Below are 130,000 nucleotides of genomic sequence, written 5' to 3'. Positions count from 1 at the left end.
GGAATGTCATTAAAATCTTCTTAAGAATCACTGGGCCAGGAAAGTTTACATTTACATTAAAGCTTCCTGACATAATGCAGATTCAGGTTTGTTCCAATCATGGCCCCTGGGGTTTGGATGGGGGCTACAATTGGGGTCAAAATTTTATATACTAATACATAGAGAAAATCTTTAGATATGGGCCAAGGTGACTCAGGTGAGCGATGTGGCCCATGGACCTCTTGTTAGATGAATATGTCAACCTGTCAGATCTTGATGTTGACTTGTCAGATAATTATGTCAACTTAATTGTCAGATCATTATGTCGACTTGTCAGATCATGCTGTTAACCTGTCAGATTGTGATGCTGACTTGTCAGATATTAAGGTAGCTACATCTTCATGTGACTTATCAAGACCAATGGTTCAAGGTAGAAAAACTGTATTAATTCCCACTTAATGTAGTTTAATTTAATCAATAACCAAAGAAAATGTATATGTTACCACTTTTTCAAATATGGCAGACACTCGTACATGTACATAAACAGAGGTACATTTGTCAAAATCAGACATTTTTATTAAACAGGATAATAAAAGTTAAAATAAGGGAGGTGGCTTAAAATTTGGTCTTTAAAATGTTAAAGGATTTTTTTTTATTTCAACAGTTTCCAAACACGATATAAATCATATCAAACCATGGGGGATCCTATATTCATCACATGTTAACCCCCTCCTCCCTTCTCCCGTTTTTTAAAATTTATTTATCAACTAACATTCTGTAACCACGTCACTATTACGCATACAGACTAAGGAAAATTGTCCTTAACTTGTGACGTCATAAACGGTGTAGGAAAACATATAGTGTAATACTTTTAATGTATGTCATATTGGGTATTATTATATAGCTAATAAATAGTTTATTATAAAATCTGCATAACATCTAGAGAATGTTAGCGTTCAATATCCTGAGAATTTATTGAACGCTAACTTTGCATTGCGTAAATTGTATGCGCCCGAAACATTCTGAGTATGAGCGTTCAATATTGACGTTACCATAACGACGTAAACAACCCAAAATGGCAGATGACGGTCCTCCGAATCTGACAGAGCCGGTATTTGATATTTACTTAAGCAAAATGTTTTACTGTACATAAATTATGATGTCCCCATTTACAAAATCAGTTTGCTTCATGCATTAATGACGGATTAAATATTGAACAGTTAAGAAATGCATGCTGTTATTGCACACCTTCACCTTAGATGCCAATATTGATGAATTCTCGTCTATTTTGGAGTAGTTTGAGTGTAAAGGGATATAATTTAACAACTAAATACTTTAGCTATATAATAAAAGGGTTATTGAACTTATATAGGTGAATATTGGCACTCGTTGACTGTCAAAATGCACTCGCAAGCTCGTGCATTTTGACAGCCAACTCGTGGCAATATTCACCAATATAAGTTCAATAACCCTAGTAATATTCACTGGATAAAGGAGTAAATATGCGATGATAAGAAAATATCAGCGAGGATTTTTGTCCTATAAGTCGACATAATCATCTTACAAGTGGATATAATTATCTGACAATATGCCTCCACTCTATGAAAGGTGAAGATAACGAACAGTGATCAATCTCATAACTCTTATAAGCAACACAAAATGGATAGTTGCGTAAATACGGACCCCTGGGCACACCAGAGGTGGGATCATGTGTCTTGGAGGAGTAAGCATCCCCTGTCAACCGGTCACAACCGCCGTGAGCCCTATATTTTTGAATTTACATTCCCAACTGTTTTCTTTGTGAAAACTATGGTGGCATGGTTTTGCCACCACTTTTCAAATAATTATGTCGTCTTATCAGATCTTTATGCCGATTTGTCAGATGTTTCTGTCGACTTGTCACTTATTCATGTGTTTAAAACTTCAGCATGAAAACGTGTCCATACCCAGTTTATATCATCCAGTTGACAACATCTTTTTCTGACAAGTCGACATAAAGATCTGAAAAGTCAACATGATCACCTGACAAGTCGACGTCACTTTCCGGCAAATCGTCATATTATCTGACAAATCGACATAATCATCTGACATGTCGATTTGTCACAAAATTATGTTGACTTGTCAGATAATTATATTGACTTGTAAACCATAATCGATCAATCAGCAATTATGATGACAAGTAAATGACAGTGGCATGAACAGCTAAATAATTAAATAACAAGATATATGTAGTTATGTGCTAGTCATGGTTATTATTTTCTGACACGTCGACATAAAGATCAGACAGGTCGACATAAAGATCTTACAAGTCGACATTAAGATCTTACAAGTGGTGGCAGAAATATGCCACCATAGATAACCAATTCACTTGAATGCAAATTAATGAGGTCAGTTGGCCGGGACTGTGGAAGATGTATTTCAATTTCTATTTGGCAGTATTTTTCTTATTACCATTTTTCAAATATAAATATAAGGAATAGCAGTCTAGTTTGTTGGGTGTGTGAAGAACCGTTATTTATAGATTATCACGTTTTATATCGTAATTAATCATCTCGTATGCCTTACAAATTAGACAGGGATTCCTTAAACAAACATATAAAACAAAAATCTGGCTATTTTGATAGTAACATTTATACATATGTAGATGAGTCAGCGACATCCAGGATGCTTTATCAGTGCGTATCAAAACATAAAAATCCTGTTAGATACATCAAAAGACGACAAAGTCACGAAAAATGAGGGATACAAGCAACTCCAGGAGCTGGAGAACAGGGCACTGGAGTATCAGAGAGAATCCAGGGTAAACAGACGCTCACCTTCTTTTTTTGGATCCGCTCCTGTAGCAAAAATGCGAGCGGATATAATATCTAATTTTAGTTAGATTACCTTCCACTTAAGGTGTACATGCGTTTTTGAAATATGATTTTGCATTTTTTTCTTTTTGATTTTATACAATAGGTTTAAATATATAAATAAGCGTACTTGAGTGGATGATTTTGATGAGTACTTGGTCTTAGTAATTTGAAGCGGTTTTTTTTTTTTTTTTTTTTTTAACACATATCGTCATGTTTAAGCTTGATTCTTACATGTATTTTAGTAAATGTTTCGTGTTTAGAATATGGACAGTTTGAACGTGTCGGAAGTTTACCTGTCCGAGGCTCGGGAGAGATTCCAGATTCTCAGTCAGCTGATTGTCCACGGTCACAACGTGTTTGACCATGCCTTGGACGAATTTCAATTCCTCATTCTTCTGTATGCGGCTCAAAGTAAACGCCACGGAGAGGTATTTGTCAGCATGAATTTAATAGTTGTAGAATTATTTGTTTAAACTTTGCTAGTGCGTGTGGAGTACTCCACCTTAATTCAACTTTCCTTGCACAAAATGCGTGAAAAATCGACAGTCATAGCATAAAAAAGCACCCCCCTAAATAAATAATAAAAAGGAAATGAAAAAAAAGAAGAAGAAATTAATGAATAGATAGATAAATAAAAAACAAAACACTAAAACAAAAATTGATAAACAAACAAAACCACAGTGTCCGTTGCCCTTGTCAATAATTCACATATTTATAATACATTTGAAATCAGATAATTTCTTTTAGTTTCAGGTAAAGAAATTGAGACTGGGGTTTTTCTGGTGATTCATTAATTGAATTATTTTGCTTTGATCAACAAATACTTGTATGTGTATATATAATATACATTATTGTATAACTATGTGTATATACCTTACTGTACAAAAGCAATAATACAACAATGCAGCTTTTCCCAGCTCACAAAAGATGACCAACATCGGCTTCATTCTTCTTTTTTTTTTTTTTTTTTTTTTTTTAAAGCATGATCAAATTATTTCAAAATGTAAAGTGCTGGATCCATCATTTTATATAGCACTAGCAAGTGTTCAGCCATCCCATGCTGGCTGTTTATCATCGACTGACCGCATAGCGTCGTTCTCATTTAACTCGCTTCCTGTATCAATACACTGCTGAGTTGTGCGAATGTTTTAAAATGACACTTACAAATGTATCTCGGGGAAACGGCTTTACAGCAACCACTGTAATAGGAATGCCCAGGAAATCATATTTCATTTTTATTGTTTTCATAAATATCACCCAGTTAGTAGACTAACCAATAGTTTTAACAAGATTTCAGCTTCATGTACGATGATGGAAATTTCATATATATCATTAGATTTAATAAAATATAATTTCCCATATTCCATAATCCATTATACATTATGAGAACATTTAAGATGTGTTTTTCCTAACATTTATACCAACTATTAAGTATAATGTATTTGGATTTCCCAGAAAACCATCTTGAAACAAAAGAAAATAAGAGCATGCCAAGAAATTCCTAGCAAAATCTCCGGTGTAGAAAAACCGTTATAAATCAGTGACCTCAATTAAGAGATAAGCGACGGCTACTATTAATCAGCATGTATTATGGTCCTATTGAAGCCAAAGAATTCAGACCGGACGGGATTTCTTGGCATACGGACAAAAAATCAAAACAAAATCAAGAACGAAACCAATGAGGGGAAGAAAAAAAAAACTCCCCCAAAGAAAACAATAAACAAAAAATTATTTCTCAACTTGATCCTGGTTTTCTGACTTAACCACAGCTTCTAAAATCCAAAGTGAATAAGAGGGAGGGTATTGAGGTCGTGTTGAACACCGTGAAGGAGAGGAACGACACCACCTTACGTAGATACAGGTACGCTGAGAGCGACTACAAAGACCTGCTGAGCATCGAAAAGAGGTGGCTTAAATTCAAGGCTCGAGATGAGCGTGCCAGGGAAATGGATCTCATGGTAATCCGGTCACGTGTTAGACAATTCTATTTATAGAACTATATTTATTTTATATCAGTTAATGACCTATTTCTTTTATGTTTGTAAACTTTCGTTGAAATATGTGTTTTGTCTAAATGTCTTTCAGAATCCAAGAGATGTAACTATGGATGAAAGGCGTTACAAACATCTGAGAAACTTCATAAAGGAAGAAGTACCCGAGAATTCAGAAAATGCAGATGCCCAAAAGGAGCTTGAAGACCTGCTACTTACAGACAGGAAATATTTTGCTCTCCACCCGGATGAAGAGGTATAGAAGTCACAAGATACATGTGTTGATTGATTGATTATTGTTTAACGTCCCTCTCGAGAAATTTTCACTCATATGGAGACGTCACCATTGCCGGTGAAGGGCTGCAAAATATAGTCCTATGCTCGGCGCTTACGGCCTTAGAGCAGGGAGGGATCTTTATCGCGTCACACCTGCTGTAACATCGGTTTTTGTGGTCTCATCCGAAGGACCGCCCCATTTAGTCGCCAGTTACAAGCAGGGGGTTAGAATATGCATCCTATAAAATATCTGGTTAAGAAATACTACGTTATAGTTAACTGATGCCAAGAAATTGAAACGTTATTATTTTATTTCAAGACAGTCGTGATGACAACTCCCGAACTTGTACGGAAACCGTCCAAACGGACAAAAACCCTGGATGAAGCTTCACGTCAGCCCCATAGAGGTACACTTCATCGAAGCACTTCGCAGGCTAGTCTATCCAGCGAGGAAGGCGACAAGAGATTAGATGAGAATGAGAAGAAAATTGCCGTGTCCATGGAAAGACTAAAAGAGTCGGCACAGCGCGAGCAGCAACTTCAAGCCAAGATAGAAGAGCTCACAACAAGGTGAAATCCATCACGAGTTACCGTTCTTGTCATGGAATATTCCTCTTAGGGTCCAAGACCACTTGCTACAAACGAACGTTTTTCAAAAATAATGAAAATGGATGCTAAATTTATTTTTATAGAAGTAGAATAAATTTCACAGCATGGAATTTAATTTTACGATTTCTCAATCATGTCTAATACAATTGGAAAACTTTATTGTATAGAGTTATATAGGGAGGGATGATATATCACAATTTTTCAACCTCATAGAAGATGTACTATAGGATTAAACATTCTTTTTGAAGAATTTATCGATGTGTAAACTCCGGAATTTTACTCACAATCTGAATAAAAGTGTGAAGCATTTTTATGTTAAGTTTGTGAGTAAAATGTCCGGAGTTTACACATCGATAAATTCTTCAAAAAGAATGTTTGATTCGTATGATTTCAATCCATTCATTGTATTAACAATTTCAAAAATGTTAATAGTTCCCCGCACTATGTTATTTGTTTTCAGTCGCGTATGAAGACATCGCTTTTTAGGTCACTTGAATTCATTCAGGTGACCTATTGCTATCTGTTTTTGTCCGTCGTCGTGCGTTAACATTTGAACATTTTCAGCTTCTTCTCTAAAACCCCTGAACCAATTTCAACCAATTTTGGCATATAGCATCTGTGGGTGGAGGGGAACAAAAATTTTGAAATTCGTGGTCCCTGCCCCCCTGGGGCCTGAGGGGTGGGGCAAAAACCATCAAAATGAGTGTAATTTTAAAAAATCTTCTTCTTTACTCCTGGACATCAAGAAGCCAAACTGTGGGCATAATTATAATGAGCGTTGAGCCCTCTACCAAAATTGTGAAATTTATGGCCCCTGGGGCAGGGGTTCTTGTGTTAGGGTGGGGCTCTATTGGTCATATAGTGAAAATGTAGAAAATCTTCTTCTCTGTCTCTGGGTATTAAGTAGACAAACTAATAGCATGGTAATGATGAGCAAGGATGCCTCTTTATACCCCCCGCAACAAGTTGTGGGGGGGGGGGGGGGTTATACTGGAATCGGTCTGTCCGTCCGTCCGTCTTTAGACGCAATGGTTTCCAGGCTCTAAAGCATTATCCTTTCCACCTACCGTCACCATATCATATATATGGACTACCCATGGGATGAAGATGATCCCTATCGATTTTGGGGTCAAAAGGTCACGCACACTGGACATTGAAGTAGCAATATGGTTTCCGGGCTCTAAAGCGTTATCCTTTCCACCTACAGTCACCATATCATACATATGGACTACCCATGGGATGAAGATGTTCCCTATCGATTTTGGGGTCAAAAGGTCAAAGGTCATGCGCACTGGACATCGAAGTAGCAACACTCAGAAAAGAGGTAGTTTATACCTATTACCAACACCCTTTGGGAGATTGGGGTAAGCGGGGGGTATTCTTAGTGAGCATTGCTCACAGTACCTCTTGTTAAAAATTGTGAAATTCATGGCCCCTGGATCAGGGGTTCTGGTGCTAGGGTGGGGCTCTATAAGTCATATAGTGAAAATGCATTATTTCATTGAAAATCTTCTTCTCTGTCCTTGGGTATTAAGTAGACAAACCAATAGCATGGTTATGATGAGCAAGGATGCCTCTTTCAAAATTGTGAAATTCATGGCCCCTGGGTCAGGGGTTCTGGTATTAGGGTGGGGGCCCTATTGATCATATAGTGAAAATGCATTTTATTTCTTTGAAAATCTTCTCCTCTGCTACTGGGTATTAAGTAGACAAACTAATAGTATGATAATGATGATCAAGGATGCTTCTTTCAAAACTGAAATTTATGGCCCCTGGGTCAGGGGTTCTGGTGCAAAGGCGGGGCTGACCACATAGCTATTCAATGTTTCTTCCATCCAAAAGTAAAATTCTTATATTTAAACACAAACCTAATTCAAACATTGGATGGTTGTTACATGATACTCAGATGACCTATAAGGCCCCTGGGCCTCTTGTTTGGATTTATTGATGTGTAAACTCTCATTCAGCTTTATGTTTGTCCAATCAAAACAATTGTGATAAATAACATTGGAATTATAAGTTCTTAATAATGTAGGCAATTTATGATTATACTAATTACAACCAGATAAACCAAAAATGTATATCAACTAAAGCATTCAAGTTTTTGTTTGTTGCAAGTGTGTTTACGACCAGAATAGTATGATATGGGTATTTTACCTATACAGAGCTTTGTGACCGTAAGTGTTGACCACTCTCTGGTTATTGCAGATTAAGCAGTTTCGCGAGTCGACAACTCATAGAAGGAAATCCTAATATTGCCGACCTGAGTGACCCCAACAGACCCACAAAACTGAGCGAAAAATTCAACAACGTTTATGACAATGAGTGGTCCGACGCTTTCGAGGAGTTGCAAGACAACGATAAAAGCGAGGACGAAATCGTTAAACTCTTAATGCATATTATTATAGTAAGTTGAATGAAGAAGAGTTGAAATTGGTAGCTTTGACAGGACAGAAACGTCTCACCTGTATGTCTGTTCTATTGTAGAACGCGGAAAAATTCTCCAAAGACATTAAAGAACAGCAGCTTCAACACTTGATGGATTCCATGCGATTTTCTATGGTTCATGTGAAATGGACAAACAATGACCAGGTTTCTGAAATTAATGGCATGGGAAATAACCTTTTTAAACGTGTACATTTTTATTGGAATAACTAGAGTGTATCTGAGAATAAGCGCGCTATATTTGTTTTCAGGATATCAGAGTTGATGAAAAATCCACTACACATAAGTCGAGCGTCTTTTCCTCCGCTACAAGACATGCCAAGGAGTTCCAAAAGTCCTCCGCTAGAGCGTCCGTCCCATCCCTGTGTGTGGTAGGCATTAGATGAGATTAATACGAATTAACTAACCTTATTTTATTTTCTTTATTTACTTCAAATAATAGACTTCTAAAATAATATCAGTAATTTAGACCCAGTCGATGGAGGTATTTGAAGGCGAAGGGGTGGCATTTTTAAGTTTTTGTGGTAAAAAAAAAAATTGCGAAAGATGCTGGATTCTTACCCCATAAAGAACATGAAAATGATTTTCAATTTAGTCCTACCTAAGTCTTATGCACTCTGTATTTTACCTTATATAATTTGACTTCTTCATCTGAAACATGCCACACGTGGCGTCGAAAAGTAAGATTTAGAGGCAGTTTTGACTTAAATTTGTTTTTAGGTCTTCGCTTTACAAAATCAACTTGCGAAATATATGTTTATATCTAGAAATTTTGTTGAACTAATAAATTAAGAAAAATAGAGAAAAGACCAAGAAAAACCAATAAACAGGCAAAAAATTACGAAACTTGCACTTTTCTCAATAGTAAAAGTCGGGTGAAGCTATCAATATTTCTATACATGTGTTCTAGATAACTGCACAGAGTCGAACATTCTGGACTTTATTGCAATGTACGATTCGATATTCAAGGGTGTTTATGTTATCAAATTATATTCATACTTCTTCTCAAGACGTTACAATGCATAAAACTGATTATGTGACTTTGTAGAAAGTAAATTAATACTTCTTTGAGTACTGGTGTAGGTGTCACTACATGAAATGTGAAATGTAATAACATGAAGAATTGACTAGTCAAGTACTGAGGCACGCTTTATAACAATTAAATTCTGTCATACCGCTTTGAAGATGTTCAAAGAGATGTGCATAAAAGAGGGATGCAACCTGAATTACAAGAAGTTCGTGCACGTGGAGCAGTACATAGACAAAGTGGTGGAATATTTGTGGCTGATGACGGTTCAGGATCCGCCTATGTGTATCTGCTGGCAGAAACAGGGCGAACAGATGGACAAGAAATCGTACAAGTACTACGAGAAGAAGGGGGACATCGTGCACCTGACCGTGTGGCCGGCCGTGACCCTGTACGATAAAGGACCTCTAGTAAGCAAGGGCTTCATCTGGCCCCAATAAAAGACTTCCGTCACCAGTTAATGAATTGATATAAGCCTGGTACTCCTAACAGTTATCTCCATCCATTACGAGATATAATCATTAGTAACTGACAAGTGTAGTTGTTTTATTTCAATATCTTATACATTTATTTATTATCAATTGCATATTTCTGAGAACAATTGAATTATCAAGAACTAGTTTTAGTATTTTGACTATATGTTGATGATTTAATGTTTTGATGATTTTTCAACATAATCCCTATGTAGACAGGTATATATATAAGTTATAACGAATTTTTATATACTTTGGATGTTTGTCTTGGTTACCAATGGTTACTGTTGCTGTGACTAAACCAATCATGCGAACACCAATGATGAAATTAACAGTATTCATATTATTGATGATACAGAGAACTTTCATTAAATGGTATATCTGAGAAGAAATTGTTCTGTTCTTTATCTGATCAGGCAACCGATGTGCTTGACTGTCGTTTGTCTACATGGCTGTATCTTATGTTTGAATTTTCATAATCATGTAACGTATTAAAATTTAACTGACCTGGCACAAAGCATCCTTGGGTAAAGGGAATCCATATTTGTTCAAGGACGGCGTGAACATGACTCGCATTTTCATCCAATCAGAAATCACTATAAGCGATGCTCTTCTTCATGTCCACAGTGACAGCTTCGAGTAACAAAGACAAGAGAGAAAACACTTGATTGGTGCAGAAATTTAAATCAGCCAATCATGTCTTGTCGTATCAAACATGAATTACCTTTCACCATTTAGGTCTTAGTGCGCACTCATGGTAAAAGAAGCCTTGGATTTGCTTCAGAGCGTGGTCCATGATATTGTTCACAGACGGTTTTCCTTTGGTAGTCTGGAGCAGTTCCACGCAGTGTTGAGTATGCGTATGCAAGGTTGTTTTTGCTGCTGTCAATATTCACCTGGGAGTCAACGTAACTCTGTAAGAACTGGCTTGATGGTTGGAGTCAATGTAACTCTGTAAGAACTGGCTTGATGTTTGGAGTCAATGTAACTCTGTAAGAACTGGTTTGATGTTTGGAGTCAATGTAACTCTGTAAGAACTGGCTTGATGTCTTTTTTCCTAACGTGTTATTCTGTAGTCTACTCATTAGTCTTTTAGTTATATCACTTGCATTCAAGTCTTTTCTTGTATTCAAGTCTTTCTTGTATTCAGGGACCTCTGTGGTCGAGTGGTTAGAGCATTGCGCTCAAAATAACACGGCCTCTCCCCTCAGGTCGGCGGGAGTTCGAATCCCGCTCGCGCCGGTAAGTGAGGAAGTTTCCCAGTTTACTTTCGGAAGGTCGGTGGTCTCTTCCCAGGTACATTGTATCTGGGTTCTCTCTTGCACCAATAAAAAAAACTGGGCGCCACCAGAAAACTGAAAAATTGTTGAGTGTGGCGGAAAACATCAATCTATCAATCTTGTATTCAAGTCTTTTCTTGTATTCAAGTCTTTTCGAACCTATAACTAAAGAATTTACAGGTGGTTTGCATAAATCTAATTTAGTGGTAAATTTAATTCAACGTAGGACTTTTATTAGGCTCACGGCGTGTGAAAACGGTCGACGGGGGATGCTTACGCTTCCTAGGCACCTGATCCCACCTCTGGTATATCTAGGGGTCCGTGTTTGCCCAACGCTCTGTTTTGTATTGCTTATAGGTGTTACGAGATTGATCACTGTTCGTTGTCTTCGCCTTTTATATGCGTCCTTGGGATTCGTCCGATGTTTTATAAATGTACAAAGATGATATAGTCATGTAATTGCATGATTCATTGATTGGGGCAACTGGATGTGAACACTCCAAGGTTACAAACCGAAGTAACACTCCTTATTGTGCTATCTCCAACTTTATGTTGCCAGATAGGGACACTCTTGGATTGGAGTTCAGTCAGTTCCGACTTACATTAATGGCATCCCTGTACCGATATCTTGTATACACATTTCGAGTATATTGAAGTAGTTGCTCCAGTTGTCACGTGGTCCTATGGGCATGCGTACTTGTGTGTCGTCGGTAGCGCAAAGATAAAACCATGACGACGACAGATTTCACAATCTGACCCTGAAAAAAAAAATACAATTTTGGTCCAAGAATGGATCCCTGTTGTACTCCTTCACCATCTTGTTTCTAACAGCCAGATATTCATTGACCTAGACTCTCCGTTGTGAAGCCACTCTTCGCTAGGTTGGGTACAAGGCAGGTGACGAGATTGTCAGAAAATCAGATAGGATATAAAAAGAACTTGGGATAATGGCCGCTGTCGAGTGACCCTGGGATTACTACTGTCCAGTGGTGTAAGTAGTGATGGGCAATCGGGAAAAAATAATCGATGATCGGATGCACCTTTCCGATTGATTAATCGCAAAAATAATCGAATTTTATTCATTTCAAATTTATGGCATAAATGTATTAAATTTACTTTATTTTTAACCCTAAATATTAAGTTAATTAGAATAAAATCATAAGATTGATTGACTGTATCTTGTTTAACGTCTCTTTCGGGAATTTTTCACTCATGGAGACATCTAATCTCAGCGAGATTCGTCGAGGCTGGATATTTGGACTGACGCCTCTTCCGAATCTCAGACCAGTGTCACATAAAGTGATTCGGGAAATCTTGCCTGAACTTCGGCCGCTTGTTGCGATATATAGAAAACTGACACGGTCAGCAAGAGCCCCGCCGAGGATTATTAGAGGAAAGTGACATCTGTATTTGATATAGCAATGTTTGGGGCTGGTATATATGTTAGAATTAATAATATATAAAGATACATTAGAATGCCAATTTGTGAAAAAGGAATCATAAAGCATATTTATGAAAGACTTATGCAATTTAAATTACTTCTGTCTGACACGCACTCATTACATCCACTCAAACACAACAGAGTGCAACAAAATCCCATTGTAATAGGGGATTCAAAATGGATAACTGGTACAAAATATGGTACATACTATTCGAAAAGGATTATGAATTTGACATATTGATGTCTTGGAAAAGGAAATTCTGACATCGGGGCTCTAAGCGTTTTCAAACACATTATCATTTGACAAAAGTGTTCTACATTCTTAAAAATAGAGATTAATTAATATGTCTTTACATACATAGGTGAGAGAGTTTCCATTATTCCTAGCCGAGACTTACCATGTATGCGCAAAAAATTCATAAGCAAATATCAAAATGCTCACGTAGAAAATGTGGACCTTACCGTCAACAAGCGCAGCGCAACACGCCATTTCGAGATTTTCGCCGACGAAAGCTCGGTAACAGTAATGAATAAGGTACACTCATTTGTATCTATATTGTGACTTTCTTTATTAAAATGAACAGTTCTCTAATGTGTAACGTGCAATTACTACATAATTCAATAACTTGAAGCATGAAGCAGTTTCACCTTGCAACCGGATATAAGAAATTTTATTTCGTATTCCGATCCCGATCGAAAGTTGTTGACTGGGAATGACGTGTTTTAATTCAATATACATGTAAAATCAAGCATTTTTTATATCACATTAAAAAAAACCAACAAATATATACACATACACAATGTTGTAGAGTTATTTCTTGTAAATTTTCTATATATCGGTACAATGCATATCATAATTCAAATTGAATTATCTCCCTTAGACAGTGGTAAATAAATACGGTCATAATAAGAAAGATGATGATATTCAAAGAGACAGACAAAGTGACATGACTTCAAAATCTATAGGTATCTTCCTCTTATTGTAAAGTATTTCTGTACAACATTTGAAAACTGTACAATGACAACTGTTTGAGTTATCGTGTCACAAAGAAAGTGTTCATAATAACAAAGATAATGACACACATACAGACAGACAGGCAAAGTGACATGACCCCAAAATATATAGGTGTCTTCCTCTTATTGTAAAGTATTTCTGTACAAAATTTGAAAACTGTACAATGAAAACTGTTTGAGTTATTGTGTCACAAAGAAAGTGTTCATAATAACAAAGATCATTTGATAAACACTTATAAACTTTACTACCTTCTATAAACAGTGATTTGTGGCCTTTTTTGTCTGTTATTACTTGTAAAGAAATATACTGGGTTTTTTATTATCGGAAATCTGTTATTAAGGTCTTCCGTAACAACGGAAGACCCTCTACTGATTGTGCTGGTTAAGATTATTCTTATTATTCGTTCTTCTTTTTTTCTAGACGCGAACTTTGAAGCTTCATATCTCGCTCATTTCTGCATCGATTTTGCTCAAATTTTCAGGGTTTATAAACTTTACAGAACAATTTTAAAATCATGTACTACATTTCAGAAATCCCCTTCTGTTCACGAGTTATTCCCCTTTGAATGAAATTTTAGGGGCTTTGGTTTCCAGACAAAGGCTCCGAGATTGTATAAGCTTGAGCAGAAAATGCATTGAAAATGAAAAGTAGGAGCATTGTGGTTGTGCACATCGTTTTTTGTTTTTTGATTACAGCGTTCGAAATGGTGGTTGACATGGTTAAAAAATTAGGACGCCTAAAGGAGCAAACAATTACACATATTTCCCTTTGTATTTTTTAAACTAAAAATATTTTGTTAAGACGTGTAGAACAAAGGTTGTACAAAATGTTAAGAGCTTTCTTTTGATATCCCTACAAAGGGGGCTGGCTCCTTAAATTAGGGATCTGAGGATCTTCAAAATTTTCGCTTTATAACTCAAAAACGGTAAATATTTCGATATGGCTTTAGCTGGAAAAGTTGTTCTTTAACATCTTATTAATCTCATAAACATAATATTTTGCTCGAGTATTGTGTTATATACGAGTAAAAAGCTTGACCCGCCAACAGGTAACCGTATCATTAGGTAGGTGAAAGGAGAAAAATATGCGTATAACTTAAATAAACTTGCTTTAATTGATAAATCTGACTTCATGAAATGCTAATATTCTTTTAAAATAAGGTTTTAACGTGATCTATGGTTCCTTTAAAAATCATCTATCAACAACTCTTTTTTTTTTTATTATTTAGTAGCTTTGATATAAACAATCGTTCCAAAGAAAAAAGAGGAAAAGGTTATCTATGGCATGTCAAACGTTGCAATATTTGATCTTTTCCATTTGTATTCTATATTTTCCATTTGCATTGTATAATTTTTCATTTGCATTGTATAATTTCCATTTGTATTGTATAATTTTCCATTTGTATTCTACATTTTCCATTTGTATTGTATAATTTTCCATTTGTATTCGATATTTTCCATTTGCATTGTATAATTTTTCATTTGGATTGTATCCAGGGAATGTTTATTTTGATTTGTTACGAAGGATTTCATTAGTTAACGTCACTGATGTACCACATCTGTAGACGTGCTTAGCACACAGGGCCGTAGCAATGACGGTTCTTTATCGTGCCAACGCCTGTGCAGCGATACGGAATATCTGTTTTTAGGGTCATTACGGAAAGACCCGTGATTCTCACTTTTAAATGCCGAGTGTTTGGCAAAGGAGCAATCACTGTCTTTGTTTATGTCTTAGGTTTGATGCGGCAATGACAGTAACGGTTCTCGAACTCACGACCTCTCGCCCACAAACCAAGCGATATATTACTGAGCTACCGCGATCAGGTCCATGTAGGACTAGTTATTTTTGAAAATACGTAGCTAGCTCTAGTAATGGCAAATCCCCCACCCCCTGATCTTTTTTTTTTTTAAAATAGAACTCTCCAGAAAAGCATGCACATTTTTATTTAGTCAGAATTCAGTAGATTCGGGGGACTTAATTCGGCCCTTGGGTCCCCACCAATCAGCCAATTGTTAACATCGAGTTTGGCTTGTTACAACTATTCAATGGATTCAATGGAGTTATCGTTTATCGAATTTGGTAATGCGCGAGATGTTGAAGAGGTAAAGTTCAGGAGTCACGTTTCGCAGGAATGTACCGTATTTGCTAAGTGTAATGGCGTACACTCCCCAATTAATTGAACGCTTTTATGCGTCTAATGTGATCAGCATTCAAACTAGTCTCCTATTTAACCACTGGCTAATCTAGATAATTCTGAACGAAAGGATGCAGTAAACTGCTGGATGTCTGGGGACTGCCCCCCCCCCCCCCCCCCCCAATTTTTTAATTTAAGGTAAATCTTGGTATCTTGTTTAGAAAAATGTATTAAAAGATAAAAGAAGCAATAATTTCTTCCATTCCCGGAGAAATAAATGACAAAATCTTTTGATTTCTTGAATTACTTTATTGAGAGAACTTAATTTTTCCAGAAACCCTTAAAATTTGCGTCTTTTTACTAATTTTACTTTATTAAAAATGACATATTTCAAGCCCTATAAAATCCAGCTATCGGGGGCTTCGCCCCCTGGACCTACTGGGTCATAAAGTGGCGCCCCCGTAACTGCAATTCCTGGATCCGCCCCTGTAAGCCCCCCCTGGAACCAATCTAATTAAAATTAGATGTTTGATCCGCTCGCGTACTCGCATGTATGCGAGTACCAGGGCCGTAACTGCCGATGAGGCAGACGAGGCAACTGCCTCGTCTGATTTTTTGGCAAAAAAGAAAATAAAATTATATAAATGTTATATTATAGGATATATGTTTAAAATGAAGACAAGCACCTTTGTCTTTGACACCATATTACGATTCTTTACATAGTACAAATGAAACACAAACATGATAAATTGGGATTTAAAAAGTGTCATTTTCAGTCGTAAAGTCAATCGGCGGCCCCCAATCCCCTGCCTCCCCTGATTTAGAACCCTACTTACGGCCCTGAGTACGCGAGCGGATCAAACATCTAATTTTAATTAGATTGCCCCTGGAACAAGTGCGTTTTGACAAAATAAAACGCACATGCATGCTTTTTTGACATCTATATATAAAATATCATATTTGTGAAGGAAGGGGGGGGGGGGGGTCTCCCGGCGCAAGATTCCACATTGCTAGCTACATGTATGTTCAACAAGTCCTTATATGGAACCGATCGCGGTAGTTCAGTGATATATCCTTCGGTTCGTAACCGTGAGGTCGCATGTTCGAGTTCTACTCGTGTCATGGCTGCATCAAACCAGTTAATACTTTCCCATACGCATTGCTATCTAAAAGTGAGAATCACAGATCTTTCGGATAATGTGACCTTAAAAGCAGACATCCCGTGTTGCGACAGGCGTTGACACGTTAAAAAAAACCCACTGCTACGCCACTGTGCGCGTACATGTAGCATAAGTCTATTTGTGGTACGTCACGGCTAAATATAAGTGGGACCTAAACTAATGAAATCCTTCGTAACAAATCCAAATAAACAATCCCTCGGATGCAATACAAATGAAAGATTTTGCAATGCAAATGGAAATTATACAATGCAAAACGAAAAAAATATATAATACAAATGGAAAATATGGAATACAAATGAAAAATTATACAATACAAATGGAAAATATAGAATACAAATGGAAAATTATACAATACAAATGGAAATTATACAATGCAAATGAAAAATTATACAATGCAAATGGAAAATATAGAATACAAATGGAAAATTATACAATACAAATGGAAAAGATCAAATATTGCAACGTTTGACATGCCATAGTTATCTCTTCTACGTTTGTTATTAAAACAACGATATATTTAATTGAAGAAACAAACCTTCAAGCATAGAATAACTCAGTCATTAACTACAAGCATCTTACATACACCGCGGGGTTTGTTTTTGTTTACAATTACGTAACCGCCTCGTGGAACCATCGCGTGTGAACCAGGGCATGTACACAAGTAAACATTGTCGTCCTAAATATAACACAGAATGTTATGTTTTTGATCATATTGGATTTTTTGAATAATTCAGTCTTTCCGGGGATGTATATACTTGTTTATACGTCCCTGGTCTTACGTTTGATTTGTTTTAAATTCAAAACTCTAGAGCATTGAGTCAGGCATCAATTTTAAAATCTGCAATTTAATATACAGTTCGTTTCTCAATCATGTCTAATTGAATGTGTGTTTAATATCGGAGATTCATCGCTGCTGGACTAGCGATCTGTGATTTCACACTACTTTAACTGAACACACAAGCTTTACTCAAATTCTTCGTTGTGAAAAAGAAAATGGATACATTTTACAAACATAACGAATTATTTCTGAACATGGTTTGAAATCAATAGTTTATAATCATGATTAAACCAAATCTAAACATGCGTATAGAATATTCTGAAACCCATGGCCGACCAGTCTCATTTCAAATGATTTGTTGTTTTATTGTTTAAAAACAATGAAATTGATTAAAGACCCAACTTTAAGTTAACGCCCCCAAATTTTACCTGGGTCGCGATCAATGATAAGCCGCTGGTCAATCAAACTTTTAACAATAGAGCTTAGGTTGATTGACGTTTGCAGAGACCGTGGTCTACAGCTACCTGAGAAAGATGTTTTGATAACAATCATGGCTAATGATGACCGGCAGTCTTCAGATCTCGAGGAAAGCCCCAGTATACCTGAGTTTTGATAGCATTAACTCGCACCTAGAATATTTTGATTTCTAACGTCCCCTAAACAATGCAATTTATCATCGTATTTTCTCTCTCCATCTTTATACATGTATTATAGATTAAACAATCAGAAATCAAACAATAATAATAAAAAAAAAAAAAAAAAAACCAAACAAACATAAGTTATTGGAATATTTTCTATTAATGATTTATTGTGGCTTTATATTTATAAAAACATGAACAATTCTTTATTGGCGCAGCACATCAACATGTATAATGGTATAATGGCAATAGCCCATGCGTAAAACTGTTACAGTAGTTTAAAAAATGCTTCTGTTTGAGATACCACATGGATTATAAATTACACAATCAGAAATCAAACAACGGTAAAAAAGCATAAATAAGTTATTGAGATATTTCTATTTATAATTTATCACGGCTTTATATCTAGAGAGAGAGAGAGAGAAAGAGAGAGAGGGAGAGAGAGAGAGTTACTGAGATATTTCTATTTATAATTTATCAGGCTTTATAGAGAGAGAGAGAGAGAGAGAGAGAGAGAGAGAGAGTTATTGAGCTATTTATAATTTATCACGGTTTTATGTTTATAAAGAGAGAGAGAGAGAGAGAGAGAGAGAGAGAGAGAGAGATGTGTAAAACTGTAGCAATAATATAGATGAAATAATATGGCATGGCAATAGTGTTGCATACGTATGACAATAATTACTCATTTAGTCAATGATTGAGAGTAAGGGAGAGAGAGAGAGAGGAGGGGGTGTAGACTTCGTGTCAGCTTCTGTTTGGGATGCCATCGTTACACAAACACTACGTCCATAGAAACCCTAAAGAGAGAGAGAGAGAGAGAGAGAGAGAGAGAGGGATGCTTCGTGTCAGCTTCTGTTTGGGATACCACCATTACGCAAACACTACAGCTACAGAAACCCTACAGACGGCCCATATTGAGGGGTATCTTGACCATTCTTCATTTGGTTGTACATGTACACAGATCTACTTGGATTTATTCATTCTCTCGAAACATGGATATTTTACCTACTACACCCATGACACCGCGAACTCCCAGGACACCAGGAAGTGCCTGGAAACGCCGGGTAATATTATATTTCGGAAATTATTTATATACGATATATAACAATTTAATTAGAAGTTTTAAAAAGCAAAGGTTTAGAAATGGGCTAAACCTGTCATTTGCAATACATAAATATGACCAAGTTTGAAGGTTTATGGGAAATAGAAATGCGATATGCATGTAGGTAGAAATTTTAATTTTTTATTTTTTGTTGTTGCACAAATCAAGACACTAAGCATAATTTGTAATAACCTGAGAAATTCCCTGTGTATATCATATAAATATACACAACAACCGATCTCTTGGCCAGGTAAATTCCAGGTAAATAACATTGACCATGGATAAGCTCCGCCCACATTCAGTCATTCGTGGAGCAACCGTACGGTGTTTTTTTTTTTTTTGGGGGGGGGGGGGGGTTCTTTAAACATTGATTCAGAACTCCTGGTCCAAATTATGTAACTTCGGCACGTGCCCCTGGCGTGAAATTCATTCGCGACTTCTGTGCACACTGTACATAATATACCTACATGTATTTACGCAGATAGATATTAAAGTTTAATAAAATATTCAAGATTTGAGAGCAATTTATTTGATTTGTATGTATAAATAATTCAAACTCGATGAATTATTTTCTTCAGTCTGAATATTATACTATCATAATTTTGTTGTATGATGAAATATTGGTAACAGCTATAAACCTTTATTGTATGTCCTGAGCCATAAATTTCATAAATTTAAATAGTAATATTTTCTTCATTATTGGGACTGAAAATTTAAATGCTGAAAGAATTTAATCCCACATACACGAGCGCCTCAAAAGACTGATTCGTGGAATGAGATCATACACGCATGTACTTGAGTAGTATAAATTTATTAAACACCTAACGATAAAAATTTATAGTACACCTTTATAGCTTCATTTCAATGATATATATTAAATTCTCAAACTATTTCATAATTACATACGAGAAGTCAGAATCGCCAGCGTAGCCAAACTACTTATATCGTTACAGTACTTATCTTCCTGTCACAGTTGATTATTTTCTTTCTAAAAACTTAACTTGTATTCGTCTTTTGTAAAATCACTGGATAAGTATTTCAAATAATTTTTCCCGGGGTGATGTTACGTATAACATATCAAGAGGGAAAGAAGGCGAAAGTTAGATCCCACACACACATGCTCATGTACGGTTCCTGTATCAAATGTCATTTAATTTTAAAAATACACCGTAAGCTCATTCTTCACATAAAGATTATTAATGACCATAACATGAATATTCTTGATGTAAGGTCATTTGCACCATTTCTAAAGGTCTAAAAATTAAAAATTGATTAGAGTCTTAATATATCTTACTAATGGCAATTTTTTTTTTAATTAATACTGATAAAAAGTTTCCATATGATCAAAGAATATGTCCTGGCCTTGATCCATGGTCACATTGTCAAGTTCACTTTTTAGAAAATACAAACCCTGTCCTGGCCATATCAAGTAATGAAGAAACATTTAGATTTCATTCTTACAACAGATTTTCATGTTAACTGAGGCTGCATTAGGACCTGACCCAAGGACATATGGTCAAGTTCAAGGTTTTTATGTCACACAGCTCCGACGGAAGACCTCTCGTTGCTTTGCAACGAGCTTTGCTCTAGTTGTAACTGTGATTGGTTAAAGAGAAATGATTGCGTCATTTTGAAACAGGCAGCCACGGTTTGAGGTAGGGTAGGTACTACCGGACTAAGTTAGCTGTGGCTAGCGACGATGGGTGTATAGCACAGGCACTCGACGTTTTAAACATCTATAATAAAAAAAATTGTCTTCCTGTAGACATAATATTCACAAGGTATATCACGCCACCATCTTGTTGTTCTGTTTTACCAGCTGCATCGCTTGAAAATTTCGGCGAAAAGTTCGATATAATATGATGATTAAACCCCTACCGTTTAGAAGCAACTCTGTCAAGGTCTTACCTCTCTCATCGTCATGGTGAACTGGAAATAAAGTCCATTTGTTGGCTATAATCAACCATCAAATATCTGCAAACAATTACGCTCCTCTGTAACTCGCCTACTCAACCCTAACGAAGTTTAGTGAAACTTTTGGCCCCTGAACCACGCTCCAGGGAGATAACATTGTCAAAACTGCATTCATATCTCCTCTATTCTTGAACATCTAGCCCACAAACCGGGTACATATTCATGATGGGTATGGAGACTGTCGCTAGACTGATAGAATTATAATCTCTATGATTTGGTTCCGGTGCCAGAGTGGTACTCTATGAGTCATATCTACAGAAACTCTTCTAATTTATGTTCTGTAAGGTGTGATACTCAGATTACCCTAATGGTCCATGACCCTCTTGACTTTATAAGTTCAGAGTGAACCTAACATCGGAAATTTAGCATCAGTTCTGCATTGTAATTTAGACTATTAGTTTGGCAGTGAGGATTCTAAAAATATTACTTGATATTGAAAACAATAATGCAACTACTCTTTTATTTTATCTGTTGAGTGAGTCACCCCTTGATAAAGTGCTGTGTAATTTGGTGCTTTTGATTAGGGTTTCCTAGTTCAAGTCAATTAATCAATTCTCGTGTAATTGACTTGAGTTAGCGACATTTTAAAAAGATGTGAAATTAGGTTAAAGAAAATCGATTATTCTAATAATTTTAAAATTATTTTTACAAAAAGGGATAATAGAAATTATTGAATGAAGGTAGTTTAAATAATTTAAATCGACATTTTTCGTTGTCTGTCTGAATCCAGGAATATTCACAATGTCCCGTAAACACCTGCCAGTGTCTTTATTTACCTGACAGTATAAATATTCCCTTCCTTCGGAAAATAATTAAAATATCCTTCACCTCTTCTCCAATACATCGGGAACCCGGGTTAGAATAGGTCCTCAGTACCCCTTGCTTGTCGTAAGAGGTCGTAAGAGGTGACTAAATGGGGCGGTCTTTCGGATGAGACCGCAAAAACCGAGGTCCCTTGTCACAGCAGGTGTAGCACGATAAAGATCCCTCCCTGCTAAAAGGCCGTAAGCGTCGAGCATAGGCCTAAATTTTGCAGCCCTTCACACTGGCAATGATGACGTTTCCATTCAGTGAAAAATTCTCGAGCGGGACGTTAAACAATTTCCAGCAATCAATATAATCTTCAATATATCAAAAGTAAATCCTTTGATCCGCTCATGTAGTTTGCTATACATGGATCTTACAAGAAACAACACCAATATCGGACGATGATCGGAGGATATAGATAATCATTGATACTGTTTTAGTCAATTACTAGTATAGGCAAAATCATACATACGCTTTTACAAATAGTAAATAGTGCGGCTGTCGAGATGGATGTCAGCTTATCGCTTATTCCATTCTAACAGTAGATAATTGGTAATGATTTTCCTATGTTGTACGTGACAATCTTGCAGACATATTTAACAAATGAATTTCAAATTTGAAAATACATGAGGGCATTAACTGCGGCATTTTACACCAGCATACTAGCGCGGAACATGAAAAGTATGCTGGCGTGAAAAGTTGTTGTCCATGCCCTCCACAAGGGGCTAAGTCCGTTTTGCGTCCGAACCCTGTTATACCATAAATATAGGGTTCGGACCCAAAACGGGCTTAGCTCCTGTGATGCCCTCTTGTATTTTTAAAACCGATTTTTTTTTTATATTAACATTTTACTTTCATTTCTTTCGGAATAAATAGTCGTACTATATTTATCAAGATTCATACGCACATCATTTACATTCACGAGAAAATGGCTATCATTTCAATTGGTAAATATATTGAAGGCAAGAACATTGGAAATATAATTATAAGAAAAATACTTCACAGTTTAGTCCAATTGTTTTAATGTCCTGCTTGTTCTATATATATTTTTTTTATTTTGCTGTTTGAGCAATGCTGTAAAATCAAATGACATATCTTTGGAATAATCTTGTCGGGAATACCTCATGAAGCGTCTTATTCACAACTACAGGACATTCATGGGGGAAATGATTATCATTACAATTCGTAAAGATATCAAAGGCAAAAATATTGAAAATGTAAATATTATTCTAATGCAAGTGTTTTGAATGGTCACCTTGTATTGGTGGGTAGAGCGTGGTTAGAACTATGAATTTCAGAATGTTGGTTCTGTGACGGGGGTTGGGAAGGCGTTCACGAGTAGAATTTGGAAATGGTTACTGCGGAGTGTGAGTTACGATAGGCGTGTTCTAACTTAATGCTGACATGCAAGTGACGCTCCGTTGAAAAGATCTTAATGAAAACTGGTTTAATTTCATTTCATGTATATTCCTTTGTAAATTTCTAAATGTGAAAGTGTGATTTGCTGTTGCGAATCGTTGAAGTGAATCTACAGTACACGAGGAGGCTTGCTTTTTTATGTGACATAATTTAATCTTGTAGTTCCTGAGATACATTTTTTTTTAAAGTTTCCTATGTATTTCCTTGTAAATAAAACTCCTTTGTAGCTTCATTAAGACCAAAGGGTCATGGTGCGGAACATCTAAATCTAACTATAAGGGGAATGTTAAGCTGCATATTCACTAATGATAACAGTCTTGATTAAAGTCAGCATTTCGCACATTATATGGTCGTTATAACAATCTAGTTTGCCAATACAACCTATCATTGGGTGTTGAGTGCTGTCTGACGTGTTTGACTACGGATAACTCCGTTTACTTGATCAAGATATAGGGCCACGGCGTATGTGACCGGTCGACAGGGGATGCTTACTCCTCTTTGGCACCTGATCCCACCTCTGGTATATCCAGAGGTTCGTGTCTGCCCCACCTTCTATTTTGTATTCTTCATAGGAGTTATGAGATTGATCACTGTTCGTTATCTTCACCTTTCATCGTACATTTGAAAATTTCGAGAGATCAATTAAGATGTGAAATCGATACTCTATTTTGGTCATCATTGTGTCAGAAAAATTTGGTCTCTATGCATACTACTTGAGAAATTTAAGAAATGATGATCGCGTTTTTGAATATGTTGCAGGATAACTTCCGAGATTGAGAAATATTGTTTTGAAATATAAAAGCCGGGCCTTTTATATTTCAATCAACATTTCGAGATCAAGGAGGTTATCCTGCAACATACAGAGAAACAAGAACTTTATTTCTATTCTACTACGGCTTAGAAATATCACAGGCACCTGAAGTATGGATATTACTACCCCCCCCCCCCTTTTTCATAATTTTTTTTTTTGGTGGCAATAATTTCTCTGAAATGTATGAATTCCCAGTCTATCTCATCCCTCTTTCGATTCATGTAATCGTTTCACGCTTTTTGTAAGCTTTAAAGATTGGCCTTCTACCGGTATAATAAAATACACAAGGTAAGAAACAAAAATTTGTAAACAAACAGGGGGTCCCCGTTTCCGGGCACATTTTCCAAGTAATTACAGCGTTACCTAAGGAATTTTGACGAGCGGCAGGTCGGGGAGATGTCATACTACAAGTCTCTTCAACTCAAAACCCATCTCATCTCTTTTATTTGACACAATCTTGCGTGCATTGATCGGACAGGGCTTCATCTCTTCCACTGGCAGCCAAAAAGGAGGTCACAGAGTACGAATTTATAACGTGTCGTGTGATTGGTCCGCGAATAATCCCGAGACCCTTCGGATGATCCCGAGACTAAGCAATGTCTTTGCGAAACAATCACACGGCGCGTACAACAAATTCGTACTCTGTGACCTCCTTTTTGGCTGCCAGTGGAAGAGATGAAGCCCTGTCCGATCAATGCACGCAAGATTGTGTCAAATAAAAGAGATGAGATGGGTTTTGAGTTGAAGAGACTTGTAGTATGACATCTCCCCGACCTGCCGCTCGTCAAAATTCCTTAGGTAACGCTGTAATTACTTGGAAAATGTGCCCGGAAACGACAGAAATATTCCAGCATTACAACTTCCGTTCGTTATAGTCAGAAATGAGAAGTGGCGAGGTTAAAACGATGAAATTGAGCGGTGTGAAGTAGTTATTGCGCACCAAATAGCGATGCATTTAATCCACGGATCATCAGTAGATTTAGAATGACCGTTCTTTTCAGTTGGTATATGCATTATTGGTGTTTTTTCGATAGGATTTCTCAGCGAGGTGTAGATTTTTTCAACATGTCGCTGGCCGAGTTGCACACCTTGTTCATATATTATGATCGGTGATATGACATTTTTAAAAACGGTTTCTATGCGAGATTTGTGTATTCCATTGAAATAGATAAACTCTGAAGTTACATATTTTATCAAAAATACGTCCGAAATACCCAAGGAATTGAACATTTAAAAATAAAAGAAGGGGGGTACCGGAAGTCCTGTCCACAAGCACCTGTGGACGAAAAAGGTGAGATGTATATATAGGGATATTCTAAATTTAATATGAAGAAGTATTTAGTTTGATGTTAACGGATTATATCAATTGCTTTGAAAACAGTTCAAGAAAAACTAGTCTGTGTATCGCTATGGCCTATCGCTCTCAGAATGCAGACGAATGGTTTATACTGAATGACAAATGTTCTTTGGTCATTTATGAATTTTGTTTTACAATATATATTAATTGATTTTTATGATTATTAAATTGAATTATCAGTCATCGACTTTATCGTTGCATTAGGAGAACTCGAAGTGCAAGCGACATGTGTATCAACTTTCTTATAATCAGTTAATACATGTACGTATGAAGGTATATCATAGAATAATGACAGTGGCATTCCTTTGATCTTTGCAATAACCGTGGTAGAATATATCATTGTGGATCTTGAGAATATTTCTGGATGAATTTTCGTAATATATATTCTAAAATTGAAGTACTAACCCTTTTGTGGCCCCGCTCTGACCTCAGGGGTCACGGTGTTAAAAACGGGAAAATATTATGGTCACAAAAATGTCCTTATATATTGATTTGACATATTTCATCGTTACAGTTGTTTCGAATTTTAAAACAATTTTCCTATAATAATATTTGTATGTAAAAATTTAAACCTTTATTGTAGCGTCAAAAGCTGTATTTATACTACATCAGAATGTATGCTTATTTATCAGACAAATTCTACCCTGTTGGTTCTAGAGAAGACATTGTAAGATTCCTTAAATTTTCAAATTCCAATTAAAGTTACATTCTAGTTCTGGGGGCTTTTTATTTTTTCATAAACAATTAATTTTTATAATGTGATAATTTACTTTCATTCATACACGGTTTTACTATTATATTCAAACAATTTATTTTCCATAACCATTGCACAAAATCAAAATCTAAAAGATCTTACATATCCGTCTGATTTTTTCCTTCCTTTTTATTTTTAATTATTTCTCTATAGAATGTCGAAAGATTTGAAATAACGCCTTGTTCACACGAAGAATTTAATTCGCATTAAACGTAAGTTAATGCGAATTAAATCTGAACCGCGTTCACACGGAGATTTTAATGCGCATTAGTTTACTTCGAATTAAAATTGACGTCGCGATTTGATGCGAAGTAAAATTTAATGCGCATCCGTGCGAACGAGGCATAAGACTTTACTGCCTTCATTTCCAGAGTATTGATCTTTTAATCCAATTAGATTCGTTTCGATTCAGTCATTGTTTGAACAAATCAAAATGTGAAGATAGCAGAGAGGGATCAATCTCATAGCTACTGTCAGTACTCTGTAATCAAAATGTGAAGATAGCGGAGAGGGATCAATGTCATAGCTACAGTGTAATCATCAAAATGTGAAGATAGCGGAGAGGGATCAATGTCATAGCTACAGTGTAATCAAAATGTGAAGATAACGGAGAGGGATCAATGTCATAGCTACAGTGTAATCAAAATGTGAAGATAACGGAGAGGGATCAATCTCATAGCTACTGTCAGTACTCTGTAATCAAAATGTGAAGATAACGGAGAGGGATCAATCTCATAGCTACTGTCAGTACTCTGTAATCAAAATGTGAAGATAGCGGAGAGGGATCAATGTCATAGCTACAGTGTAATCATCAAAATGTGAAGATAGCGGAGAGGGATCAATGTCATAGCTACAGTGTAATCAAAATGTGAAGATAACGGAGAGGGATCAATGTCATAGCTACAGTGTAATCATCAAAATGTGAAGATAGCGGAGAGAGATCAATCTCATAGCTACAGTGTAATCATCAAAATGTGAAGTTAGCGGAGAGAGATCAATCTCATAGCTACAGTGTAATCATCAAAATGTGAAGATAGCGGAGAGGGATCAATGTCATAGCTACAGTGTAATCATCAAAATGTGAAGATAACGGAGAGGGATCAATGTCATAGCTACAGTGTAATCATCAAAATGTGAAGATAGCGGAGAGAGATCAATGTCATAGCTACAGTGTAATCGAAATGTGAAGATAGCGGAGAGGGATCAATGTCATAGCTACAGTGTAATCAAAATGTGAAGATAACGGAGAGGGATCAATCTCATAGCTATAGTGTAATCAAAATGTGAAGATAGCGGAGAGGGATCAATGTCATAGCTACAGTGTAATCAAAATGTGAAGATAGCGGAGAGGGATCAATGTCATAGCTACAGTGTAATCAAAATGTGAAGATAGCGGAGAGGGATCAATGTCATAGCTAATCATATAGTATAAGGAATGCAAATTTCAGAGTTGGACAAACACGGACCTCTGGATATACCAAATGTAAATATTCATTATATACACTAAACCACAGGGGCTAAACCCGTCTTGGGCCTGAACTCTGTGATACCATAAATAAACCCTTTCTATATCACAGAGTTTGGGCCCAAAACGGGCTTACCGGTAGTCCCTGTGCACTAAACGTTCATATAAGCTTGGCTTTTCTGCTTCAGTGGTTATAAGGATGAAATTTTCTAATCAACCCTCCGCTTATATGTATATTTTGACTTCTTCTTAATTAATTTAATCTAATTATTTCGCCTATAAAGTGAACTTGGTCCTTCGGTGAAATAGGAACTTCAGAATACATTTTGTTAGATATGGTTAAAATTGGGCCGGAGGTTCTTGAGAAGATATGAGATGTTGACAGACAGATAAACTTCGATCAGAACAACTCGACTGAACTTTCAAAAAGGTTTGATTAAGATAAAAATAGTAGCCAGACTCTAATTAGTTTGTGCGACTGGTTTCATGGATATTTAAATTTATTAATTTTCGAAATGGCAAGATTTATCTAATTTGTAATGTTTACATTAGGCTATTTAAATCCGTTATTGATTACGCATCCACCTAGCAGATAAGCAATATTATCATTGGCTTTGGTTTTTCGCCAGCTGAATGGACACGGAGAGAGGGAAGAAAATGAAGCTGAGAGCTCTCCTCGTTGTAATAACAACTGCTCATTCAGGTTAGTCATCTTGTTGTTGTTTTACAATCATATACTACTTTACTGTATTACTATGTATCATGAAAAGAGAATGTCAGTTTGTTGGCCAACTAAAAGTGGGAACTTACCAATCGCGATACTGTGCAACTTAATGTAATTGTGGAGCTGACTAATGTAAGAACTTAATGTAATCGTGGAGCTGACTACTGTAAGGACTTAATTAATGTAATCGTGGAGCTGACTACTGTAAGGACTTGATTAATGTAATCGTGGAGCTGACTACTGTAAGGACTTGATTAATGTAATCGTGGAGCTGACTACTGTAAGGACTTAATTAATGTAATTGTGGAGCTGACTACTGTAAGGACTTGATTAATGTAATCGTGGAGCTGACTAATGTAAGAACTTGATTAATGTAATCATGGAGCTGACTACTGTAAGAACTTAATGTAATCGTGGAGCTGACTACTGTAAGGACTTAATGTAATTGTGGAGCTGACTAATGTAAGAACTTAAAGTAATCGTGGAGCTGACTAATGTAAGAGTTTAATGTAATTGTGGAGCTGACTAATGTAAGAACTTAATTAATGTAATCATGGAGCTGACTACTGTAAGAACTTAATGTAATCGTGGAGCTGACTACTGTAAGGACTTAATTAATGTAATCGTGGAGCTGACTACTGTCAGAACTTAATTAATGTAATCGTGGAGCTGACTACTGTAAGAACTTAATGTAATTGTGGAGCTGACTGATGTAAGGACTTAATTAATGTAATCGTGGAGCTGACTACTGTAAGGACTTAATTAATGTAATCGTGGAGCTGACTACTGTAAGGACTTGATTAATGTAATCGTTGAGCTGACTAATGTAAGAACTTAATTAATGTAATTGTGGAGCTGACTGATGTAAGGACTTAATTAATGTGATTGTGGAGCTGACTAATGTAAGGACTTGATTAATGTAATCGTGGAGCTGACTAATGTAATTGATTAACATGAACATAGTGACATCGTTCAAGTGAAGAATATACTGTCAAACAGATGTATTGTTTTAAAAAGCTAACGACTCCAGCATCTTCAAAAAAGTCGTACAAAACATCGAGACGACTAGTTCCTTTCTTTAGGATAAAAAGTGCATCTTTCAAAGAAAACAAAACCGACTGGACAAAGTTTTAATTTCAAAACAGAAATATTCTTATAACGCGTACTCTGAAGGTAAAATTCTTTATTGTTAAATGCTAGATACATCATTACATTCTAGTATGTCTCGATTTATGTGTTAAAATTTTCTGCCCTACTCCTAGCTGCAGATCTGTTGCTCTCTGAAAAAAATAGTGTAGCTTTCTGAAAAAAAATATTGTGACGTTCCGTCAGTTCTACAGCTACTGTACTCCATGAAGTATCGTAAGTAATTTCGCGTAGTCTGAAATTCAAATCCCTCAGTAGTTATTCTATAATTCGGCCTGCTTTAAAATAACGATTAATGATAGAAGTCGTTTCCAATCACTAATTCTGACCGCCAGGGCAATCCTTGGACTTTTTTTTTTTTATAAAAAGAGAAAGTTCACCCTGAAAAACCAACTCCCGTCTGCATTATCCCACCGTCTTGCCCTATTTTGCTGAAACGTCATTGAGATACAGGTGCAGGGTACGTCAGAGGTTCACGAATGTTTTTTAACGGACAGATATTTATGTTAATAGCTCTGATGGCCACACCATTTTACACATAGTTTACAGTACTAGTCGACCTGGAGAACGCTAAGTACTGTGACGTTTGACTGTTATTCAGTACTGTCAGATGAGAAATGCAAGCGGGGGGGGGGGGGGGGGGGGGGGACTCCTAAATTCTTAACAAAAGAACATCTGTTGTCGTTTTGGAGAATCTTACGGGGACCGGTTAACGAAACTAAATTGTGCGTTACCAAGCCTCCACAATCGTTCACCATTTCAACAAAACAAGGATACACACTGCATGTGTTGTTGGCGACTCCATGCAACAACAAAATGTCACTAGCTTGCATTGGTCTATTGTTTCTCCCGACCTTTCACCAGTCGAACACGTCTGGAATGAGACGTAGCGACGAGTACGAAGGAGTCTGAATACACAGACAATGCTAGAAGAGCTACGTCAAGCTCTTTTAATGCAGAATATTCCACATTTGTTCGTAATTTGATGAACTTCATACGCTGTCGGTGTACAGTGTGTATATACCATAATGATGGTCGCAAAAATTATGGAGCACGTAAATCACCCGTCACCCCCCCCCCCTCCCTCTTCTCTCGCCCATGCGCGTGAGACTACAACGTTTCCGGCAACTTAAGTTCTACTACATTCATTACTCACTGGTATTAAACTGATGATAGTAACGATCGTTACTATCATTCCGAGATGGCGGAAGGAAATTCTGGAAAGACCACGTTTACTTAATATTATATCTATTTGTATTGTTTATTTGCGATTGATATGTAGGTAACAAATATCATACACTAGTAACAACTACGATCAGGTGTTATTTACGGAAGCCGATAGGTGCCAGGGTACAAAATTAATATTTATTTAACTGGCGGTCGCCACTTAATTTATGTGGCGGCCGCCACTTAATTTAACTGGCGGCTGCCACTTATTATCTGGCGGCCGCCAGTTATTAACTGGCGGCCGCCATATAAATTAACTGGCGGCCGCCACTTATTATCTGGCGGCCGCCATATAAATTAACTGGCGGCCGCCAGTTATTTTATCTGGCGGCCGCCACTTAATTTATATATGGCGGCTGCCAATTGCAAAAACAATGCAATTCGTATCGCTGAGTGATTATTTTGAAAAGATTTAGAATAGTACGCAAACACGCAGCATCGTTTTTCAAAGTGTATAGGGACAGTCGGAGGAGAAATTGTCTTCTACAATTGTTGACAAGCAGAAAAGGAACCTAAAATGTCTCTTGTCCAAACTTCGTACTCCTAAATTTGAGGGAGGGAGCTCCGTTCATCCTTCAATTGATCAGTTCATTCATTATTACATTTTTACCATTCATTACTACCACCAAAAGAGTGGGGTGGGGGCCAATTAATCTTATTTCACATGTGAAAATAATTTAGTTTAAATGTGAAAATAATAGAAATTGAACGTTCAAATAAATGGAGGGTCAGCCCTGTGGTTCTACGTATTTAACAGTACAATCGAAAAACAATAATTTAATGCTCTTAATTGTGTGTGTATATATATATATATATATATATATATATATATCACATACATATTACTAAGCATTGGGGATGGATTGCACCCCTTTCATTTTGAGAGAGATATAGAGAAAGAGAGAGGAATTGAATAACTGGTGACAGCCATATAAATGATTTAAAATAAGTGGCGGCTGCCACATAAATTAAGTGGCGGCCGCCATATAAATTAACTGGCGGCCGCCAATTAATTTATCTGGCGGCCGCCAGATAATAAGTGGCGGCCGCCAGATAATAAGTGGCGGCCGCCAGTTAAATTAAGTGGTGGCTGCCACATGAATTAAGTGGCGGCCGCCAAATAAATTAAGTGGCGGCCGCCAGTTAATTTATATGGCGGCCGCCAGATAATAAGTGGCGGTCGCCAGTTAATAAGTGGCGGCCGCCAGATAATAAGTGGTGGCCGCCAGTTAAATTAAGTGGCGGCCGCCACATAAATTAAGTGACGGCCGCCAGTTAAATAAATATTAATTCTATGCCCTGGTACCTATCGGCTTCCGTAGTTATTTTATCTTTTGAACAGAAAATTCGTCGTTGAAAAAAACAGCGAGGATGATAGTAACGGAAATGAATGATGATAGTAACGTAAGAACTTTCGTTACTATCATCCTCGCTGTTTTTTCAACGACGAATTTTCTGTTCATATGAGCCGTATAAAAGATAAAATAATATTTTTTACCTACATATCATTCGCAAATAAACAATACAAATAGATATAATAAGTAAACGTGGTCTTTCCAGAATTCCCTTCCGCCATCTTGGGATGATAGTAACGATCGTTACCATCATCAGTTTAATACCAGTGATTACTGTTGTCTTTGATGTAAATTAACATCATTTTCAATTCAGATGATGACGATATCATAAAAGGAGATCAGGTCAGAATTGTTCACTCATAATGAGACGTCACCAGCTGATGAAATACCGCAAATTTAGACCTATGTTCAGCGCTCAGGGCCGTAGCAGTGAGGGTTCTTAAACGTGCCAACGCCTGCCGTGACACGGGACCTCCGTTTTTGAAGGCATATCCGAAAGACCCGTGATTTGTACTTTTAACTGCCGAGCGTTTGGCGAAGGAGCAATCACTACCTATATCTGACGCGGCGATGGCACGAACGGGGCTCGAATTCATACTGAAACGACATCAGGTGTAGGTGAAGTACCACAAACTTAGACCTCACTACTACAAACCTATGCTTAGGGCTCAGGGTCGTATCAGTGAGGGTTCTCAGCCCTACATTGTAAGCACTAAGCAGAAGTCTAAAGCGATACTTCACCTGCAGCTGGTAACGTCTCAATATGAGTGAAAAATTCTCAACGGGAGCATTTCTTAAACATGACGATTGGGGGCTAGTTATATTTGACGCGTTCTCCAGTCAGTCGTGTTCACAGGCAATTGCATCGCTTGGGGGTCGAATTTACTATATAAAGAGTACTCTTTATATAGTAAATTCGACCCCAAGCGATGCAATTGCCTGTGGTCGTGTTCAATGTGTACCAGTAGAATGCTATTACATCGCGGGAATAATACCGGGTAAAGTTGATTATCGTAATAATGATACGTGTAATCAAAAGTTTATCAAACCGACCACATCCTCTCTCTCTCTCTCTCTCTCTCTCTCTCTCTCTCTCTCTCTCTCTCTCTGGGGTTTCTTCAACTTCCCCAGGTTAAAAAGCTCTACAAAGCTTGTGTTTGACATGTTGAATGTATATAGTGCCGACTTTAAATAAAATTTACTTTACTTTACTTTACCACTACTGTTCGCATGAATCCATTATAAAGGAGTTCGGTGTTGATCCCTTCATATCCTCGTTTTATTTGAATTAATGTGTTCCAGAGAACGTTTCCCAAACTATATATAATTGCTATTTTCAAAAGCTAAAATTATTGAATTTAAATTATGACTTGACTCAATCCACTTCGTCCCAGGAGGGGGGGGGGGGGGATGAAGGGGGAAGACATAGGGCGATCACGACAGCTCTCCCCTTCTTTCTGTCTTTGGCCAACTTCTTTTTTTTTTTCTCCCACGTCTTTTCTATTTTCTGTATTTTAGAGACCAAATCTCCTCAAATTAGGAGTACCGTTTACCAAAATGATAGAAAAAGATATATTTACATGAGTTTTTTCTTTCTTTTATTTTCATAAACGAACATCGCATGGTAAAAAAGAATAATATAACAAAACATCAAGCGGAATTACATTATAATACATGTATAGAAAAATAGATTTCTTTGAAAGTCTGTAGTATAATTCCCAGAAGTGTAATTTCACCTGTTCTCGCCACGTGAGGCGGGACTAATGGCGCCGTACCATTTCCCCATGCACTTGCATTTTATCTTCACAGTGCGTCAAATAAACTTATAAAACTATTAAAGACAAGAGGAGACAACAGGGCTTTTTGAAATTCACTAATCGGACGTATTCTTTACAATTTGGAGTACTTTTGAACAGGAAATACGGGTTGGATATTCCGGGGAGTCCCTAAGTTCCAAAACACACGAACCAGTTTAGTTCTAATAAAAAAAAAGAAAGAAAGAAATTGGAATAGGAAATTCGCTAACCTTAGATCTGTAACCAAGGCCCACATTCTGGAAAATTTCAGCATAATACACAATTAACAGCCAAATTAAACATTGTATTTTACACATTTGTTGTTATATAACAATTCTTTGGAAGAGAATAAGAGGTGTTTTCATTTTTCAGTAAGGGTTATCACTGAATGCAACATGTATTGTTCGATGGAATTTTGCGGCCTTTGGTCTCTGCGCCGCCAGTATTTTCTTTTCCCGGGCTTCGTTTCTCCTGACTTGTGCCCTTTCTTGTTTTTCAATGATGAGCATCTCCTGTTCCTCTGAAAATAGAAATAGATAAGTCCTCAATGTTTTTCAAAACGCCAGAGAGAGAGAGAGAGAGAGAGAGAGAGAGAGAGAGAGAGAGAGCATACCTTTCCATTTCTCAGGCTCGTGATTCCGAACTACCCTGGAATTCGTTTTCATAAATATAGGCGGCAGCTTTGGCACGGATGAGTGAAATTCGACATTGAAAGACACTCCTCCCTTCGCCTTCACGACGTCGGCCGCCGCAGTCGTCTCATTGGTAGTATCGTCGATACGTGTATGTTCCTCATCCATCTTCATGCTCCCAAACACCACTTTATGGAGTGGCTCTTTCTGGGTATCCTCCTGTGTTTCATGTTCTGTCTCTCTCTTTATCTTTTTGTATGCCTCCACCTCCTCCTCCATGATACCCACTTTGTTTTTCTTGCCCAGACAGCTCTGGACAAGGCCCATTTTAAAAAATACAGTATCGAAGAACACTGGCAACGGATGGTGTATGTAAGCTTATTGTGACGTCATGTGAATTGTGATATCTGACGTCATAACCATTGTGACGATTATAAACATAAATATCACTTTTCTACGTAATATACTCCAGTGGAAAATAAGTTTCCGTTTTTTCTTTAAAAGTTTATTTATCCTACCTATTTAACATTCTAAATACAGCTGGGTAATATACAAGGCATATTATATTTTTATATTCAGGGCATATTATGTTTTTATATACATGGGAGATTGAAAACTGCATATAAAATTCTGTAAATTTATAACTGGAGCAGGAAAGAAAAGCTCAAATATTGCAATTTTATTAGAACTGGACAGACTACCGATCTTCTATTCTGTTCCTATAGCTAGTTTCTCTTACTGGCATATACTTGAAAATATGCCTGAACATACTTTATTATATAGTGCGTATAAAGAAAGTATTACTTTGGGCAAATCAAATGTAAAAAGTTGGTTTACAAATGTAATTTATCTAACAAATTAGGTATATCACGGCCCAATTGTAAATCAATGAAAATATCAACTTTCAAAAGATATTTGGAAGAAAAAATACGAGAGAATTTTTTTGGAATATTGGTTTAAGACAAGAGCGGAAGGCTGCATCACTGGCAAATTGACCACATATTTCGATCTCAAACAAAACCTAAATATTGAAAAATATTTATTTTTGAAAAATTATGAACAAAGAAAGATAATATGCAAATTTAGAATAAGTGCTCACAATCTCAGAATTGAGAGTGGGAAGTATGAAAAAATAACTAACACTGACGTTAAAAAGTTATACTTGAGAGAAACAAAAGAATTTGCAATAAGACACGAATTGTGTGGAAGATGAGACTCACTCACTTACTGATTGTCCTTTATATACAAGTGAAAGAAGACCTTTTTTCATATTTCTAAATACATGTATAATACAAACTTTTTAAGTTTGTCAAGTAAAGAACAATTTCTGTGGCTAATATCAAACGAAGATAACATGTTGTTAACCAAGCTGGGTCAGTTTTTAATCAGCATTTTTTGAAATGAGAAACAATAATATACAATGTAAGAGGTAGAAAATGTACAAGTTTCTATAAAATAATGTATACCATAGATTCTACAATCAGACAAGATGTACCAGGTATAACTCGGATTCTTATTCTACAAATGTTCATTACATATCACAGATTCTAAAAATTAATTTTATATATAGAATACAATATTGTTATACATAAACTGTATTTCTGGACAGCTTAATTTGCTGTACACTCTTTTTTTCCCAGTACTTGATCTTTTGATTGTCACTTTTCCCTTTCTTTTCTTAAGCCTGTATGCCTAATAGGGCCCAGGATTGGATTTGTACATTACAGTGATATTCGACATGATGTTGATGATTTGAAATTAAATTTGATTGAATGGACATTATGATGCTGATTAACCTATACAGGGCATAGTATGTTTTATATACAGGGCATAGTATGTTTTTATATACAGGGCATAGTATGTTTTTATATACAGGGCATATTATATGTTTTTATATACAGGGCATAGTATGTTTTTATATACAGGGCATAGTATGTTTTATATACAGGGTATATTATATGTTTTATATACAGGGCATAGTATGTTTTTATATACAGGGCATAGTATATGTTTTTATATACAGGGCATAGTATGTTTTATATACAGGGCATAGTATGTTTTATATACAGGGCATATTATATGTTTTTATATACAGGGCATAGTATGTTTTTATATACAGGGCATATTATATGTTTTTATATACAGGGCATAGTATGTTTTTATATATAGGGCATAGTATGTTTTTATATACAGGGCATAGTATGTTTTTATATACAGGGCATATTATATGTTTTTATATACAGGGCATATTATATGTTTTTATATACAGGGCATAGTATGTTTTTATATACAGGGCATAGTATGTTTTATATACAGGGTATATTATATGTTTTATATACAGGGCATAGTATGTTTTTATATACAGGGCATAGTATATGTTTTTATATACAGGGCATAGTATGTTTTATATACAGGGCATAGTATGTTTTATATACAGGGCATATTATATGTTTTTATATACAGGGCATAGTATGTTTTTATATACAGGGCATATTATATGTTTTTATATACAGGGCATAGTATGTTTTTATATATAGGGCATAGTATGTTTTTATATACAGGGCATAGTATGTTTTTATATACAGGGCATAGTATGTTTTTATATACAGGGCATATTATATGTTTTTATATACAGGGCATAGTATGTTTTTATATACAGGGCATAGTATGTTTTATATACAGGGTATATTATATGTTTTATATACAGGGCATAGTATGTTTTATATACAGGGTATATTATATGTTTTATATACAGGGCATAGTATGTTTTTATATACAGGGCATATTATATGTTTTTATATACAGGGCATAGTATTTTTTTAGTGCTTTATAACGAAAACTCTCAAGGTTGATGAGAAACATGAAATAAAGAGTGCTCGAAAACCAGCAAGACAAGCGGGGGTAATGGGGATTACATGTCCTACGCTATTGGAAATTTTAACAACAACAGCGACGACAACAAAAGAAAATATATTTTCAAAAAAAGAAAAGGGTATAATTCATCATACCATATTTAGGGCTTCGACTCTTTTATAGCAAAAGGAAAAACAGGTCGCCCCTCATTGGAAGTGAAAGTGACATTGGCACGATTAAGAATTCTCACTGTTATTCGTCACTGTTATACGTCACTGAGCGCCATATTTAGGTCAGTCTTTGTGGCACTTCACTTCTTTCTACGAGTAAAACTTCATATAAGTGAACAATTACTGAATGGAACATCACACAAACAAACAACAGAGTGTTTTGCACATTGTTTAATTTCTCCCAGCACCAAAGCAAAGAATGTGAAAGGGTTACACCTAACACGAAACCCTCAAGTTAAAATTGTGTTTCATATCAAACCAGGGGTTAAACAGGGTGATAATATATCAGTTCCATATGCATGTATTTAATACTCGCCAATGACTTGCCGAAGTATTCAGAGGACACGGTATGTCAGTATTATTCCGCATGAGAAAGTAGTTCACTGTCTCATGTATATTCCATTGATGCCATATAATTTTCTCACATTATCACCAGTGTGAGGTCGACTTTACCCATGTGGGATTAATATAATCCTTCATTAGTACAAGACTAGTGTGGGATAGAGAAATTCCACCGAGGGGACACAATTCCAGTTGAGGTCTAGGCTTTGGTAAAAAAAAGAAAGAAGAAGACCTTTTCTAAACCAAAACATTCAACCAATGAGGAGAGGTACCCCCTTTAGATCCGTCACTGGCATAGGATTAAGTTTGTTTTGTTGCTAGATTGATACCACTGGATTATGTACAGTATTGTGTCTTCTGTTGAAATTGAACTTTTAAGTCCAGGTCAAAGCTATAAATATTTCATATTCATTAGGTCTATCCATCATTACAACTCTAGTAAAAGACTTGTTATGAAAAATTTACATGTTTCAAGATTTTGGGGGAAAAAAATGTTTTAAAACACAGTAAAATAGAATTTGCTCCCAATAAACACTCAAATGAGTTGGATTCTTCTAACTGGCTAATGATACTAAATGTATCAACCTTTATAAAAACAGTTTTATTCCTCTCATCTTAAAATTGTAGTTCGCTGTTTTGACTACATCCAAACGACGTTCAAACGACAGATACCGGAAGTGTCCACCGGAACTCTTCCTCTCCAACCGATGTACGCCACACAGTCCACCACACGGGTGGCGTGCTTTGAGACCTGTCACTTCACCACCGGATGTCAGTCCGTGATGTTTGACGGCGATTTGTGCCAGCTGTATAACCATACTGTCCCGGGGTACAATGGAGATACCCTTTTTGCAGTTGTTCAAAGAACAGCCTACTCGAATGAACACGGTAGGTGCTTAAACCTAGGTCACCAATTATACTACTTTTGCCAAGCCCCGAGTTTAACAGTTAGGTACACAAATATAATTAACGCTCTTTCAATATTTTTATCAATTGAATCTATTATATTTAAAAAGTTTAAGTGCAAATGATATATTTCCCTCGCCTTCTCCCCACCCCCTTCCAAAGGGTCATACCCCAAGTTTGAAACCCTCATTCCATAAGCACAACTACCATATTAATACTGCATTTTTATGCGCGTGTATTATTTAAAAATGTTACCAATGATTAAGCTTTCTTAATTGAAATATGAAATTCTCCAAGAATGTCAATCGATTTACCTTATCGACAAGGAGGGTTAAGTGGTTTTATTCTTAAATATCAGTTTCCGTCTATCACTAGCACGATGTGCTAAGTCAAAAACTGTCACAGGTACAGGTATTATGTGAGCGGTCTTAAATGTGATTAGGTCACCCGAGTATTGCAGTTGGTCTGCGTCCGTCGTACGTTAACAATTGGAAATTTTTGAACTTCTTGATAACTACCATTTCAATTCTTTTCAGATTTGGTATGAAGCATCTTTGGGACATATGTTACATTAATTGTAAACTTCAGGACTCCTTCACTCCTGAGGCTTTATAGGGGCGGGGCAAAAACTGTCATTTGACCAATTTTAAAAAATCTTCTCTACAACCGCGTATCTTTAAGAGAAACGAAATGAATAATGATGTAGAGCGGGGAAGCCTCTACCAAAATCGTAAATTTCAGGATCCCCGGGGTAGAGGTTCTGACTCCAGGGCGGGGCCAAACTTGGTATAAAGTATTTATGTGTAATTCAAAAAATCTTTTATTAACATACTTTAATTAATAATTAGATAATTAGAAGGAGTAAGTAGAGTATACTATCGATAGACACATCAAACATATAGCGCGATTTGTTTCAATATTGAAATTACACTGTTCCAAAGAACCATTGATTGTGACGCCTTCCGTTATTGGTCAACAACATGTCTTTGTCTTTTAGTGGACTAATCATCACAGTTGAAGTTTATTCCTAGGTAATTGCATTGATTCAGTTTGAATGCTCTCACCGCGAAATGACCATGTTTTATTAGCTTTAATTGTACAATATTTTTAAATACTACTAATTGTGTTTTGTGAAGATAACGAACAGTGATCAATCTCATAACTCCTATAAAGAATATAAAATCGAGGACAGAGTTTCTCTCATTCCACATTTGGTTCGATCATCAAGCATGTGAGAACTTAAGGCGAGGCTTCACACGGATTTTAATGAAACAAGTTTTACTTTTGTTCTTATTGACCAATTACATTGAAATAAAAAGGCGTCGCGTGATCTGAATTTTATTGAAACCAAACAGCCAAGCAGAGAGTGAAATGACAACTCACGACTGGGATTTTCACAAGAACTAATTAAAGTGGATCAGATTATCCATTTTCAAGATTTTAGATCAGAGGGCCGGTAAATCGACAACTGACAATAAACATAAATCTTTTTAAATGTAAATGATGCATTGGTAAATATACATTTTGTACATGATGCCCGATGCTTATAGTATTTGAAATTGATTAACTCGGAAGTATATCCAAGACAAACCTTTAGTCAAAGAAATCCTAAATCACTGTTCTAAGGAAACGAGTGCGTATATCATTAATGAAGGTTAATTAAAATATATTGATCGGTATCAATTTTCTTGTTTGTTGTAAAGAATACTTTTTAAAATGTTTTATTTTTGTATTTTAAACACATTTATACATACAAACTGTAATCTACACTCACTCATTCACACTTGCAATTACTTTGTGCATCTTCTGCATCCACAACAACAATGAATTATGTATATATAATATATATCAGTACACAAGCAAGGGGTATTGAGGACCTATTCTAACCCGGATCCCCAAGAGATAAACGACATTAGGGGCTGCTATTTGGCGCAAAGGTTGCTTATTACCAGACAGACGTGACTGTGACCAGTAACATTTCGCCAAGTCGAATGTAGCTAATGAAAAAATAATCAATAATTTTCTAAAGAAGAATTAGGAGAAGTAATGATTATCACCATTGATAAACAAATTAACAAGAGCTCTGCAAAACAGGATACATCCCCTCGCAATGAGTGTCTGCAAGCTTTTTCTATTCATGAATCCCGTGGGGATCAGGTCCTCAGTACCCCTTGCTTGCCGTAAGAGGTGACTAAATGGGGTGGTCCTTCGGATGAGACCGCAAAAACCGAGAACCCATGTCACAGCAAGTGTGGCACAATAAAGATCCTTCCCTGCTCAAAGGCCACAAGCGCCGAGCACAGCCCTAAATTTTGCAGCCTTTCACAGGAAATGGTAACGTCTCCATATGAGTAAAATGTTCTCGAGAGGGATGTTAAGCAACATTCAATCTATTCATGAAGTCCCGTACTGACCTTGACCTTAGACTCCAAAGTCGATAAGGTTCTTCTTGATAACAAAGCACAGCTTATGAAGTATCAAATCTCTCTAAATCACACACATACATGAACACATAAACGAACGGTCCCGTTGCGATATCCCCTTTCTCAGACTCTTGCACCATGAAAATGCAATGCTTCTACTAGAATTGTTTGCTGAATGATCGTGTTCAATTTAGAATAGCGTATCATTTAATAAATACAATCAGATACCATGATTATCCGGAATTCATTTCTTTGCATTGTAGATTTCACAGCCTCAAAATGCACAGAAAATGGTTACGTTTATAACGCTCCCTTCTCCGTGTGCTACAAAGCCGACACGACTCTGGCCAACAACACGTACGCTCGTCAATTGTGTAGTCAGTCTGGAGGCAGGCTAATGGTTATTGATTCATCAATGAAACAAAATTTCATAGAATCTATTACATTTCCCACAGGCGGTGAGTACAATATGTAGTATAGGAATGGAGGAAATTTCTTTGGTTGGACCGGGATTCGAACGTGGGGCCCCTGCATTACTCGTCAGTTGCTTTAACCACTGAGCTATCCAGGCCGACAACTACGGTCCATTTAGCCCTCACTGCATACCCCTCTTTCAATTTCTTCGCTTTTGAAAACTCTGGTCACGGCACCAAACGTAATATGGGTAAGAAGAATCTTTTTGTGGATGAACCGGGAATCGAACCCGGAACCCCTGCATTACTAGTCAGGTGTTCTAACCATCACGGTCAATATAAGCCTAACTACTACAAATGAATTACATTGCTCATGTATGAATAAACGTTCTTTTAAAATATTTTACTGAATGCTCATTTATCAATAGATACTCTTTTTTCTCTTCGTGTAGTTGGTGTGTCGAATTTTCGTATAGACGCGCTCAAATCCGGCGGCACATGGAGGTATGCTGATGGGAGGGAGATAACTTCGTTTTACTGGGGTACCGGGCAGCCATCTAACGGGTACCCAACAATCTGTATCGAAATGACCTCGCACAAGTGGAACGATGTCCATGTCAACTACAATCACGCTGTGTTGTGTGAAAAAGTTCTATAATGGAGGAGAGATCGATCATTGATGTACATGTTGAGAGGATGACGTGTAAAGGATGATATTGCTTTTTCAAGCTTTAATGCAATTAACCAGGGGAAATTGATTTTTCATAATTGGCATTCATTGTAAGTAACATCCCAATCATTAACAGGAATTCAATCTTTAACCTTCACAATAAACAGTAATGCCACACGGGATAAAGGGGTATTTTAGTCCCAGGTAGTTTTTAGGGAAACCTTTATATGTTAAAGATTTCCAATAAGTGAACTTGTTTTATCATAAACATTCAAGGCACAAAGTCTCATTCAAATCAATCAAAAGCTTTTAGTTGAGTAACATTTTAAATGTGTTTCCAACATTAATCTCATTCATACTTTTACCTGACATGACCTTAAAAACGAAGACACGTTAAGTTCATCAGTATACAAATTTTAGATTAATTCTTCTACTTGATAAAGCTTACCAAAATGCCTGTATTATATACAACACTTTGTAATCAGGAAGTGTCATGCCGATCTCGTTCTGAAATATATGCTCTGTGAATTAAATAGTCCCCAGTTTACGTATTTAAAAAAAATGTTATCATTTTGTTATCAACCCCTTTCCTGGATTGAATAAGGTTAAAATTGTACATATTAATTAAAATATATTGAATCATGACAAAATTTTGCTTGCTATTTTTTCAATGCATTATTTAGAAAGCATATATTAATAAAAATTGTGTTATCTCCAACATTCAGATTTCAAACCAATATTGTACAAAATTTCTTCATCAAATGAGCAATGAACCAGTAATTTTTTCTCAAATCCTCAAATATGCGAGAATTTACGATATCGGTATACTTTGCTTTGTTAGAAAAGAAATACCTTTTTTAAAATTCATGTATGATACACATTAATTTCTTTCATACGAGTTTCATATGAGAAAATCATGTGATTTTTATATGAAGTTTATATCATATGATAATCATATGAAAATCAATTCATATGAAATTCATATAATTTTATATATATGAGAATCATATGTTTGTCACATACGATTCTCATATGAAGTGAGTTTGATAAGATACACACATGACTTGCATATGATCCTCATATGAAACTCACTTCATATGAGGATCATATGTTGCACTTTCTGCCAAGTTTGCACGCAGAGAAATAAATGGAGTTGCCATTGTTTTGTTTATTCCCAATCATATTGGATATTACCCTTCCTGGGATCAATTAGTTCCAATAAATAGGACTTTCCCAATGAAGCGAAATTTAGAGAATTGCAATTTTTCAACAGCCTCGAAAGTTTGGATCAGGTAAGGGTGGTGTAGGTCCCGTGGGGATCCGGGTTAGTATTGGTCCTCAGTACCCCTTGCCTGTCGTAAGAGGCGAATAAAATGGGGCGGTCCTTCGGATGAAACCGCAAAAAACCGAGGTCCCTTGTCACAGCAGATGGGGCACGATAAAGATCCCTCCCTGCTCAATGGCCATAAGCGCCGAGCATAGGCCTAAATTTTGCAGTCCTCACCGGCAATGGTGACGTCTCCATATTCATGAGTAAAAAATTCTCGAGCGGGACGTTAAAAAGGTTGGTTTATTTTTTAATCTGCAACGGAATTACAACTCGGGGTAACTCCGGCTCACCCAGCATTTAAACCCGACTTTCGTCATTCGTGAATCAACCGCGGAGCTGTAATTATGTGAACTACAGATACTTATCCGGTCATAAGAGGGGCAATATGGGAGTATATGGGGTCCTTGAAAAAAACCGTACTGGGCGAGGCGTGAATGTGATTTTTTTTCTCAAGGACACTATATATTTCTTTATTATATACTTTCAATTTCATTTTTCTCTTTTCTTTAAAAGTTTGCGGGTATATATCACACGATATATGCCCGGAAATATTCCGGCCCGCAAACATTACGTCAAAATCAATACACAAGCAAATTACTACGTCGTTAATTTTCAAATTTTTCATCTTTTACTCAGTTAAACCAATAAAGAAATTGTTAAAAATAAACTATTGTTAGTTTCTAAATGAAATTAAAAGTATATAGTAACAAGAGGCCCATGGGCCATATCGCTCACCTGAGTCACCTTGGCCCATATCTGAAGACTTTCCATATATATTTGCATGTAAAACCTTTGTCCCTATTATGGCCCAAACTACCCTTTGCAAACTTGAATCTACACTATGTCAGAAAGCTTTCATGTAAATGTCAACTTCTTTGGCCCAATGGTTCTTGAGAAGAAGATTTTTAAAGCTTTTTCCTATATTTGTATGTAAAACTTTGACCCTCCCCCACTTATGGCCCCATCCTACCCCCGGGGGCCATGATTTGAACATACTTGAATCTGCACTATGTCAGAAAGTTTTCATGTAAAAATCAGCTTTTCTGGCTCAGTGGTTCTTGAGAAGATTTTTAAAGATTGTTCGTATATATTTGTATGTAAAACTTTGATCCCCTATTGTGGCCCCATCCAACCCCCGGGGCCCATGATTTGAACAAACTTGAATCTGCATTATGTCAGGAAGCTTTCATGTAAATCTCAGCTTTTCTGACTTAGTGGTTCTTGAGAAGAAGATTTTTAAAGTTTTTCCCTATATATATGTGTGCAAAACTTTGATCCCCCTTGGGGCCCCATCCAACCCCAGGGGCCCATGATTTGAACAAACTTGAATCTGCATTATGTCAGGAAGCTTTCATGTAAATCTCAGCTTTTCTGGCTTAGTGGTTCTTGAGAAGAAGATTTTTAAAAGTTTTTCCCTATATATTTGTATATAAAACTTTGATCCCCCCTTGTGGCCCCATCCTAACACCAGGGGCCATGATTTGAACAAACTTGAATCTGCAATATGTCAGGAAGCTTTCAGTTCTTCTGGCCCAGTGGTTCTTGAGAAGAAGATTTTTAAAGATTTTTCCTATATATTTGTATGCAAAACTTTGATCCCCTATTGTGGCCCCATCCAACCCCCGAGGCCCATGATTTGAACAAACTTGAATCTACATTATGTCAGGAAGCTTTCATGTAAATCTCAGCTTTTCTGGCTTAGTGGTTCTTGAGAAGAAGATTTTTAAAGTTTTTCCCTATATATTTGTATATAAAACTTTGATCCCCCCTTGTGGCCCCATCCTAACACCAGGGGCCATGATTTGAACAAACTTGAATCTGCAATATGTCAGGAAGCTTTCAGCTCTTCTGGCCCAGTGGTTCTTGAGAAGAAGATTTTTAAATGACCCCACCCTATTTTTGCATTTTTGTGAGTATCTCCCCTTTGAAAGGGATATGGCCCTTCATTTGAACAAACTTGAAAGCCCTTCACCCAAGGATGCTTTTGGCCAAGTTTGGTTGAAATTGACCCAGTGGTTCTGGAGAAGAAGTCGAAAATGTGAAAAGTTTAACAGACAGACGACGGACAAAAAGCGATCAGAAAAGCTCGCTTGAGCTTTCAGCTCAGGTGAGCTAAAAAGGTTATAGAGTTTGTATGGGAAAACATGACGACCTCGTTTTTTGTCGCGGACGGACCTCGCAAGCTCGGTCGTCATATTTCCCCTTACAAAGTATATATATAACCTATAAGTATTACCCCTTTAAGTGTCTATATAACTAATACATAATATGTATATTATACCCTAATGCCAATTCCTCCATGAAATATACGTCATTGTGATACTTTGTTTCATATAATGTTATGTGGTTATGTTGACATCATTTTTTTGTTTTTGTTTTGTTTTGTTATTTAGCATTTGGAAAACAATGTTCAAGCATCGCTCTTTGATGGTTTCCACTGTGATGTCACAAACAATAACGTTGAAAACAAATTTCCGCCAGAGTTCACAAAGTCTATTCGTAGGTGACGTAATGAGGCCTCGACGGGGGGTTTGCGTTAAAAAATACCCAATCGGATCACGCGCTCGTCATTTTCCATAACTGTTTATTTGCGGTTACGGAAATAGCCGAGTAGTTACGAATGTGAAAATACCGTGTCTTAGTTGCTATTTTTTTGTAAATCCGTACACAGAAATGAAAGTATGTGAGAAAACAGCCCTGGGTTTCAATTGCAAGTAATATTAATAAGGGAAATAAAATCCAGAGTGATTGTAATCATAAGGAATTATGAAAGTACAACAAAAATATCCTAAGCGAAATCAATTCTATATCCAACTAAATATCATTGAATTTTCTGCTTATTACACTTTCCAGGGTTTATCCAATAGTTGCCTCTTTTTACGTTCCCGCAGTATCAAAATGACATTACGCGGTGAAAGTAGTCCAAGTGAAATGATAAGAAATATAAAGATGACACTGAATATGAACAATATCTCCAATTTATAACATCAATTTCAATCGTTGCGCACAGTTGTAAAGAAAATTAACTCAACAAGTAAAATACATTCTTCGATTGCTTCCCTGAATTACGTATATGTAGGAATCGACCTCGGCGTATCACAAATGAGTTCCAATAATTTACAACATCATAACTGTAAATGTAATGGAGATAATAATTTGAAAGGTAATTAACAAAGTATAAGATAGAAAAACAATATTTACAAATGTAGAATTAAAACGATAATTAACAGCACTTTGATATAAGTAACAAACATGCAATCATTACAAATATCGAACTTTCGATCTTCAACTGCATACAGTCACTGGAATCGACAAGAATAACTGTCTAACGCACAAACAATTCATACAGCGAACAGTCACTGGAATCGACAAGAATAACTGTCTAACGCACAACAATTCATACAGCGAACAGTCACTGGAATCGACAAGAATAACTGTCTAACGCACAAACAATTCATACAGCGAACAGTCACTGGAATCGACAAGAATAACTGTCTAACGCACAAACAATTCATACAGCGAACAGTCACTGGAATCGACAAGAATAACTGTCTAACGCACAACAATTCATACAGCGAACAGTCACTGGAATCGACAAGAATAACTGTCTAACGCACAACAATTCATACAGCGAACAGTCACTGGAATCGACAAGAATAACTGTCTAACGCACAACAATTCATACAGCGAACAGTCACTGGAATCGACAAGAATAACTGTCTAACGCACAACAATTCATACAGCGAACAGTCACTGGAATCGACAAGAATAACTGTCTAACGCACAACAATTCATACAGCGAACAGTCACTGGAATCGACAAGAATAACTGTCTAACGCACAACAATTCATACAGCGAACAGTCACTGGAATCGGCAAGAATAACTGTCTAACGCACAACAATTCATACAGCGAACAGTCACTGGAATCGACAAGAATAACTGTCTAACGCACAAACAATTCATACAGCGAACAGTCACTGGAATCGACAAGAATAACTGTCTAACGCACAACAATTCATACAGCGAACAGTCACTGGAATCGACAAGAATAACTGTCTAACGCACAACAATTCATACAGCGAACAGTCACTGGAATCGACAAGAATAACTGTCTAACGCACAACAATTCATACAGCGAACAGTCACTGGAATCGACAAGAATAACTGTCTAACGCACAAACAATTCATACAGCGAACAGTCACTGGAATCGACAAGAATAACTGTCTAACGCACAACAATTCATACAGCGAACAGTCACTGGAATCGACAAGAATAACTGTCTAACGCACAACAATTCATACAGCGAACAGTCACTGGAATCGACAAGAATAACTGTCTAACGCACAAACAATTCATACAGCGAACAGTCACTGGAATCGACAAGAATAACTGTCTAACGCACAAACAATTCATACAGCGAACAGTCACTGGAATCGACAAGAATAACTGTCTAACGCACAACAATTCATACAGCGAACAGTCACTGGAATCGACAAGAATAACTGTCTAACGCACAACAATTCATACAGCGAACAGTCACTGGAATCGACAAGAATAACTGTCTAACGCACAACAATTCATACAGCGAACAGTCACTGGAATCGACAAGAATAACTGTCTAACGCACAACAATTCATACAGCGAACAGTCACTGGAATCGACAAGAATAACTGTCTAACGCACAACAATTCATACAGCGAACAGTCACTGGAATCGACAAGAATAACTGTCTAACGCACAACAATTCATACAGCGAACAGTCACTGGAATCGACAAGAATAACTGTCTAACGCACAAACAATTCATACAGCGAACAGTCACTGGAATCGACAAGAATAACTGTCTAACGCACAACAATTCATACAGCGAACAGTCACTGGAATCGACAAGAATAACTGTCTAACGCACAACAATTCATACAGCGAACAGTCACTGGAATCGACAAGAATAACTGTCTAACGCACAACAATTCATACAGCGAACAGTCACTGGAATCGACAAGAATAACTGTCTAACGCACAAACAATTCATACAGCGAACAGTCACTGGAATCGACAAGAATAACTGTCTAACGCACAACAATTCATACAGCGAACAGTCACTGGAATCGACAAGAATAACTGTCTAACGCACAACAATTCATACAGCGAACAGTCACTGGAATCGACAAGAATAACTGTCTAACGCACAAACAATTCATTCACCTCTACACAGACTACTGCTACGTACGATTTGCTTCATTCATTTTGTTATTATTCTCATTCATATTAACTTTATTCGGGGTTGGAGACACTCACTCTTACACTCCCGTTCTCAAGATATACTATAGGATTAAACATTCTTTTTGAAGAATTTATCGATGTGTAAACTCCGGACATTTTACTCACAAACTGAATAAAAGTGCGAAGCACTTTTATGTTAAGTTTGTGAGCAAAATGTCCGGAGTTTACACATCGATAAATTCTTCAAAAAGAATGTTTGATTCTTATAATTCCAATTCATTCACTTTATTAACAATTGCAAAAAATTGAATAGTTTCCCCGCACTATGTTGTTTGTTTTCAGGCGTGTATGAATACATCGCGTTTTCGGATTTATTGATGTATAAACTCTTGAACAGCTTTATTTTTGTCCAATCAAAACAATTGTAATAAATAACATTGGAATTATATGTAATTAACGTACTGCAATTTAAACAAAAACAGCATAAAACAATATACCCCTCAAAATCATTAAACAATAACAGCATAAAACAATACTCCTCGAAAACAAAAACAGCATAAAACAATACCCCTCAAAACCATGTAACTACGTTTGGCGTTAGGGTCCCAAAACACGACGAAAAAAGAGTCAGAAATACAATAACGTTCGCTTCATTTCATAGAACAGTTGCTAAATTCCTTCCGCGCCCAGACGGATGCCTATAGTTGATGTCGTAGTCATTACCTTTGAAAAGTCAGTCCGAAAATTTTGCAGACCCGTGGATTGGACACCATTACATGTAAATAGGAGCTCAAACAACAAGGCTCAACTAGGGTATACAGATAAGTAGTCTGGCTTATATTCCTTACATCATAGATTACTGCTCAAACAAAACGGATTCCTTTCAATATTTACAATGCAATAACATTTGTCTATGAAATATTTTCTTAAAAAAAAAAAACCCCAGCTCCTTTTTAAAGAGATCGTACACAACAAAACCATCACGGCAGGGAGATTGAAAAGAATCGAATGTCAAATCTTGTCCACTGTGGTACATTGCAGGAAGCAGTTATCGCTACGAATTCTAACTAATTTTGAACTCCTTCAAATCTCGCTGGGGTGTTCCGATGAAATAATCCAAGAATTTCAATAATCTGCGATCTTTTTCCAGGATATGATGAGTAAAAAGACGAAATCAATTATGGGTACATCCGATGACGATGATGTTTTTGTGACGTTATAAATTTCACTGGTATTAAACTGATGATAGGCCTAGTAACGATCGTTACTATCATCCAAAGATGGCGGAAGAAAATTCAGGAAAGACCACATTTACTTATTATATCTATTTGTATTGTTTATTTACAAATGATATGTAGATAAGAAATATCATACACTAAAAACAATTACAATTAGGTGTTATTGTGTCTTTTATACGGCTCATATGAACAAAAATTCGTCGTTAACAGCGAGGATGATAGTAACGGAATGAATGATGATAGTAACGTAAAACTTTCGTTACTATCATCATTGCTGTTTTTTCAACGACGAATTTTCTGTTCATATGAGTCGTATAAAAGATAAAATAACAACTGATCGTAATTGTTGCTAGTGTATGATATTTCTTACCTACATATCATTCGCAAATAAACAATACAAATAGATATAATAAGTAAATGTGGTCTTTCCGGAATTTCCTTCCGCCATCTTGGGATGATAGTAACGATCGTTACCATCATCAGTTTAATACCAGTGAATTTGCCGTACTCGAAATATAACAATAATCAAAATATATTATGCAAAAGAACAATCATACAAAAAAGTCTGGTTTGACTAACAGTCTGGTTAGAATGAAGGAAACAATATGATCACGTGATTGCAGTATCTTCATTTCAATCTGACATAACCCTTGGTTACCAGTGGTCCGTCCTTGTACAGGAAAACGGCTGGCCACACCGTGTATTCCACATCTTTCCCTTTCGTCATGAACATATTGAAATGCGCAGGATCGTATTTGGCGCCTTTCGTTAACCACGTGATGTGCATTGGAGGATCCTGCACACACATTAACCACAAGCACTCGATACACGCGTCAATGTAGAGGTTCAAGCTGTCCATCTTATACACATCCCAGTCCAAAATTTCTTTCAGTTTAGCATCTTTGAATATCTACCGATATCAAACAAGAAACGTAATGAATACTCATCATGGAAAATTTAAAGCCTTCAATCAACTTTTTCAGAATATTTGAATAATTTCTTAAGGCTTCCGATGACAATCTTAAGCTACGAAAGATTAACATGAAGTAAGATTTAAACCTTTAGTTTACATTTGTGTTTGGGGGGGGGGGGGGGAGAGGGGGTTATTACGAAAGACTCATGGATAACAAAAACTCACCGTAAGAAACATAAATTCCATATACTTTGGATGTTTAAGAATAGCTTACATTGAGCTGTCGTTCATGACTTGAATAAAATAATACATATACATGCAACATATGATTCTGGGAATTTGAAAACCTGAAAGTAAAACTATCCTTAAGAAGAGACATCGGTCCCACTGTAACGGACCAGTCCCAAATGGTAATTGAATAATTCATTTTTTATTTTTTTTTACAAATTGATACCCCTACATGTAATCCCATCCAACAGAAATATTGAACCCACAATAAAATCGCTCCTAATCCCATGCAACAAAGACCGTATTGGCCTCAAATGTTACAGACCATCAGGAAATGTTACAGAAGGTTACATACCATCAGGAAATGTTACAGAAGGTTACAGACCATCAGGAAATGTTACAGAAGGTTACAGAGCATCAGAAAATGTTACAGAAGGTTACAGAGTATCAGGAAATGTTACAGAAGGTTACAGAGCATCAGAAAGTGTTACAGAAGGTTACAGAAAATCAGGAAATGTTACAGAAGGTTACATACCATCAGGAAATGGTACAGAAGGTTACAGAGTATCAGGAAATCTTACAGAAGGTTACAGAGCATCGGGAAATGTTACAGAAGGTTACAGAGCATCGGGAAATGTTACAGAAGGTTACAGAGCATCAGGAAATGTTACAGAAGGTTACAGACCATCAGGAAATGTTACAGAAGGTTACAGACCATCAGGGAATGTTACAGAAGGTTACAGAAAATCAGGAAATGTTACAGAAGATCAGGAAATGGTACAGAAGGTTACATACCATCAGGAAATGGTACAGAAGGTTACAGAAAATCAGGCAATGGTACAGAAGGTTACAGACCATCAGGAAATGTTACAGAAGGTTACAGACCATCAGGGAATGTTACAGAAGGTTACAGAAAATCAGGAAATGTTACAGAAGGTTACAGAAAATCAGGAAATGTTACAGAAGGTTACATACCATCAGGAAATGGTACAGAAGGTTACAGACCATCAGGAAATGTTACAGAAGGTTACAAACCATCAGGAAATGTTACAGAAGGTTACAGAAAATCAGGAAATGTTACAAAAGGTTACAGACCATCAGGAAATGGTACAGAAAGTTACAGACCATCAGGAAATGTTACAGAAGGTTACAGAGCATCGGGAAATGTTACAGAAGGTTACAGAAAATCAGGGAATGTTACAGAAGGTTACAAACAATCAGGAATTGTTACAGAAGGTTACAGAAAATCAAGAAATGGTACAGAAGGTTACAGACCATCAGAAAATGTTACAAAAGGTTACAGACCATCAGGAAATGTTACAGAAGGTTACAGACCATCAGGGAATGTTACAGAAGGTTACAGAAAATCAGGAAATGTTACAGAAGGTTACAGACCATCAGGAAATGTTACAGAAAGTTACAGACCATCAGGAAATGTTAAAGAAGGTTACAGAGCATCGGGAAATGTTACAGAAGGTTACAGAGCATCAGTAAATGTTACAGAAGGTTACAGAGCATCAGGAAATGTTACAGAAGGTTACAGAAAATCAGGAAATGTTACAGAAGGTTACAGACCATCAGGGAATGTTACAGAAGGTTACAGAAAATCAGGAAATGTTACAGAAGGTTACAGAAAATCAGGAAATGGTACAGAAGGTTACATACCATCAGGAAATGGTACAGAAGGTTACAGAAAATCAGGCAATGGTACAGAAGGTTACAGACCATCAGGAAATGTTACAGAAGGTTACAGACCATCAGGGAATGTTACAGAAGGTTACAGAAAATCAGGAAATGTTACAGAAGGTTACAGAAAATCAGGAAATGTTACAGAAGGTTACATACCATCAGGAAATGGTACAGAAGGTTACAGACCATCAGGAAATGTTACAGAAGGTTACAGACCATCAGGAAATGTTACAGAAGGTTACAGAAAATCAGGAAATGTTACAAAAGGTTACAGACCATCAGGAAATGGTACAGAAAGTTACAGACCATCAGGAAATGTTATAGAAGGTTACAGAGCATCGGGAAATGTTACAGAAGGTTACAGAAAATCAGGGAATGTTACAGAAGGTTACAAACAATCAGGAATTGTTACAGAAGGTTACAGAAAATCAAGAAATGGTACAGAAGGTTACAGACCATCAGAAAATGTTACAAAAGGTTACAGACCATCAGGAAATGTTACAGAAGGTTACAGACCATCAGGGAATGTTACAGAAGGTTACAGAAAATCAGGAAATGTTACAGAAAATCAGGAAATGTTACAGAAGGTTACAGACCATCAGGAAATGTTACAGAAAGTTACAGACCATCAGGAAATGTTAAAGAAGGTTACAGAGCATCGGGAAATGTTACAGAAGGTTACAGAAAATCAGGAAATGTTACAGAAAATCAGGAAATGTTACAGAAGGTTACAGAAAATCAAGAAATGGTACAGAAGGTTACAGACCATCAGAAAAGGTTACAAAAGGTTAGAGACCATCAGGAAATGTTACAGAAGGTTACAGACCATCAGGGAATGTTACAGAAGGTTACAGAAAATCAGGAAATGTTACAGAAGGTTACAGAAAATCAAGAAATGTTACAGAAGGTTACATACCATCAGAAAATGTTACAGAAGGTTACAGAAAATCAGGAAATGGTACAGAAGGTTACAGAAAATCAGGAAATGGTACAGAAGGTTACAGAAAATCAGGAAATGGTACAGAAGGTTACAGACCATCAGGGAATGTTACAGAAGGTTACAGACCATCAGGGAATGTTACAGAAGGTTACAGACAATCAGGAAATGTTACAGAAGGTTACATACCATCAGGAAATGGTACAGAAGGTTACAGACCATCAGGAAATGGTACAGAAGGTTACAGAAAATCAGGAAATGTTACAGAAGGTTACAGACCATCAGGAAATGTTACAGAAAGTTACAGACCATCAGGAAATGTTACAGAAGGTTACAGAGCATCGGGAAATGTTACAGAAGGTTACAAACAATCAGGAAATGTTACAGAAGGTTACAGACAATCAGGAAATGTTACAGAAGGTTACAGACAATCAAGAAATGTTACAGAAGGTTACAGACCATCAGGAAATGTTACAAAAGGTTATAGACAATCAGGAAATGTTACAGAAGGTTACAGACTATCGGGAAATGTTACAGAAGGTTACAGACAATCGGGAAATGTTACAGAAGGTTACAGACCATCAGAAAATGTTATAAAAGGTTACAGACCATCAGGAAATGTTACAGAAGGTTACAGACCATCAGGAAATGTTACAGAAGGTTACAGAAAATCAGGAAATGTTACAGAAGGTTACAGACAATCTGCAAATGTTACAGAAGGTTACAGACCATCAGGAAATGTTACAGAAGGTTACAGACCATCAGGAAATGTTACAGAAGGTTACAGAAAATCAGGAAATGTTACAGAAGGTTACAGAAAATGTTACAGAAGGTTACATACAATCTGGAGATGTTACAGAAGGTTACAGAAAATCGGGCAAGCTAACTCTGGTTCAGCTGAGCTAAAATGGATCCGCTTGTCCCGATTCTGCTTGCATACTGCAGGTCAGTTAGAAGCGATATGAGACATGGCTTGTGTAAAAACGAACAAGTCATTCAAATCATGCAAGGATAGATCAGGATAAAACAAATGTAGCGGTCAGCCGGTGGCATTTTCTCCCCCCCCCCCCCCCCCAGTTACATTTGGTACCGTAGACCAACCCCTGGAACTGACAGGTGAAAATACCTGCCAGGTGATAAAGATCCTGGGTTGATGTCTTCAAGTGTGATGACACTTAAGGGGGAGGAATGTAGCGGTCAGACGGGTTCGACCGCCGATGGTCATATAGCTCAGTTGATAGATATGGAGCGCCAAATTAACATAAACTCAAATAATTGAAGATATCTTCAATTATTTGAAGATATCATCAATTCATTTGATGCGCGCAACAATTGAATTAAAGATCTCTTCAAATAATTAATGATATCTTCAATTCTGAATTATTGCGCGCATTATTTCAATAGAACAGAAAGATAACACGTATTGGCAGTCTTTGTCATGGCTTTACTTAATAAAAACGTATTTTCAATTCAACGACAATGTTCATATTAATACAAAACATCAGTATGTATAAATCCATGATCTACAACGACTTTTGGATAGTTATGTTGTAGCATCAATAGTCCATCCATGTTTCGGTCAATCAATCAATAATTCACTCAATATTTTCAATCAATCAATATTTCAATCCACCAATGTGTCAATCAATCAATCAATATTTCAATTCACCAATGTGTCAATCAATCAATATTTTCAATCAATCAATCAATATTTCATTCCACCAATGTGTCAATCAATCAATATATCAATCAATCATTTCAATCAATCAATCATTTCAATTTGTCAATCAATCAATATCAATCATGCAATGTCAATAAGCCTAATTATTAGCCACGGACCTGGAATGAAACAAAATCTGTGGCAGGCTTAGCAAAATTCGGCAATTGACCATCATTGACCACTGACACCTCATAAGTTGTAGAGCCATGACGCTTCGTGAAGGCAGATATTCGAGGCACGTTGGCGTGGACAAAATGAATCCTGAAATACACAAAAAGGGAGACAGCAAAAACGCAAAAAGGATGATATGCATGTATGTTATGAAAAAGGGGGAGGGTAGGGAGGGTTTGTATTTTCGTCGACATGGAACTCAAAAAGAACTAGCAATTCGCTCTTGCGCAGTAGATATACGCGGGTTAGAAAAGGGAAAGTGTCACGATAGGTGTTTGGGGGGATAGTGTCAAAACCGCGCAATTCTATCGAATGCGAGAGTTATGTTTCTTTGCCTGGACAAATACATGTTCTGTTCATTTCAATAACTGGACTTAACTCATAGTGAGTTAAGTCGGATTATTTCAATAGAACAGAACGATAACACGTATTGGCAGTCTTTGTCATGGCTTTACTTAATAAAAACGTATTTTCAATTCAACGACAATGTTCATATTAATACAAAACATCAGTATGTATAAATCCATGATCTACAACGACTTTTGGATAGTTATGTTGTAGCATCAATAGTCCATCCATGTTTCGGTCAATCAATCAATAATTCACTCAATATTTTCAATCAATCAATATTTCAATCCACCAATGTGTCAATCAATCAATCAATATTTCAATTCACCAATGTGTCAATCAATCAATATTTTCAATCAATCAATCAATATTTCATTCCACCAATGTGTCAATCAATCAATATATCAATCAATCATTTCAATCAATCAATCATTTCAATTTGTCAATCAATCAATATCAATCATGCAATGTCAATAAGCCTAATTATTAGCCACGGACCTGGAATGAAACAAAATCTGTGGCAGGCTTAGCAAAATTCGGCCAAATGTCTTCATGTATGTATGAGAAATATTTACGTACATGAAGACATCCGCCACGAGCGGGCAAAATTTTGCTCGAGCCATGACAGGGAGACTGCTTATCAAATAGCCGTGTGGTTAAGGAAATATTCGAGCGTTTCTTTGGATGATGCTAAGCAATCCATCCCGGATGGTGTTTAAAAACGTAACCTGAGCAATATCCGACAAATGCGTACCGTCTCTATAAAACGTGGAAGAACATTGTTGAAGTCCTGGGTATTTTATGTATGCGCCATTGCGTGCTATTACAAATGGCGCTAAAGATTTGTTGATACGCTTACGTGCTTTATCGGCTGCAATATTTGAGAACATATGTCTATAGTAACGCCTGGGGAGAATTTGGGACCATATGAATCGAGTTTGTGGAAGAAAAGTTTGTAAATTTGCAAAAGTTAATTTCATGAACTTTTGCAATCTAGCCAAGGGCATTGTACCAATACTGTTACCCCCGCCATGAATTAATATAACGTCAGGTTTGCCCCTTTTTTGAACAATACTTTTAACTATTGGCTCCACCTCCTCCCACACCATACCCACCGTGTACAATGCCACATGCGGGGACCGTGATCGGTGTAGCGCGGGGGTGTGATTTCGAAGCGAAGAAAGTAGGTCAATAAGTATTCAAAGACTGATTGTGTTTAATCAAAATAAATCTAGATAGCCAAAAGTATTGCACGGAAGACAGTGGTTATTGGCAAGCTAGCACTAGCAACTGGGGAGTTAAGAACTCTTTGGAAATACCCAAACACTTCGACAATATACAAGTAGGGTAGGCGCCGGGTATATTTTTCGGTGTATTTAATGAGAAATATCCACTCCTACTGCATAAACTCCAAAGTTTTTTTGACCAGAAACATTACCTTTGAATGGGACTCAATATTCGACTGAAAAAACCAACACAAAAGCATGATATGCCGAGTATTTGACTGAAAACCCTGTGTGGCGTAGGGGGGTGAAAATCTTGTGGCGTAAGGGGGCCGAGAATCCTTTTAACGTAAGCAAAGTTTCTCACTAAAATACACATCTTCAGCACAGCGAATATTGTCTTTATTCAAAATTATATGGAAAATTCTCAAATCATATTGTTCAAAGGGAACCCAAGTAAAATCACAGTGTATGATTGACTGTTATCTATATGTTTAAACTTATGTGTGTTTTGCAGAGTAAAACTGATTGCATGTAGAGGAAATGATGGAATCCCAACCAAACAAGCACATATATACGATTTGTGCGAGAAATATTATATGCGTCAAAATCAAACTTAAGGCATTTTTCACAGTGCAGCGCGAGATATTTCCCCCTGAATACAGGTGGCGCATAACACGTTGCGGTCCTATTCTCCACTCAAAGGTTCGTGCGCTACGAGCACCAATCTAATTAAAATTAGATGTTAGATCCGCTAACATACTCGCTACACGTCATCTTTGTTGAAGTATACATGAAAAGATCCCCCGATGTCGCCATAGTTTAAAATTTAAACAAAACACGCGATAAATAAGTCACGATCGTGGGTGCCGCCATTTTTTCTCTTCCTTACGTAAACAATATATGGAATTGCGATATGAAGGCGGAAATTTGATTGGCTGTTGCAAATTTGACCTCTGACGTGACCCTCTATGGGATGTTAGATGTTTGTGTAGCGAGCGGATCTAACATCTAATTCTAATTAGATTGTACGAGCACTAGACCTCTGTCAACGGCTTTTTACAGAAATCTTGTAAAAGTTTCTAATAATTCAACATTTATGTTTTGGACTAAATATTTAGTCATATTATGAAATGCTTTTGGTGCAATTTGATGGGTGCTTACTGTAAAATGTTTAAAATCACGGTTTTCTGATACTAAATTTGGAACTACTTCGTAATATGCGTATGAATGTAGGTCATTCACGTGGTAGAGATCACTGTAAACATGGAATCAAAAGTAAGGAAGGCTGTAAAACATCCCATAACACTTGTAAAATAAGAGACAAACAGCTTAATGGTAAAAATGTACTTATCAAAGTGCCAGTGCGCTATGAAAGAGCCTGATGTATCACATGTTGCCAGAACTTTTAAAAGGAAAGGAAATGAGAATGGCTGTGTATATCATTTGATTGTATTGTCACGTGATTGCAAGTGTTGACAGAGATGTAAGAGAATCTTGCGTAACGCACCCTTTGGCGAGAGAATGCTTGCGGTCCATGTTCAAACAAACTCTGGCTGAGTTTGGTTGCGGTCCTCAATTCATTGCAGCATTATAAGGATTTACTATTTCTGATTGTACATGTAAATAAGTGCCAGTTAAGGAATAGTGTAATTACTGACAATTTGAAATGATATTGCTGACGCTGTACAATGCTTTTAGTCATTGATTATATTTATGTGTCCCTTGTGTGATTTTTCGCAGTCCTAAAAAAAATTATACCAGGGTAAGGATGTCATTAAAATATCAAGTTTTCATTATTACTTTTCAGAAATTACATGTAGAAACAAAGCATGCAAGTATTATCTTGTAATCATTTCACACTGTGGACAAAAATATACATGTACATCAGGAGTCAATGACCGCAACATGTTAATTTTATCGAACACGCTTCTCTAATGCAATATTTTTGTTGAAATATGTTTACTCATGTGTAATTCGATCTTTTGAAAATCAATGTTAGTGTAAATCAACTTACTCAAATGTACACAAAAATAATTATCAAACACGTAGCAATAGAAGGGAGTATTTTTTACTGTACATGCATAGTTAGTTAATTTTACAAACAAAGTTTGATCTATAAAATACCTCCATTAATAAAATAATATTTGAATTATAAAATTTAAGGAACCGATCAATCTCTTGCCCTCCATCCCCCGCGATTTAGGATTTAAACTGGGTTTTGTTATATTTGTTTCGTTTTTGCTTTTCAAGAATTTTCAGACGCTTGTGAAGTGGACGTCTCCCCCCACCCCTCCCCTCCCCACTTTTTGGGGGGGGGGGGGAATCCTACGTGCCTGAAAACATTTATATCATATGCTTTCATCTTGCTTTATTTCTGGATATTCGTGAAATTCTTGGTATTACATGTAATTGTATCATAACTTTGACAGAATTAAACCTTAGACATGACAGTCTATCTCATCCTCATGTCTAGTTATGTAATCGTTTTATACTGTTTGTAAGCTTTAAGGTAGTACTCTACATCGTCATAATGGCTGACTTCCTTTAGAAAAATGGATGACAAAATCGATATCAGTAATATTTGACTTTTCCTTTTCTATTTATTTACCTAGCCGAGTAGCTCAGTGGGTTAGAATACCGACTGCTGAACTGTAGATCGCAGGTTCGAGTCCAGCAGGGGTTTTAAATTTTTTTCAGATTACCTTCTACTAAAACTGTATTTTTTGACAAAATGAAGCAAATTTGCAAATTTTCAACTTCAAAATATTGTTGTACATATCCGCCACTTTTCATCTACATCAAATTTCTCTGGTGTAGCATACCTCCTTAATACCAGTACAAGGTAAATATCTAAAGCTTTCAAAAAAGTGAAACGATTGTACATAAATCAATATTAGGGTGAGATAGACAGGGAATCCACACATTTAAAAGATATTATGGTGCAAAAAATGGGGGGGGGGGGGGGGAGGGGGGGGGGGGGGGCTAAGTAGTATCCATACCTCAGGTGTCTGTGTTTATTTAACCAAAGATTGTTTTTCTTTCTGATCATTGCATTATCTGAAATTATCAATAGTTCATGTCAATTTCATTAAAATATGAAACTGTCTTAATCATCTGGTATTGTGGTATTTTTGAAAATGTTTTTAATGAAAATGTAATGGCATAGAAAGTCACACACATCATTATCGGTTTATCGTACGAATATCAGAGTAACTTTGAACAAGTTTGAATTTGATATTTATATATTCACTGTGTTCAAGATGAGGATTTTGGTAAGAAACTTTGCGAGTCTCAGTCCCCCTACGCCACAAGATTTTCACCCCCCTACGCCGCACAGGGTTTTCAGTCAAATACTCGGCATATCATGCTTTTGTGTTGGTTTTTTCAGTCGAATATTGAGTCCCATTCAAAGGTAATGTTTCTGGTCAAAAAAACTTTGGAGTTTATGCAGTAGGAGTGGATATTTCTCATTAAATACACCGAAAAATATACCCGGCGCCTACCCTACTTGTATATTGTCGAAGTGTTTGGGTATTTCCAAAGAGTTCTTAACTCCCCAGTTGCTAGTGCTAGCTTGCCAATAACCACTGTCTTCCGTGCAATACTTTTGGCTATCTAGATTTATTTTGATTAAACACAATCAGTCTTTGAATACTTATTGACCTACTTTCTTCGCTTCGAAATCACATCCCCGCGCTACACCGATCACGGTCCCCGCATGTGGCATTGTACACGGTGATACCGCTCTTACCGGACCAAAAAATTGAGATATTGTGCTGTAGTAGATCCATATGCTGGTTTCCGAAATGCTTTTCTGCGTGGCGGGCAGCATGATTAATAATGGAAGAGCCAATGATCCAGACAGTAGTACGGGAACCTACAAACTTGGGTATTCAATTAGAACACGAAATGTTGCAGGTATACTAAAAAATTTAAACTTTAGGCTCTGATATAGGAATTAAATGCGTCAGATTTCCATCTGCCTCTAGCCTTAATTTCATCTTCGGGGATTCCTTGTAAAAACAAATGGGTAGTTCCACCTATTCTGAATGAATGAGACTTAAAAATAGAGGTATCTAAACCGATAAATTCAATAGACCTGTGCAATAATGATGTAAATTGATATCTAGTGAGCGGTTTGGCGTTAAGGTGGCAGAAAAATGGGCCACGTGATTGGGGTCTAATGGACAAAAAGTTGTGCAAGTGCTTGAACAATGAATCTGTTTGGGAGTTCAGTGGAATGTGCAAAGTAGAACCCTTATTGTATTGATCCGTTTTTGAACCAGTTATAAACAACGAAATATGTTCATCGCCTATTGATACGTCATTGTACAACAGTGTAGGAGTGGCATGACTAGTGAAGGTAATTTCGCCAACCCGCAACAATGCAAAAAATGCCAACTGAAAAGCGGTGGAAAACATAGTGGCTTCGTATGAGCTTGAACAAACTACAGGCAGGATAGGTATTAACTGGTTCAGTATACGAAGAGTGATAGGGGAACGGGTATCCTTTGCTGGGTTCAGCCTATGGAATCCCTCTAGCATTTTCCTTACTATGAATGCCCTAGTATTGTCAATACCGCCCTCTAACTGAATTTTGTAACTAATGTCACTTAGGTAACACCTAGCGGTTGAAAACGATACTTTGTTGGCACTCAAGAAAGCAATATAGTTAATAAACTGGTCAACTGGTGGGGGCCAACATAACTGCAATTTATATTTGATACGAAAGTTCAGAAAAGAGTTTAGGGCTTTTTGATAAGTTGATGCTGTGTTTTTTGCTATGGCGGCGTCAAGCAAACAATCTACTTGAGGTCTAAAAGAGTCAATAATGCCGGAGGTATGAGGGCTGGATTCTTGTCTGCATGTGGAGCGAGGGTCCTGAATTTTTCCCACTGAAATCGAGAAATAGAGTCTGCAATGGAATTTTTATAGCCCATCGATATATGAGTGGATTTAATCTGGATGTTGTACTTCAGGCATAACAATATTAGTGGCCTTAAGAGAGACATGACGCGCTGAGACTTACTAGACTGAGAATTTAGTATGTGTACCAAAGCTATGTTGTCGGTGTTTATAAGCAATTTCTTTGCTTTAAAATGATCAGCCCAGACCCAAATAGCTAATAAGATGGGAACTAGCTCTAAAAAAGTAATATCCCGTCGTACCTCGTTACCCCATGAAGATGGCCAGGAAATTACTGCCCAATGATTCTGAAAAATTGCACCTCCGCCGTAGGATCCGCAACTATCGGTAAAGAGGTTAAGGGCCTGGTTAGTAGACCAATGTAATTCTGGAAAGGGGGAATACCCATTGTAATGCTCGAGAAAATTGAGCCAAACATTTGCGTCGTCTCTGATTGCTTGTGTAACTTTGATTAGAAAGTAAAGTTTCCGTATGCCAATGGTGGAGTTATAGAATCTGCGGTTAAATGCCCTGCTGCCTGGAATGGCTTTAGCAAAGAAATTGAGGGAGCCGCATAATGATTGCATTTCTTTAAGGGTAACCTTTTTTAAAGCGACTAACGCATGAAGTTTGGACTGAAGTTCTTGAATCTTATTGTCTGGTATAAAAATGGTCTGTGCTACCGTATCGATTCCCAGACCTAAAAAACACAATCGTGTGGTCGGGCCTTGTGTTTTTTTATGGTTTATTGGAACGCCTAATTCCTCACAAGTTGCCTGAAAATTATTGGCAATATCTAAACATTGTGAAGTATTTTGTTTACCAACGAACAAGAAATCGTCAAGGTAATGGGTGAGATTTTGATTGAGTGCCTTTCGGCCTACTAGCCAATGGAGGAATGATGAAAATTTTTCGAATGTTGAACAAGCGATGGCACACCCAAACGGCATACACATATCAAAGTAATATTGGTCTCGAATACACATGCCTAATAAAGCAAAATCTGATGGATGAATTGGCAAAAGTCTGAATGCACTAGACAAGTCCATCTTGCAAAGTAACGCCCCTTTACCCGAGGTTTGTATTAAGGAAATTGCCTGGACGAATGAAGCATAGTGAACTGAACACAAAATGGGGTCAATATGCTCATTAACGCTAATACCTACAGGTGCCGATAGATTTGAAATTAACCTCCAACCCCCGTCTTTCTTAGGCAAAACGCCTATAGGGTTACAACGGAAATTGGGGAAAGGGGGGTTGGAAAAAGGTCCAGCTATACGTCCTAATGCGATTTCTTTTTCAATAATAGTCAATAACTGATTTGCATGCTCGCTTGCTGATTTCATGTTTTTCGGATGTAGGTAAACTCTAGGACCCGAGTAGTTCAAATAAAATCCGAAAGAGAAACCGTTAAGCAAAAATTGGGCATCTTCGGTATTTGGATATAGTGCTAAATATTTCGCAAGTACTGGGCGCTTAATTGGAGTTGAACCTAGGTTGATTAAATCTCGTCCGCTGTGGTTGAAAAGAATGTTTTGGTTTGTAATTTCGAAAATCGTTACTTTGTGGGGGATAGTTTTGAGCCGTGTTTGGACGAAGGGGAGTTGGGGTAGTAGACTTGGATTGAGGAGAGTTGAATGACCAACAGTGTATGCGGGGATGAGACTTGTTGCAGTGCATACAAACATGTTGGAATGTGCAGTGTGGTTTAAGGCATGAACCTTTAAAATTATAATCGAATCACTTGAATGCAGTTTTTGAGTGATTTGATGAGTAGGAGACCTGTGATTGCATATACATGAGCCATAACTCAGCATCAATGGAACCAAAGGAGATAGTGGGATTTTTTGAGATTTTTAGCCTGAACTGCCTATCGTACTCGAGCCAGTTACAATTTGTTTGGCGGCCATGTGCCATGCGAATGGTATGGATATATTTCAAGATGGCCTGGATGTCGGAAGGGTGCCTAGCGAGATATATACTTGCGAATATTAAAAACGCATCGATCCAGTTATCGATCGTGGCAATTTTAATATGTTTGACCTTGGGTTCTGCAACTAATTGACCCTCTATGATTGAAAATTTGTGCGCATCATGGCCGTTTTCTGATTCTGAATCGAGAAGTTTTGACAAATCAACATATTGTTTTGCCCAAATTTTATCTTTGATGGCTTGAGGGACGTGAACCCCAAGCTCATCAGTGATGCTTATAAGAGGATTTTCACCTGTTATGTAGGGTGTCTCAGGTGCTGCTGGTGGCTGTGTGGATACAGTTGCTTCCGTGATGAGGCTGGGAGGCTGCCTTAGTGGTTGAGCGAGAGGCGTGTCCTCTATCTGGTTCTCCACTTGGGGTTGGGTTGTCGAACGGGGTTGAGTCTGGGCAATAATTGCAGGGGTCGAAGTCCGTGTGGGCAATGAACGAAGTGCAGGGTGTTGTGCCGGTCTGGCATAAGGTGATTTGGAAGGGCGTTTCGTACGTCGCAACATTTTCGCAAATTATATGTGTTTACTTTACCCAAATATGTTGGAAGTCAGTCGAGGACGGGCGATGGTGTTGAATTGGATTTCGTGATCGAGACAATTTGTATTTTCGTCGACATGGAACTCAAAAAGAACTAGCAATTCGCTCTTGCGCAGTAGATATACGCGGGTTAGAAAAGGGAAAGTGTCACGATAGGTGTTTGGGGGGATAGTGTCAAAACCGCGCAATTCTATCGAATGCGAGAGTTATGTTTCTTTGCCTGGACAAATACATGTTCTGTTCATTTCAATAACTGGACTTAAGTCGGATTAATTGAATTGATGAGAGCATTAATTCTTCAGCTGATTTGATGCACGCTTTAATTGAATTAATGATCTCTTCAAATGAATTAATGATATCAACAATTGAATTGATGTGCGCTACAATTCAATTGAAGAGAGCAATAATTGATTTAATGCGCGCATTAAATCAATTGATAAGAGCAATAATTGAATTGATGCGCGCATTAATTCATTTGATGAGAGCAATAATTGATTTAATGCACGCATTAATTCAATTATTGCTCTCTTCAATTGAATTAATGATATCTTTAATTCATTTGAAGAGAGCAATAATTCTTTTAGAGCGAGCAACTATATAATTAAAGATATCTTCAATTCAACATATCCTCAATTGAATTAATGATATCTTTAATTGAATTGTTGCTCTCTTTAAAAGAATTGATGCGCGCATTAATTCCTTATACAAAAGCATTGTAAATGATTTAAAGATATCTTCAATTGAATTAAAGAGATCATCAAATTATTTAAACCGAGCTCTAAATTAATTATTGCGAGCAATATTTCTACTAAATTGATGCTCTCATCAAATGAATTGAAGAGAGCAATAATTGAATTAATGCGCGCATCAAATCTATTATTGCTCTCATTAATTGAATTAATGCGCGCATCAATTGAATTGAAGAGAGCAATAATTGAATTAATGCGCGCATTAAATCAATTATTGCTCTCATTAATTCAATTGATGCGCGCATTAATTCAATTGATGAAAGCAATAATTGAATTGAAGCGCACATTAATTCATTTGATGAGAGCAATAATTGATTTAATGCGCGCATTAATTCAATTAAAGAGAGCAATAATTGAATTGATGATATCTTCAAAAATTGAAGATATCTTCAATTATTTGAGTTTATGTTAATTTGGCGCTCCATAGATAGAGCACCTGACTTCAAGGGGTCCAGATTCAAATCCCGGTCTGGTCTGTTGCATTTTCACCCTTCTGGTCACACAAGCATTGTAAGTAATACATGTAATAGACAATCCTCTTTCGGAGAGGGGGCGGGGGTTTATATATTCAGGGATTTTGATCAGACTTTTTGGGATTTCAACCGGCAAACTGTACCGTAAACCTGGTAATATTGACACATTGATCCATGGATTTCTTCTGTATTGTGCATGTAAAGATGGTGGATTAAGAAATATGTTACCATAACACATGACCAACCAAGACATTGAGTTTGTACCACGTGACTGGTATGTAAGGGGATGTTGAAAAACTGGGTGTCCAGTTACACGTACCGTACACAGGGGACTGATGGATGATGTGGATGCACCCCGCCGAAAATCTTTGGCAAATTTTTTCAGTGTTGTCTTAAATCTGGGGTCTGCTACCATTTCTTCTACCGAGTACTCCTATATTTCACAAATTGGAATAAAACATCACATGATTTATAGAACCAGAAATAATTAGACAAGAGGCCCATGGGCCATATCGCTCACCTGGGTCACCTTGGCTCATATCTAAAGAATTTTTCTATATATTCACATGTAAAACTTTGATCCCTATTGTGGCCCAAACCTACTCCTGGGGGCCATTATTTTTACAAACTGAAGCTTTCATGTAAATTTCCGCTTTCCTGGCCCAGTTGTTTTTGAGAAGATGTTTAAAGATTTTTCCTATATATTTGTATATAAAACTTTGATCCCCTATTGTGGCCCATCCTACCCCCGGGAGGCCATGATCTACACTATGTCAGGAAACTTTCTTTTCTCACCCAGTGGTTCTTGAGAAGAGTTTTAAATGACCCCACCCTATTTTTACATTTTTGTGACTATCAACCCTTTAAAGGGGGCATGGCCCTTCATTTGCACAAACTTGAAAGCCCTTCACCCAAGAATGCTTTTGGCTACGTTTGGTTATGGTTCTGGAGAAGAAGATGAAAATGTAAAAAGTTTACAGACAGACGGACAAACAGATGACGGACAACAGGCGATCAGAAAAGCTCGCTTGAACTTTCAGCTCAGGTGAGCTAAAAAAAGTAATCTTCAATGAATTCATTGATATATACATGTAATTAACCGACTTGCATGAACACACATATATGATTAACAGAGTAGAGTTGTAGCGGCTAACCTAGGGGCTGGGTATGGTGGCTGATTTGTACCATTTTACACTTTGTCTTTTTGTTATTTCGAGGTGAAAGGCAACAAAACAATATTTAGCGACTTTTCATCTCGAAATAACGAAAAGATGACAAAATGATAATAACAGCTATACCTTTCGCTTCAAAATAACGAAAAGACGACAAATTGTAAAATAGCACAAATCAGCCACCATATCTAGCCTGTAGACTGGCCGCTCCGATCTTGAACGCAGATCTTTGTCCGATGCTGAGGAACTGACCTTCCCATCACACAGCCACTGTGGACGCAGCATCGGTTCGCTCATCCCACTTTCGATGGAAGATATCTGTGACTTTGCTACTTCTTGGCAGAATTTCATTCCAACCTGCACGAGTAAATAATATATAATGTGATCTCAGATTGAATTAACATACGTAATGAATTTGAAACTATGACCACTAGTAGATGTATGTAACAAATGGTAACTCAGTTCCGAACCTACGATCCATGTAAATTACTCTCCCTGACAAAAACATATAAATATGTTGGTGTTTTTTTTTTAATACAGGAGGAATACAACATTGTAATAATTACTGAGTTCATTTTAAAACATGAATGAAAAATAATATCAGCAATATTTGTCTATTCCTTTTAAATTTCATTACCTATTTGGGTAGCTCAGTCAGTTAACGTGTCGACTGCTATCTGTAGATCGCGGGTTCGAATCCAGCAGGGGTTCTATTTTTCATATAATTTTCTACTAAAATTACATTTCTTGACTGAATAAATTTGAAAGTTTTCAATTTCAAAATGTTATTGTACATATCCTCATATCATTTTTTCTGGTATGCTATTCTTCCTTAAGAAATATTGTTATTTGATTTGAATTTTGTTTATTGTTCACTCGACAAGGAAGCATTCACTTAATTACTCGCCTTAAAAGACAATGCATGGGTCATGGCAAACAACAGGAAATATTTACATTCTCTGTCTGTACTCTGCTTTTGAAATTTCTAATGAAATTTGCAACTATGTAGTATGAGGCCACATTCTGTTTCATTCTGGTTAGATCCGGGTTTTTTTTTTTTAGTGCCATTTGTCCGAGTGTAAATATGCACATTCCACGAACTTCGCGACCTATTTCGTGACATTGTTGAAATTGTAGGGAAATATGTTTTCTGGTGTATTTCTGATATTTTATTTGAATTTAGAATGATGGAGAACACATACCTCCAGTAGACGATAATTTATCTTGGGTTTAGAGTTTGTACTTTTTGGACTATTTCCCTTTACGATCGTCCAAATAAGGAAATCCTTAACAATTACGGAAGTAAATCAAAGTCAAGTGATTTTCAGCTGTTATATTTAAATAACTTGCAGGTCAATAATATCTGTATCTTACTTACTTGAAAGTATATATATATATATATTAATTAAAATACAGCAAAATATGAATAACAAACATTCTTGAAGTATTATAAGAAATACACGTCCCCTTCCTGCGCCATCATTAATTGACGACTACTTTATTCGAGAAATTGTACATTTGATAATTGTTTGACCTTGAACTGTGACCCGATACATTGGTACCAAGTCACCATGTTTACCAGTGTCAAATCAATTCAATATTTTGTAGCTCATACAGTTGATGCATGTAGTTTTTATCAAGGATGAAATGGTAGTCTTTGCACAAAATATGTGGGGAAAATATCTAAACAATCGTGCAAATGGGACACAAAACAACACACTAATATAACATTTATACAGGTCTATATGTTAAGGACTTCAAAATACTATTTACTATCAACTGTTTGAAGACCGATTTCGAATACCCGCGACTGCAGGAATGCGGTAAATTGAGAACTGCTGACGCATCCGACTTCGCTCACTCACTACACAAAAACACGAGCATAATTAACAGATCTGATCTATATTTTCATTGATATGTTCTTTTTGTGATTAATGAGATTGAGATGCCAAATTACTGAAGGCTTTTTTTTTTTTTAAATCAGCGATTGAGGTTCGCCGACTGCATTTATTAGGACATCCTACTTGCATTTCCATCAGAACACAATCCTGATCCCCATGAATAAAAAACGTAAAATATAAAAATTTATTTTTTTAAAACTTGTTCATGAAACCTTATGAAATTCGAACTTGATCTGTTTAGTTTGCCATTCTGAAACTACAATGCAAGTTTCAAATGAATCCACGCAAGCATAACGGGGAAAAAATAATTGGAAAACCAATATATGGGACAGACTGATGTCAGCAGACAGACAGACGGACAGAAGGGGAAGAAATCTATAGTCCCCTTCAGTTTTACAAACCGGTAAGGGACTAATAAAATGTCTTTCTTTGGTTAGTTGAACAGGAGATGAAGGCCACAAACATTGCCAAAAAATAACATAACCCTTTAACGCCTGTAGGCTGTAGGTGTATTGGATTAATTTATATATGTAATTTTGAATTGGATTAATTTATATATGTAATTTTGAATTGGATTAATTTATATATGTAATTTTGTATTGCATTAATTTATATATGTAATTTTGTATTGGATTAATTTATATATGTAATTTTGAATTGGATTAATTTATATATGTAATTTTGTATTGGATTAATTTATATATGTAATTTTGAAATGGATTAATTTATATATGTAATTTTGAATTGGATTAATTTATATATGTAATTTTGAATTGGATTAATTTATATATGTAATTTTGAATTGGATTAATTTATATATGTAATTTTGTATTGGATTAATTTATATATGTAATTTTGAAATGCATTAATTTATATATGTAATTTTGAATTGGATTAATTTATATACGTAATTTTGAATTGGATTAATTTATATATGTAATTTTGAATTGGATTAATTTATATATGTAATTTTGTATTGGATTAATTTATATATGTAATTTTGAAATGGATTAATTTATATATGTAATTTTGAATTGGATTAATTTATATATGTAATTTTGAAATCACATAACTCCACTTACTGTGACACAAAATAACACACTGCAACAATTTTCATTTTCCTGTGAAATTTGAACTAATTTTTTCCCCCGTTCTGACCCCCAGTTTTTTTTAAATGTTTTAATTATTTGTACCACAAGTAAATGTTCTTGAGAACATCAGCATTGTAAAATGTTTGATCAGAAGAAATCTTTTGTCATTTCAGTCTTTTAGAATAAAAGGCTCTGGAAGACAGAACACAAAAACAAACCATAACGATGTTCAACAGAATTTCGTACACGCCCTCGTCTGTCTGATCCCTGTGCAGGTTTTTTATTTCATCGTATGCCTCGCTCCATTCCTCATCGTAAACCATCCCGAACTTCTCCCCTATTTTTGTCGGTCTGTTCCTGTCACTGAGATCGGCAAAATTTGGGTTTCCGTCGGTGAGCTTGTCGCTGGCAATTTTGCTCAACCTGCCAGGAAATGATGTACATGTATGTACAGTCCTATATATAGCGTTACAAATACCTGACAGTACTTATCAATAGTAACAATGTGTATACTCTTTAGTGGGTAGTCAACCGGAAACTTTTAACTTTGGGTGTGGACACACTCATAGTCATTTGTCAAAAGGCCTTCCTTGTTCCAGAAGCAACCACGTGACGCCTGGTTCAATAATTAAAGACGTTTTATGATTTATGTTACATTTATTCCACCAAGAACATAATCTGGAAAACTTTTATCTTAAAGTTTATATTACAAAGCTGGGTGATGAATCATCAGGACATCTGCTTGTGCAAAAAATTAGGCCTGGCCATATTTAATCATCAAAGAACTAGGCGGGTTTAAACTAGTAACAATCTAACAAAATAGGCGTCAGTCATCACAGAACTAGGCGGGTTTGAACTATGAACAATCAAACGAAATAGGTGTTACTCATCACAGGACTATGAACCAAATAAAAATAGGCGTTACTCATCAAAGAACTATAGGCGGTATGGACTATGAACCAAATAAAAATACATTGTAGGCGTTACTCATCAAAGAACTATAGGCGGTATGGACTATGAACCAAATAAAAATAGGCGTTACTCATCAAAGAACTAGGCGGTATGGACTATGAACCAAATAAAAATAGGCGTTACTCATCAAAGAACTATAGGCGGTATGGACTATGAACCAAATAAAAATAGGCGTTACTCATCAAAGAACTAGGCGGTATGGACTATGAACCAAATAAAAATAGGCGTTACTCATCAGACCATGGACTATGGACCAAATTCAGATTCAAGTTTGTTAAAATCATGGCATCCAAGTGTAGGGTGGGGCCACAATAGGGGATCAAATTTAACATGGGAATATACGTGTATAGGGAAAATCTTTTTAAAAAAAATCAAGAACTAATGGACAAGATAAGTTTATATTTACATGAAGGCTTCTTGACATAGTGCAAATTCAAGTTTGTTAAATCATGGTCCCCGGGGAAAAGGTGGTGCCGCAATAGGGAATCAAAATTTTACTTACAAATACATAGGGAAGATCTTTAAAAATCTTCTCCAGAACCACTAGGCCAGGAAAGTTCAAATTTACATGGCAGCTCTCTGACAAAGTGCAGATTCGAGTTTGCTAAAATCATCTCCACTGGGTGTAGGATGGAGCCAAAACAGGGGATCAAAGTTTTACATTGGAATATATCGAAGAAATCTTTAAAAAATCTTCTCAAGAACAATTAGTCCAGAAAAGTTTGAATTTACACAAAAGCTTCCTGATATAGCACAAAATCAAGTTTGTAAAAATCATAGCTCCCGAGGGTAGGGTAGGGCCACAATAGGGGATCAAAGTTTTACAATCTAGTATACAGGGAAAATCTTTTAAAATCTTCTTTTCAAAAATCACAGGGCCAGAAAATTGGAAATTTACATGAAAGATTCACGACAGAGTAGATCCAGGTTTGTGCATGGTCCCCAGGGGTAGGGTGGGGGCCACAATAGATCAAAATGGTAAATACTGATATATAAGAGGAAAATCTTTAGAAATATCTCTTTAAGCTAGGGTTTCAAATGCATTTTTTACGGAAAGACCTTTCATATGATGCAATGGTGTGTCATCTTGTAACCTTGACCTGAAAGTTTGATCTACTTGTAATAAAAATCTTATCTATTCAATATATCCTGAAAAGTATATCTATCATATTTTGTATGTATATTTTTTATGGCAAGACAGTTACTTTCATATGACCTTTGACCTTGAATTCTGAGTTTGACTTACTTTTGAGAAAACAACCTATTAAATATAGCCTGTCCAGAGCTATTTTATGTGGGGCTTTCATTTTTTTTTGGTGTGTATAGGTTCTTTATGGCAAGACCTTATTTTGTGAAGCTTGACCTTGGCCTCAGACTTGGACCTATTTTTAAAACCTCTGACCTATTCAATATTTCATGAACTATTTAAGATAGAGCTTTCATTTTTTTGTATATAAATTTCTCATGACAGTAGCTTTTTTTTAATTTGACCTACTTTTCAGAAGTATTCATATTTTTATGACAAGATGACCTTGTAATACAATCATATTTGATCTTGTGACCTTGACCTTCTTTCTTTAAAAAATAACCCTGACTTAATCAATATATCCTAAACTATTTACATAAAATATTTTGTAGATAGATTTTTTATGGCAAGACCTTGATTTACTTCAGTGTTTGACCTTGTGACCTTGACCTGAGGGTTTGACCTACAGTACTTTCAATTAAAATAATCTGACCTACTCTATATCTCCTCAACGATTTAAGATAGAGCTTTCATATTTTGTCTATAGATTTCTTAAGGCAAAGTCTTTCATATCATACTATGACCTTGTGACCTTGGTCTTATCCAGAACAGCCAAATCATGTTAGTCATATAGCTCATATTGGTGTTGATTTCCGTGTTACATGTATGTGAATTCATTTTCATTATGTTGTGATCCTTTGGGGCTAGGTTGGGGCACAATATGGGATCTAAAAATCTCTTAACCATCAGAACAGCTGAACAATGGCAGGGCCATGGTGATTCAGGTGAGCGATGTGGCTCATGGGCCTCTTGTATTATTTTTATGATAGTTTATACATTTATTAGACAAATTCCAATTAGAATTGAAAACCGATTAATCTACTCACCTTGTTGTTAATTCGTTAACTTGCACTTGGAGCATTTCATTTTCTTTCTTTAATTTTTTATTTTCCTCTGTCTCTTTTGACAAGCTTAACCATTCTCTTGGGAAGTCTTTGGTGGTGGGTGTGTCATGCACCTGTCCCGACACCCTTACTGTCATGCTGTACCTCTTGGAGGTATTTCTCTTTACCCTCCCTGGTCGTCTTTTGACTGGTTCTCCCTCAGACTTCTTGAGCTGGGATTGGATCAAACTTTTAGACTAATATTAATAAAAAACATTACTATGTCAGTAGGAAGAGAAATGTTTATTATCATATGTGTACATGCAATATCATATCTTAAAATGGTGACATTTAAAAATATTGACTGAATCTGGCAACACCTGTTCTCATCAAAAGAAATGGTGTCTGTGCATGGTTATTCTTGTGGGAAATTTACACGCTGATTATAGTACATTTACATTTCACAATTACCTGTTACAAAGATGTTATACTTGTTCAAGGAAATTATATTGTTATAAATCTCTTATAGGTTTATAAGTAATATATATTATTATCCTTCAGAATAATACAGTCAATTTCATTGGTCGAGGGCTGGTCACGTGGAGGGAGACAATTCATGATGTCTCCCTCATGCGCAGGGTGACAACTGTGTTGTTTCCCTTTAGAAGATAACTTCCAATGGCACAAGCGAGAAAGCTCTATTAAAAATAATTGAAAATATGCGGGATCGTTAATCATAAACTTCTGCGTCAACATTAACGGTCACAAATAAGAATGGAGAAGAAAAATATTTCCATTCTAATGCAATTTTGCATTTCACTTGATGTTTGCGTTTTTGTCTTGAAATACGTTACGAAATGTTTACGTTTGACGTTATGTTTTTTTTGCGTCATTCTACTGTGACGTCACAATTGAATGCTTTCTCTCATTAACTTTCTCAAACCTCAATGTTTTGCTTTCGATAATATATATATCTAATAAATGTATAACATTGAGTGTAAAACAAAATAATGTATGTAGTTGAGGGTAACATTGATTTCATCCCTCGAAAACTATTGAAAAGTTATCAGAATTTTCTGCAGAGAAAGTTATTACGAATCTGTTGATGTTTAAAATAAAAAAGATACATGGTACAAGTCAATAAATGTATGATAGTTTTATTTAACATTCAGATTCTTCAGGATAATAGAACTACTATGGACTGTTTAGCAGGGAGACTTCACAAATTATCAAGTCTGAGTACGGTTATCACCCTTGGGGGCATAGATGCCCACGGGTGATAACCCTTCTAAGACCTGATAATTTGTTATGTCTCCCTGCTAAACAGTCCATAATTGTATAATATTACCTGCTTTGAAAGCAACAAAAGTTTACCTGCCACATGTGGTAAGAAGGCATCAAGCTATTGAATTCGTTCATTTCTTCACTCTTATCACCTTTGCACAATTTGATGACTTGAAGAAGTTCGTGGAACTTTTCTCTATTCTTCTTCATTTCTTTTTCACCTAACTTAAACTGACAAAACACGATTGTTCAGATTTCTCATCATATGGCATACAACAATTATTTTCATTGCCTTCTTAATCATGCCTTTTAAGTTTAATCTTATTGCATGATGCAGATGACCAGAAATGAAATACATGTTTGCGTGTCTCTTACTTACATTAAAAACTACTGCCGGGTGCGAGTCCAAGCTCAGCTTAGATTTCGTTTGAAGCAAATTGTACTCGTCCTTGGCAGACTCGACGACAATACCGTCTGCAACGCATTTGTCCATTAAAGTTTTATCTTCAAGCATCAGTTTTATTGGGTCTCCGTTACCCTGACCGTCGCGATCTTCCCTTTGTGACGTTTGTCGAGACATTTTACAAATAATTATAATAAGATAAGACAAACCGAAAGCGGAAGTAGTTAGTTCGTTGTAGGCGGTGACGTTGGTAGGCGGATCTACATATAGGCCCTATAGATTAGCACGTTGAAAACTCGCATTACACATTACACAGCATTGATTAAGGTCACGGGATACCCTAGATTTCGGACGCATCAAATGAAATAGGATTATGTTGCGTTTATGTGGGATTCTGTATTATTGGACCAAACAACAATTAAATTTATTTTGTCATTTTGTCGCCAAAAATTGAATCAATGAAATTTTTGGAAATTATTTCAAACAAATTTTAGCCTTAAAGCAGGCGAATGAATATGCAATCTTATTGATTAAATAATTATTGGCTTGCGAAACAATAATTCTTTCTTGGATATTTCTTCAGACCAATCGGTTATTCAACGTAATTTTGTTAGGTTCTCTTGTTTTTGTACAAAATAAATGCTTATATTAGTCATTAATTAATATACATTTCTATGCCCCTGAGAGATTTTGAAAAAAGGTTTTAATACATGAAAAACACCAATAAACAGATCTTTAAAAGATTTCAATTCTTCTGAAATGTTTTTCCATTAATTGGTTGGTGAATAATGTAAAAATAAAGGTGGTTTCATAGATTTTTTTTGGGGGGGGGGGTGTAAATATGCATGGATTTTTTCGCACTGTTAAAACGTTTAAAATTATTGTAGTTTTACAAAATTCTATGACAAAATTTATGGGTACCTTAATCAGATTATTTACTTAATCAATTCCTCCCATCGACCAGGCATGGATTCGATATTGACATTGATGACCCCCCCCCCCCCCCCCCCCCCATGTTACATGTAAAATGCAGAATGGTGTTGATTAATTTTGAATTGACTGCTCAATTGAATTTTGTCAATTTTTGATACATTAAGTAAATGAATTAATTTATATAAATTCTTTTAATCTATCATTAATTCCCATGAACTCATTTGAAAATGTAATACTACTGAGCACCAGTTAAAGAAATGGCAGCCATATTGAACTACTATCATTTCTAATCATTAAGGCTTTCACTTTCATCACAATAGATCAATTGTGTAAGATTTTGAGCTCCTATCCTCAAAAGTAGTGTTGTTTTAAACAAACACGCAAATAAATATTCTATATGGCGGCCATTTTAAATATGGCAGCCATATTAAAATATTACCACTTTTAAACATTAGGGCTTTTAAAGCAACTGCAATAGATCAATTGTGTAAAATTCTGAACTCCTAGCATCAAAAATAGTGATTCTATCAAACAAAGATGAAAAAAGATATGCCATATGGCGGCCATTTTGAAAATGGCGGCCATATTGAATTTTGAGAGTGGGTCCATAGCTAATGTTGCTTAGTACACCTACATGTACTACCATGCCATCAAGTGAGCAATTTTTTCACTAATCAGCCGAGCTACTATATCAGGAAGCTTTCAAGTAAATATCAGCTTTTCTGGCTCAGTGGTTCTTGAGAAGATTTTTAAAGATTTTCTCTATATATTAGTATGTAAAACTTTGAACCCCTATTGTGGCCCCATCCCACCCCCAGGGGGCCATCATTTTAACAAACTTGAATCTACATTATGTCAGAAAGCTTTCATGTAAATATCAGCTTTTCTGGCTCAGTGGTTCTTGAGAAGATTTTTAAAGATTTTCTCTATATATTAGTATGTAAAACTTTGAACCCCTATTGTGGCCCCATCCCACCCCCAGGGGGCCATCATTTTAACAAACTTGAATCTACATTATGTCAGAAAGCTTTCATGTAAATATCAGCTTTTCTGGCTCAGTGGTTCTTGAGAAGATTTTTAAAGATTTTCTCTATATATTAGTATGTAAAACTTTGAACCCCTATTGTGGCCCCATCCCACCCCCAGGGGGCCATCATTTTAACAAACTTGAATCTACATTATGTCAGAAAGCTTTCATGTAAATATCAGCTTTTCTGGCTCAGTTGTTCTTGAGAAGATTTTTTAATGACCCTACTCTATTTTTACCTTTTCTTGAAGTCAAAAATGTTAAAAGTTTACAGAAGGACGGACGCCAGACTATGGGTGATCAAGTGAGCTAAAAAGAGAGACTGGTAAAAATTACATACCCTGGAATAAAGCGCCCGTTTAATGATCGTTAAGAATCCCGTGGTGATCTGGGCCATAGAATAGGTCCTCAGTATTCCTTGCTTGTCGTAAATGGCGATTAAACGAGACGGTTCTTCGGATGAGACCGCATAAACCGAGGTCCCATGTCACAGCAGGTCTAGCACGATAAAGATTCCTCCCTGCTCAATGACCATAAGCGCCGAGCATAGGCTTAAATTTTGCAGTCCTTCACCGGCAATGATGACGTCTTCATATGAGTGAAATATTCTCGAGAGGGACCATTAAACAGTATTTAATCAATCGTAACTCCTATAAAGGTGAAGATAACGAACAGTGATCGATCTCATACCTCCTATAAAGGTGAAGATAACGAACAGTGATCAATCTCATAACTCCTATAAAGGTGAAGATAACGAACAGTGATCGATCTCATAACTCCTATAAAGGTGAAGATAACGAACAGTGATCAATCTCACAACTCCTATAAAGGTGAAGATAACGAACAGTGATCAATCTCATAACTCCTATAAAGGTGAAGATAACGGACAGTGATCAATCTCATAACTCCTATAAAGATGAAGATAACGAACAGTGATCAATCTCATAACTCCTATAAAGGTGAAGATAACGGACAGTGATCAATCTCATAACTCCTATAAAGGTGAAAGATAACAAACAATGATCAATCTTTTAACTCCTATAAAGGTGAAGATAACGAACAGTGATCAATCTCATAACTCCTATAAAGGTGAAGATAACGAACAGTGATCAATCTCATAATTCCTATAAGCAATACAAAATAGAGAGTTGGACAAATACGGATCCCTGGATACACCAGAGGTGGGATCAGGTGCCTAGAAGGAGTAAGAATCCCCTGTCGCCCAGTCACACCCGCCGTGAGCCCTATTTCTTGATCAGGTAAACAGTTTATCATCCGTTGTCAAAATCAGTCTGCCAAGAACAGCCTAACAATTGGTATGAAACATGTCTGAGACAGCATTTGACCCAATGATAGGTTGTATTGACGAACTAGATCGTTATAACGACCATAGAATTTGCAAAATGCTGATTTAAACGAGACCGCACCACCAACTTGTTTGTCATTAACTTCGATTTAAAACTGACTATACCCAGAACATATCGCATCAGTTGAGAGATCTAAACACCATATGCAGGTGCATATGCAATAAATTCACACTTCTACAGTAAAACACAATTAAAGTGAGCATGTTTATAACAAATTTTAAACACCTAGCTACAGTGAAGCAATTTCTATTCCCTGTAGTTTTAAAATATATTATGAACTTATTAGATATAGTGAATTATGTTCATAACAAATAAAATAAGCTTGTTTTAATGTAGTTAGTTTACTTGTAGGTATAAGAGTCATTGCATTCCCACAATTTTCTGGCGCAAGGAAGTAACAAAGCAGCATATATGAAAGGTGAAGATCGATCTCACAACTCCTATAAGGAAAGGTGAAGATAACGAACAGTGTTCAATCTCACAACTACTATAAGGAATATAAACTAAAGAGTCGGGCAAACATGGACCCCTGGATATACAAGAAGTGGGATCAGATACCTAGGAGGAGTAAGCGTGCTGTTGACTGGTCACACACAGACTGTAAACCCTATATCTTGATCAGGTAAATCATGGACCCCTGGATATACAAGAAGTGGGATCAGATACCTAGGAGGAGTAAGCGTGCTGTTGACTGGTCACACACAGACTGTAAACCCTATATCTTGATCAGGTAAATGTAGTAATCCATAGTAAAAAGTATTAGTAATCCAGCTGAATATTGTTTTATTTATTTGCAACTTACAAAATAAAACATGAGAAGTAATTCTGTAGTTTTGAATCACTTACACTCTGAAGCAGAGACACACTATAATCTTAATTGATATGGTTAGCTACAAAAAGTCGAAATACGAGGAATACACCTTTCCTGGCACCCCTGTGGTGGATTCCTTAGCCTCTACCATCAACTCAGTTTCTCCAAAAATCATTTTCACATCCACTTTTAGTCTCTCTTTAGCCTCTGGCAGTTTCACTACAACTTTTCCTAGGTATTCACAAGATTTGTCAGTAACATATTTTGGATTTGGATCTTCTGATGCGAATATCTTCAACAACATTTCTGATTGGTTGCTTTTAATCGTGACATGCCGCCCACTGACAGCCTCCCCCACCCGAATATCTTGATCACACTGTATGTATTTTTTGAAGACATCTTTCACACGATCCACCCCATCTATAGTGACTTTCCTTGTTGGAGAATGATCTCCTTTCACAAATGGTGGGGAAATATTTATTCCATAGGTGTACCTAGCTTTGCGGATTGTGATTGCCTGAGGTTTATGACCGAACAAAACTGCCCCCTTTAGAACTGCCAAGCCTGCATCTTCTGGTACTATAACTTTCTTATTCGGAAAAGCTTTCATTACTGCATCCAACATCATAGGGGATTCAGAAAATCCCCCGACCATTAGAAGTGTTGATATATCTTTCAGATTCTCTTTCGTCATCAAATCTTGTAAATGTTCAACTAACATGTTAGCTGGTTCCTTAAACATGTCCTTAAATAGCCCCGCCTCCATTCGCAGCTTGTCCGTCTGCCAGGTCATTTTATCAGCATACTTCATTTGCTGTAGCACCTCCTTAATCTTCTCCCCCGTCTCTTCCTCAAATGTCATCACCAAGGACACGGGTAACTTGACTGTGATTTTGCTTTCTGAATCTGGTTTTATTGTCCTCTTCTTTGTTTCCAGTTCCCGGTGAATGTCCAGATCGTCTGCTTTGCAATCGTCCATGAACTTCTTGAAGCAGGGTCCACTAATGATTTTGATCAGCATCTGATGGAAGGCCTCATCTACTTTTGTCCCTCCCCAAGGTCCCCCTGTGGGTCTGTTTAATTCCTTCAGAGTACCGTCAGGTTGTTTTTGGTGGATTGTTATGTCTGCTGTTCCACCTGTAAGAGAATTCACACAAAGTTTTTCTTTTCTTCTATATGTGATGTTCAGTATAATAATAAAATTTATATTAGTCTAGATAAAACTCATAAATAGTTTCTCAGGCCAAAAATTTCAAATTTTGATGAGGCAGGCAGGTATTTTTTTTCTTGGCTGTAGTGTGAGTTATCTTGCCTTGTTATGTTGACTTTAGAATGAGATACCTTTTCTTTCCTCATGTACATGTTTATATAGCATTATCCACAATGAAATTGTTATGCCCCAGAGATCGAAGATCGGGGGGCATATTGTTTTTGTCCTGTTTGTCATTCTGTCTGAAACTTTAACCTTGCTTATAACTTTTGAACAGTAATAGATAGAGCTTTGATATTTCACATGAGTATTCCTTGTGACAAGACCTTTCCTGTTTGACCCTGTGACTTTGGAGTTTGACCTACTTTTAAAAAAATTGACAATTGGTCATAACTTCTAAATGGTAAATATTAGAGCTTTCATATTGTACATGAGCATTTCTTGTTATAAGATCTTTCTACTGGTACTGAGATATTTGTCCTTATGACCTTGGCCATCTTTGGAATTGGCCATTATCAGGGGCATTAAATTGTGTTTCACAAACACATCTTATTTTTATTTTTTTATAAAAAATAGCTTCACATTACTTACTATTAAGCATATATTCATTAAAGAAGTATGCTTCAATAATTATTTGATCAAAATGGTACTTATAATTTTATTAAAGCCTTCTGAAAGTTTTGCATAAACATCTTTAACACAAGATTTACCTCATTTATATAAATAAATAAATGAATTGTTACCTCCAAGGTCAATAATCATGTATTTGTCTTGTAATTGTTACCTCTGAGGTCAATAATTATGTATTTGTCTTGTAATTGTTACCTCTGAGGTCAATAATCATGTAATTTCTTGTAATTGTTACCTCCGAGGTCAATAATCATGTAATTTCTTGCAATTGTTACCTCCGAGATCGATAATCATGTATTTGGTTCCTGAGTTGGAGGAAAGGAAGGACTGCGTCCCTGGGTTGCCCATCAGCTTTTCAGTGGGCAGGTGTTGGCAATACAGCGATGCTGCCTCGGGCTCAAGGCAAATAGTTAGTTGTTTCTGGTCTATGCCCCCCTAAACAAAACATCACAAGACTTCAATCACAAACTTTATATCAAGATATATTCTAACTCAGTTACTTGATTATTTTCTCTGTAAATTCATGTGAATAATAAAATGAGCACACTGCATTTTATGGAGAAGACTTCAATAGGCTACCATCTTGTTGCCAAAATCCATTTATTTGTCATAAATTTTGGTTTAAGACAAAGCAATGCACAACAACAAAGCCTAGTTAAGGTTACCCGATTACTGTAAATGTAGTCAAAATCACACTACATATAGCTAATACTATGTCACCAATATATAAACAAACAACCAGATGTTGATTACTACGACGAAGAGGGGACGACAAATGTCAAATGATATTATTATACTTTCATGTAAAATACTCGAATCTGATTGGTCGAGAGGCATTTGAAAAAACATATTGTTACCCTCTGAGAACAGAAAGCATGTGCCCCGGGGTGATAATATCTAGCAACGGGTAACAGTACTTGACAACGGGTGATATTATAAAAAATTATCACATGCGTCAAATTTATGCGCGTACGATTCGCCGTAGATTGTTAGACGACGTCATTTGAGCGCTTCTAATAAACGGGAATACTCGCATCGATATATGAAATATCGCATGACAGTGATTGATCAAATATCAACAGACGTAAGGTTTTCTGCTTTCCTGTTTACATATGAAGCATTCAGTATAATAAAACAAATATTGCATGTAGTTGAGGGTAACATTGAAATTTTCACCCCTCGAGAAACCATTGTCAACCTCGGCTACGCCTTGGTTGACAATGGTTTTCACGGGGTGAAAATTTTCAATGTTACCCTCAACTACATGCAATATTTATATAGTATCAGTTATGTGATTTGATCATTGTTGATATTCATATACATTCTGATGTCTTTGTCAATTTCAAAATGTTAAATTAAATTGAAATTTAACTCATAATAAAACTGCAAAGAAAAGATCAGAAAAATCATTGCATATTAAGCATAGTTAATATTTTGCTGAAAATAGCACACATTGTCATACATGTATTTGGTGGTAATTAATTTTTGCAAACAGGGATCAATCATAATTCCTTAAGGTGCTTTTCCGTAAAAAAAAATGTGAATTTTCAGTAGACTGTGAAAATCAAAATAAATCAAAATTCCTAATTTGGTCCTTATGGCTTTCATTTATTGGCGATCATAATATATACAATATTTGAAAATACATGAAGCGTGAAGCACTTCATGAAAAGTATGTTGGTTAGAAACATTGATTTTTACAAACTTGAATTTGCACAATGCCAAGAAGCTTTCAGGTAAATGTAAACTTCTCTGACCCAATGGTTCTTGAGAAGATTTTTAAAAAGATTTTCCCTATATATTTGTATGTAAAAATTTGATCCCCTATTGTGGCCTCACCCTACCCCCAGGGGCCATTACTTTAACAAACTTGAATCTGCATTATGACAGGAAGCTTTCATGTAAATATAAATTTTTCTGGCCTAATGAATTTTGAGAAGAAGATTTTTAAATATTTTCTTTATATGTGTATGTAAAAGTTTGATTCCCTATTGTGGCCCAAACCTACCCCTGCAGGTCATGGTTTTAACAAACTTGAATCTAAACTATGTCAGGAAGCTTTCATGTAAATTTCAACTCTTATGGCCAAGTGGTTCTTAAGAAGATTTTTAAAAGACCCCACCCTATTTTTGCATTTTTGTGATTATCTCCCAAGAATGCTTTTTGCCAAGTTTGGTTGAAATTGGCTAAGTGGTTCTGGAGAAGAAGTTGAAAATGTGAAAAGTTTACAGACAGATGACAGGCAATCAGAAAAGCTCACTTGAGCTTTCAGTTCAGGTGAGCTAAAAACCCTATACCCTGGATCACTGATTACAGGGGTTTAAAGAACACTCCAAATATGTATTGAAAATTTCACCCGAATCTTAAAATTTTAGGGGCTGAATTACCTGTATCATATATATCAATAGTTCTTTTCATGAAGTATTGGCTGAAAGCTCTCCACAACAATTGTATGATGTATTTACCTTGTCGGCTGCCTCCCTCATGAACTGTTTGGCGGAGTCAGTCCAGATGGCAGGCACGGTTAAGACCCAGTGAATGTCGGAGTTGTTAACAGTGGTGCCTTTTTTATCCAGTGAATCAAGCAAGTGGGACTTCAGATACCTTATGACGTGAGCAAAGAGGTCTAATGCTGGGGCTTCTTTGCCTTTGTCATCCTTTATCAAAATGGTTCTGGACAATTTCTGCAATTAAAAAGAAAAAAATAAACGAGCGGACATAGGAAAAAGAGGGGAGCAAGACTGAAGGTCTGGTTTTAATCAGACTGAGAAAAAAATTTAATGCAATCATCATTACTACTGATTATATACTAAATTTGATCTCTTTATACTTGAGTGGATTAAATCAAAGGACAGCCGATATTCATTTGGTACTTTCCCATATTGTCCCCTAAAATATTTTTTAAAAACATTCAAATGACTTGAAATTTGGAATTCCCAATTTACAATACTCACCCTTGTGTCATGAAGCACCATTTTAAATCTTTTGAAAAAGTAATAATCGAAATGATTATCATCCAAAGCCAGCTCCGAATACATATCCTCTGCTTCATATCCAAATGCCAAAAACTCTTTCTTTGAATCCAGCAGAACACATGTTGGTGCCTTTAGTGATACTAGACCTCTCGAACCAGCGACCCAATTCTGATTGGTGGAAATCCTCAAGGGGTCCGTTTTGTAGTCATGTTTGAAAGAAAATGCATATCCAGAAAACGTAGTACCGAAGTCTATGGCAGCCACCAGGAGTTTATCTTTTTTATCTGCCATTTTTGTTTACTTGTCCAGCCTCCCTGTAAGAGATGTAATAGTAGAATAATTTTAAAAATTGGACTTTTTTTCAACAATGCTTTGTTTTGTGGCAGTGAACAATCAGCATATAAGTCCACAAACCCTCTGTCCTGCTTAATAAGCATTATATACAGTCATATAAATCTCAGCTTTTCTGGCTCAGTGGTTCTTGAGAAGAAGATTTTTAAAGATTTTCCCTATATATTTGTATGTAAAACTTTGACCCCCTATTGTGGCCCCATCCGACCCCCGGGGGCCATGATTTTTTAGAATTTAGAATCTGCATTATATAAGGAAGCTTTCATATAAATCTCAGCTTTTCTGGCTCAGTGGTTCTTGAGAAGAAGATTTTTAAAGATTTTTCCTATATATTTGTATGTAAAACTTTGGTCCCCAATTGTGGCCCCATCCGACCCCCGGGGGCCATGATTTTAACAATTTAGAATCTGCATTATATAAGGAAGCTTTCATATAAATCTCAGCTTTTCTGGCTCAGTGGTTCTTGAGAAGAAGATTTTTAAAGATTTTTCCTATATATTTGTATGTAAAACTTTGGTCCCCAATTGTGGCCCCATCCGACCCCCGGGGGCCATGATTTTAACAATTTAGAATCTGCATTATATAAGGAAGCTTTCATATAAATCTCAGCTTTTCTGGCTCAGTGGTTCTTGAGAAGAAGATTTTTCCTATATATTTGTATGTAAAACTTTGGTCCCCTATTGTGGCCCCATCTGACCCCCGGGGGCCATGATTTTAACAATTTAGAATCTACATTATATAAGGAAGCTTTCATATAAATTTCATCTTTTCTGGCCCAGTGGTTCTTGAGAAGAAGATTTTTTAATGACCCTACCCTATTTTTACCTTTTCTTGATTATCTCCCCTTGGAAGGTGGCCTGGCCCTTTATTTTAACAATTTAGAATTCCCTTTACCTAAGGATGTTTTGTGCCAACTTTGGTTGAAATTGGCCCAGTGGTTGTTGAGAAGAAGTTGAAAATGTGAAAAGTTTACAGACGGACGGACGCCGGAATACGGGTGATCAGAAAAGCTCACTTGAGCTTTCAGCTCAGGTGAGCTAAAAAGAGAACAAAACAAGAAGTAGTCATCCCTTTGTAAACCTATTTACGGTAATATTTGCTTCATTTTAGAATCGTCGTAGCTCTACAAAACACGCGCACTGCCATGATCTGTACTTTCGATTTAACTTGTACAACGTTTTAGACTAAGTAAATTACGATGTCGGCGGTCTATTTTTCGGCAAGTAAATTGAGAAATTTTAGTCTCAAAATTGGGAAAAATCAATGGTTTTTGGCATTGGGAATGGTACCGTTTATCGGTACCAGTTATATAAGGAAAAAAATCGCTGAAATATGGTTTCCCCTATTGTGGCCCCACCCGACCCCTGGGGGCTATGATATGAACAAACTTGAATCTGCATTATGTCAGAAAGCTTCCATGTAAATTTGAACTCTTCTGGCTCAATGGTTCTTGAGAAGAAGATTTTTTAAAGATTTTTCCTATACAAACACATGTAAAATATGATTACACTTAGTGTGGCCCCACCCGACCCCTGGGGGCTTATGATATGAACAAATCTCAATCTGCACTATGTCATAAAGCTTTCATGTAAATTTGAACTCTTCTGGCTCAATGGTTCTTGAGAAGAAGATTTTAAAAGATTTTTCCTATATAATTACATATAAAATATGGTTTCCCCTATTGTGGCGCCATCCGACCCCTGGGGGCCATGATATGAACAAACTTGAATCTCCATTATGTCAGCAAACTTCCACGTAAATTTCAACTATACTGGTACAGTGGTTCATGAGAAGAAGATTTTTAAATGACCCCACCCTATTTTTACACTTTTGTGATTATCTCCCCTTTGAAGAGAACCTGGCCCTTAATTTGAACAATTTTGAATTCCCTTCAACTAAGGATGATTTGCATTAAGTTTGAATGCAATTGGCTTACTGGTTCTGAAGAAGAAGATTTTTTTAAAAATTCCAGTGTTTTTTACTGATTTGCTATTATCTCCCCTTGGATAAGGGGGTTGGCCCTCATTTGAACAATTTTGAATCCCCTTCACCCAAGGATGATTTGTGCCAACATTGGTTAAAATTGGTCCAGTGGTTTTGGAGAAGAAGTTGAAAATGTAAATGTTTAACAGACAGACGGACAGACAGACAGTGACGACGGATAAAAAGCGATCAGATAAAAGCTTACTTGAGTTTTCAGCTCAGGTGAGCTAAAAAGTAGGCAAATCATAACTATTTACTGAAATCTCACCGATTTTGAGTCATATGTGTCACCTTTTGAAACTTCACTTCGATTTTATTACTATATAGTGAAACATCTTCTAAAAGTATATTATATCTTGACTGTTTTTGTGAAAGGATTTGGATGGTTTGATCTTGATATCTTTCATTATTAAAATGTCAGGGATTTTTTTAGGGTCTGTAGAGGGCCGAAATTCGGCCCCATTCCCAATGCTGAAAAGCAGGTGTTTTTCCCAAAATGATGCCTAAAAATTCCCAAATGATGGATGCTTTGGTGAGAATGCCACTCTGTTGCTAAACATTTTTGACAGTTTTTTCTCTGCCAAAGACTGGAATTCAAAGCTTGTCTAAGGCACATTGATAATAAGATATCAAATGGTTAACTTTTTGCTTGTTTTTCTTTGTATGAAACAAATTTCCCAATTTCAATCAATTATCGCTATTTTTCCCAAACTTGAAGGCCCTGGCCCCTGGATTCAAGTGGTAAAAAAATCCCTGGATGTAATACGCAATTTAAATCAGAGTATGCATTTTTACCACCAAAAAAAGGGGACCGCGAGATAATACGAGACTTGGGGAAAGTTGCTAATCTCTGTTATATATGTCTCTGGCAACTCATCCCACCCTACCAATCAGAAATCCCAATGTCTATCACCATAATCACATCAGATGATGGAGCCTTCTAAATAATAGTGATGGGAATCGGTGAGAATTTCATCATCGATCATTGGTTTAGTGTAACAAACTAATTATCGATTATAATCGGACATAGAGAAATTCTATTATTAATTAAAGTAATTTAATAAGTACATATGTACTGAAAAAGTGTAAATAAATATTTTCGACATTTATATTTGTTGTTTCTATAGCTGAGAGAATGTAAGTGAATATTTTCTGTTTGTATTTTTTTTTTATTCTTTTAATTACATATATAAAAGTCGCCAAAAACAGATATCGTTTGCTTCAGTTACGGCCCGTATATCAAAGTTATATGTCATTAACTGACGACGATCCAGCTTAATTAAAATATATGTCATTAACTGACGATGATCCAGCTTAATTAAAATATAATTAGGGCCTATAACGTTCAGCAAAGCAAAATGAGGAAAGAAATTCATTTGATTAAACACAAAATTAAAACAGATAAATTAAAAGAGATTTATTGTCACCAACTGAAAACACAATACGCACGTGCAGAGTAACAGTGGCCTTTGAAAGCGGTTTTTACCTGCGTAATTCACACAATGCTTTGCTAGTATAAAGATTCTCTTTGATTAATGGTTCCTTCGTTTATATGTCTGAATCAAAGTACGTCTATCTCGATATCTGACCAAGCAAACATGCTTTATTCCCTGTGTATGGATACTTTCGCTTTCGAGTGAGCCGCTATTACAGGGTTTGAAATTAACTTTTTCAAGCACTAGTCCGTATGGACTAGTCACTATTGATGTTCACTAGTCCGCAAAGCATTTCACTAGTCCGTCCAGTATGAAAGGTGAAGATAACGAACAGTGATCAATCTCATAACTCCTATAAGCAATACAAAACAGATAGTTGGGCAAACAAGTATATCATATTTAATGATCTTCATTTTATTCAATAGTAATTAATGAAATCAAACACATCACAGTTGCAAGCAATTCAGTTTCTGACACCTACAGAAGAAAAAGACCACCATACCTTATTTTGCATTCAAGGTCTTCAGAATCATACAGTAACCTGCGAGTTAATCCTTTTATAAACGTCCATAAGTACGTTCGAGATCGACGTTCCTGTTGTTTTCGTGCTCAGTTCTTAAGAGTCACAGGAGTTCGAAATTTTATCAATAAAGTCAATAAAATTCACTCGATTCACCAAGCCATGAGCCACAGTGTTATGAAGTTTGGAATCGGTAGGAATTTGTGCTCGTTCGAAGAACGGCGGTCTTGAATGCACTCCATGTGTTTGGAAGATCAGGATGTCATAGTCACACAAACACTTACCATGCAGGTAATCTAAGAGACTCAGACAAATCTGGCTAAAATCTTAACCAATTCAAGATTGATTTCCGGATTTTCACTAGTCCGTACAGACTAGTGCTATAGAGAGTTTACTAGTCCGACATGTTTTTTACTAGTCTCGGACTTACGGACATGAGGTAATTTCGAACCCTGTATTATGATAAACAAAACATTTAGGTTACGAGATAGGTCACGGCAGGAATATTCTTCGAAAACCCAATTAATTGGAATAAAATTTTCATAATCCAGTGCTTAGAATTTGCCAACAATCAACTGATTTTCAATTATAATCGATGATTGGAACACCACTACTAAATAACACGAAATATTTCATTAAGTTTCATCTTTTTTGTTAGCCCTTAAGGTATCACACCGGTAATTATTTTCACTATATATTACTATAGAAGAAAAAAAATCATTAAAAATCAGTTTACAGAATTGATGCCGAATAACGCAGTCAGAAATGTTCTATGTTACCCATCTCGTCTGCCGACACCAGAAAAACACCACCCTACGCGGCATTTTCGAAAATAAATTACCCGCAAACAAGACTACCCTCAAATCCACGTGTTTTTCACATGTGTGTAAACAGCCGGAGTACACCTCAGGAAGTAGCCTCAGCTACCAACAGCAAATAGTTCCTTTGTATACACTTGGTTATTTCTACAAATTACACAAAATTTCCTAATCAGGGGTGCAAAACTTAACAGAAAAGAAGAGGAAATAATAAAAATCACGCAAGGAAAAAAATATTTCTTTAAATATATGGAACTACAAGTTCATTTTGATTGGACAATTTACCGGTGTGATACCTTAAGAGAGATTGCTATATCTTTCACTTTAAGGGGCTTAAAAATTATAAGCTATCTAATTACTAGGGGCCTTTTGTCTCATTATTGTATAGAGAACCCTTAAAAACATAACAGCACTAATAATACTCGCTTTGAAAATGATTTCATTAGTCCAAAATCATGACAATCTTGGGCCGAGTTTAAATGGCAAAAACGAAAGTACATTTTCAAATATTGAAAAAATAAATAAATAAAAAGTACCTCAACTAATCAAAGTCTTCTTACTTCAACTGATAGTAAGCGTTGGTGGCCAACTGTCATTAAAGATGATAGACCATAAACTAACCAAATTATGGGTCATTATTTCGTCATGACCATCTCTGTTTCTTTAGGTTGGGTACGTTGGCGCACCTGTTTATTAAATAAGTTGTACACCGATTGACAGAGGACGGTTTGTAGTCTACTTGAAATCCTTCCTTGTAACTGCAGTTTTATTGAATACAATAGAAACAAACAATACATGAATTTACATACACACTGTCCATTATAACTCTCTTATATATAGAAAAATTAGAAAACGACATTTCTTAGGACAATTCAGTGCGGGTTCTTCTAAATTTGGAACAATGAAAATCCAACTTTCGTTTTAGGCACTTTCGATGTATTCAGATGTGTTGTTTAACAGTAAGTTAGGGGGTTTCCCCAAAGAAATATTTGATTGTGAATAGATTCTATATTTTATACACAGCGAATTAACCTCAATTCTTTTATTGATTAGGCCTATTTCTCTAGATTGATCAGTTAACAAACAGATGTATGCAAATTAGGAAGGTGTATGTTAGCCTGGCACCAGGCAGGCTAGGTGTATGTGTACCGTGTAAAGTGGAAGACTACTCATTTTGTCACGCATGGTAATGTCCTACACAAAAGTGATGTCTGTCAGATTTAGTTGCATTTAAATTGTGTAAATATAAATACCATAACTTCAACACTTCGTCGTTTTTCATAATCTACTTTCGGTTTGACTGATAAGAGATTTACGGTACATGTTCAAGCACATCGCATTCTTTTGTCGGAATGCTGAAATGTAAATGTGTACTATTATTGAAATTTACTGTGCCACATGATACGCAACTGAACTATGAGTGTTTTCTCTGGATAACCTACACATACTGTATATCATTTACTATCTATAGACTATGTAAACTAGATAGCCTTTCAATATCACTACAGAGAAAAATTCTGAAGTTTGCAATAGTGAATTTCTTCTTTGCATTGATGGATTTTTTTTGCACTCTGTTGTCTTATCTTCACAGGTGAACTGCTTTTGACTTAAGTGTACATATGTACCAAGATCAGCAAACATAAATGTAACAGATAAGCATAATGAATGCTGTATATTTCATTTCTTGCCACTTAATGTTCGCTGGTCTTAAGCCTAGGAACTCAAGTCTAGAAAGTATATTATGCATTCAAATTCTGTGATTTCTCGTGTTGTTAGTTTTGTTGCCAGATAATTTTCATGTCTCTGTTTCGGTCTTTGTCTATAGGAATCTTTGTATGAACATTGTCAATATATAACAATAGGAAAATGAAATTGATTTAATAGTAATAATAATAATAGATTTATTTTGTAAAGCGTAAAATCCATATTGCTCTAAACACTATTTAAATAACAATAAAATAAGTTGTATAAGAACAAATGACTAGTAGGTGAAGATAAGGAGTCCGTTATGATTGCACAACATAGTAATATTGACTTAGATTTCATCTGCACAGACTAGTTATAATGAATTGTAAACAGATGAGTTTTTAGTTTAGATTTAAAGATACAGAGACTAGCAGCAGTTCTGATATCATATGGTAGAGCATTCCACAGTTTAGGGCCAGTTTATGAGTGAAATGCTGTTCAACTCAAGGACTTTGGTATTCCTCATTTCAGCTGTATACATATTCTTGTGATATTATATATTCTGGAACTTCCATTGCTAAATTATGAGACTGTTTCATTTGCAAAATATAATTACTGTCAGTGTTACTTGTATGATAAGTCAGTTTGTATAAAATTTGTCAATTGGGTTAAATCTGATTGCCTTTGTGCAGAAGAGGATTCTCTGATTAATTTTTCTTTAGATTTCATTTAATTACTTTGGTTATACCAGTCAGATTTGAGTTTGTCACAAATCAGCTCTTGCGATGTATTCTTTCATTCCTTAATTAAATGCTAACTGCTGATTTTCAATACTTGTTGATTTTAATGCTATTGAGTTTCGCTACTTATTCTGATCCTATTTAATTTTCAATGCTACTTTATCTGTCTCAAAATTGGAGTAATTTTTCATAAAATTTTACTGGAATTAGCAGAATGCTACCCATTGTACCTGGTCAGTTATGCTGATTTTATGCTGTCAAAACAAATTAAATGAAATTCACCATTGTTTTGTCAAATTACATTTTAAAATCTGGTTAAAACTTGATAAATTGTTGAATTCTCATATGTTAATAATCATATTATTTATTTTACCTGTAATATGCAATTTCATTGGTTCATTTGACTTTATCAACATTTTTATGTTGTATTTAAGGAACTGGTTCACAATTTTTGAAGGAGAAAAAATTAAATTTTTGATGTTAAAAAAATTTACCTTTAATTCTGTGTTATATGTAAACAAAGACTCAAGTCTTTTTAAGTATACAAACAAACTAGTGAAATGTTAATTAATTTGTAATACAAAGCATCTTAATTTTGCATATATAATCACAAATTTTAACTTTTAGATGACGCAATTTACCTTAAGAATGCTTGTCAATGAAATGTGATAGATATGATAAACTTAATCAATATCCATTTCTTTTGACAATTATGTAAACAATAACATACCGCAATCTTTGTTTACAGAACAAATAATAAACTCCCTAAAATGAGCTTCTGTGATAATGTATTACATTATAATGTGTTTAAAAGATTTCACGTAAAAATCAAGGTTATACATTATCATTATATATATATAGACAGTAGATTTTGATCATTAAAAATGAAAAACAAAATTTTAAGGAAAATGGACTGGTGAATCAGTCCTTTTAACAAAGTTCTATTGGTGTCCTAGGAATGACATCACAATACATTTGGCTGTTCAGTTTCTATTTTGTTGGTACTGCAATATTGGTCTAGTCCATCATAAAAGATTTTGATTTTTCTTTATTTGGAATTCATTAAATAATATCAAACACGGTTTACTAAATTTAATTTTAAGGAATGAAAGTAATTTTTACTCAATTTATACGATGTAAAGTAAGTTGGGATAGTTTACGCTATTTCATAAACTGCTTCGCAATTTATAATGCGTAAACTGCCTCAACTTAATAACTTTATACCATATAAGATTAATGAAATGACTTTCATTCCTTAGATTACTTTTATTTTGATTTATTTACTGCACATAAAATGATGATGTATTATAGGATTAAACATTCTTTTTTATTGATGTGTTAATATTAACTCCGGACATTTTACTCACAAACTGAATAACATGCAAAGCACTTTTATGTTAAGTTAGTGAGTAATTAAATGTCCGTAGTATACACATCAATAAATTCTTCAAAAGAATCATGATTCTTATAATTCCAATTCATTCACTGTATTAACAATTTCAATAATTGGAATATAGTTTCCCCGCACTACGTTATTTGTTTTCAGATGCGTATGAATACATCACGTTTTCGGATTTATTGATGTGTAAACTCTCATTCGGCTTTATTTTTGTCCATGCAATCAAAACAATTGTAGTAAATAACATTGGAATTATATTAATCTATTTTTTTATTATGATATCAGGGTATATTGGAGGATTTATCAATAGAAATTGAAAATGTTCTCGGGATACAAAAGTCAAACAAATTTCTCAACATCCCATCACCCTACATATTCAAGTTCACGAAAATGGACAGTTGATACAACACAGAATGACACTCCCATTCCGAGTACCATGAGTGGACTAACTGGAGACTCTAACCTTCTGAGTACTGCGAGGGGACTAACTGGAGATAGGACGAGTTCAACCTTCACCTCTCGGCTTTCGAACTTTCACAAAGATGAAACTCCTGAGAGGTCGAGATCTCCTTATTCCAGTAACAGAAATTACCTACTAACGGACTACAGGAATGGAGGTGGTGCACAACCTCCCAGGCAGACACTGGTATCTAGGTCAGGGTCTGCTCATCAAGTCTCCGAAGCTTGGCCGGAAAGTTCAGACCTTCATACATCCTCTTCTGCTTCTAATCTCCTGCATGAGGAGGCCGAGGAAACAGAAGAGGACCCCAGAACACCCATTAGAAAGTTGCTGGATTTAGCAGGTGACTTACGTAATCTCGATGTGGAGAAATGTTTATACGACTACAAGGCAATGATGGAATTTAAAGATCCAATGGCTCTAACTCGAGAGGTAAGGCACACATACATTTTTCATATGAACACAGTGTACTATATTATTGTACAGTACAATGAGAACTCTGTGATCCTAATTTGTATTACATATATATCCATCATGATACTATTAATTTCACACAGTGTGATTAGATCTGATTCCATATCAGTATCCTCTGAAACTGATGATGTCACAATGCATCATTTGTTTGATTATTAAGAGCAACTACGGTATATTACTTATAATGTGTGTTGTAGTCCATGGATTTCATGCGCATTTTCAACATGAATCATCAACACAAACAACCAATAATTGTATTTCACTTAGGCCTATATGGAAATATTGTTTGTTTTCCCTTAGCTGACAATTTTAAGCTCATCAAAACTTGCTCTTAATTTTTTTCTTTCTCTTTTTTTCAATATTTTTATCATCACATAGTACATGTTGTTTCAAAATATGCTTTGAAGTACTATCACTAAAACATGTGTACATGTACATGCAAATATTTTATTTTTGAATTACATGTATTTGCATCTGAATTTAAAGGAATTTTTCAATGCATTGTCAAAATTTAGGTCAAAAAAGGGCAAACAAACAATGATATTTTAGTTTTAATATTGGCCTTATGCATCTTTAACTTTTTAAATCAAGATGATGTTGAACTTAAAATAATTTTGTAGGAGGAGTATACTCGGTCTAAGAAGGCTCGACCTTCTGGGTTTGGACGGCAAACCGAATCGAGGTACAGACGAGAAAGAGACCAGTATCGTAATGAGAGAGATCAGCTGCTGACAGAAGTACGTGACCTTCGTGCAAAGGTCACCTCATTTGAGATGAGTCCCGGGGATACCCTGGACAAGGAAAGAGAAAAAATAAAACAGGAATACGAAGAAAAAAATAAAGAGTTGATTGGCCAGTGGAAAAAGGTGCTGCAGGACAAACTCGAAAAGGAAATCGAAAAAGAATCAAAGTTTAAAGAAGACACAGAGAATCTGAGGAGGCAATTGAAAGAGAAAGAAGAAGTTACATCAAAATTAAATGGGAGGATTGACAAATTTAAGAATGCTTTAGAACAAGCTCATGAAGCAGTGAACAAACTAGAGAAGGAAAAGACTGATGCCTTGACAAGGTGATAGATGGTCGAACAATATTGATTGACCTCAGACAAATTGAATGACCCTCGGACAAATTCACTGACCCTCGGACAAAGTGACTGACTATCGGACAAAGTGATTAACTCTTGGACAGACTGACCGACCCTTGGACAAATTAACTGACCCTCGGACAAAGTGACCGACTCTTGGACAAAGTAATTGACCCTTGAACAAAGTGACTGACACTTTGACATTGTGAAAATATCAGGACCTTTTCTGACCTTGACCTGAAAATGTAGAAGTATTCACGTGGAGTATTCTTAGCAAATTTTGCAATTTAACCAAAAATTCACAAAATTAACCCCATGGCAAAATATGTATTTCCTATAGATTATTAGATATTGTATTGAAATTAATATAAAATTATTCCATATAATAAAAGATCTAGTACATAAATCACGAAAATTACATGGGACTTGCAGATATTCTTGTTTACAGAAACTGATGGTAAAAATATGAATTTGATATTAGATACACTAGGATCTATAACTTATTGTTGATTTTTCTAATTCTAGATTAAGCAAAGAAATGGGTAAAAAGTTGAATGACAAAAACCCCAATATCACGGACCTCAGCGATTCCAACCGCCCCACAAAGATCGCCGAGAAGTATAACGAACTGTACGATAACGAGTGGACAGATGCGTTGGAACACCTGGCAGAGGTCTACACAGAGGAGAATGCGATAACAGAGTTACTGAACTGTATACAGGTTAATATAAAAGTCACTGGATATCACGAAAGTCAATATCATAACCCTATACATGTAGATCTAAGTAATGGTAGTATCTGTATCACAAAACACAATACATGTATAGAGTCAATATTATCATAACCCTATAAATCTAAGTAATGGTATTATCTGTATCACAAAATATAATATAAATTCATTATCCCACTAAAGACAAATTTGATAAAAATTGACTGGATAAAAGCTAATCACATGACGCCCTGAATTTTTCTATATTACATCTCCGTACAGACTCTGAAAGTATATTAGTTTGACATTTCCATGACGTCAGTTAACGAATCACATGTCGCCCCAAAATTTTCAATATATCGTCTCCGTTCAAAGAGTTTGGCAACTGTGACATCACATACGAATCATATGATGCCCCAAATTTCAATACACTATCTCCGTGCAAGTATATTGCTCTGACAGCTATGGTGGTGGTAGCTTTCAATTTATGTCTAGCTGAATTCAGTTTCAACACAATGATTTGTTTATTTGATATTGTTGTTCATATTCTTAACTGTAATGTTTTGATTTTATGATTATGTGATGTTCAATGTGATACATGTTTAATATGGTGTTCAATTTCATGAACTAAATGATATCTATAAAAGATGTTACTGAAATTCGAAAAAAATTTCTAAAGGTCCTCAGTGGGATAAATTCATTACACAGTCAGTTTGAGACATAATAATACAGAGTCATTCAGGGTGTGAAATGGAAATCCGTATTGGGCGACATTAAGTACAGTGAAACCTGTCTAATCCGACATTCACTGGAATACATTAAGCACAGTGAAACCTGTCTAATCCGACATACACTGGGAGACATTAAGTAAAACCTGTCTAATCTGACATACAATGGGCGACATTAAGTACAGTGAAACCTGTCTAATCCGACATTCACTGGAATACATTAAGTACAGTGAAACCTGTCTAATCCAACATACAATGGGAGACATTAAGTGCAGTGAAACCTGTCTAATCCGACATACAATGGGAGACATTAAGTACAGTGAAACCTGTCTAATCCGACATACACTGGGAGAAATTAAGTACAGTGAAACCTGTCTAATCCGACATACACTGGGAGACATTAAGTAAAACCTGTCTAATCTGACATACAATGGGATACATTAAGTATAGTGAAACTAGTGACTGTAAAATGATGTTTTTAACACTTAGGCTGCCTATTCATACAGGTAAACTAGTGATTGTAAAATGATGTTTTTAACACTTAGGCTGCCTATTCATACAGGTAAACTAGTGATTGTAAAATGATGTTTTTAACTCTTAGGCTGCCTATTCATACAAACTAGTGATTGTAAAATGATATTTTTAACACTTAGGCTGCCTATTCATACAGGTAAACTAGTGATTGTAAAATGATGTTTTTAACACTTAGGCTGCCTATTCATACAGGTAAACTAGTGATTGTAAAATGATATTTTTAACACTTAGGCTGCCTATTCATACAAACTAGTGATTGTAAAATGATGTTTTTAACACTTAGGTTGCCTATTCATACAGGTAAACTAGTGATTGTAAAATGATATTTTTAACACTTAGGCTGCCTATTCATACAAACTAGTGATTGTAAAATGATGTTTTTAACACTTAGGCTGCCTATTCATACAGGTAAACTAGTGATTGTAAAATGATGTTTTTAACACTAAGGCTGCCTACTCGTTTTGTGAAGAGGCTGCTGCTCGACAAATGCAGAACATCAAGAAGTCCTTAACAAATCTGGTAAATTTTGTTCATTATCAACAGATCATCTAACATTCAACATAATGAATAGAACACCAGTGGGTGTATATGGACTTGTGTGGTCCTGTAGTGTTTTTATTGAATATTGTGGTCCAATAGTATATGTATTGATTAGCGTGATCCTATTTTCAATATGACATTTTTTGTCTTTAGAGTAGTCGATTAAGAGATGATTCATTCCCTATGCCTTCTGTTGATCCCCAAACAGAACGAATGCTGGAGGAAATCAGAAAATCACAAAAAATGCCAGTAGAGACTCTGTTGAAGGTACATGAGTATGTAGATCATGTAGAAAAAGTGTATAAAGATTAGAGCTAGGTTTCCGAGTCTTGCATAGTGTAACTGCTAGCTTATAAAAGTGGAATTTTTCAAATTATCTTAGTGGAAAATCAAATGAAATCTGCAAAATTAATATAACAAAACTGATCTTCCACTTCCACGTATTGATTTAATTATTTGTATATTTTTAAGGAATTTGAATACAGTAGAGATTTCAAAGCTGTGTATAAGAAGGTACCGGAGTACACAACCAAATGTCTGGAGCTGTGCTGGCAGATGCAGATACACAATCCTCCCATGGCCCTGGGGCAGCCACCAGCCGAGGGTGACGTATTTGATGGCAATCTCTACAAAGAGTACACCAGAACTGGACTGACTGTTCACTATGTGGTATGGCTTCCACTCCTGCTACACGAAAATGGTGCTCTTCTGCAGAAAGGAGTTTCTCAACCTCATCCAAACAAAGACAAATCCGTCCGCCAAAGATCTAGAAATTCTGCAGACAACATCAGAAAGTCTACATATCAAAGTGAGCAGAGAGGACGCCAAACCACCGACACCAACCATCATTTGGTTGATGAGATGTTCAACAACGAAAGCCGTTATGCTGGGTCGACAGGCCGGACACGAACAACACAGGAAACACCAGTTTCCACATCCAGTCATGAGAGACCGGGAAACCATCAATACTTGTACGGAGACACAGGTCAATCATCTGCTGCCAGTTATCAACGAAACCCCGCATCAGCAACGACGACAACAACAACTACAGCAAAACATGACACTACAAGTAGATATGGAAATCCTTACACAAATCCTACACGCACAAGTTCTGGATTCAGTGCAAACCATGGGGCACAACCTAGGGCTTCAGAGGTTCCTTCATCTACAGATAACTACACTGCACCGTATAAATATGTCAACCATAATGGAGAAACATTTGTTGTTTTTCAGAGAAAGGTATTTCCATATCAGACATGGCTAGAAATGGAGAGGAAGGTTTTTTCCCCCTCTGGTTCTTCCGATGCTTAACTGTTTTGTTACATGTCAGTTTAATGTACAATGTATTGGGTAATTTTGGCACACTGGAGGTGCTAGCTTTTGTGGCAGATCAAGAAAAGTAGTCAAATTTGGATGTGCCCAAATTTCCATTCATATAAATTGTAAGCAATTACATATACCTTTAAATGAAATGTAAATCTGACAAAAATATGATCCAGCTCTTCAATTTGTTTTGATAAAAAAATGTCCAATATTTCTAATGCCAAAATTGCCCAGTATGTGTTATGTTTAAGCGTTGTGAAGTGAATAATACTATAAAACATTATTTTTTTAATTAACATATCAAAGAGTATTTCCATAGTGTGCTAGTGGACTTGTAGGGCCTTCTTATCTTGCTGTGGTAGTTGCAGATTATTCCCCATTTTTAACTTATCTGAACCAAAGCTTAATCATGAACCAGAATATGTCTGGTTGTATGTCTTTCTGGTGTAAAATTTTCAAAGCAATTGACCTTTAAATTCTAGGGTCACAGCTAGGGGCAGGCAACCAGGTTTCATGCACTTTCATTGTGACTATATGTATATGGTCCATTTGTTTGTCCATCAACATCTTTGTTATGACTCCTATCTGGAACAGTTTTCAACAAAAAGCTTTCATCTTATAAACAATTGAAGGAATTGGGTATATATTTACTTGATCATTAAAGGAAGATACTCCCAGATATTTTGGTCATTAAGTCAAAGGTCAAGGTTGCAGTAGATCTAATTTCCACTAAATTTACAACGTTTAGAGCTTACAATTTTTATACAAGGTAGTTGAACATGAAAATGCAGTTTTGTAAAAAGAACATATAATCACTCCTCCTCTGTCTGTACAGAATTCTGTTTCAGTTGTACTACAATATGAATTATTGGAGCCCTTCAGTTTTCAGTTATTAAGCATATCATTATCATAGCATTCTAATTAGATATATTTTTCTAGAATTATACATTGTTCACCAATGAAATAAAGATGTGTACATGTGTATTTTAGAATATTTTATCATTTTTCCTTCACTAGGCATATTTCTAAAGCTGGTGTGTTTTACTGAGCTGATGTTAATTATACACTGAAGTAAAATCTGTAATATTATCTGCGGAAACCATAAGCAGCCATTAAGTGTTTTTAAAATGTGTGCTCCCTAAAGGATAGGTCACAGTGGTACCAAGTTGTTTGTTTGGACATCAGAGCTCGTATATAAATATACAGGTAAACTATCATCATTTTCATTGCATGCTCTTTGGATTTTGATGAACTTCACATAGATCTTGCATAGGGACAAGACAAAGTCGCATCTAAAAGGCAAGAATAAAAGTCTGGAAAACTGGGTGTCACAGAAAGACAGACAAGGGTAAAACTATATGCCCCAAGGTCATTCAGGAAATATTACTTAAAATAGCTCTAACTTAGCCTCTTACAAAATTAACACATAGATTTTGATAATTTGGGGGGAGCATTCATTACTTTTACTCACTTGGATAGTTTTGAACATTAACAAGGAGAGTATATACTTTTTGCAGACTCGTGATGATATCTTTATTTGCAGCTTTCAAGTGGGTTTTATAAATTGTTGAATTACTGCATCAATTCAGCAAAGTGACTCATCACACACCTGATGCAAGTTTCTTGTTTTGATATTATTTATTAACTTTTAAATTAAATAATGTTCAATTGATAAATGAATATTATGACCTTCAAACTGGACACACACACCCCCTTTACAATTAGGGTCAGTCCTAGTTCAAGGGTACTTTTTATGCCCTTCCACTGCACATAGTTTTACCCTTATCTATCCTTCTGTGCACATGCAGTTTTCCAGACATTTTTTCTAAAAGCCTAGAGATATTGAAATGATTTTTTGTATGCAGGTGTATATTGATGAGATATAGATAGTGTTTGAGTGTTGTTCCAGTTCGTTGATTTATGACAGAGTTATGCCCCTTTCACTTAGAAAAATTACTGTTATGACAAGATTTCTGAACTTTTTTCTAAACGCTTTGAGATATTGAATTGATTTGTATGCAGATGTATGTTGATGAGTTACATTATTTATTTACTGTCAGTTCGAGTTTTAGTTTTGTTCTGGTTTGTTAATTTTTTATGGAGTTGTGCATGCCTCTTTAACTTACTAGAAAAATAGGGCACCGCTAAACCGGTACATGATACACCTGCATACATTACTGACCCAGGAATTTGAACAAGCAAGAAAGGATTATCCACAGAAGAATTTTGTCAGAGTTGCAATAACAATGTACTACATTGTATTTTGCATTATTTAATAAATCTCCAATGTAACTCCTTCAAATATAGTGGGACGTACAGCATTCCCCTAGTAATATGCACATCTACACATTGTGATCTTCATTTGTACCAAGTTTCATTAAAATCCCCCAAAGGGTTTAAGGTCGATCGAGGTTTTCAACCGGTCGCTTTTCCTCATGTAAGTTAAGTGCGGGGCGGGGCTAATTTTAGGCAGGTGTGAAGCCCCGAGGCCGAGAGAACCATGCCTAGCTGCATGGTGTATATATATACCGTCCCAAATACACAGGATGTTATCTGTGTTACCTGCATTACCTGTACATTTTTGTAAGATTGAAAAATTCATGGTAGTCATTTTTTCTTGTACAGATGAATTGAAACGTTGATAATTAAATCTAATGAATCAAACATGAAAAAATTAAAGCTTGATAAATTTATTTTGTATAAATGAAAACGTTAGCCTTTGAAAAATTAGGTAGAATATTCTTTATTCTAAGTTATCTTGTATATATGCCTTTGTCGGATACCCAGTATCCAACAATGTATGACTGCTGAACATAGTTTCCGATGGGAGTTCCTGAGTACTGCGGCAGATTTTCTGGCTATGTACAACTGACGCCTCGATCGCAGGTAAATTTGAAGGCGGTGCTTATTTTCTCGGTCTTTTAGAGGAGTTGCGAAGACAAGGTATACTTGCATAAAATAAATCGAAGTCCAAGGGTCCTAACTCCTTCAAAAATAGTGGTGCAGCATTCCCCTTGTAATATGCACATCTCCAAGTTGTGATCTTTCTTTGTACCAAGTTTCATCAAAATCCCCCAAAGGGTTGAGGAGGAGTTTAGAAGACAAAGTATTTTGAATTTAAAAAAAAAACAAGTCCAAGAGCCATAACTCCTTTAGAAAATATTGGACACCATTCCCCTTGCAATATGCACATCTCTACATTGTGATCTTTCTTTGCACCAAAATTCATTATTTAAAATTCCCCATAGGGTTTAAGAGAAGTTGTGAAGACAAAGTATTTCGAATAGAAAAAAATCAAGTCCAAGGGCCACAACTCCATTAAAAAACATTGGACAGCATTCCCCTTGCAATATGCACATGCAGCTTCACATTGTGATCTTTCTTTGTACCAAGTTTCATCAAAGTCTCCCAAAAGGTTTAGAAGTTGTGAATTAAGACAATTAAGGTACTTGCATAAAATAAATCTAATTCCAAGGGCCTTAACTCCTTCAAAAATTGCAGTGCAGCATTCCCCTTGTCATATGCACATTTCCACATTGTGATTTTTCTTTGTACCAAGTTTCATCAAAATCCCCCCAAAGGGTTTAGGAGGAGTTGCGAAGATAAATTAAGTTAAAGGGACAGACGGACTGACGACAGCGGTATAGCATAATATGCCTGCATTTTTATGAGGGCGAATAAAAATTATTGTTGTGACATGCAGTTTTCCGGACTTTTTTCTAAATTAACGCCTTGAGATATTGAACTGATTTTTTTTGTATGCAGATGTATATTGATGAGTTACAGATCGAGTTTTGTTCTTGTTCATTGATTTTGTTGGAGTTGTGCCCCTTTAACATAGAAATTTTTTTCACGACTGTTAAAATATATAAAGGATTGTTGTTGAGTTCTTCATTGTTCTAAATGCGTGTAACATACAATCTGAATACCACATTCAATATGCTATACTTTGATGGATTTCCTATATGACTTTACTGCAAGTGGGGGCATTTGTGTCGTGCAGACACATCCAGTTTGTTTTTACCAAGAGAAGGTCATGATAAATATTTGGGATCGTGATACAACAATTTTAGTGTTTTTCATCATTATAATCATTCAACACTTACTTACTGGGCATGGAAATTCAAGGACAGGTGAAGACAATGATCAGATCAAGAAAGACACCTATACTAATATTCAGAGGTTCAAAGGTGAAGGTCATAATGAAATATTGAATGTAGGGTTGTGTGAAGTAATTTATCTTCAAACACCTTTTGAATCTTGTAATAAAAATGCTGACTTTAATATTGTGTACCAGACTTAAAGACTTGATGCAAATCTGTAAGATATGCAATCTAATTAAAATCAGACCAGTTGGAGGAGATCGGACGATACGTGTATTGTATTGTCAGCAGTTAGAGATCGTACGATACGTGTATTATCAGCAGTTAGAGATCATACAATATGTGTATTGTCAGCAGTTAGAGATCATACGATACGTGTATTGTATTGTCAGCAGTTAAAAATCATATGATACGTGTATTGTCAGCAGTTAGAAATCATACGATATGTGTATTGTATTGTCAGCAGTTAGAAATCATGATACGTGTATTGTCAGCAGTTAGAGACCATACGATACATGTATTGTCAGCAGTTAGAGACCGTACGATACGTGTATTGTCAGCAGTTAGAGACCGTACGATACGTGTATTGTCAGCAGTTAGAGACCGTACGATACGTGTATTGTCAGCAGTTAGAGACCATACGATACGTGTATTGTCAGCAGTTAGAGACCGTACGATACGTGTATTGTCAGCAGTTAGAGACCGTACGATACGTGTATTGTCAGCAGTTAGAGACTGTACGATACGTGTATTGTCAGCAGTTAGAGACCGTACGATACGTGTATTGTCAGCAGTTAGAGACCGTACGATACATGTATTGTCAGCAGTTAGAGACCGTACGATACGTGTATTGTATTGTCAGTGTGATATAGCGATACAATTATAATATAGATATATTATATTTCGATCTTGTAAATAACACCAGTGTTCTACCACTACAAACGACATAAAACCAAGTTAATAAAATCATGACAACTGTACTGTGATACGTGTCATATCGTGAGGTACCTAACGAAACTCAGCTCCAATAATCTCCCTTTGATTTTTAAGAAAAAAAGTATAGTCATAACAAGTCATCAACTGGTTTCATGAAACTGGAGACCAACACCTCGAGGTTAAAATTACAGAAGATTCTCATGAGTGGATACCACGTGGTATTCAACAGAATCTGCATCCAAAAGTATAAACTGGAAGAAATAAAACAGATCACCAACACATCATCAGAATGCAGTGTTAAATATATCTTGTATTAAGTCTCTATACAAGACATCAAAAACTACACCTAATTCTTGTATTCACATATATATTTATTTAATTTTTCAGACAATCATACAGCATCATAATAAAAATATTCAACTGTCAGACATTCATAACTTAAACAGTAAACAAGAAATAATCATTCAAAATTCCTGTAAAAACATTTTTCAGACGAAAAAAATTATTACAATGTTTCTTTAGATTTGCAATAGCATGTTATTGTCTGTCTGTGGGTGTACATGTCTGTAGGTCTACATACATTGTCTGTCTGTGGGTGTACATGTCTGTCTGTAGGTCTACATACATTGTCTGTCTGTGGGTGTACATGTCTGTCTGTAGGTCTACATACATTGTCTGTCTGTGGGTGTACATGTCTGTCTGTCTGTCTGTAGGTCTACATACATTGTCTGTCTGACATACATTTTCAATTTTTCAAAGTGCCTGGTTTTTTCCACATCACCAAACTTGGATTTCTAGTGCTCTTGGAGATGTGATGAGCTACGCAACATTTTTAAAATCAAAAGAATTACAATTGTGTGTCATCGTCTCTGATTTGCCAAAGCCCTTGTGTAATCCCAAGGAAATGTTGTTACTTCTTGGAGTTATTTCAATATGGCCTCTGAACAAAGTCGCCACCTACTGATCAACGGTATAGCAAGTCTCCAGTTTTTCCAGTCGTTACATGCTAATAGTATTGTCTCCAATGACGGGATTGTAATGTACGTGAACAAGTAATTCTGTTCCGTTCCTTTGAAGAGAATCATTTCCTGGAGTGTGAAGAGGAGCGGTGTGGATTTAGTCAAATTCTAATTAGCAGTACAGTACATTAGATTCAGTCCAAACAATTTCATAAACTCTTTATTGGCTGGCAAAAACAATCATTTTTTTCTCTGCATGCACTGACCGGATGTCAAGTTCCATTTGCAGAAATGAGATTATTTTTCTGAGTGCCAACATGGCCATTGTGGATTTTGTTGCACTGTAGGAACCTTATTAATATGAAAAAATTCCCAAACAGCTGCATAAATGTCTCTCAAATCCACAGAAACTGTTGTTAGTTTTCAAAGGTTTATGAAATCCCAATTCAATCCAACCACCAAGCCTGGGATTGTACACAGAAAACCCTTTATATCAAGAACAGTGCTAAACAAAATAATTAAAGATGACACCAGTCTAGGTAATCGGGACAAGATGCTGCTCTTGTGATCATCATTATGGCCCATAAGCCTCATCAGGAAAATATAAATAAAGCTTTTTGTCTAAAACAGAAGAACATTTTCGACTGATAACAAAAAACGTCTAAAATCATAGTATTATCTCCCTAAAATATTCACGGTACACTGAATATCATCATAAACAACCATACATACATCCAATCAGTGTCACGTATGAACACATTTTGTTCCATGATGCAATTAATTTATAAATTAGAATGGACAATGTCTAATCTAGTAAATAATGGCTGAGTTTGTAGAGGACACACACACAGTAATTATTCCAGTCCCAGCGACCAGTTGATGCCCTGTACCACAATGATGATGATTGGCTGCCAGGCGACGAGATATCGGATCCAGTCCAGCAAGTTACCATACAGAATGTCTGGCCGGTCCCAGCTGTGAAAGGTCAAGGACAAACTAAACAGAAGAACTGTATGTGGGTCTCCAATACTGCACACAAATTTTACTTCTGCAGATTTATTGAGTGTTCGCAATGAAAACAGCCACTGCCGTAATTTATGTTGAGATACCGTCGTAAGACAGAGTGAGATATCTGCCGTGATTTATGTTGAGATATCGTCATAAGACAGACTGATGTCTGCCATGATATGTTGAGATATCGTCATAAGACAGACTGATATCTACCGTGATTTATGTTGAGATATCGTAAGACAGAGTGAGATATCTGTTGTGATTTATGTTGAGATATCGTCGCAAGACAAAGTGTGTGATATCTGCCATGATTTATGTTGAGATATCGTCGTAAGACAAAGTGTGTGATGTCTGCCGTGATTTATGTTGAGATATCGTAGTAAGACAGAGTGTGATGTCTGCCGTGATTTATGTTGAGATATCGTCATAAAACAGAGTGATATTTGCTGCGATTTATGTTGAGATATCGTCGTAAGACAGTGTGATATCTGCTGTGATTTATTTTGAGATATCGTCGTAAGACAAAGTGTGTGATATCTGCCGTAATTTATGTTGAGATATCGTCGTAAGACAGAGTGAGATATGTTGAGATATCGTCATAAGACAGATATATGCCGTCATTTATGTTGAGATACCGTTGTAAGATAGTGTGATATCTGCCGTGATTTATGTTGAGATATCGTCATAAGACAGATATCTGCCGTCATTTATGTTGAGATATCGTTGTAAGACAGTGTGTGATATCTGCTGTGATTTATGTTGAGATATCGTCATAAAACAGAGAGTGATATTTGCTGCGATTTATGTTGAGATACCGTCGTAAGACAGAGAGTGTGATATCTGCTGTGATTTATGTTGAGATATCATCGTAAGACAGTGTATGATATCTGCTGTGATTTATGTTGAGATATCGTCGTAAGACAGAGTGAGATATCTGCCATGATTTATGTTGAGATATCGTTGTAAGACAGACTGTGATATCTGCTGTGATTTCTGTTGAGATACCGTCGTAAGACAGAGTGTGTGATATCTGCTGTGATTTATGTTGAGATACCGTCATAAGACAGACTGATATCTGCTATGATTTATGTTGAGATATCGTCGCAAGACAGACTGATATCTGCTATGATTTATGTTGAGATATCATCGTAAGACAGACTAAGATATCTGCTGTGATTTCTGTTGAGATATCGTCGTAAGACAGAGTGTGTGATATCTGCTGTGATTTCTGTTGAGATATCGTCGTAAGACAGAGTGTGTGATATCTGCTGTGATTTCTGTTGAGATACCGTCATCATACAGAGTGTGTGATATATGAATAAAGTATGGATGTTTTCCAAGAGGTTGTATCTCAGGATGTAAAAGATGAGATTGAATCAATATCAATGCTTATTCCAATCGAATACATCTGTTCATAACTGATTGTAGTGTATTAAATGTAAACCAAAATCACGATGGTTTTGTATTTTCATCAATTTCAGTGGATAAAGAATTAGTTAATACTTGTACTATTCAAAACACGGGCCGTGTTTTGAATAGTACAAGTATTAACTAATTCTAATTAAACTAATTAAAATTTAAGACCAATAGTTCTGGTTGCAGATACTGTATCACAGTCAAATTAACATTTCATAACTAATTTTAGTAATATTCGTCATGAATTAATATGATACAGTTTGAATTCTCTTTAAGATATGGAAAAAGATACTCTGTACATTTATAGGTTAATGACAGAATATCGGGAAATATACCTATCTTAGGTCATTGCAGGGATGTCCATATTTTCCAGTACTCCGTCAATAACCTTTCCGTAATATATTTTTTAAATTCTATACACTTCTATCTAATTAAATGCTAAAAGTACACGTTTATTTCCATTGTCAGCAGCAGACAGAGTGATTGTATCCATTACCATTGGTAGCATGTGATGTCACAATCACTAAGCTATGTAAGCAGACCTAAAGACCATATCTTAGAATCAAAATTTAGTCTAAATTTAAAATATAACTAACTTTTGAAATAATTTTCATAAACAGAGAGAATTTTCAGCATCTGATTTTTTTTTTTATAAATCAACAGGGTTTTTTTCAAACACATGTACTAGATAAATCTTGAGGTACAAGTAATTAAAATTTTAACTTCAAAAGTCATTTACTCAGTTTACAGTCAGAAGGCCAGATGTGACATCACAATTTAGTTAAAGTAGTTCCCAGGCATTTAAAGCGTGGGCTTTTTATGTCTCTGTAAAACATGTAATAAGATAATGATGAATAAATTGTAAGAAAGGATACGGGCTAGGAAACATCCGCTTGAGATCAACCTTCTCTTTGCAGTACGGACACGTCTGCTTCTTCCCAACTATACACCAGCCTCTTATACAGAACTCGTGGAATCTGGAGCAGTTAAGGAAAACAAAATCTGTAACAACAGGATAGGTCGGTATCAATAGGCTCTCAGGGGCCTACCTCTGTAACGTAACAATGGGATAGGTCGTATCGAGAGGATCTCAGGGGCCTACCTCTGTAACGTAACAATGGGATAGGTCAGTATTGAGAGGATCTCAGGGGCCTACCTCTGTAACGTAACAATGGGATAGGTCAGTATTGAGAGGCTCTCAGGGGCCTACCTCTGTAACGTAACAATGGGATAGGTCAGTATTGAGAGGCTCTCAGGGGCCTACCTCTGTAACGTAACAATGGGATAGGTCAGTATTGAGAGGATCTCAGGGGCCTACCTCTGTAACGTAACAACAGGATAGGTCAGTATTGAGAGGCTCTCAGGGGCCTACCTCTGTAATGTAACAACATGATAGGTCGTATCGAGAGGCTCTGAAGGGCCTACCTCTGTAACGTATTAATGGGATAGGTCATTATTGAGAGGCTCTCGGTGGGCCTACCTCTGTAACGTAACAATGGGATAGGTCAGTATTGAGAGGCTCTCAGGGGCCTACCTCTGTAACGTACTATATTACTCATCAACAAATGCACAACAAACAGGCAAGTCACTATATTACTCATCAACAAATGCACAACAAACAGGCAAGTCACTATACTACTCATCAACCCTGCTGCAAGTGGATAAAAAGATAAACTTATCAATTCTAGCTTTACATAAATCCCCCTTTCATGGTTTTCAACTCCATATAATGATAAAATCTATATTAGCATCTAATATAAAACAAATTACCCTAAGGTGCATTACAAATGTAAGAAGAGGAATGCAACAATTCACGATTAAATGAAATTAGATGTCAGTATGACATAAAATCTTATATCTGTAAAATAATCAAAATAAAACACAATTATTAAGATCAATAGCTGAAGGCTTTTTGTTCGTTTTGTTGTTGTTGTTTTTTTTAATGTAGAGCACTATGCAAAGTATTAGAAATTATAATGAAATAAAACATTAAGAAGATTTAGAAATTTGCAATTAAAATCGATCATTGAGACCCACCCCCCCCCTCCCCCCCAATAGAAGATGATTCACCTACATTTCATCAACCGTCGTAAGATGGCTGAAATATTGCCAAAACGGCGTAAAACCATAATCAATCAACATTCGTCAATTTCTGGTAATTTCCTACTTCTCTCAAAGAAATAATTCACTCTGCAATTGTTCAAGGTTAGCAGCTTCTCCATGACGGGGATGGAGAAATAAACAAAAGGATACATATGATCACAGCCTAATTTACAGGTGGCCTCGATGACTGCGTCCTCATTGTTCATAACTAGAATGGGGTTTCCACAGATTCCGCACACATTCGGGTCCAGTCTCTTGCCAGGAAGTCCTGTTGGGGTGTAATACTGAAAAACATAAGCATCGAGTTAACTTTCCACTGCAAACTTCATAATACAACACTGAAAACATAAACATTACGATGACATTTCACTTCAAACTTAAAAAAAAAAAACACTTTGAGATACAGTGTCCATGTAATTTAGAGATATCGAGGGTAAAATCCTTAAAGAATAAGCGGTTGGGACTTCCGAATCACTTTGACATATCCCTGGTATTTGAGATATCGATATCGAGGGTAAAATACTTAAATAATAAGTGGTTGGGACTTCCGAATCACTTTGACATATCCCTGGTATTTGAGATATCGATATCGAGGGTAAAATCCTTAAATAATAAGCGGTTGGGACTTCCGAATCACTTTGACATATCCCTGGTATTTGAGATATCGATATCGAGGGTAAAATCCTTAAAGAATAAGTGGTTGGGACTTCCGAATCACTTTGACATATCCCTGGTATTTGAGATACTGAAGTTCACTGCACTAGTATGCATTAAAATAAAAAAAATACTTTCCAGTTTGAGATGAAAACAAATGCGAATTAATATACCATTAATGACTGTACAACTAGAATCTGTACAATGCTCAGTTTAACAGGATAAATGATGATTAAATGACAGAAGTTGTAACTTACCCCGATGTGTGTTGCCATGGTATCTGAACACACCTCGGCAAAATCTCTTGCTACTACTCCAAAATAAAGTCCATAGAAAAGAAGTAAAAGTCCAAAGTCCATCGAGACTTGTGGTTTTATTAATAAGATAAGATTTAGTCCTAATAATGTGAACATCACTGACATATATCCCACAATTCCTAGAAAATAACTGATTTTGTAAATCACCAGGAACCACTTGTACACCAACCTGTCAAAGAAATCATTTGCATCGCTTAATTTTTTTAAATAAAGATTAGTGTTTACTGGTGAAAAATACCAATCCACTCCGTCGTTATACACTTGATGAGATTTTCTAAGTATCGTAAATGTAATATTGTTGAAAAGTTAAAAATGAAAAGCTCTTTTCTCTATAAAGCATGAAGGAATCAATCATAAAGAATTAGATATTCATTCCTACACCTCTCTGCTTTTTGTGACCTTGATCTTTAAGACATTACCAAGATTCTGATTGCCCTTTGACCTTGATCTTCATGACATGATTTTCATTGACAGGCAACCAGAAACTCGTGTCCGTAAGCAATCCACGCAAGAGTATGTGTAAAATTCCAGACGTATTTTAACATAGAGATGGCCATCAGAGCAATAGATTATTAACACAAATAAAAATACGAGCAATAGATTATTAACACACACAAATAAAAACACGACAAACGACCTACCTTGGCGTACTCCCTGAGATTGGTTTTCTGGTGGCTTTAAATGCGATAAATCCAGTAATGATAGAAAATATAATCCAAATATATATAAAACGATGCCATCCAAACTTGAGACAGAACCCCACAGGAATCAACCACATTCCCAACAAGGTGGCTCTCTGGTAAAAAAAAAATAAGACATTTTCAACAAAATATTTTGGAAAAGATGAAAATTTTCTATCATAGTACACGATACATATTTTCAAAAAAAATTTGATTGACTTTGTTTGCCAAGTGTTTGTGACATATGAAGAGTGGACCAGTTTGTCTTAGATTGTTGTGGATAATGTGTAATGTAATTGGCCTCCCAGTTTTTCATAATTATGGAAAACAACAAGAGGCCCATGGGCCTCATCGCTCACCTGAGTCACCTTGGCCCATATTTGAAGATTTTCACTATTTATATTCACATGTAAAACTTTGATCACTACCATGGCCCTAATCTACCCCCAGGGTCCATAATTTTTATAAACTTGTATCTGCCTATGCCAGGAAGCTTTCCTGTAAATGTAAACTTTTCTGGCCCAGTGGTTCTTGAGAAGATTTTCCTATATGTTTGTATGTAAAACTTTGATCCTTTATTGTGCATCTGGATTGACAATATTGGTGGAATTCTGTGAAACTTACTTGGTATGATTTGAAGTGTCTCTGTTTCCACTGAACCAGTACAATCTGAGCAACGACCAGTGTGGCTATCAGAATCAACACCATCTCCAGGTGCATGGCCTCGTGACCACGGTGTTTCTCGTGCAATCTCTGATGCTCGATCCTGCAATATCGCATCAAGCACACATTTTAATACACACATCAAAAACTTCAAACTTCTACTACAGGGCCCTCTCTGACATATTCATGAAATTATCTCACATTATCATCAGTGTGTGACTAACATTACCCATGTCAGACAATTATCTCACATTATCATCAGTGTGTGACCAACATTACCCATGTCAGACATTTATCTTACATTATCATCAGTGTGTGACTAACATTACCCATGTCAGACAATTATCTCACATTATCATCAGTGTGTGACCAACATTACCCATGTCAGACATTTATCTCACATTATCATCAGTGTGTGACCAACATTACCCATGTCAGACATTTATCTCACATTATCATCAGTGTGTGACTAACATTACCCATGTCAGACATTTATCTCACATTATCATCAGTGTGTGACTAACATTACCCATGTCAGACAATTATCTCACATTATCATCAGTGTGTGACCAACAATACCCATGTCAGACATTTATCTCACATTATCATCAGTGTGTGACTAACATTACCCATGTCAGACATTTATCTCACATTATCATCAGCATGTAACCAACATTATCCATGTCAGACATCCTTGTGAGATTTTTCTGTCTCGCACTGCTGCGGTGTCATACATTTTCTATAGTTCATGTTACATGTACAAGTAAAATAATTGGTATTGGATTCTTCAAATTTTGATTTGACATAGCTTTCTGAGGGACAGCCTTGGGTTTTTTAGTTTATACCTGCAAGTGTACTGTATATACTAGCCTATAAGTCAGATTTTTGGGAGTTAAAAATTAGTCCAAAACTCTATATCCGACTTATAGGTGAGTCCTAAGAAGATTAGCATTTTTCTGGACAGCGTAGAGTATTTTTTAAACAACTTCGTACTCCGACAATTACCATGATTAACTGGACATATTATATTATTCATGCATTCTAAGATTATGGATAAAGTTAGTACAAGTATTTACATATTTTAATTATCTTATTCACCGTAAGTGTATATTACAGAAATTGATTTGTTGATAAAATTAATAAATATCAGTGCATTTCACTAAATATTATTTGAAACAGAGGTGAAAACGTTAGAAATTGTCAACCGATTCTTGAAAGAAGTTTTACCAACTTATAAGCGGGTCAATGGCAAATCCCTCCAAATAGCCTACAAAATATACAACCGACTTATAGACTAACCGACCCATAGGCGAGTATATATACAGTAAACAATTTTCAGGTATGCTCTTTCTGACTATATAATTAGTTTTTACACTCAAAATGAGGATTTTAAATCTCAAAACTCCTGAATTAATACACTAAACTCTAGATGAAAACTGAGAAAAATAATCCTTAAGTGTTTACTTGAGTGAGATTGGGAAATTAAACCGAGGGGACAAGATTCACTGTCTAGGACTCAGCAAGCCTTATCTAGACTGCAAATCTTGTCCCCTCAGTGGAATTTTCCTATCCCATGATCGTACTAATAAAGGATTCTATTAATCTTGCTAATTCATATGCCTGAGACAAGCTTCATCTACTACATTAGGCCCCAAAAAAGTGTGTTTCCGGTTACCCAATCGACCCTACTGCTGAATTCCCGACCCTAAACTTTTTTTTTCACAATATCGGTGAAAAATTAAAAATTCCAGAAATGTTATCTTGTTCTTTCCGGATACATCTCTTTTATTATGAATTGTAATGGCGGCGCATTTGTTGGCAGTAACGAGTTATCTGTTGAATATCTGTTGTATATATGCTGGCCGTGAGGGTTAATAAATGCCAGCACCTTAAAACAGATAAAAACACAATATTGTGCATTGAGAACAGGTCACTGTTAGATGTTTTTATTGAAAATCATGGAGAACTGCTGAAGGGCTTTGAACTGACGGTATCCTGCAACACCGCTCTGACCGATACACAGAATAGCACATCATTCGATGTCCAACCATTAATACTCTTGATATGTTTTCATTCAGTTTCATGTATTGTTTCATTCTAGTCAATATAGACAATGAACCATGGATTTCTTTCTCATTGAGCTTCATATAAAATGAAAAGATATGGGATAAGAGTCATGGAGACCACACTATTTCTACAAAAGTAGAACAGTATGTCCATATCCATTCTTTTGAGCAAATATTGGGTGAAATACACAACCTTAAGTACACATAATTCAAATCTGGCAGATCTATTTTTAAAAAAAAAACCAAAAAAACCCTACCAACCCTATTTCAAAATTTCATGTAATAGGAAACACACATATTTTTTTGTTTTGGCCTTAGGTAAATATCTTCTCACCTCCATCTCTCTTTTTCTGGTAATTTGGCAAGTTCTTCATCTGACTACAAAATCAAGATTTCAGGATTAGACATGTATTATTAAAATTCAAAGAGACACCCCATCAAGAAACAATCATTGTTTCACATGTATTAATCAATACATAAAATGATCTTTCTCTCTCTCTCTCTCTCTCTCTCTCTCTCTCTCTCTCTATATATATATATATATATATATATATTTTCACTGTATATATCCAACAGGTGACACAGATTGAATCATTCCTTGAAATGCTCTTCCTAGTGGTGAAGAATACATAGAACGAACCTGTGTATGCACTAGCTGAAAATGTTCCTTGGAATACTGAGGAAATTTCCGGGACACACCCATGATATAAATCCCCATCCATAACCCGTAACTATAAGCAGACGTGGGACAAGTTAACCGACACACTCCTAAGTCTTTGTGAGTAAACTGCCACTGTGTAACAGCTGGGACAGAGACACACTGATTGAACAATATTTAATCAATCTCCATCTTTGTTCATCTTACACACAGGGATGTAATATATGAATTATCATTGAAGGTCATCAAAAACACCTCTAACCTCGTTCAAGAACACAACATTAAGCATTCAGGAGTCTTGTCGTATACAGACATTCTTGACAAACATCAGAAATATCTCCTCCCAAAAGTGGTCAGTTCACTGAATTCTCAATAAACTGACCACCCCACTACACTAGACACTTTATTCAGGCTGGTCGCTTTATAGAAATTTTACAGTATAATCAATAATGACAATAGAAACTCAAACCTAATTAAACCCGGTAAACAAAATACTAAAGATAATCTGATATGATATCAAAGACAAAATAGGCCCATATTTGACTTAATTAACAAAATTTCAGTAATATTTCCAGATTCATCTCTTTAATATGCAAATCATTATATACCTGTGTTTTTCATCAACCCACTCCGAAACAATCATCGATCATCATAGAAAATTCATTAGAAATGTAATAAACTTATCAGTTTGATCAGTTTGACATCAATCTCAACAGTCATTTAAAGGAAATGGATAATTCTGGGACACCACATATTTTAAGCACCAGGACTCAAAATTCATGACCATTAAAAATAGTCCGAAACTGCTGTGCATGACCTAAAATCGAGTACCTGTAATCTCACCACAATATGTAGAAAAGATTCTCGAGTACCTGTAATCTCACCACAATATGTAGAAAAGATTCTCGAGTACCTGTAATCTCACCACAATATGTAGAAAAGATTTTTATTACCTGTAATCTCACCACAATATGTAGAAAAGATTTTTCATTTAAAATCAATTTTCCCCTTATCTCCTTGTTAGGACAGATTGCATTTATATCATTTGTAGGAAGCTTGTGGTGTCTGGTTAGATCCAGAACACTCTGAATTTTATACTGAGCGTATTTCTATATTTTTTTTTTTTTATATATATAATTTTTTATTTTTGTACACATACCGGTATATCAGATATACAATAATATTATATCCAGAGAAGAAGGGGAAAAAAAACAAAGCATATGAGCTGAAGGTATGTGTGGTTTGAGAAAGAAAGAAGAAGAGGAAGAGAGAGAAGTTAAGAAAACAGAAGGTTCCATCGATTCCATTGGGCATCAAACTTTTCCTTTTTACCATTTTTATACGAAATAAATTTTTGAGTTTCATAAAAAAAATTCATTTGTGAAATTGCAGCACGCACACTCAAGGACTTCTCAGTGCATCTTGCTGTGTACACATAGTATTTAAGCCATAAGACAATAGTGTTTTGTATTAGACTATTATTTTCAATAAAACCAAGAATGAAAGATTTTTTTGTAATAGCTATCTGTAAATCAGTCTTATCTTCTAAAAAAAGCTCAAATTCTGCTAGGAATAATTGTAAAAAATCACATTCCCACAGAATATGTTCTATTGTTTCCTCTTCAGAATGACAATGATTGCAGTACTTTGAGTCAATTTTTTTGATTTTGAATAAAAAAGAGTTTGTAGCTAAGATTCGGTTTATAATTCTGTATTGAAACCATTGTATTTTGCTATCTTTTGTCACTCTGAAGGGTATTTTATGAATTATTTTCCATTCTTTAGTGTCAACTTCCAAAAGCTCACTCCATTTTGTTTTGCCTGATGTGATTGAGGTATTTTGATTTAAAATTTCATAAAAAAGTTTTGATTTGTTGCATTTCAACACTGTATATATATTTGACATAATCAATGGATTTGTGAGCTTTTTGATAGTTTTGTCACATCCACAATTTTTCACCCAAGCCTTAACAGCATGAATAATGCTATTATATTCTTAAAAATTAATCTTTGTATTTGGATAAGTATTGCAAAATGATTCAAAACCAAGAAATGAACCATCTTCACTGATTATATCATTAAGTTGTCTGATGCCGCTGTCAAACATTTGTTTATTATAAAATGGTTTTCCACCAATATGAATATTTGGGTTATAAAATAGAGGTGCATCGGCAGCAACATCAGACTCTTTACTAAGGTTATGCAATGTAAGCCATGATTTAAATACATCTATCCAAAATTTATTTTTCAATGTTTTCAAGAATATTGTAATGTATTCAATTCCACAGTTCACTAATTTGCTTAAGTCCAACTTTGGAATAAAATGTTCCATCCCTCTATTTGAAAATATGAGATATCTTATCCAAAACAACTTCATAGATGCTATGAATGCCATTAGGTTTACCATTCCTAAACCCCCATCTTCATATTTTTTAACAATGACCTCCTTTTTGACCCTATGTATTTTATTATTCCATATAAACAAGAAAAATATCTTTTCTAATTCCTTAAGGTAGAGTTCAGAAGGATTTGGGATTGACATTAAAATACGGTTTAATAATGGCAAAACCAATGTCTTAATAACTGTAATTTTCCCTATGGGAGTTAAAAACCTTTTCTCCCATTGTTTGATTATAGATTTGATCTGCACTAATTTTGGTTCATAGTTTAATTGTGGTATCTTATCTAATTCCATGTCAAAATGTATTCCTAACAAAGTAAATCTGGTGGTACCCCACCTAAGCCTGTAATTTGGCAGCAAAGTTTCATTACTATATTTTTTGGAACCTAACCATATTACATGAGTTTTTTCATAATTGATATGTAGTCCAGATATTTCTGAAAAATAATCTAAAGTTTTAAAAGTTTCTGCGAGAGATTCTTCACTGCCATCAAGGATAAGTGAGGTATCATCAGCTAATTGTGAGATCTTTTTTTCTACATTATTTACAGTAATGCCTTTGATATTCTTATTCATTCTAATTTGGATTGCTAATATTTCCGCACATATCAAAAATATGTATGGTGATAATGGATCCCCTTGTCTGCAACCTCTCTGAATAATGATTCTATCAGAGAGATTACCACCTTGATTGATTGCAGATGTAATGTCTGTATTAAAAATCGATACCCAATTCCTAATTGAAGGGCCAAAATTAAACAGTTTTAGCGCTTTTTGTATAAATGTCCATGAAAGAGTATCAAAGGCTTTTTCAAAATCAATAAGTAGTAATAATCAAGGTATATTTTCTTCTTCAGTATTAGAGGTGCGCGGTATTACCGGTATACCGATATTTTTCGGGTAGCGGTATGTACCACGGTACACGAGGCGAAATACCGGTATATTCAAGTCTGATAACTCTTAACAAAAATATAAAATTCAAACAAGAAAAAATAATTAAAGAAATTTGTGTACACAGTGACTCACTTTATCTACATAGATCCCTCGTTGTGATGTAATGAAAGATATGTCTAATAACTGCACACAATCGGTAAAACATACGAAGTATAAAACGCGATGATTTGATTATTAATGAAGTGAAAACAAATCAAAATTAAAGAAAAAAATAATAGAAAACATTTCATTAAGTAATTATTTTAATATATAAGGTAGATTATAAAAATTGTTATTATGTTGTTTGGTTTATGCGGGTCGAATACCATTTCTGCCTATTAGGCAAACCCCGAGTAAAATAAATAAAATAGCCGATGCAGACTTGTGTGTTCGAAACCACCGTTCTTCGCGCGAGTACAAATTCCTGCCGATTATGAGCGTCGAGTTAATGGGTTTGAGGTGCAAGAATGTAGGAATTGTGGTCGAAGAAAAGAACACATCCGTGCGCACATGTTCTGGACAGACGTATCCAGCATGTAAAAGTTCTCGCCATTCGCGACTCCAAGTCTAAGAACTTCTAGACTTTGAGATCGTGTCAAATAAATTCCACGTGTTTCCCCCTACTAGTTATTTTGATAGTCGTTCCAGTCAGTAGTCCAGTCACAGTCGATTCTAGTCATGATACAGAGAGACTGCTATATTGTATGTACAATATATGCTAACTTTTATGTTTCGATTAGACTTTTGTTCTGTTAATTGGTTTCAAAATAGATTTAAATAAGATATTTTCCTGATTATTTATATTTGAATAAATTAAATGCAATTTACAATCAATAAACTAATAACTGTTCATTATATACAATAAATCACAACTAAAATCCACTAAAATTGAATCTTAAAATTAAAAGATTAAATCTGCGGTATACCGTGGTATGTACCGCGGTATTTTGCAAATACCACGGTATACCACGGTACATTTATTTTCTGCGGTACCCAACTCTATTCAGTATAGTGCATTATATCATAAATAAGCCTTGTGTTTTCTCCAATATATCTGTTGGGGATGAAACCTGTTTGATCTTGATTAATTATTTTGTCTAAGTATCTTTTTATTCTATTCGCAATACAGCCCGATGCAATTTTATACACAGTATTCAACAAAGTAATTGGTCTCCAATTCTTCAAATATTGTCTCGGCTTGTCACCTTTTGGTAACAATGTAATAATACCATGTCTTTGTGTAATAGAAAGACAGTTATTTTTGTACCCATAATTAATAGACCTAACTACAAAAAGACCAATATACTTCCAAAACATTTTGAAGAATTCCGCAGAAAAACCATCAGATCCTGGGGATTTGTTTGATTTCATTTTGTAAAGGGTATTGGAGGCTTCCTCAATAGTAATGTTACCTTCTAGTGATTCAGATTCTTTATTTGAAAGTTTTGGAACATCTTCAATACCAAGATCATTGTGAAAGTCTATTGTGTTTAAATTGCTTTTCTTGTATAATTGTTCATAGAATGTTTTTGTTTCCCTTAATATTTCTGATTGTTTATAAATTACTGTCCCATCATTACACTCTAATCTTGGTATGATTTTGCTAGTGAAATTTCTAGATTCTAACGTACAAAAATAATGTGATGGTTTTTCTCCTTCTTCAATCCATCTAGCTCTACTTCTTACATAAATACCATGCAACTTATATTACTTACTCTCTATATTTTTTTTGTCCCCCTAGCATGCATAGATTAAGAGAGGGGTCCGGACACACATTACAAAAACACACACATCCACCCTTGGAAGTATATACCATCATGATTTAAGAAAAAAATTGAGTTAAATTATATTTGTGTGCCAAGTAATGAAGACAACCAAATCACACTTAATTAAGTTCAAACTGTTGACAAGTAGACACTAGAATTGCTTTGTTTGATGCCTTCTTTCATTTTCAATTTACAGATAACTATTGATAATAACTTCTGATGTTATACATAGGCTAATTAATGTATACAATTACATATTACATATTATATATTCTGGATGATCTAAAATCTATAAATCATTTAATTTATGAAATGTATTCCATTTCTTCTCAAAAACATCTACATAATCATCTTTGCATGCTAACTGCCTTTCTACTTTGTGCACATTTGTCCAAGTGGTAACAAAGTTATTTAACAAAGGCGGATTGCCTCTACATTTGCAACAATACACAAAGTACTTTAAATAATAATTAATCAAATTGATCATTTCATTTTCTGAGCTATCCAGCAAAAAGGTTTTTTTTTATCAACAACAATATTTACTGAAAAAAAATCCCTAAACCATGACTGCACATTCTTAAAAAATAAAACAACATTTTCACAGTCATACACAACATGCTCTATTGATTCCTTTTCTTTTGCACATAACGAACATAAATCGTTGTCTATTTTCTTTATTTTGAACAAAAATAAATTTGTGACTAAATTTTTTTGATTTATATGATATTGTAGCCACTGTAATTTTGTATCCTTTGTAATAGTAAAAACATTTTTATTAATTGTATTCCACTCTTCTTGAGAGATATCATATTGTATATCCCACTTCTTTTGACCTGTAGGTTTTTCTTCACTATAATTAAAAATTTGGTACAGTTTTTTCTTGTTTCTTTTAAAATACAGTGGAACCCCATTATTACGTTCCCTCTTTAATGCGTTAGTCCGCGTATTACGTTGGAATTTCAAAGCACAAAACCATTTCTTAACAAACCTATATAAAATAAACCTCGTTATTACGTTGTCCTAAAATGCCGGGACTCGGTATTACGTTGTAAAAATTCCGACGAAAACATAATAAACCCCTAATTATTCAATAGTGATTCTCAAAATAATAAGCCATTCACACCTTGACTGCCTGAGGCAGTCACCACGTAAATTTCCTGGTCTGTTTGGGGATTAGAGACGCTTGACTGATCACGCTTCGATAGATCTAGCGACATCAATACAGGTGAATACCCCGTATCAAAGCCAGTGATAAACAATTAAATAATGTTTATTTAGACATCGTACTCCATGAAATTTACTTCATTTTCATATTTTGATAATCAAAGAAATAAATTCTCAACTACCTGCATGTTCAGCATAGCGTGATTACCTTTGCTATTAAAACTCTATTTACGGACAGCTTTGGTACCAAACATGAAAGACAAGATTTATCATAGCAATGTTAAAACCGCTTGGGTAATTTCTTGGACTAAAGGTGTTCAATTAAAAATTTGTCCGTTGTTTGGACATGCAGCTGTCCTAAGTTATCGGTGGATTCGTGCACGACATTTACCTCAGTGAATATTCTAAAATCCCCTGATGTGCACGTGATTTTAGTGCCATCATTTAGCGTTGTAAATGAAATTTTCGTGCATCATTATATTTTTTTTTACGTGGATTGCGCTTAAATTGTTCTCCATGTTAATCGTTGGTGAGAAAAGTGGTAGGTATCGTGTGCATTTTGTGTCTATAGTTTTGTTGTTTTTTGGGTGGGATAACTGGGATTTTTGTAATTGTGTTGTGTATTATGTAATTAGCGAACTTAATAAAAACGATGTTTTTTTTTTTTTAATACGAATGTTGAATACGAACCGGAACGAGTTATTGAGAGAAATTTACATAAACGCATTGTTTTAAAGTTGAACAAAATGGCGGTCCAAACGAATGCAGAAAAGCAACGTTTATTAAAACATCCTTATGTATCCTACACCAGAAATAAAGAAAAGGGATAAGAACATGAAGAATTACGGACATTAAAGATAAGATGTAAATAAAACAAAGTATCATAGTCTTTTAAACAAAGAAACAGTAAAGATATATTCACACACCCCTTCACTATCGGATGATATACAATTTCCAAACAATATTTTTAACGGATTTCACTCGGAACGTTTATTACGTTGCCCCTGGTATTACGTTATTTTATCGTGACAAAATGGAAAACGTAATAGTGGAAAACGTAATAACAGGGTTCCACTGTATATGAAAGGGGCTATATGTATGGGAATAGTAGGTTCTTGAACTTTTATAAACTGGTTTATTCCATTAACTCTCATTGCTTTCTTCAATGCTTGTCTTAAACCAAAAAATTCCAAAAAATACGATTTTACTTTATACATTTCCATGAATTGATTATAATTCATGATATCTCCATTCTCATCTAACACTGAGTTAACTGTATATACATTATTTTCACACCATTCTTTCAGATATAAAGTTTTTCTATTTACCTTTGTTTTCATTGTACCATAAAACACTATTAACCATAAGTTCAGAAGATTTTTTTTCTCAAAATGACAAATTAACCATTTCCAGGATTTAATTACATCCCTCCAAAACATATACAAACTTTGGTATATTGAATAACATGGATATGTCAAAGTAATTCAGAAGTTCCGACCACTTTATATTCTTTAAGTATTTTACCCATAATATTTTGAATCCTTGGATATTTCGAAGATTTTTCTCAGTGGAGTTTCAGATAACGTAAACAAGGTTTCACTGTACTTCAATTTGAAATACAGTGAAACTTCTCCAAACCGGCCCCTCAGAAAACCGGTTCTCCCTCAATATCGGCCGATTTTCAAAGTCCCGGCAGAAATCTTAACATTTCCTTGCAAAGAAAGTCTTACAAAACCGGCCACCCCCGAAAACCGGACATCAGCCACTTTTTAAAGTACATTTGTTAACAAACATGTGTAATTTACCCTTAACATACCGGCCACTTTTTGAAGACAAGAAAATTTTGGACAGAGGTTGATCAAGATCGTCCAGGTATGCAAATTGACTGATCAACTGGCCAGGGGGAAATTATGGACCGGAGGTGTGAAAAACACTAGTGGCCTCTTTAAATTCTATTGTTTACCTGTGCTGTCAAGGGTGTTAATTGACACTTAGCTAATCCAAGAGACCCTTCCAAATTCTGTACAAAATGTAAAAAACAGTTAGGAACATATTGAATGAATGCAGTATCAAACGCCATATTGTTTCACCATACTATCGTATGGATATAAGCGGTAGTTAATAAAGAACAAACCCATGACTGTTAATGATAATTATTAAAAGACAGATTAATTTTCTTGGTTTCCATGGACTTAAAATGCCAAAGAAATAATCAGATTATAATTTCATATTTACTACTGTACTTTTTTTTAAAAACGTCAAAACAAAATTGTTAATGAAATAAGCGATGAATGTAAACAGAGTTTTTATAGGTAAGAGGAATTCCAATAATAGGCCTCTGTGTTTTCTTTATGTATCCCGTTATAGATTTTCAGTTTAAAATTAGATGATTTCAGTGAGAATATTTCTTGTAATTCATAATTACCTTTAGGTACAAGCGGACTAATTTAATCTCCACCGATAATTGATCATAGATCACCAGATCAAAGTGAACAGTACCTACTTTGTGAATATTGAGATCAAACGTCTATAATTGCTAAATTCTCGGTATACCGGCCACCCCTCTAAACCGGCCGTTTTTTCCGGTCCGAGAGCCGGCCGGTTTAGAGAAGTTTCACTGTACATGACGAGATTACTGCAAATCCCGCATCCACTGATTCAAAATCATACACTATGTTATTGCACTATATACCAGACATATGTAAGAGTATTTTACTGCATCAAAAATAAATGTCCAATGGACAATTATAGTTTATGGTGAGCAAGTTGATATTACTTTGAGATTAACAAACTTAAGGACCTGCAATTAGATTAGTCGGAATTTTCCATCACTAAAAAAAAAATCACTCGACTGTCAAGATTTACTCTAATTTTACCAGAAAAATCTGATGGTCTGTTGAGTTTTGGATTAACTGCTATTGCATTGTCATAAAGTCATTGACTTTGGTACCGTTTTGACTGTCACAACTCTATCCCTAATAAATTGCACATTAACTTATCAGACAGGAAAATGAAACATTACAATCAAATAAGTCTCTTTGCCTGAATACCAGAAAACATCACATGATGAAAACTTATGAATTAACGCCCAACATATTTTGTCTTCTAGGCATACTGATAGTTTATAAATTAGATTAAATTGCAGTATGTGTCGTGTAGGCATTTAACCTCCGCCCCCTTTTCTAACGTTTTAATGATCACTGATCCATAATGCTCAAATTTCAAGCCCTGATCAGTACACATATTGTTGAGAGAGTTCCTTATGTATGTTTTAAGGAAAAAATTCAATCACTATGGTATGGGTGGATAACGTTAAGTTTTATAAGTGTATAGGAGTGACCTGGAGTGTAGGACGTCTCCTCCTTTGTGGTATGTATATCAGGGATCAGATGCCTAATGGTGAATCACTGGGAACTGTCAGATACATCCGATTATCATGGAACAGAATTTTAACATTGAAGAATCAAGTATTTGCTAGAATTTAGAAAAATAATGGTGCTGAACTACAAATCAGATTTAATCACTGGCACAAGGGAAAAGCTGGTTAAATTTAACTGACAGTTAGCATCCAGTTAATGCTGTATAAATGTAAAAGTTATTGTCGAATATTATCTGTCAATTAATGTTAACTAACTTTTGTGAAACTGGGTCTAGATAACGGAGGAAATTCGAATTGTGTCAAATGATCGATTATTACATATACGAGATATTCTGATACAACACAAGAGTTTGCTGGGATTCTTGGTGTCCATTAAATGACACTGATTAGTAGAATATATAGAAATTATCTTACAATATTAAGATTTATAGGTGCATGATCATGACGTCCATGTCCGGCGTGATGGTGGTGCGCCATCTTGCCTACGTAAATATGTTACAGCGCCGCCTGGTTTAATATTGAGTAACTCGTGCGTCGTGTAATATTCAACCACAAATAATCACCATTTCAAATCATGTGGTTACGATGTACATTAATAATTCCAAAGGATTGTTACAATAGCCTGACATTTAAACTTTCTTCATTTATACGTCTATGTTGAAAGTGTCAGAAACTATTTTTAAATCAAAATCATATTTTCCTAAAAGTGATTCATTTGCGTTTAAATTCAATCTAATATATTAAAATCAGATCTTCTCTAACCATTACACTGGTAACAGTTAGAGAAGATCTGATTTTAATTAGATTGCGTTTAAATTGTGAAAAAATTTGCAATAATAGAAAATGACGGGGGATTTATGAACGTATTTGTGATATCAGTCATGGTTAGCTGCAATAATGTAGCCCTCTCTGATTTTTTTTTTTTTTTTTTTTTTTTTAGGGAGAGGGCTACAACTCCTTAGGATCTCCGTAATGGTGCAAATGCGGGAGTGATTCACTCCCGCAACATTTGCGCTCATTCTAAACATTTCCTGACTTTCTTTACGTAAATAAAATGATATTCTATGTTTCTTAGTCAATATATAAATTTACAACCTGCAACTTTAGATTTGTGAGGCTCTATTCTACCGTTTTCAACAATTTCGATAAATTCCAATTTCTCGATTCATATCTGTGCGCCATGTTTGATGTACTGAAGTTTCAACTTCCGGTTGTCAAGTCATTTGCATATGCCATATAAGGTGGTATTTACATCAATGGACAAGTATGGAGGCGAAAGCTATTTCGTCGGTATTGAGAAGGTTTGAATTCAATATCAAGTTAAAAACCGAACAGCAGAGTGTAAATTCTTTCTGCAACAATATGATTTTCCTTTCTTTGTCGGAATGGCTCGAGTAACTACATTTTCGCGCTGATTGTCAATGTTTAGGCTTTTCATTAGATCCACCTGCGAGATCTCGCGATAACAAGCATGGCGGAGCAGACGAAGAATTTTGCATGCTGTACATTATATTTAATGAAAAACACCTTTATTAGACATGCCCGAGCACAAAGTTGGTACTCCTTTTGGTGTAAACAACATTTGGGACTAAGACACAGAGTTTATTATCGGTTATTCATAAAATTATTTTGCACCATTACGGAGATCCTATGGAATTGTAGCCCTATCCCGAAAACGTCAGAATAAAAAAAATTTGGATAGGGCTACATTATTGCAGCTACAGTCATGGTAAATTCAGATTGTCTGCTAATTACATACAGCATCCTTGTTGCACAGTGCATTTTCAATCAGTAAATATGACGAGCCAATTCCAGACCAATTTCAATATAGAAATCCTTATCATGTGTGCATATGTTATACATGTGTATACTGTATCATGTACAAAATGTAGTTTTGATATTTAATTGTTAAAATTGATTTGTACAGTATATATCTTAATTATACTCTATGCACAAATTCAATGATGCCCAGAATTCATTTGTATACGTGGTTCTAAATGATAATGTTCAGTCGGAATTCACTAATCGTGAAGAAATGTCTTTGAAACAATACAAATTTTGCGATTACGAGCGATGTTACTAACATATACAATTAATTAGTAATCCGTGATAAGCCGGAGATCTAGATAAATTATTCACACTAAGAAGCTGAACAGGAAGAGAAGTATATCATCGATTCTTTTAGAGCCAGATAATGTTGTAACCAGGCAGCGAATTGGCAATCTATAAATAAAAAAACAAAAATAAACAAAAAACAAATTTAAAAAAAAAAAGAAAGAAGAAAGGACCGAGATAAATCATCGCTAGGCTTAGAACCATCGACCTTAAATTTCTTAAATATCTAACAGCTACAAAAACCTAAGAGACAATTTTGCAACACAACATGTGTGCATTGATCAATGGAGACCTGATGAAGCATAGAAACACATTCCTGTATATCATTGACGTCTGCTTTGCCGAAAACACCAGTTCACATAAACTTGTCTGGTCAATATACGTTAAAATTCGGGTTCGTGACAACAGGGACAAAACTTTCCATAGATCTCATGCGATATATCATCGTTTTTCAAGGGGGTGAGAAAATGTTGGCTTCTCAAAAATTCTTGTCAGGCAGATTTTTTTTTTACCTTATCTTAAAAAAGGGGGGTATACTGAGTCTTCTATCATGAATGCATGCATCTAGGGAAAAATATTTCCAAACTTGTTTTTTTTAAAAACATATAGGGAGTGGAGTGGGGTGGGGGTGGGGGGGGGGGGTAATAACAATGCTCATACTTCACATAGGAGAAAGTCGCCCGATATAGACTCTATATATTTTATTTGCATTAGGAATTAACAGACCATGGTCATTGTAAAAAAAAAAAAAAGTGGATACTAGCTGCTCCATTTTACTCTGATGTTTACACTCCCCAAGCCCAAGTAATTTATGTATAAAACGTGTATTTCATATTTCTGATTCGAAGACAGATTGAATGATGCATTAAAAAAGTAGTTACTACTCGTGACAGTAGACTGGAGTGTGTACCAGGTTATCAATGGGTAGAAAAAACTCCTCAACTTGTATACAACATTTATATAAGACTTGTACTCCAATATGCTTTATAGGTGTTTGAAACTGTTGCTCTTTATATGATGTGGGGGAGGGGGGGGGGGGGGGGGGCTTGTGAAAACGTACAGTCATTCCACAATAGAATTGTTACTGGTCTTTTCATGTTTGGCTTTTATGGATTCGCTTTATACCGATAAGCGTCTCGTGACGATCCGAGTTAGAATAGGTCCTCAATGCACCTTGCTTGTCATAAGAGGCGACTGAATGGGGCGGTCTTTGTGATGAGACTGCAAAAACCGAGGTCCCAAGTCGCAGCAGGTGTGGCATCATATAGGTCCTGAGCATAAAGATCTAAATTTTGCAGCCCTTCACCGTCAATGGACATGTGACGTCTCCATATAATTCTCGAGCGAGACGTTAAACAATATACAACCAACCAACCAAGAAAAGGGATGAACCTATGGACATATTTCTAGATTTTAAAGGTATATATGACATTTGTAATGCTATATGAAAACAAGAGACCCATGGGTCACATCGCTCACCTGACTAACCTTCGACCATATTCAAGGATTTTCCCTAAATATTCGCATGTAAACTTTTGATGGCCCAACCTACCTCCGAGGAACCATGGTTTTTATGAACTTGAATCTGCACTACGACGGGAAGCTGCCATGCAAATTTGGACTTGTCTGGATCAGTGATTCTTGAGAAGAAATTTTTAAAAAGTTTTTCAATAAACATGTATTCCCATTCAAATATTTGATCCTCTATTCTGACCCAGTTGGTTTTCAAAAGAAATTTGAAGAATTTTCTCTATTATATATTCGCATGTAAAACTTCGATTCCTTATCGTGGCCCGACCCTTCCCCCAGGGGCCATGATTTTAACAAACGTGAATTTGCACTATGTCAGGAAGCTTCTATGTACTTTTGAACTTTTCTGGCGCAGTGGTTTTGAGAAGATTTTTAAATGACTCCACCTTATTTTGCTATTTCTGTAATTATCTCCCCCTTTGAAGGGGTTCCGGAGAAGATTTTTTAAATTTGTCAGTGTATTATCACTATTTCCCTATTACCTCCCCTTGGAAAAGGGCATTGTCCCTCATTTGAATAAACTTGAATCCCCTATACCAAAGGATACTTTGTGCCAAGTTTGGTTGACATTGGCCAAGTGGTTCTGAAGAAAATGAAAATGTGAAAAGTTTACAACAATAGCAACAACAGGCAACGGAAAATTTTGATCAGAAAAGCTCACTTGAGCCTTTGGCTCAGTTCAGCTAAAACCCTATGGATTTATCAGTACCTTCTAATGGTCTGACATTCTGCCCATTCACAATTGAAAATAGGTTGAATTTTTTTCATTTTGCGGGGGAAAATATAATACTGAACCTTTTAAAAAGAAAAATATGCAAATTAAGGATTACCATAGGGGGCGATTGAGGGGAAATATTCCCTTCATGTAAAAACTTTATAACTTTTCAATGGAGAAAGTTCTTGTACATTTTGTCATTCACCTCGTCAATGAATTAGAAGAGAAATGCTGTGCTTTCACAACAGGGAATTCACATGGTTGTGTTAGTATCGGGGTTTAAACCTTTAGTGAATAGTTTCTTTGAAACTCAGCTAAACACAAAGTAATGGAAGGACAGACGGAAGGACGGAAGACGGACATGACAAACACTATATGCCCCGGCCATACTCATGTCGGGGCATAAAAATCGGCGCTATTTACGATGACCCATGTTACAATACACACGTAGTGTAACAGGAAGGGCGAAAATGCAACGGACCAGACCGGGATTCGAACCCGGGCCCCCTGAATCTCTAGTCAGTATCTGGCCACCGAACCCGGTTGACCGCTACATTCCTCCCTCCTTAAATGTCTTCACACTTGAAGACATCGACCCAGGATCTTAATCCCCTGGTAGGTATTTTCACCTGTCAGTTCCAGGTGCTGGTCTACGGCAGCAAATGTAACAGAAAGGGAAAAAATGCCATCGGCGATCGAACCCTGCTGACCGCTACAGTAGCATATCGTGCTATGGTCATCATCTCATCGATGTCCAGAGCATATGGCAGCAATATGATTCCATAAACTATAACATGTTAAACTTTTTTTTAGTGATGTAGCTACTTAAAGCTGACAGGAATTATTAAATACGAACACATTTCTTAAATACCCACCATATTTCTTTTAGATAGCCTCTTTTACTCTACACATATATATACCCCAAACGTGATTGTTACACCTGAGTGATTTTTTTTCCAATAGACTCCGACCAGCACATTGTACATCTGAATTTTGTATGAAGTGGTTCTGAATGATGTGGAGTTTGTGCTCTTTGCTTATTCTATTTTATCAGAAAATGATCGGTAAATGATTTCTTTTGTTGGAAGTGATTTTGGATAATGATAACCTTTCTATTGAAAGCTAGACAACATTTAACCAATGCAAAATTGCTATTTATCTTCAGAGCAGTTTTCTTAGAATGTTGGTAAATTTAAATAATATTCAGAGAGAAAAATGAATGGGTGATACTTGAATAAAAAAAGTTTAAAGATAACAACCAAAAAAAAAAAAACTTTTGAAACAAGAGGCCCATGGGCCACATCGCTCACCTGAGTCACCTTGGGCCATATCAGAAGATTTTCCATATCTATTTGCATGTAAAACCGTAGTCCCTATTATGGCCCCAAACCTTCCCCTGGAGGCCATGGTTTTTGCAAACTTGAATCTACACTATGTCAGAAAGCTTTCATGTAAATGTGAACTTCTTTGGCCCAATGGTTCTTGAGAAGAAGATTTTCCCGATATATTTGTATGTAAAACTTTGATCCCCTATTGTGGC

General features: G+C 35.9%; 6 protein-coding genes across 16 annotated transcripts in view; 3 read left to right on the top strand and 3 right to left on the bottom strand.

Annotated features, from left to right (window-relative positions):
• Positions 1-10,047, top strand: part of LOC125679511 (uncharacterized) — a 29,042-nt gene extending 18,995 nt beyond the window's left edge. For all 4 annotated transcript variants that reach the window (XM_048918776.2, XM_048918777.2, XM_048918778.2 and 1 more), the window contains 9 exons: positions 2,624-2,779; positions 3,095-3,262; positions 4,604-4,792; positions 4,920-5,081; positions 5,421-5,671; positions 7,919-8,117; positions 8,198-8,302; positions 8,407-8,526; positions 9,341-10,047. In XM_048918776.2, coding sequence (XP_048774733.2) covers positions 2,624-2,779; positions 3,095-3,262; positions 4,604-4,792; positions 4,920-5,081; positions 5,421-5,671; positions 7,919-8,117; positions 8,198-8,302; positions 8,407-8,526; positions 9,341-9,622 — 1,632 coding nt within the window. In that variant the 3' untranslated portion in view covers positions 9,623-10,047. The remainder of the gene's footprint in view (positions 1-2,623; positions 2,780-3,094; positions 3,263-4,603; positions 4,793-4,919; positions 5,082-5,420; positions 5,672-7,918; positions 8,118-8,197; positions 8,303-8,406; positions 8,527-9,340) is intronic.
• An 18,373-nt stretch (positions 10,048-28,420) lies between these two features.
• Positions 28,421-43,170, top strand: LOC125682344 (CD209 antigen-like protein D). Its single transcript, XM_048922847.2, has 4 exons — positions 28,421-28,514; positions 38,744-39,004; positions 41,709-41,903; positions 42,311-43,170. Exons 1-4 carry the CDS (start codon positions 28,445-28,447, stop codon positions 42,514-42,516), a joined length of 732 nt encoding a protein of 243 aa, XP_048778804.1. The 5' UTR covers positions 28,421-28,444; the 3' UTR covers positions 42,517-43,170.
• A 6,296-nt stretch (positions 43,171-49,466) lies between these two features.
• LOC125679259 (uncharacterized) lies at positions 49,467-75,421 on the bottom strand. The gene is made up of 7 exons (XM_048918355.2): positions 75,130-75,421; positions 74,841-74,981; positions 73,470-73,723; positions 70,583-70,787; positions 67,625-67,729; positions 66,520-66,633; positions 49,467-51,230 (listed from the first exon to the last, which is right to left on the bottom strand). The coding sequence occupies exons 1-7, from the start codon at positions 75,328-75,330 to the stop codon at positions 50,949-50,951; spliced, it is 1,302 nt and encodes a 433-aa protein (XP_048774312.1). The 5' UTR covers positions 75,331-75,421; the 3' UTR covers positions 49,467-50,948.
• Positions 75,422-79,246: 3,825 nt separating this feature from the next.
• On the bottom strand, positions 79,247-90,124 carry LOC125680965 (heat shock 70 kDa protein 12A-like). 6 transcript variants are annotated; one of them, XM_056155978.1, is made up of 7 exons: positions 89,751-89,909; positions 88,379-88,848; positions 87,927-88,228; positions 84,086-84,420; positions 83,597-83,815; positions 81,407-81,566; positions 79,247-80,428 (listed from the first exon to the last, which is right to left on the bottom strand). In XM_056155978.1, exons 4-7 carry the CDS (start codon positions 84,395-84,397, stop codon positions 79,371-79,373), a joined length of 1,749 nt encoding a protein of 582 aa, XP_056011953.1. In that variant the 5' UTR covers positions 84,398-84,420; positions 87,927-88,228; positions 88,379-88,848; positions 89,751-89,909; the 3' UTR covers positions 79,247-79,370. The 6 variants fall into 6 exon arrangements, with proteins under 6 accessions (XP_056011953.1, XP_048776782.1, XP_056011952.1 ...); XM_048920825.2 differs by lacking the exon at positions 87,927-88,228 and having other exon boundaries at positions 89,751-89,917; XM_056155977.1 differs by lacking the exon at positions 87,927-88,228 and having other exon boundaries at positions 88,379-89,361; positions 89,751-89,915.
• A 3,234-nt stretch (positions 90,125-93,358) lies between these two features.
• LOC125680493 (uncharacterized) lies at positions 93,359-99,875 on the top strand. Its single transcript, XM_048920127.2, has 6 exons — positions 93,359-93,931; positions 94,594-95,042; positions 95,583-95,778; positions 97,476-97,547; positions 97,722-97,835; positions 98,040-99,875. Exons 1-6 carry the CDS (start codon positions 93,359-93,361, stop codon positions 98,877-98,879), a joined length of 2,244 nt encoding a protein of 747 aa, XP_048776084.2. The 3' UTR covers positions 98,880-99,875.
• Positions 99,876-104,280: 4,405 nt separating this feature from the next.
• Positions 104,281-124,614, bottom strand: LOC125680707 (E3 ubiquitin ligase Rnf121-like). Of its 3 annotated transcripts, XR_008800391.1 has the most exons (9): positions 114,440-114,667; positions 114,134-114,177; positions 111,695-111,836; positions 111,032-111,186; positions 110,331-110,559; positions 109,570-109,703; positions 108,192-108,293; positions 104,577-105,864; positions 104,281-104,539 (listed from the first exon to the last, which is right to left on the bottom strand). XR_008800391.1 is itself a non-coding variant. In XM_048920427.2 (8 exons), exons 1-8 carry the CDS (start codon positions 124,575-124,577, stop codon positions 105,744-105,746), a joined length of 990 nt encoding a protein of 329 aa, XP_048776384.1. In that variant the 5' UTR covers positions 124,578-124,614; the 3' UTR covers positions 104,281-105,743. The 3 variants fall into 3 exon arrangements, 2 of the variants coding, with proteins under 2 accessions (XP_048776384.1, XP_048776383.1); XM_048920427.2 differs by lacking the exon at positions 114,440-114,667 and adding an exon at positions 124,515-124,614 and having other exon boundaries at positions 104,281-105,864; XM_048920426.2 differs by having other exon boundaries at positions 104,281-105,864.
• Between the last annotated feature and the right edge of the window lie 5,386 nt (positions 124,615-130,000).

The sequence above is a fragment of the Ostrea edulis genome, chromosome 2 (genome assembly GCF_947568905.1).
Source record: "Ostrea edulis chromosome 2, xbOstEdul1.1, whole genome shotgun sequence".
NCBI lineage: Eukaryota > Metazoa > Mollusca > Bivalvia > Ostreida > Ostreidae > Ostrea > Ostrea edulis.
This window is presented reverse-complemented; position numbering and strand designations above follow the sequence as displayed.

What these genes read in the sequence shown, in the direction of transcription:
- LOC125682344 (XM_048922847.2), top strand. Translation starts at nt 28,445, where the DNA reads ATGGACACGGAGAGAGGGAAGAAAATGAAGCTGAGAGCTCTCCTCGTT. An exon ending in AATAACAACTGCTCATTCAG is followed by an intron (nt 28,515 to 38,743) that starts GTTAGTCATCTT and finishes TTAAAATTGTAG; the next exon opens with TTCGCTGTTTTGACTACATC. An exon ending in TATTACATTTCCCACAGGCG is followed by an intron (nt 41,904 to 42,310) that starts GTGAGTACAATA and finishes CTCTTCGTGTAG; the next exon opens with TTGGTGTGTCGAATTTTCGT.
- LOC125679259 (XM_048918355.2), bottom strand. Translation starts at nt 75,330, where the DNA reads ATGTCTCGACAAACGTCACAAAGGGAAGATCGCGACGGTCAGGGTAAC. An exon ending in GTTAACGAATTAACAACAAG is followed by an intron (nt 70,788 to 73,469) that starts GTGAGTAGATTA and finishes ATTTCCTGGCAG; the next exon opens with GTTGAGCAAAATTGCCAGCG. An exon ending in AGTGGCTGTGTGATGGGAAG is followed by an intron (nt 66,634 to 67,624) that starts GTCAGTTCCTCA and finishes TGTGAAATATAG; the next exon opens with GAGTACTCGGTAGAAGAAAT.
- LOC125680965 (XM_048920823.2), bottom strand. Translation starts at nt 84,397, where the DNA reads ATGGCAGATAAAAAAGATAAACTCCTGGTGGCTGCCATAGACTTCGGT. An exon ending in TGGTGCTTCATGACACAAGG is followed by an intron (nt 83,816 to 84,085) that starts GTGAGTATTGTA and finishes TTTTAATTGCAG; the next exon opens with AAATTGTCCAGAACCATTTT. An exon ending in CATGATTATCGATCTCGGAG is followed by an intron (nt 80,429 to 81,406) that starts GTAACAATTGCA and finishes ATTCTCTTACAG; the next exon opens with GTGGAACAGCAGACATAACA.
- LOC125680493 (XM_048920127.2), top strand. Translation starts at nt 93,359, where the DNA reads ATGTTCTCGGGATACAAAAGTCAAACAAATTTCTCAACATCCCATCAC. An exon ending in CAATGGCTCTAACTCGAGAG is followed by an intron (nt 93,932 to 94,593) that starts GTAAGGCACACA and finishes ATAATTTTGTAG; the next exon opens with GAGGAGTATACTCGGTCTAA. An exon ending in AGAAGTCCTTAACAAATCTG is followed by an intron (nt 97,548 to 97,721) that starts GTAAATTTTGTT and finishes TTTTGTCTTTAG; the next exon opens with AGTAGTCGATTAAGAGATGA.
- LOC125680707 (XM_048920426.2), bottom strand. Translation starts at nt 114,517, where the DNA reads ATGGGGATTTATATCATGGGTGTGTCCCGGAAATTTCCTCAGTATTCC. An exon ending in ATCTCAGGGAGTACGCCAAG is followed by an intron (nt 110,560 to 111,031) that starts GTAGGTCGTTTG and finishes TTTCTTTGACAG; the next exon opens with GTTGGTGTACAAGTGGTTCC. An exon ending in AAATTAGGCTGTGATCATAT is followed by an intron (nt 108,294 to 109,569) that starts GTATCCTTTTGT and finishes TAACTGCTCCAG; the next exon opens with ATTCCACGAGTTCTGTATAA.